The sequence below is a fragment of the Oncorhynchus kisutch genome, linkage group LG4, assembly GCF_002021735.2.
Source record: "Oncorhynchus kisutch isolate 150728-3 linkage group LG4, Okis_V2, whole genome shotgun sequence".
NCBI classification, from domain to species: domain Eukaryota; kingdom Metazoa; phylum Chordata; class Actinopteri; order Salmoniformes; family Salmonidae; genus Oncorhynchus; species Oncorhynchus kisutch.
In genome coordinates this window covers 78,415,979-78,560,157 of record NC_034177.2, presented here as the reverse complement: position 1 = coordinate 78,560,157, position 144,179 = coordinate 78,415,979, and the positions used below count along the sequence as shown (strand labels likewise).

The following is a 144,179-nucleotide window of genomic DNA, read 5'->3' as shown; positions in this document are numbered from 1 at the left end:
ACACCTCCACAAGTCTGTTTCATCCATGGGAGCAATTTCCAAACGCCTGAAGGTACCACGTTCATCTGTACAAACAGTAGTACGCAAGTATAAACACCAGGGGACCACGCAGCTGTCATACCGCTCAGGAAGGAGATGTGTTTCTGTCTCCTGGAGATGAACGTACTTTGGTGCGAAAAGTGCAAATCAATCGCAGAACAACAGCAAAGGACCTTGTGAAGATGCTGGAGGAAACAGGTACAAAAGTATCTATATCCACAGTAAAACGAGTCCTATATCGACATAACCTGAAAGGCCGCTCAGCAAGGAAGAAGCCACTGTTCCAAAACCGCCATAAAAAAGCCAGACTACGGTTTGCAACTGCACATGGTAACAAAGATCGTACTTTTTGGAGAAACGTCCTCTGGTCTGATGAAACAAAAATAGAACTGTTTGGCCATAATGGCCATCATTATGTTTGGAGGAAAAGGGGGAGGCTTGCAAGCGGAAGAACACCATCCCAACCACGAAGCACGAGGGTGGCAGCATCATGTTGTGGGGGTGCTTTGCTGCAGGAGGGACTGGTGCACTTCACAAAATAGATGGCATCATGAGGCAGGAGAATTATGTAGATATATTGAAGCAACATCTCAAGACATCAGTCAGGAAGTTAAAGCTTGGTCGCAAATGGGTCTTCCAACTGGACAATGACCCCAAGCATATTTCCAAAGTTGTGGCAAAACGGCTTAAGGACAACAAAGTCAAGGTACTTTAGTGGCCATCACAAAGCCCTGAACTCAATCCTATTAAAAAATTGTGGGCAGAACAGAACAAGTGTGTGTGAGCAAGGAGGCCTTCAAACCTGACTCAGTTACACAAGCTCTGTCAGGAGGAATGGGACAAAATTCACCCAACTTATTGTGGGAAGCTTGTGGAAGGCTACCCAAAACGTTTGACCCAAGATAAACAATTTAAAGGCAATGCTACCAAGTACTAATTGAGTGTATGTAAACTTCTGATGTGATGAAAGAGATAAATCTTAAATAAATCATTCTCTCTACTATTATTCTAACATTTCACATTCTTAAAATAAAGTGGTGATCCTAACTGACCTAAGACAGGGAATTTTTACTAGGATTAAATGTCAGTGTCACGCCCTGGTCTTAGTATTTTGTGTTTTCTTTATTATTTTGATCAGGCCAGGGTGTGACATGGGTTATTTTATGTGGTGTGTTTAGTCTAGGGGTTTGTTGTAGGTTATGGGATAGTGGTTAGTGGGGTTGTCTAGAATAGTCTATGGCTGCCTGGAGTGGTTCTCAATCAGAGGCAGGTGTTTATCGTTGTCTCTGATCGGGAACCATATTTAGGCAGCCATATACTTTGAGTGTTTCGTGGGTGATTGTTCCTGTCTCTGTGTTTGTTTGCACAGATAGGCTGTTTAGGTTTTCCACGTTTATTGTTTTGTTGTATTCAGTTGTTCATGTGTACTATTTCATATTAAAAGAACCATGGACACTTACCACGCCGCATATTGGTCCTCCGATCCTTTTCGCCTCTCCTCTTCGGAAGAAGAGGAGGAAATCCCTAACAGAATCACCCACCACAACAGGACCAAGTGGCGTGGTGACAGGCAGCAGCAGGAGCAGCGTAATCCAGATTTCTGGACATGGGAGGAGATATTGGATCGTAAAGGACCCTGGGCTCAGCCTGGAGAATATCGCCACCCCAAAGAAGAGCTGGAGGCGGCGGAGAGGCGCTGGTATGAGGAGGCAGCACGGCGACGCGGATGGAAGCCCGAGAGTCAGCCCCAAAAATGTATTGGGGGGGGGGGCACACAGGGAGTATGTCGACGCCAGGTAGGAGACCTGCGCCAACTTCCTGTGCTTACCGGGGAGCTAGAGAGACCGGGCAGGCACCGTGTTATGCTGTGGAGTGCACGGTGTCTCCAGTGCGGGTGCATAGCCCGGTGCGGTACATACCAGCTCCTCGTATCGGCCGGGCTAGAGTAAGCATCGAGCCAAGTGTCATGAAGCCGGCTCTACGCATCTGGTCTCCAGTGCGTCTCCTTGGGCCGGCTTACATGGCACCAGCCTTGCGCACGGTGTCCCCGGTTCGCCTGCATAGCCCAGTGCGGGCTACTCCACCTCGCCGCACTGGCAGGGCGACCGGGAGCATTCAACCGGGTAAGGTTGTGCAGGCTCGGTGCTCAAGAGCTCCAGTGCGCCTGCATGGTCCGGTCTATCCAGTACCACCTCCACGCACCAGCTCTCCGGTGGCAGCTCCCCGCACCAGGCTTTCTGTGCGTGTCCTCGGCCCAGTACCACCAGTGCCAGCACCACGCACCAGGCCTATAGTGCGCTTCGCCTGTCCAGCGCTGCCAGAGCCTTCCTCCTTTCCAGCGCTGCCAGAGTCTCCCGCCTGTCCAGCGCAGTCAGAGCCTTCCTCCTCTACAGCGCTGCCGGAGTCTCCCGCCTGTCCAGCGCTGCCAGAGCTGATAGTCTGCAAGGAGCCGCCAGAGCTGCCAGTCATCATAGAGCAGCCAGAGCTGTCAGTCTGCAAGGAGCTGCCAGTCTGCAAGGAGCTGCCAGAGCTGCCAGTCTGCAAGGAGCCGCCAGTGCTGCCAGTCTGCAAGGAGCCGCCAGTGCTGCCAGTCAGCATGGAGCAGCCAGAGCCGCCAGTCAGCATGGAGCAGCCAGAGCCGCCAGTCAGCATGGAGCAGCCAGAGCCGCCAGTCTGCCAGGATCCGCCAGTCTGCCAGGATCCGCCAGAGCCGTCAGTCAGCCAGGATCCGCCATTCAGCCAGGATCCGCCAGTCAGCCAGGATCTGCGAGAACTGCCAGTTAGCCAGGATCTGCGAGAACTGCCAGTCAGCCAGGATCTGCCAGAGCCGCCAGTCAGCCAGGATCTGCCAGAACCACCAGTCAGCCAGGATCTGACAGTGCCATTAACCTGCCTGAGCTTCCTCTCAGTACTGAGCTTCCTCTCAATCCCGAGCTACCCCTCAGTCCCGAGCTACCCCTCAGTCCCGAGCTACCCCTCAGTCCCGAGCTACCCCTCAGTCCCGAGCAACCCCTCAGTCCCGAGCTGCCCCTCAGTCCTGAGCTGCCCCTCAGTCCAGTGGGGACCTTGGTGAGGGTTACTAGGCCAAGGTCGGCAGCGAGGGTCGCCAATCTAAGGACGCGATGCAGGCGGACTGAGACTTTGTTGGAGTGGGGTCCACGTCCCGCGCCCGAGCCACCACCGTGGACAGATGCCCACCCGGACCCTCCCCTATGGGTTTAGGTGTGCGGCCGGGAGTCCGCACCTTGGGGGGGGGGGGATTCTGTCACGCCCTGGTCTTAGTATTTTGTGTTTTCTTTATTATTTTGATCAGGCCAGGGTGTGACATGGGTTATTTTATGTGGTGTGTTTAGTCTAGGGATTTGTTGTAGGTTATGGGATAGTGGTTAGTGGGGTTGTCTAGAATAGTCTATGGCTGCCTGGAGTGGTTCTCAATCAGAGGCAGGTGTTTATCGTTGTCTCTGATTGGGAACCATATTTAGGCAGCCATATTCTTTGAGTGTTTAGTGGGTGATTGTTCCTGTCTCTGTGTTTGTTTGCACCAGATAGGCTGTTTAGGTTTTCCACGTTTATTGTTTTGTTGTATTCAGTTGTTCATGTGTACTATTTCGTACTAAAAGAACCATGGACACTTAGCACGCCGCATATTGGTCCTCCAAACCTATTCGCCTCTCCTCTTCGGAAGAAGAGGAGGAAATCCCTAACAGTCAGGAATTGGGAAAAACTGAGTTTAAATGTATTTGGCCAAGGTGTGTATAAACTGTAGACTTCAACTGTGTAGCTGGCAAAGTAAATGCTGTTTGACAGGGTGGAGGGGAGTATTTTTTCCCATTGCTGATCTAGTAGTGTAACTGACATGTTACATTACCTAATATAATGTTTCATCCCCTCTCGACTGAAGTGAATAGACTACTAGCAGCTAGTTAGCTAGCTAGTAGCTATCACAGACAGTTCAGCACTAGCTAGCCTCTAAGCTATCTGTCAGGTAGCAAACATCTGTGTATGGAAATGTTTTGTAGCCTTTGTTTTGTCCTGTTTCAACAAAAGTCAATTTAATGTACCATTAGCTAGAGCTAGCCAAAAGTTAGCTAATGGTAGTTAGTTAGCTGGTTAACTAACTTTAGCTATTCATTTTGCCTCAATCACACTAGACCTTAATCAAATGATGAAACCAGTGGCCGAACAATTCAAGACCGATATTCAGACATTTTTCTTCAGCGCAATGTGAAATTTTACTCATCAGTATAGCACTGTAATGTTATTGATCTGTCAGTTTCACTAGCTAATTCCATACGTTTCACACTGACACGGTATAAACTGCTCTGCAGGCTTCACTGCCATGATGCACAGTCAGTAGACAACACTATGCTCATCATGTCTTAGCAGGATCAGATGGTGACAGGTGTCCCTGCAAGGTCAGACAGCAACGGAAGACCAGTCTATGGAGCTCAGGGGAATTTTGTAGTTTATTGTAAGAATCAGTGAATAGATACAAAGTTCCATCTTGAGTTGATGGGTACAGTCTGGTATCTCAAATCAAATCCAATTTTATTGGTCACATACACATGGTTAGCAGATGTTAATGCGAGTGTAGCGAAATGCTTCTAGTTCCGACAGTGCATTAATATCTAACAAGTAATAAAACAATTCCCCAACAACTACCTAATACACACAAATCTAAAGGGGTGAATGAGAATATGTACATATACATATATGGATGAGCAATGGCCAAGTGGCATAGGCAAGGTGCGATAGATGGTATAAAATATAGTATATACACGTGATAAAAGTAATGTAAGATATGTAAACATTATTAAAGTGGCATTATTTAAAGTAGTGACTAGTGATCCATTTATTAAAGTGTCCAGTGATTGGGTCTCAATGTAGGCAGCAGCCTCTCTGAGTTACTGGTTTCTGTCTAGCAGTCTGATGGCCTTGAGATAGAAGCTGTTTTTCAATCTCTCGGTCCCAGGTTTGATGCACCTGTACTGACCTCGCCTTCTAGATGATAGCGGTATGAACAGGCAGTGGCCTGAGTGATTGTTGTCCTTGATCTTTTTTTGACTTTCCTGTGACATTGGGTGCTGTAAGTGTCACAGAGGGCAGGTAGTTTGCCCCCGGTGATGCGTTGTGCAGACCGCACGACCCTCTGGAGAGCCTTGTGGTTGAGGGTGGTGCAGTTGTCGTACCAGGCTGTGATACAGCCCGACAGGATGCTCTCGATTGTGCATATGAAAAAGTTTGTCAGGCGCTATTGAACCTTCTTCACCACATTGTCTGTGTGGGTGGACCATTTCAGTTTGTCTGTGATGTATAAGGCCCAGGAACTTCAAACTTTCCACTTTCTCCACTGCTGTCCCTTCAATGTGGATAGGGGGGTGCACCCTCTGCTGTTTCCTGAAGTCCACGATCATCTCCTTTGTTTTGTTGATGTTGAGTGAGAGGTTGTTTTCCTGACACCACACTCCGAGAGCCCTCACCTCCTTCCTGTAGGCTGTCTCGTCGTTGTTGGTGATCAAGCCCACTACTGTTATGTTGTCTGTAAACTTGATGATTGAGTTGGAGGCGTGCATGGCCACACTGTCGTGGGGGAACAGGGAGTACAGGAGAGGGCTGAGCACACACATTTGTGGGGCTCCAGTGTTGAGGGTCAGCAAAGTGGAGATGTTGTTTCATACCTTCACCACATGGGGGCAACCCGTCAGAAAGTCCAGGACCCGGTTGCACAGGGCAGGGTTGAGACCCAGGTCTTCCAGCTTGATGATGAGCTTGGAGGGTACTATGGTGTTGAGCTGTAGTCAATGAACAGCATTCTTACAAAGGTAATATTTTTGTCCAGATGGGATAGGGCAGTGTGCAGTGTGATGGCGATTGTGTCATTGTGGACCTGTTGGGGCGGTATGCAAACTGAAGTGGGTCTAGGGTGGCCGGTAAGGTGGTGGTGATATGATCCTTGACTAGCCTCTCAAAGCACTTCATGATGACAGAAGTGATTGCTACAGGGCAGTTGCCATTTAGTTCAGTTAACTGCCTTCAGGAACAGGAACAATGGTAGCCATCTTGAAGCATGTGGGGACAACAGACTGGGATAGGGAGTGATTGAATATGTATGTAAACACACCAGCTAGCTGGTCTACGCATGCTCTGAGGATGCGTCTACGGATGTCGTCTGGGCCAGCAGCCTAGCGAGGGTTAAAATGTTTAAATGTTTTACTCACGTCAGCCATGGAGAAGGGGGGGGCAGTCTTTGTTAGTGAGCCGGGACGGTGGCACTGTGTTATCCTCAAAGCGAGCAAAGAAGGTGTTTAGTTTGTCTGGAAGCATGACGTCGGTGTTCGTGAAATGGTTGTTTATGTTTCTGTAGGTTGTGATTTCCTGTAAAGCCCTGCCACATACGTCTCGTGTCTGAGCCATTGAATTGCGACTCCACCTTGTCCCTGTACCAGCATTTCGCTTGTTTGATGTGTCTCCCAGGTGGCTTGTGGCAAACTTTAAACAACACTTTTTATGGATATCTTTAAGAAATGGCTTTCTTCTTGCCACTCTTCCATAAAGGCCAGATTTGTGCAATATACGACTGATTGTTGTCCTATGGACAGAGTCTCCCACCTCAGCTGTAGATCTCTGCAGTTCATCCAGAGTGATCATGGGCCTCTTGGCTGCATCTCTGATCAGTCTTCTCCTTGTATGAGCTGAAAGTTTAGAGGGACGGCCAGGTCTTGGTAGATTTGCAGTGGTCTGATACTCCTTCCATTTCAATATTATCGCTTGCACAGTGCTCCTTGGGATGTTTAAAGCTTGGGAAATCTTTTTGTATCCAAATCCGGCTTTAAACTTCTTCACAACAGTATCTCGGACCTGCCTGGTGTGTTCCTTGTTCTTCATGATGCTCTCTGCGCTTTTAACGGACCTCTGAGACTATCACAGTGCAGGTGCATTTATACGGAGACTTGATTACACACAGGTGGATTGTATTTATCATCATTAGTCATTTAGGACAACATTGGATCATTCAGAGATCCTCACTGAACTTCTGGAGAGAGTTTGCTGCACTGAAAGTAAAGGGGCTGAATAATTTTGCACGCCCAATTTTTCAGTTTTTGATTTGTTAAAAAAGTTTTAAATATCCAATAAATGTCCTTCCACTTCATGATTGTGTCCCACTTGTTGTTGATTCTTCACAAAAAATACAGTTTTATATCTTTATGTTTGAAGCCTGAAATGTGGCAAAAGGTCGCAAAGTTCAAGGGGGCCGAATACTTTCGCAAGGCACTGTACATCCTGTTTGAGTTTCTGCCTATGAAACGGTACGAGCAAGATGTCGTCGTGATCGGATTTGCCAAAGGGAGGGCGGGGGAGGGCTTTGTGTGCATCGCGGAAGTTAGAGTAGCAGCGGTCAAGAGTATTAGCCCTGCGTGTCGTGCAATCAATATGCTGATAGAATTTAGGTAGCCTTGTTCTCAAATTTGTTTTGTTAAAATTCCCAGCTACAATAAATGCAGCCTCCGGATATGTAGTTTCAAGTTTACATAGCCCTCAATGAACTTCACTGGACTCTATCTTGGTGTTTTCTTGAGGGGGAATGTACATAGCTGTGACTATAACTGATAAGAATTCTCTTTGTAGGTAAAATGGCTGGCATTTGTTTGTAAAGAATTCTAGGTCGGGTGAGCAGATGGACTTGAGTTCCTGTATGTTGTTATGATTACACAATGAGTTGTTAATCATAAAGCATACACCCCCGCCATTCCTCTTCCCAGAGTGGTGTTTATCTCTGTCGACACGATGCATGGATAAGCCTGGTGGCTGAAACCATTCCGACAGCATATCCCGAGAGAGCCATGTTTCTGTGAAACAGAGAATGTTACACCTCTGATGTCTCTCTGGAAGGCAACCCTTGCTCAAATTTTGTCTACCTTGTTGTCAAGAGACTGGACATTGGTACATGAGTAGTATACCCAAGAGCGGTGAGTGATGTGCACATCTACGGAGCCTGACCAGGAGGCCGATCCATCTGCCCCTTCTGCGGAGTTGTTGTTTTGGGTCGGCTACTGGAATTAGATCCATTGTCCTGGGTGGTGGTCCGAACAGAGGATCCGCTTAGGGAAAGTCGTAATCCTGGTCGTAATGTTGGTAAGTTGATGTTGCTCTTATATCCAATAGTTCTTCCCTGCTGTATGTAATAAGACTTAAGATTTTCTGGGGTAACAATGCAAAAAATAATACAGAAAAAACTAAATACTGCCTAGTTTCCTAAGAAATCAAAGTGAGGCGACCATCTCTGTCGGCGCCATTTTCAGTATCTGGGAATAATGGTCATTTCAATCATTGAACCATTGATTCTATTCTTGGATAATATAATGTATAAATGTACACCAAGATAGTTCTTTGTCATGCCTCATCTGAACAGGATCAGATGGTGAAAGGGGTCTCATCAGGGTCAGTCAGCCAGGGAAGACCCGTCTGTGACAGCGCAGAGGTGAACTTTTGCATACACAACACTTTTTTCTCTCTGTGAAGCAAACACTGGACAAACAAGCAAAACATGTAAAACAAAAGTGTGAGGAAGACCTGGGAGACACTATCGATGATGATGAATGGATACAGATGTGTTAGAATGCCCAGTCATGTTCATATAATCTCAGACTTAAATTACTGCAGTTTAAGACCATCCATAGAACGTACTATATGCCAGGGAAACTGAATATCATGCACTCAGAAATGTATTATTCTGCTGGAGGTGTAAAACACAAAAGGGGGCATATTTGCATATGTTATGGTCTTGTGAAGGCTGGCTGAATTCTGGCAAAGAGTATTTTCTTTTATCTCAGCATGTCTACAGATTCTCCCTTCTCCCTGTTTTTGTTTGCTTTGAAATATTGATACTGGAGACTTATCAGAAGAAACTGTGTAACCTAGCATTTAAAGCAGCTAGTAAATGCATTGCCATTAATTAGAAGGTTGGTTATCCTCCCACAATGGATGGAAGAAATGCCAAGTTATGTATCACTAGATTTTATTCATTAGAGGGTTAAGGGTGTACTGTGCAAGTTTCATAAGGTCTGGGGTGATACCTTTTTAGGCAATACATGGGTGCTGGCCTGCTCAGTCCTGGCCCTGGGGGTCTGCCGTACTGTTGGTTGTCACTCTGGCCTTGGCCTAACACACCTGAAACCAATAATGAATGTTTCACTAATATCCTAAAGCTGAGTGGGGGGTTTTGGGTTGGGGCGCTGCAGGGTCATGGACCCCTAGGGGCAGGACAAGGTGACCCAGCTATATTATGTGCAAGTCAAAGGAGCTCTAAAATAATATTAAGCCTATGATATGAATTATGTGGAGGATGTACTGTAAACATACCAGCAACAGTGTGTGAAAACCTTGTGAAGACTTACAGCAAACATTTGACCTCTGTCATTGCCAACAAAGGGTTTATAACAAAGTATTGAGATAAACTTTTGTTGCTGACCAAATACTTATTTTCCACCATCATTTGCAAATAAATTCATTAAAAATCCCACAATGTGATTTTCTGGATTTTCTTTTCTCATTTTGTCTGTCATAGTTGAAGTGTACCTATAATGAAAATTAGTGGGAGAACTTGCACAATTGGTGGCTGACTAAATACTTTTTTGCCCCACTGTATGTGTGTATTGAAAGGGGATGCTACTGTGTGTTTTTGTGCATTCGTGGACAGGTTTGTGCATGTTGTAGTGTGTATCAGGTGTGGGGTTGTGTTGGTTTTGTGTTGTGTTGTGTTGTTTCAGTTTGTTTGTGTTTATACATTTTGAAAAAAAGAAGTGGAATGGATGTGGTACTTGTATATAAAAATAAATGTATACATGTCTTAATAAAAAATAAAAAAGACTCTTAGCTTTTATTTGACACCCAATTTACATGGAAATGAATATATATAGAGAGAGAGAGAGAGAGAGAGAGAGAGAGAGAGAGAGAGAGAGAGAGAGAGAGAGAGAGAGAGAGAGAGAGAGAGAGAGAGAGAGAGAGATTAAAGGAATGTAATGAGTGACAGTGAACACAGAGCCGGAGGGGAGACTGAGAGGAGGGGAGACAGGGAGGTACATTAGTATGAACCTGGTACAGTTGTAGTAGCAGGTGTCCACTGCAGAGAAAATACCCAATGCTGGTGCAGATAAAATGGCAATGCTGTAGTCGCTTTTAATTATTTCCCTTAAATGTTACTCTGGGTATCAGTGGAGGCTCCCCAGGAGAGGAAGGATGAATTTCAGAAAAATTCAAATAGGTTAACATTTAAAAAGTTATCCTTTTTAAATAAATACATTAATGTCATCAAATAATTGATTAAAACACACTGTTTTGCAATAAAGTTCTACAGTAGCCTCAACAGCACTCTGTAGGGTAGCACCAAGGTGTAGACGCAGGACAGCTATTTCTGTCCTCCTCTGGGTACATTGACTTCAATACAAAACCTAGGAGGCTCATGGTTCTCACCCCCAAAGACTTACACAGTAATTATGACAACTTCCGGAGGATGTCCTCCAACGTATCAGAGCTCTTGCAGCATGAACTGACATGTTGTCCACCCAATCAAAGGATCATAGAATGAATCTAGTACTGAAAGCATAAGCTACAGCTAGCTAGCACTGCAGTGCATAAAATGTGGTGAGTAATTGACTCAAAGAGAAAGACAATAGTTGAGCAGTTTTGAACAAATACATGTTTTAAAAATGAAGGAGAAGTGAGAGAGCGAGAGAGAGAGATATATTTAGTATTTTTTCCCCCACTTTTACTTAGTTAGCTAGTGAATGCAGTTAACTAGTTTAGCCTACTCAAACACCAGGCCCAAACAGAGAGGGATGCTATGTTAGCTAGCTGGCTATGGCTATCCAAGACTGGAACACTTCCAAGTCAAGGTAAGCTTTTGGTTGTATTCATTTATTGCCACTGGGGACAGCCGGTGTAACTGCTAAACTAATTGCTGGCTGTACACTGTACTGCATGATTGTAGCGGGTTTACTTACACGTCAGTTCTAGTAGCTATGTTGACTATGACGTTATAATATGATGGCAGCGTTGTAGGCTGTGTGTAGCAGTTATGATATGAAGGTTTGGCTTGGAAATGTTTTTTCGCATGGTCACAGACAGCTGATGTGTTGTGCACTGAAGTACACAAACGAAGGAAAAAGGTAAAAGGAGGAGAGCGTGTAGATGCGAGAAGAAATTATACAACGATCAAAGGGATCATGCTGTTTGTATGTGGATGCTATGAAAGTGTACTGTGTTTGCGTGTGATCAGGGGTGTATTAATTCTGCCAATTCTGTTGAAAAATGTTTCTTCATACAGAAGCTAATGGAACGAAACGTGGATAAACATACTGTACCAACTGTTGGATTAATGATTACACCCTAGATCAGCTAGATGCAGGCAAGAATGTGCAAGGTGGTATTGAATGTGTCAATGTCTGTCACCTCGATTACTCAAACTTCATCTTAAACTTTCATTCATAGACTGGGATGTAGCAACCTCATGTTGGGTAATGGGGAAGTTTGAGTATCACGTAGTAGCCTAAACCTAGAAATGTTACATTGAGCTGGGTGAATAGAATATAATGAGAGTCATTCAATATGATGTAATAAAAATAAGGCCACGCTCCAATATAAATAATCGTCCTCCCTCATCTTAAACGGCACCGACCGCCAATTCTGGGTATACATGATTAGAAAAGCAGAGTGAAGGTTGTTTTTGTATGATAAAGCCTCTCAATGTTTGAGTATATGTTTGATGAGGGCTCTCAACATTCAAGTATTTGGGGTTTGCATTGTGGAAAAATAATAGCATGCTGTCGATCTCATTAAAGGCCCAGTGCAGTCAAAAATGTGATATATCTGTGTTTTACATATATATATTTCCACACTGAGGTTGGAATAATACAGACACTTTATTACTTGATTTCCCCACCGCTGGTTTCGTTTTCGATACTAAACCGCAACGGCGCTAGTCCAATGAATTTGTTCATTTTCGAGCGTTTCGCATGAAATTATTACGTTGTCTTAACCTTTGTTATTTTCAACCTCTCTGGATGGCAGACATGTTACCACAACAACAGAGCATCATGGCCCTCATGTTAGGGCGCTGGTAAGACTTGCAAAGCTAGTGTCACCCACTGTGTGTGTGTGTGTGTGTGTGTGTGTGTGTGTGTGTGTGTGTGTGTGTGTGTGTGTGTGTGTGTGTGTGTGTGTGTGTGTGTGTGTGTGTGTGTGTGTGTGTGTGTGTGTGTGTGTGTGTGTGTGTGAGGCCTTGGTCATTAACCACAACAACACCACAGAGAAAAGAGGAAGGCATGAGGTTAATGAAGAGAAGAAGAGATGAATGGTGTTAATAAAAGAAGAGCACTGCTCTGGAGAAGCTTCAAGACCAAGGACTAACCCAGACACTGCATTAGTAAACATCACACAGTCATTACTTTAGCCTCTACAGAGCTGACTGGCCATGAGACCTTAGAGGGCGAAAGAGATAAAAAAGACTGAACATCTGTAGAACTTTTAAAAATATAAACACGTATCGTTTTGGGAGGTTATTTCTGCTTGCCTTTCCATTTATTTCTAGTCGTTATCTGTCACTACCTGACCCTCTGCTCCACTATTTTACAAAAGTATTGTAATACTTGCAAATCTCTCATCATATACCATCTTCATGGATTATATGATCTGTTAATTGATTATCCGCACTGATCTCATTAGATTTGCAGCACATGACACATCTTCACAGATTGGCAAATCTGTTATGGGAGATTAGATATAAATTCATCCCATTTACCCTGATTAAGATAGTGTGATACATGTGGTGTGGTGCTATGAGACTCGAGACTCAGCATCCTGTTTCCATTGGTCGTCCTTGAGATGTTTCTACAACTTGATCGGAGTCCACCTGAGGTAAATTCCATTTATTGGACATGATTTGGAAAGGCACACAGCTGTCTATATAAAGTCCCACAGTTGACAGTGCATGTCAGAGCAAAAACCAAGCCATGAGGTTGAAGGAGTTGTCCGTAGAGCTCCGAGACAGAATTGTGTCGAGGCACAGATCTGGGGAAGGGTACCAAAAAATGTCTGCAGCATTGAAGGTCCCCAAAAACACAGTGGCCTCCATCATTCTTAAATGGAAGAAGTTTGGAACCACCAAGAGTCTTCCTAGAGCTGGCTGCCTGGCCAAACTGAGCAATTGGGGAAGAAGGGCCTTGTTCAGGGAGGTGACAAAGGACCCAATGGTCACTCTGACAGAGCTCCAGAGTACCTCTGTTGTGATGGGAGAACCTTCCAGAAGGACAACCATCTCTACAGCACTCCACCAATCAGGCCTTTGTGGTAGAGACGGCCAGACGGAAGCCACTCCTCAGTAAATTGCACATGACAGCCCGCTTGGAGTTTGCCAAAAGGCACCTAAAGGACTCTCAGACCATGAGACACAAGATTCTCTGGTCTGATGAAACCAAGATTGAACTCTTTGGCCTGAATGCCAAGCATCACGTCTGGAGGAAACCAGGCACCACTCATCACCTGGCCAATACCATCCCTACGGTGAAGCATGGTGGTGGCAGCATCATGCTGTGTGGATGTTTTTCAGAGGCAGGAACTGGGAGAGTCAAGATCGAGGGAAAGATGAATGGAGCAAAGTACAGAGAGATCCTTGATGAAAACCTGCTCCAGAGCACTCAGGACCTCAGACTGGGGTGAAGGTTCCCCTTCCAACAGGACAACAACCCTAAGCACACAGCCAAGACAACGTAGGAGTGTCTTCAGGACAAGTCTCTGAATGTCCTTGAGTGGCGCAGCTAAAGCCTGGACCCAATCGAACATCTCTGGAGAGACCTGAAAATAGCTGTGCAGTGATGCTCCCCATTCAACCTGACCAGCTTGAGAGGATCTGCAGAGAAGAATGGGAGAAACTCCCCAAATACAGGTGTGCCAAAATACAGGTGTGCCAAACTTGTGGCTTCAAACTCAAGACTCGAGGCTGTAATCAATTCTAAAAAGCTGTTTTTGCTTTGTTATTATGGGATATTGTGTGCAGATTGATGAGTGGGAAAAAATCTATATTTTATCAATTTTAGAATAAGGCTGTAACATAATAAAATGTGGAAAAAGTCAAGGGGTCTGAATACTTTCCGAATGCACTGTACATACCTCCATTCCCATTCTAGATGAATAAATATCATGCATCATGATCTCTGAAGATATCTCATCCTTTTATAGTTTAATCTGCAACATGAACTATCCCCCCAGCAGGGAAAAATAATACTTTAATATCACTTTCATTCCAGAGACAAAAGATCAAACATCAAAGTCCTCCGACAGGCTGCATTGTCAGCCCTGAAAATAACAGCCATAGCCGGCACTTAAATGATTAAGACAGCACATCTAGGACAGAGATCTATGTGTCCTGTGTCATAAAGTGAAGGACCAGACCAAGTCAGGAAGGAAGGTGTACTCAACAACGCATGTTAATAAACTGTTTTTAAATGCATCTGTTTGAGAAGCTATCTGTCTGGGGTGCTAGAGTGAGGGATGTGATCTTGTGAACCTATGGCAAAGCCACTTACAACCTTTCTAAAACATCTACAGAGCCATCAGAATGTATTCTCACCCCTTGAACTTTTCCACATTTTGTTGTGTTACAGCCGGAATTTTTTGTCTCTGTCCTACACACAATATCTCATAATGTCAAAGAGAAATTATGCTTTTTTTTTTTTACAAATGATTGAAAAATGGAAAAGCTTAAATGTCTTGAGTCAATAAGTATTCAACCCCTTTGTTATGACAAGCCTAAATAAGTTCAGGAGTAAACATTTGCTTAACAAGTCACATAAGTTGCATGGACTCTGTGTGCAATAATAGTGTTGAACATGATTTTTGAATGAATACCTCATCTCTGTATCCCGCACATGCAATGCTCTGTAAGGTCCCTCATTCAAGCAGTGAATTTTAAACATAGATTCAACCACAAGACCAGGGAGGTTTTCCAATGCCTTGCAAAGAAGGCAACTATTGGTAGATGGCTAAAAAAAATATCCCTTTGAGCATGGTGATGTTATTTATTACCCTTTGGATGCTGCATCTATACAGCCAATAACTACAAAGATACAGGTGTCCTTCCTAACTCATTTGCCGGAGAGGAAGAATGATGGGCAAATATTGTGCAATCCAGGTGTGGAAAGCTCTTAGAGACTTAAACTGAAATAGTCACAAGTGTAATCGCTGCCAAAGGTGCTTCTACAAAGTATTAACTGAGGTGTGAATACTTATGTAAATGAGATATTTCTGTACTTCATTATCAATAGATTTGCAAAAATCTCTAAAAACATGTTTTCACCGGGGAATTGTGTAGATGGGTGAGAATATTTAATCAATTTTGAATTCAGGCTGTAACACAACAAAATGTTGAATAAGTCATGGTTGTATGCCAAAGGTTGTGTGGCTGTGCCTGGAATGAGTCACTCTGTCCACTGTTGTACACTGTCTGTACAACGGTGTTTATACCAGGGCACAAACGGAAATGGCTCTGGATGGTTTTCCTGCACATCAATTTCCAACTAAACCAACCGATTCTTGTATCTGTGTACATGTGTATGTCGGAACATTGTTAATGTAGGAGGCAACCAGTCTGCCTAGGGAGACCAGCAAGGTGCGGCAGAAGGCCCAGTGCCATCTTCTAGTCCACCATCATTACCATGGGGGGGTCAGGATGCTAAGCTAAGGGATAAGCATCCAGCAGGGGTGTGTGTGTGTGTGTGTGTGTGTGTGAATACCCCGAGGATAGATGGATAACACTACACACACCCCTCTCTGCTAACACTAAGAGAAGACATAGCTACTGCAGTGGAGCGTGACTATCTATAATGACAAAAACACACCCTTTGGCCTTTCAGAAACATTATACATTACATGTGACACCACAGGGTATCTCTGCTGGGTACTAAGTTTAAAAGTCCGGTAGCTTCCCTCCCCCCCTCTAAGTAACTAACTCTGAAAAGGAGGATTTGAGTTACAGTAAGAGTGGCTGAGATGTCAGAGTAGGGTGTTAAAGGTGGCAGGTCTGCGCAGAGTGACATCACAGAGCCCAACTCTGTTCCTCTGGCAGTGTTGGCTCACAGGCCCACCTCACATGGATAGCTAATGCTACGTGACAGAGAGAGGCAGGGAGGAGAGAAAAGAGAGAGAAAGGGATGGAGATCGAGAATAAAAGAGAGAGCTTTAGAAAGTGTAGAAGTGCAGAGTACTAATCACGTAGCATTAGGAGAGCAGTTCCGTCGCTCACTTTGACTTGTAATTGTAGCAATGAAGTGTGACTCAAATGGCATTCAATTTGACAGGCCTCGATAAAGTTTGACACATTCCTACATTACATTCAGCCATGGCAGCAGCAAAACCATTAAGAGTTTATTTTCAAAGAATCAGCTGTTGCTTCCGAGCACTCTACAAAGCTGTAGAAAAGGTTATTGAACTGAATGTGAGGACAAAGTAAGAAAGAACCACTTCCACAAAGCACGAAGAAATCAATTCAAACCTGCAAACTGCACTCAAGCATCCTTTTCAATACCATAGACAATTAAGTACTGTGAACTGTGCTACTTTTGCCATTTGTGTCTGTACAATTAGTTTCTCGCATTATAACAATTGATTTGCGTGGGAAGGAATTATTCATGTGCTTTTATAATATATTTTCTCAGAAAGTCATAGGAGAACATTAGCATTGAATAAACCAGATTATTATTCAACATTTGATCATACATACAATACAATAAATGCACATTTAGTCAAGAGTGTTCGTTCAGTTCTGTGGATTTTGCATCTTGCCTTTGCCTGTATGAAAGTCAACATGAATGTGCTATCTTCTGTCTAGGGGTTCTGTTTCCACTATGCTCAGCCTCTCTTTGGGGTCCGTTGGTTCTTGTACCATCAACTTCATGCGTAGACTCTCTCTGCTGTTGAGAAAGTACCTCTCCAGCTCTGCTATGGGGCCTTGTGGAGAGAACAGTCGCTCTAAATAGGCTTGAGCACACATATCTGAAGTGATCAGGACAATGCCAGGGGGAGCGTCCTCAGGAAGGGGTACACTCACACTCTTCCCTAACTCTTTATCCACCACAGTGAACCCAGTCACACTCCCCTCAGTCAGAGGATCCTCCCCGGTCTGCAGCCCTCCCCTACACTTTATCACAGTCACCGTACTGGCTTTGTAGCATCTGTACGCAGGTAGAATCTCTCTGAAGTCCTCTTGGTACTGCTCCATTGCAGCCTGGACGACCAGCGGGTCTCCTCTCTGCTCTAGCCTGGTCAGGTGCAGCAGCATCTGCGTGTGAAAGGCGGCGCCGCTGGCCCAGTGCTTCAGGGCCTTGGAGCTGGGGCCTTCCCTGAGCATGGTGTTCTTCAGCTGGGTCAGCAAGTAGCTCAGCTGGCCCTCCAGACGCTGGGTGTCTTCTCTCAGCTTCTGCTCATCCTTCAAGTGCATCCGGCAGCGCTTGAGGTATTCCTCCATAATGTCCTGGAGCTCCGCTCGCCGTTCCTCGACTTGGCAACCCCTTGACCTCACTGACCCCCTGGACGAGGCGTATGCCGTCTCCATCACCATGGAGACCACCAAGCCCACCAGGCCTGCAACCTTGGGCTCGTCAGAGAAAGCGACCAGGCGGCTGATCAGCTCCTTCAGGTAGGTGGGCGCCCGGTTACCTACGTGCCCCTGCAGCTGGCGGAGGTGGTCCTGTAGGTGGGTCCTGGAGTCCAGGCTCTCTGGATTAGCTAGCAGATAGTGGTCGACGGCAACATCAGGCAGAGCACCGGCCTCCAACATGGCGGAGTAGAGCAGAGAGCCAACAGCAACCTGAGCCTCCGACTGCTCCTGTTCTGAGGCCAACAACTGCCCCATGATGAACGTCAGGATATCTGGTGGTGGGCAGGCGAGTGTGTTGTTGATGTAAATGCACGATGAGAAAAAAGCCTGTGGAAGACATAGAGAAGAAAGCTTAAACACAGTTGAGTGTTTATCATACAGTGTTTATTACACAGTTCATAAAGTATACATTTGAGACACACTTTCAGTTTCAGTCTAGAATTATTCATTAACCTCAGGTTAACCTTTGGTTAGACTCTGTACATGCCATGTAAACAACTGTTCTCCTTATAGAGTAGCCTAAATTCATTCTAATCCTTAGCCTAGTGTAAGTGGTGAGATGATTTGTATGTGTCTCTTTATAAAGCAATTGGTTACGTGCTAAAACATTGTAAAAGCTTTAAAAACGTTTTTTAAAAGCATTCAATAAAAATTATTATGAACCGGGTCACGTACAGTGCACAGAAAGGAAGTTGTGGATTTCATCATATCGCCATTCTCTCAGTATGAATAACCATGCCATAAAAAAACGTTACAAATAATCGAACAACACTTCACATATCAACTGCGTTCGTTTAGCTTTGGGCTCTTCCCTTACTGTAAGGCATTTACCGGGGAGTGTGTTCCTTACCGTTGTATCCAGCAGCCAGCTAATATGGCAGACAGTGGCCCTATTTTCTACACTGCAGCACTAAATCCAAGACAACAGGGAGAGAAACTAGGGCATGGGGAAAAACGAGAGCTCCCCCTACTGAATACTGCAAGGTCGAGCAACCATTGAGCCTTTTATTCTATCAAATGGGCCAAGGGCTGCCAACACATTTCCCTTCTTTAACTCTCTAAAATGGGACAAGGGCTGCCAACACATTGACCGTCTTTAACTTTCTAAAATGGTCCAAGGGCTTCCAACACATTAACCGTCTAACTTTATAAAATGGGACAAGGACTTTGAGTCATGTACTCGTGTAATGTGTTTTATTTTACCATGACTTCAGTTTTCATAGTGAATGCAGTCAAACTATCCATTACAGTGTTAGTGTATGCTAAACCAATACTCAACCATTGTTCAGCAGTTTTATGTGGAGATGACCAGGGATGTTCTCTTGATAAGTGTTGAATTGGACCATTTTCCTGTCAAAATGTAACGAGCCTTTTAAGCGTGTAAAACTAGCTATGCGAGCAACTTTTCATCTACCATATTACGCTCTTGCTTAATGCAACAAAACCATATTACACTCTTGAATAATGCAACATTCACAAGCATGTACAGACATCTAAATGGTTTATTTAATTGCCCATACACTAATTTAGTTTGAAGACAATAACACAGCCAATGTGGTACAGCAGCTAGCAAGCTATAGCTAACATTAGCTAGCTAATAACATTTGATTCCTCAAGTAATATCAGCATTGTAAAAATGTAAAATGTAAAAATACAGTACAGTTATCATACAGTGTCATTCATATTATACAGAGCTTGGTAAACAAAATGTCTGCATCCTCCTCACATACTAACGTACTAGCTAAGTTAGCTAGGTAGTTAGTTAGCTGAACAATTTACCTTAGAACAAACCAAGCTTAATTTCATCAATATCATGCAAATCATTACATGGGAAACAGTGTGACTTAAAAAGTTGTAAATTCACTGGCGAGTTGCTCCTTCCATTCCTGCCTGTTTTCTTTTAAATAAAATTATGGTGTGTTGAGATTCCCTTAAAGCTACAGCGTCAATTTCAGAGTAACTGGCTCTTACTTTCAGGTAAAAACTCAATAAAACAAGTTTCTAATATTAGGAAAATGCACATATATTTCAGCGGTTTCAAAAACATTGCTCCGCTATTACAGTGTATTATTGTCCCCCACAATGAAATCGGAGAGGGAACAGTGGATGGTTCTCCGTTTGACGGACCCGATTTTGACATAATTTGAGTGAATTATGCGTCTTGCCATAGAGATCCGGTACTTACACAATTACTCTGATTGTCCCAAGGCGGGAGCTATAGTAATGAACGTACATTTGTGAGTCACACAAGAGAGGAAGTGGCGAAGCGAGAGGGCTAACTGGGCCAAAAATCTATCTTCTCCAGCAGGTGGCGTTTTGTTTTTGGCACATGACATGGAATACAGGGAATGGATTAGCTAGAGACTGCAGGACTCGACATTAAGAGCTGCCTGCTGGCCCGGCAACATCTGCTGAGCTCACCGGGCCTGGTGGGCCACTTAATCAAGTTTTCATATGGCCTACCATATGCAGCGCATTTTCAAATGTATGACATTTCAGGCGAAAATTGGGGAAAAGGGGCGGATCTTTAAGAGGTAAAAAAAACAGATTAACTTCCGAAGCTGTTCATGAGCTACGTCCTTTATTTATAAACTGAATATCAACTGTTGTTGGCAAGAGAGCCGCAACTCCTCACACAGCTGATTGCTGCACAGAAATAAATGTGTTCTAATCTGTCTATGATTCTAATAAACCCAGTCACTATGCAACATTCGTAAATATAATCTCGGGAAAATACAACAGTTTTGATTGCAATTTTTTTTGTTTACAATCTTGAGTGTCTGACATGAATATCAAATAAGTAACTGTGGGAATCTTGTCGGCCATTGGAATGCATAAACAGCAGGCCTCTATTATAAACACACACACAAAAATCACATGTTTTTTTAGTGCCAGTGGGAGTTTAAGGACATTAAACAAGCAACATGATCATATTTAGAGTATGTGATCTAGCTAATGATTAGCCCATTGTGGTAAATAATGCAGAAAAGCAACCCTGTGCTTCAGCCATGTAGCCACAATTCTGCAACAGACAGCTGATCATGCTTCAGCCATGAAGCTACCATGCTGCATCAGACAGGTGATCATGCTTCAGCCATGTAGCTACCATGCTGCAACAGACAGGTGAACATGCTTCAGCCATGTAGCTACCATGCTGCAACAGACAGGGGATCATGCTTCAGCCATGAAGCTACCATGCTGCATCAGACAGGTGATCATGCTTCAGCCATGTAGCTACCATGCTGCATCAGACAGGTGATCATGCTTCAGCCATGTAGCTACCATGCTGCATCAGACAGGTGATCATGCTTCAGCCATGTAGCTACCATGCTGCATCAGACAGGTGATCATGCTTCAGCCATGTAGCTACCATGCTGCAACAGACAGATGATCATGCTTCAGCCATGTAGCTACCATGCTGCATCAGACAGGTGATCATGCTTCAGCCATGTAGCTACCATGCTGCAACAGACAGGTGATCATGCTTCAGCCATGTAGCTACCATGCTGCATCAGACAGGTGATCATGTGGTAAATAATGCAAATAATGCAGAAAAGCAACCCTGTGCTTCAGCACAACTGCCTGATCATTTGGACCATGTACAGGCCCTAAAGATATAGCTTTTTTTATCAATATGTTATTGGGTTCATTTCTGGAGGGAATTTGACATTGTAAACGGTTTAATATCGGCTATATGTCATCATTGGTGCACTCTGCATCATTCGTGGGGAACAACATGTTTACTGTTGCCTTTTGTTTTTATTGTGGGAGTGTTGTGCTCAATGAGACAATTCTGTTTACACTGCCCTGCTTGGAGGGGGGCAACTGTCGAGTGAGTGTCGTGCTCGACCTCCGGAGGTAGTGGTCGAGAATCAAGACAAGGTCACATTACAGTAAAAGGTCTAGCCGAGGGTATATTCTAGGAAACTATAAGCAATCTCTCATAGTGAGAAGAGCAGCAACAGTAGGAATGGCGTTTTTATCATTGCTATGACATTTCAGAAACAATGGTGGTTAAATATACACCAAACAGCTCTCTCTCTCTCAAATGTTATTGTCTTTTGATGGTTTGGGTCATTTTGGCTCAGTGTTTTTCTTGCTGAAGGGTAAGTACACAAAGAGACATTAGAAGGTTATTATTTTGGAGCCATCTGAAGACATTGAACATTTGTGCGAAAGGCAGAAGACTTTGTGGGCTTTAAACAGTATAAAAACATGACAGCAAATCTATTTTTCATACAGGCAAAAAGAGACGTTGAAGAAAGAATATTTCGGTATTTTGTTGATTTTGCCTTGCTTTGAAGTTGGAGCACATTTTCCTTCCATCATTTCTTAAGGGAGGCCCTGGTTGTCGGGTCTAAGCCCATTACTGGAGAAGGCTGCCAAACTGTCACATAATAAGGGTTTTGTATGCGACAGACATCAGACCACAGCAGAGGCTCAGATCCATCACAATCAAGAGAACAGACTTGAGCAGGGGCTAATGTTCCTCCCCCAGTGTTATTAAATCCCATTCACTAGATCTCTGATGACTTGCCGTATCAAATTACCTTTTAATTGCATGATAATTGTGCCTTAATTACCTCCTGGATCCCTGGTGATAAGTGACTAATTGTTGTGTAAAGGCTTGTTTGGAAGCACACCAGGTTTGTTGGTGAGGTTCGGGTCTGCTCCTCCTGGCCTCGGACCTTACCAAGGGATACATTACAACCTTTATGGAGGAGGACATTTGTTTATGTGGTGTTAACACTGCAGGAATTTAACCACTTTTCTGCTGGTACCCAGTTCAAAACTAAATATTGGGTGCTGGAAAAACATTTTGCCAGCGCTGCAGATGGCTATAATGGTCCATTAATACAATAATATTAAAGGTCCAATGCACTACTTTGTGGATAAAATATATAATAACATCAACAGTCCCTTATCTCTGGTATGTCTTGGCATGCATCATTCAAGACTAAGTTTAAATTGTGTGCAGCGCAATAGACAATATAATGCACAATGTCTCAAGAAAGACTGTCTGGGTTGTCAATACTCAGTATAGAAAACAGTCGGGCCCGTAACCTGGATATACAGGTCATGGTGAAAACATTTGCACACAAAAAATAAGGACTTCAGGAGACAAGGGGAGTCTCTATAGTTGGATATAATTTGATTTAATTTACCTTGAATATTGCAGCCTGTTTCTGTAGGATATTAGCCAGACAAAACCCGTTGAGTTCAACGATAAATAGTGGCTGGATTCAGAGCCGGTCCTCAACATTCTGCCAGGCCCACCATTTGTAAAACAGGCCATTGGCTTTACTAGGCCTGATTCCTGTGACTAATCAATTTGGCTATTGAAGCTCTGAGTATCAGCTACCCATCTTTATCAGGAGTTATCGTGAGCCTATTTGAAATATGTTTAGGCTACACAGCGGGAAATGCAGAAGAATTGTATTTTTCGCTATGATCAGCTTGTCAAAAATTGACGGATAGGCTACAAACTTGAAACCACTGATCACGACAATGGAGTGAAACTCCTGGACAACAATGGTGATTGTCCATTCCATATTGTCCATTTTACTTTGAACTGTCCTGTTGTTAGAATATGTTGTTTGTTAACATGACAGCAATTTTTTTATTCGATTGGGCACCATTTAGATTAGGCTATTTGATCGGAGAAACCTGCATGATGTTAAAAGTGTCCGGCTCATTACATTGTCATACATTTTATTTCCCAGCCTGTAGGCTACAGAAAAGGCCACATACTCTTTCTACCATATCCTATATCTACTACATGATGTTAGTTTATTTTTTTGACAGAACGTTGGTGGAGCGCTGCAGAGATGAGTCTCTCCAACAGCACCCTGGAGAGGCGTGCTGGGAATGGACAAGTGAAGTATTTTGCGCCCCTGCCTTTGATAAAGTAGGCACCGCTTATCAAAGGGCGACATCAGTGCTCCCCTAAAAAGCCCATATGCCACTGGTTGAGAGAAATTGTCATTGTTTTTGGGCGCTGCAGACGGCTATATCATTCCGCTAATAAAGGCCTGTTAAAGGCTCAGTGCACTACTTTTGAAAAAAAAACAACATTCAATACCGCCTTGCACACTCTTGCCTGCATCTAGCTGATGACGAGTGTAATCATTACTCCATCAGTTGCAAACAAGAGTTTCTATTGGACATATTCAGGTATGGTTATGCATGTTTTGTTCCGTTTGCTTACATTTAAGAAACGTTTTTTTCAACAGAATATGCAAAAAGAAATTCACCTGAGATCACATGTAAACACAGTTCACTTTCATAGCAGCCACATTGTATTCCTTCTCGCATCTATGCGCTCTCTTCCTCTCACCTTTTCCCTTCGCTTGTGGACTTCAATGGACAACACATCAGCTGTATGTGACCAGGTGAAAAAACCTTTCCAAGCCAAACCATATCATAACTGCTACACACAGCCTACACCATTGTCACCATATTAGCTAAATTAACGTCATAGTCAACATAGCTAACAGAACTAGTGCATTAGTAAACCCACTACAATCATGCAGTAACGTTACAGTGTACAGTCATTAAGCAGTTTAGCACTTACACAGGCGGGCTCTGGTGGTAATAAATTAGTCAAACCAAAAGCTTACCTTGACTTGAAAGAGTTCCAGTGTTGAATTGGATAGTTATAGCCAGCTAGCTAACATAGCATTCCTTTGTTTGAGCAGGGTGTTTAAGTAGGCTAAACTAGCCAGCTGCATTTGCTAGCTAAATAAGTGAAACTGAACTGAAACTGAAAAAAAGGATGAAATCTCTCTCTATCTCTCTCTCTCTCTTGCTTCTCCTTCATTTTGGAATAAATTAATTTGTACAAAACTGTTCAACTGTTGTCTTTCTCTCTCTTTGAGTCAACTACTCACCACACTTTGTGCACTGCAGTGCTAGCTAGCTGTAGCTTATGCTTTCAGTATGTCAGTTCAAGCTGCAAGAGCTCTGATAGGTTGGAGGACTTATTCCAGAAGTTGTCATAATCACTCATAATCATCCCCTTCCTTCTCTGAGGAGCCTCCACTGGAGCTAAGGTGAATTCAATTATTTAATGCTAGGACATTGATTGCAATATATTAGAGCTTTGTTCCTTAGCCTCTAATAATTGCATAAAGGTAAACCTAGACACATGCATTTTATAGTATTATTATGAGTGGTGACGCAAGGCTCGCAATCTTGGCTATACCCACAGGACATGAGTATGGGCCTATAGCATTCACATAGTAATGGAGTCAGATTGATACATGTAGTTTATTATTATACAATATCATTTTTACACATCTACATAATCGAGTCAGTTGGATCATTTCCATCAGAACAAACTATAAATGGTGACTCATCAAGTTTATGGGAATTGTCTATATTACACTACGTTAGCAGTGGTAGTAATGACAGCAATCTGAATCTGCAAAGGCCAGAGCAATACTAGAGTAAGGAACTTCAAGATGGTAGACACTAGATCAGAGGGTACGATCAGAGCAGTAGTAATGATACCATCACTCTGGATGACAATAGTGACATTACAGCAACCTGTTATACAAACATGAACAGCCGCACATGGTTCATTGTGTCTGGTCTCTCTGCAAACACTCCCTTCTCAAATCCTTCTGGTATTGTGCATCGCTGTCACGTCTTCGCAGTCTTCTCTCTCTCTCTCTCTCTCTCTCTCTCTCTCTCTCGGTTCCTACACGAAAGTGAAAGGTCTCATTTCCATGTGAACATGAAGTGGGGAGGCAGTGCAATACAAATGCTGAACAGAGCCGCTTAGCAGGAAGCCGAGCATGGAAATTGGCTCAGACCCTGTAATCAACATGAGTCACTCACCTTCACAATGAATGTGCTCAGTCATTACCCAGATTCTGGGTACACTCACACCTAGCCATTTACTGCCATTTCAACTGATTTCGCCTCTTAAGGCCCCCACTTTGAATGTAAATCACCCACTGAGTCAATATGCACGTTGTTTTGAGGATATACTGTACTGCTCGACAGTTCAAGAGATTTTTAACATTTCAGAAAATGTACCCGCAAACTAGGGAATTACAGCATTAATAATGCCCATACATTTCACAAATTTGTCACTTATAGTATTATTTTATTTTGTATACCATTACTGTTCAGTGTAATGAAAGGAAGATAATTGGGTTGTGTTTTTACACTGTAGTGGATCAAAGCTGGCTGCAGACCACTCATGTAGTTAATAACTAAGGTTGAATCAGTAAGGCTGGTCTGAATGCTAGCTGCTAGCTGCTCTCTCTAATTCTCTCTCTCTTTCTCTCTTTCTTTCTCTCTCTCAGAGGACCTGAGCCCTAGGACCATGCCCCAGGACAACCTGACATGATGACTCCTTGCTGTCCCCAGTCCACCTGGCCGTGCTGCTGCTCCAGTTTCAACTGTTCTGCCTTATTATTATTCGACCATGCTGGTCATTTATGAACATTTGAACATCTTGGCCATGTTCTGTTATAATCTCCACCTGGCACAGCCAGAAGAGGACTGGCCACCCCACATAGCCTGGTTCCTCTCTAGGTTTCTTCCTAGGTTTTGGCCTTTCTAGGGAGTTTTTCCTAGCCACCGTGCTTCTACACCTGCATTGCTTGCTGTTTGGGGTTTTAGGCTGGGTTTCTGTACAGCACTTTGAGATATCAGCTGATGTACGAAGGGCTATATAAATACATTTGATTTGATTTGATTTGACTTTTCATTCACTCTTCATTCAGTAAGCACAATATAAATTACATTGTTTTCTCTTCTATGGTCATAGTTGGAATGTACACTATTATACAAAACACTAAGACACCTGCTCTTTCCATGACATAGACTGACAGGTGAATCCAGGTGCAACCTATGATCCCTTATTGATGTCACCTGTTAAATCCACTTCAATCAGTGTAGATAAAGGGGGGGAGACAGGTTGAAAGAGGATTTTTATGCCTTGAGACATGGATTGTGTATGTGTGCCATTCAGAGGGTGAATGGGCAAGACAACATATTTAAGTGCATTTGAACAGGGTATGGTAGTAGGTGCCAGGCATACCAGTTTATGTCAAGAACTGAGGCACTGCTGGATTTTTCATACTCAACAGTTTCCCGTATTTATCAAGAATGGTCCACCACCCAAAGGACATCCAGCCAACTTGCCACAACTGTGGGAAGCGTAGGAGTCAACATGGGCCATCATTCCTATTGGGACACCTTGTAGAGTCTATGCCCTGACAAATTGAGGCTGTTCTGAGGGCAAAAGGGGTGGGGGGGGAGTGAAACCCAGTATTAACACACTCAAACATGGTCAGATACAGAGAGAGAGGGAGAGACTGAGTTGCGTGTCTTGTCTCAGCCAGTCTCTGAGGCTACATTACAGCTTGTAAAGGGCGGGTTAGGACGTGGTTAGTAGAGACGGGATAGACACTGAGATAGCTTGATGAAGTGTAATGTTGGAGAATGAGGCTCAGAGCGAAATAACATTTAATTGGTTTGTATGGCCCTTGGTGTCCAGTCAGACATACAATACAGGTCCCAAAGAGATTAACTCTGCTTATCAAAATGGCGGATTAATTAATCAGTGAAACAATGTCATTATAGTGAAGACATCTCACTCAGAGTTTATTTACCCCTAACAGTGCATAAAGATTTTACAGCTAATATGCAGTAATTAGATGTGGCGATGAAGTTGTATGATTGCCCTGTTGTTTCCTTATATCTATTCTCCCAGTTAGTCCTCTGTACTCCCCGTTCCCTTCTATGTTTTATGGGGCGTAGAAAATAAAAACAAGTTAATGCAGAGCGATAGATCATGCCAGTTCTAAGGCTGGTCCACCATTTTAAACAATGTAGCATTTAACCAGAAGAGTGAAGCTAATTATTTCAAATGGCAGCTCGTGAAACAGTATTAATGTCTAGTTTCTACATGGATACATCTAATATATCGCACTGATGAAGAGTCTGAAATTAGAATTGAAAAAGAATTAACTAGCAGGAGAAACATGCAGAGATGTAGGCCTAGATGTCAAATTCAAATAGAACATGTTCAAATAGAAATTGGTGTTGTTCAAATAGAACATGACTTCATGCCACGATTATTAGAGATTTGTTATTAGAACAATCTGCTGCAGTGATTCTGAAAAAAAAAGATTGTTTCCATTCAACGACAACAATATGATAACCCATTGTTACATGGTGGTCCTGTGTTACTCAGTAGATAAAGCATGGCGCTTGCAACACCAAGTTTTGTGGGTTTGATTCCCGCTGGACCCACCTGTAGTTAAAATGCATGCATCACTGAAAGTTGCTTTGGATAAAAGTGTCTGCTAAATGGCATTATTAATTTACATGGAGTGTACAAAACATTAAGAACATCTTCACCCTGTCAGAACAGTCTCACGAGGTGTCGTTCCAAAGGGATGCTGGCCCATGTTGACTCCAATGCTTCCCACAGTTGTGTCAAGTTGGATGTCCAAGGCTGGCCTTCATCAGACATTTTGAAGAAAATAATAGGTCTAGCTCTCAGTCATTAACTTTGACCGAATTGTAACTAATTCTGTCAAATGTTAATCTTACAATAATGTTATACAATGTTACGGTGTTATTAGCCCTTAAATTACAGGGAAGCGCTTTCTATCAGGGTTGAGGAATTTTTTGCAACAAGGGTCATTCTATTGTAAGACAAACATTATTTTTGTTGTTGTGTTGATTCAATCTAATGTTGTGTTCATTCAATCTAATGCATGTCAGAACTATGGAAGTAGGCCTAGATACACACATTTCAGAGAGATGACAACACTTTAATATGCAAGTATGCACATCTCTTCTCAGCATGTCAGAACACCTGGTCTCGAATGTCAGTGGAACATTCTGTGCTGTAGTAAAGACGGTCACAGAGGGAGATTCATGGTGATTGAGAGTTGAAAAGATTAAGAGAAAGTTCCCCCAAATAATCATTGCTTTCAATGCCAGAGACATTATGGAAGCCTGTTTAGGGAAGAGTTGGGTAAGTTGAGCCAAAAGGTTAGTTGAGCCAACCCTTGTTTCTAGGAAACCATACACAACATTTATAATTTGACCAAATATTTAGGAAGAGGTCGTCATTTCATGGAGTCTGTAAAGGAAGAAACCACATGGAAAAAGTGGTAACAAGTTAGGTCCAAAAAACAGATTTGCATTTATTGTGTTAGTGTTTTCATGATTCTTGTATCTAAACCGAAGTAGATCATTTTAAATCTGTTGAAAGTGCATCCTTGTAACTGCAGGGGCTAATATAGGTCAAAAATGTACCTTGGGGTAAATTGAGTCAATGGCTACGGGGTAAGTTTAGCCAATGTAAGTGTTTTCTAAAGCAAGAAATTATCGCGGGGATATAAGGTAACACCAGGGCCTGGTGTTTAAAACAGTACACAAATGTTTTTAGGTGTTACACCTGTGTTAAAAAATGATGATTAAGAAAATGATTAAAATATAACAACAAAAATGATTGTGATGAATTGTGTTTTGGAAAGATACATGGTTTTCAAAAGGTAATATTTAATACAGTACAGAAAAGTGCAGGGTTCTCAACTTACACAGTCCTTCTTTTCAACTGACCCCAAATACAAGGTAAGATGTACCAAGATACTTTTAAAAACATTTCTTCACAAGCTATGTTTTGTAAACTGTCATGTTTATTTCCAGGAATACAATACATCCTGAAATCTATGTAGATATCTTTGTTAGAAATAATACTATATTTCCCTTGACGGAATCATACTGAAAGTAAAAAATGGCTCAATTTACAACACTCTCCCAAACATCCATTTAAGTATTGATGCATTTTATTTGGATGCCTTCTATGTGATCATGCAAATCTACATGAAAATGTATAAGCAACTCGGGCACATTCAAAGGATGATACACAGAAACATTCGTAAAGTGCTATTTCCTTTATGGCATTATTCACTTTTATAACCCAACTCTCAGGGTTATCACTAGTTACCACAGCCACAGTCAAAGTTGGCTATATCGTAAAAAAATTATGAAAACACAAATTTGCTTTTTGATCTTAATCTAAGGTTAGTGTTGGGCATAAGGTTAACAGTGTGGTTAAGGTTAGGTTTAAAATAACTTTGATACATTTTAGAAATAGGCGGGGTTATGACTTTGTGATTGTGGTAACTAGCAATTGTCAGTTGTGTTATTGATGCTCTTTTGTAGTGCTAAAGCAACCTCTGCTGGTCATCGCGGAAATAACCAGTTGCCTCTTCGGTATTTCCGTTTCCGTGTAAACAAAACAACATGGCAGCCCACGTAGGTACTGGCATGGAGATTTCGAGTTTTACTTTTATAGCTTAGCATTTCTAAACTCGACAGTATGAACGACTCAAATTGTCAGCGTGCTGCGCTAAAGTTCTATTGCACCGCAGGGAACGGCATGGAGCCTTTCCTGATTCAGGAGGTGAAGACCAAATTTGCAGCCAAAGATGTGAGTAGTCAAGACATAAGTTAGTTCCAGGCTACAGTATTCGTGTAGCTAACCTTAGTAATAATGTGCAATGAATGTATATGAAACACTAGCCAATAAAGTAATACCGGTTATATAAAATAGTCTTCCTCCTAACTATCCGGAAGCCAGGCCGCTGACTGCGCATGCATATTGCATAGGTTGGCTGCTTGGAAAAAAGCCAATCGTACATCCTGGCTCTCTATTAATCTTTTCTTATTAACAACTGTTAAATTCATGTTGTTGACATGGTTATATGTTAGGGAATTCTTAGTTTGCACTAAATAATGTGTATTGTTTAGGTGGATCACATCCCTGGAAAAGTGTTCTTCACCACCTCTTTTGAAATAAAGCAAGTGAGGGAGCTGAAATCTGCAGAGAGGCTGTTTCTACTTCTAAAGCGACTCTCGGCCCCTACAGGTAAGCCTACCAAATATTCTGTGTGAATATTTATCCTCCCTGATTAAAAGTATGAAGCTGCAATTAAATGGTTTGCACAGGACTTTATATTTTTACTGTAGTTATTTTTCTGTCACACTCAGCTAAAACACCATCTGGTATCCAGTCAAGGCTCATGGGTGATGGAAGTGACTGGACCAGAGCTGTGTTGTCATGGAGATGCCTGCAGAGAGACCTGATGATGAGAAGCGACTGTACCTTGAGCCTGGCCCTACCAGGGAGGAAGAGGAAGATGGAGGAAGAGAGTGGTGTTGAGGGGTCAACTTGTAACGAACCAAATGGAACACAGAAGCTGGGACTAGGGGGGGAGAGACGAGAATTAGGACTAAGCAAGGATCACATTTCATCAACAGAAGACTCTGGAAGTGTAAACTGTGTTGCAGGGGACAAAGATGAAGAGAACCGTATAGAAGGCAGCCGTGACAGAAAGACATCCACAGTGTCTTTCAGAGTGAACTGTCGGTGCAGTGGGGCCCTGTCCAGACTTTTCTCTCCCCAGGTATGCACTTTGGAGGAGAGAAGGTATTTGTCACATCTTTGCTTCTTAATGGAACTTCAAACTATGAAGCAAAATTCATATAAGAACAGGTGTTTAGTCTGGTAGGTTTCAGGTTATTGTGTTTTTTTTATGAGGTGATAGAGGAGGATTAGTATCTATTTGACTTTGTCCTGTTTGTGATGGTGTCTGTCTAGGATCTGAGTAGGATCATTGGAACAGCGGCGAGCAGACAGCTAGGCTGGAGAGTGGACCTGAGGAAACCAGATCTGGAGGTAATATGAACCATACATGGTCATCACCCTAACATGGAGGTAATGTTAACCATATACGGTCATCACCCTAACATGGAGGTAATGTTAACCATACACGGTCATCACCCTAACATGGAGGTAATGTTAACCATACACGGTCATCACCCTAACATGGAGGTAATGTTAACCATACACGGTCATCACCCTAACATGGAGGTAATGTTAACCATACACGGTCATCACCCTAACATGGAGGTAATGTTAACCATACATGGTCATCACCCTAACATGGAGGTAATGTTAACCATACATGGTCATCACCCTAACATGGAGGTAATGTTAACCATACACGGTCATCACCCTAACATGGAGGTAGGGGGGGAGAGACGAGAATTAGGACTAAGCAAGGATCACATTTCATCAACAGAAGACTCTGGAAGTGTAAACAAGCTTCAATGCCATACAACACTCCTTCCGTGGCCTCCAACTGCTCTTAAACGCTAGTAAAACCAAATGCATGCTTTTCAACCGGTCGCTGCCTGCACCTGCATGCCCGACTAGCATCACCACCCTGGATGGTTCCGACCTAGAATATGTGGACGTCTATAAGTACCTAGGTGTCTGGCTAGACTGCAAACTCTCCTTCCAGACTCATATCAAACATCTCCAATCGAAAATCAAATCAAGAGTCGGCTTTCTATTCCGCAACAAAGCCTCCTTCACTCAAGCCGCCAAGCTTACCCTAGTAAAACTGACTATCCTACCGATCCTCGACTTCGGCGATGTCATCTACAAAATGGCTTCCAACACTCTACTCAGCAAACTGGATGCAGTCTATCACAGTGCCATCCGTTTTGTCACTAAAGCACCTTATACTACCCACCACTGCGACTTGTATGCTCTAGTCGGCTGGCCCTCGCTACATATTCGTCGCCAGACCCACTGGCTCCAGGTCATCTACAAGTCTATGCTAGGTAAAGCTCCGCCTTATCTCAGCTCACTGGTCACGATGGCAACACCCATCCGTAGCACGCGCTCCAGCAGGTGTATCTCACTGATCATCCCTAAAGCCAACACCTCATTTGGCCGCCTTTCGTTCCAGTACTCTGCTGCCTGTGACTGGAACGAATTGCAAAAATCGCTGAAGTTGGAGACTTTTATCTCCCTCACCAACTTCAAACATCAGCTATCTGAGCAGCTAACCGATCGCTGCAGCTGTACATAGTCTATTGATAAATAGCCCACCCTTTTCACCTACCTCATCCCCGTACTGTTTTTATTTATTTACTTTTCTGCTCTTCTGCACACCAATATCTCTACCTGTACATGACCATCTGATCTTTTATCACTCCAGTGTTAATCTGCAAAATTGTAATTATTTGCCTACCTCCTCATGCCTTTTGCACACATTGTATATAGACCCCCCCTTCGTTTTCTACTGTGTTATTGACTTGTTAATTGTTTACTCCATGTGTAACTCTTTGTTGTATGCTCACACTGCTATGCTTTATCTTGGCCAGGTCGCAGTTGCAAATGAGAACTTGTTCTCAACTAGCCTACCTGGTTAAATAAAGGTGAAAAAAAAAAAAAAAAAAAAAAAAATGTTAACCATACATGGTCATCACCCTAACATGGATGTAATGTTAACCATACATGGTCATCACCCTAACATGGAGGTAATGTTAACCATACATGGTCATCACCCTACCATGGAGGTAATGTTAACCATACATGGTCATCACCCTAACATGGATGTAATGTTAACCATACATGGTCATCACCCTAACATGGAGGTAATGTTAACCATACATGGTCATCACCCTACCATGGAGGTAATGTTAACCATACATGGTCATCACCCTACCATGGAGGTAATGTTAACCATACATGGTCATCACCCTACCATGGAGGTAATGTTAACCATACATGGTCATCACCCTAACATGGAGGTAATGTTAACCATACATGGTCATCACCCTAACATGGATGTAATGTTAACCATACATGGTCATCACCCTACCATGGAGGTAATGTTAACCGTACATGGTCATCAACCTAACATGGAGGTAATCTGGAGGAATATGAACCATACATGGTCATCACCCTACCATTGAGGTAATGTTAACCGTACATGGTCATCAACCTAACATGAAGGTAATCTGGAGGTTATATTAATTTTTCCATAACCATAATTGGATGATTACCACAACCTGTGAGGAGATTCTCATATTTCTTTGTCTGACCATGCCAGGTGTCAAAGTCCATTTAAATATTCTGCAGTCAGGCATGTTGACTATACTGTTTATACACTGAACAAAAATAAACGCAAAGTTGGAATTGAATGTTCGTTTCTCTGCCATAAGCTGCCTCCAGTGTCATTTTAGAGTTTGGCAGTACTTCCAACCGGGTTTACAACCACAGACCACCTGTATGGAGCTGTTTGCTGATGTCAACGGTGTGAACAGAGTGCCCAATGGTAGCCGTGGGGTTATGGTATGGACAGGCATAAGCTATGGACAATAAACAATTGTCGATGGCAATTTGAATGCACACAGATGCCATGATGAGATCCTGAGTCTCATTGTCGTGCCATTCATCTGCCACCATCACCTCGTGTCATCATGATAATGCATGACCCGATGTCTGTACACAAGGCTCTGTACACAATTCCTGGAAGCTGAAAATATTCCAGTAAATATGTTCTTCACTCTATTTTCTTAACTGCATTGTTGGTTAATGGCTTGTAAGTAAGCATTTCACGGTAAGGTGTTGTATTTGGCACTTGTGACAAATAAAATTAGATTTTCTTCCATGGCCTGCATACTCACCAGACATGTCACCCATTGAGCATGTTTTGGGATGCTCTGGGGGATGCTCAACAAGTACGACAGCGTGTTCCAGTTCCCACCAATATCCAGCAACTTTGCACAGCTATTGAAGAGGAGTGGGACAAAGTTCCACAGACCACAATCAACAGCCTGATCAACTATATGCGAAGGAGATCGTGTCGTGCTGCTTGAGGTGAACATTCACTCCAGTCTGAGGTCCTGAGCGCTCTGGATCAGGTTTTCATTAAGGATCTCTGTAGTTTGCTCCGTTTATCTTTCCCTCGATCCGGACTAGTCTCCCAGTCCCTGCCCCTCAAATACATCCGAACAGCATGATGCTGCCACCACCATGCTTCACCGTAGGGATGGTGCCAGGTTTCCTCCAGGTGTGACGCTTGGCATTCAGGCCAAAGAGTTCAATCTTGATTTCATCAGACTGGACAATCTTGTTTCTCATGGTCTGAGAGTCTTTAGGTGCCTTTTGGCAAACTCCAAGCGGGCTGTCGTGTGCCTTTTACTGAGGAGTGGCTTCCGTCTGGCCAGTCTACCATAAAGGCCTGATTGGTGAACTGCTGCAGAGATTGTTGTCCTTCTGTAAGTTTCTCCCATCACCATAGAGAAACTCTGTAGCTCTTTCAAAGTGACCATCAGGGTCCTTGGTCACCTCCCTGACCAAGGACCTTCTCCCCCGATTGCTCAGTTTGGCCGGGAGGCCAGCTCTAGGAAGAGTCTTGGTGGTTCCAAACTACTTCCATTTAAGAATGATGGAGGCACTGTGTTCTTGGGGACCTTCAATACTCCAGAAATGTTTTGGTAACCATCCCCAGATCCGTGCCTCGACAGAATCCTGTCTCAGAGCTCTATGGACAATTCCTTCGACCTCATTGCTTGGTTTTTGCTCTGACATGCACTGTCAACTGTGGGACCTTTATATAGACAGGTTTGTGCCCTTTTGAAATCGTTGTTCGATCAATTGAATTTACCACAGGTGGACTCCAATCAAGTTGTAGAAACATCTCAAGGATGATCAATGGAAACAGGATGCACCTGAGCTCAATTTCAAGTCTCATAGCTAAAGGTCTGAATACTTATATAAATAGGTTTTGTTTTGATAAATTAGCAAAAAAATTCTAAAAACCTGTTTTCGCTTTGTCATTGTGGGGTATTGTGTGAAGGTAATTAATTTAATAAGGTTGTAAACGTAACAAAATGAGGAAAAAGTCAAGGGGTCAGAATACTTAACGAATGCACTGTATATCATGTGTTTCCTCTATAGGTGAATGCGTATATGAGTGATGACCACTGTGTCCTCGGGATACCTCTCCTCAGGTTGGTGACATGATCAGAACCTGTTCTTGCCCTCTGTGTCGACAACTGTATTCAATGTCTATTTCCTTCTGGATATCTCTTCTAGTTGACTATGTCTAATAGTGTATGCTTCCCTCTTTCTCGCCAGGCTTCCTTTAGCCAACCGGAGTTATATGAAGACTACTGGGCTGAGATCCACTATAGCCTGGGCCATGGCCTCTCTGTCAGACATCAAGGTACTGTAGCTACCTCATGGCATGGAAGGAGTTCCTCTCTCCAGCTCACGTGTTTGGTCTCCTCTTCCTCTCTTTGATGTTTGGTTGTGTTCTGAGGTTCTGTGCTAACATCAAAAGGGCCAACTATTTTGTTCTCTTCTCACACCGTCGCTTGGCCTAGTGTGTTCTGAATGTATTCTCTCCTCTCTCTACCAGCCTGGCTCTTGTGTGATAGACCCGATGTGTGGAGTGGGAACTATTCTACTGGAAGCTGCACATGAATATCAGGTGAGTCTTCTGAGGGAACCTTTTATATTGATCCCATTTTAATTTTATGTCATGTGGGATGCTTGTGTTAGATTTTTGATGTGGATGTAGTTAAGGGATGTAATTGTCAGAAAAATGTTGTAAACATGCTGAACCTTTTTTAATTCCATTACATTTGTATAATTCCACTTAAATATGTTGTTTTCTTCAGAAATTCATAGTGTTTTTTTCTCTAAACAGGATGCCTTTTTCCTGGGTCTGGACATTGATGAGTCTCAGTTGGTGAAAGCTGATCAGAATGTGGAGTTTGCAAAGTTTGGGGATAGGGTGCAGCTGCTGCAGGCATCATCCAAGGGTAGGAATGCCAATCCACTACACATGAGTTATTGTGAAGTATGCTGTTTATGACCATTTGTCATGTATGACTTCATAAAAATGTGGTTAATTCTGACGTATGTACTGTAGATCAAATTAGGTGTTTTAATACATGTAGCAGTTGTCCCTGATATACTGTAGGTATTATGGTATTTGTTTACCCACAATGGAGTAAATTATTCTGCATGATTTCCTGATTTAATTCATTCCTCCTCGTTTTCCTCCTTTCTGTGAAGAGATTCCACTGCCTTCCTGTAGTGTGGATGTCGTTGTCTGTGACGTCCCTTTTGGGAAGAAGTTTGGCACCAAGACTGACATGGCTGCCTCTCTTCCAGTGATTGTGAGAGAGATGGAAAGGTATTGTATTTAGCTAACTGTAGTATCACGTATCCCAATTTCATAATTGCTCAAATAAACATTCAGGATACAGCAGAAGTTGAGAAAGGAATTGCTTATTGATTGATTTATATTAATCATGTTTTTTCAGAGTTCTCCGTGTGGGTGGGACCCTGGTTTTGCTGCTTAGTCCCCAGCTCTCCTGCCTGCTGAAGAAAAGCATGACCCCCAGACCAGTAACCTCACACACCCAGGGAGAGGGGACTGGGGTGGGATTAGGAGGGGATGTGGACCCCTCCCATACCCCAAGCCTTTTCCCCTCACTGCAGCCCCTAAGCTACCACAGAGTGAGCCTGGGAGCTATAGACGCTCTTATTCACAAGTATGTCAAGATACTGACTCCTACTACCACACTCAGTGGACCTCACTGTATACACACACTCAACCCCTGCATAGTGGAGCCCGAGTGAGACTTTTAGGAGATGGATACACTGGATTCAAGAGACATTCACACACACTTCAAAGACAATACCACCTGTGAAACACAGAACATGACTGTATCAATTTGGCATGGTTAGAATTTTACCGACATGTACTGTACTACCACAAAATGAAGAGAAATGCTTATTATCATAGAATGGCAAACCCAAATGTGTTACTACTTTTATTCTATATTTCCAATTACTTCGTTAATGGTGGAAGGAAATAATGCATAGTTCTTGAGTTTCACTTCTCAGGAGTCTGAAATTCTGCAGCTCTATTTACCCAATCAGACCACGAATCACATCCAACAATTATACACTGTCTGCGATTAGATGACAGAATACATCCACTGAGACTAAGGTAAATACACTCCGATTAGGTTCCACTGGGAGGATCAGGGGTTGATAACCATTGATGGGGGGGGGGGGGGGTTGAGCCACATCTTTCTAGAAATTCAATCTTCTTTTCTATAGTTATTTTCCTTTCAAATAACTTTCTATCATTTTTGACACTGAATTCTGATCACACATAGGAAATATGGAAATGTAGCAGTAGGCTGAATCACAGACATAATTGCATAAAGGCCCCAGACAAAGCCTGAATGCAGGGGTGAAGCCAACATTGATGGTTCAATACTTCCACAATTCCAGGATGTATTGCTCCATGGAGGTAACCTAGATTTAGATGCAGGGTCTAGTAGAAGCACTCAGAAGGGTTTTCACCCTGAAAACATAGGAGTCAATGTTAGTCCCAGGCGCCTGCTGCAGCATTGTGAGACAGATGTCTGGGGATGGGCTTGGTCAGCAGGCTGTTGATGTGAAAGATGCAGTAAAGGGGTGTGTCGGACACCGACATATTAGACTCTTTCTTCCTACAAGCCCTTGCTGCAGCTCAGTGTGTGTGTGTAACACACAGCAAAGTGTATACCAAACGCAGCAAGGTGTGTATCAGACACCGCCGTTGGGGGCACCCTTGCCCTGCTGGGCTTTGCTGCTGCTACAGCTGAGGATGGGGAAGGTGGTGCACAGGCATCCAGACGTCACCGTCAGCCCCAGACTGAGCCAGGCACAGAAGCTGGACCAGCTGTAGCCATGCTCCACGTCAGCAGGCAGCCCGTAGATGAAGGGAGGGACCCTGGCCAGGTCGTAGGACACGTTGGCCGCGTAGGTACACAGGGAGATGGTGCTGAAGATCCCTAAGAAGGAAGAGGGACCACAAAGAGAGGGGGAGAATGTGCAAGAAAAATCAGTTGTTTAAGAAAACGGACTATCACAATCAGGCGATTTTTTTTTGGGGGGGGGGGGTGTAACAGTACCTGCCATGAGAAAGAGCAGCCCAGAGACGTGCTGAGTGAGAGACTTCTCCCAGGCGAAGCTGACAGACGCCACGATGCAGCCACACAACAGAACGGCTGCCGCCATGCCTAGAAACCCTGCTGTGATCCGCCGCAGGTCTGACATCGGGAAGTAAATGTAAATTAATATATGCCCTCCTTTTGAATGGAAGATAGTGGGAGAGTAATAGGATGTCTGAATGAATCAGGCCCATCAGGGAACCTCCTTCATAATGAGAAAAGGATCTTACGTAAGAGGTGCCACTCGTCCTGCTGGATGGTGCGGGTCAGGTTGAGAGGGATGTTGCGGAGCCGTATGGGCTGGGAGAAATGGTACTTGATGATGGTGCATCGCTGGGCTATACCTGCACAGAGACAATAACTTGTGTGAACATAATGTGTATCAGGTTAAGGCCAAAATATAGAAAAGGGCAAGTGTTTCTCAAGGACAGTTGTCTTGAGAAAAGCTGTAGTCATTTATTAAGTAGACTCCCCTGTTTCTAGACTTTATAAAGCCCAAGGGGGTCTACTTTCACTTTAATGCCATGATTTATTCTAGCATCTTAACTCTATAATTAGTTGCTATGGTATAGTCACGTACACGATAAGGTTTACTTTGATATTCAGACCTACATGTCATGTGAACAGACTTCATAATAGGGTTTTAGAGGCTGTAAGTTAGAATTTTACCCACAAGATGGCAGATTTGACTTCCTCTAGACTAGTAAAAGCCAAACGTGGAAATGCCGCACCAACCCAAATAGGTCTACTACATCTCTGATAACTAACATGTTTTGGAGTGATGTGTACTGAACAACAATATAAAAGCAACATGTAAAGTGTTGGTCCCATTTAACATGATCTGAAATAACTGATCCTAGAAATGTTCCATACGCACAAAAAGCTTATTTCTCTCAGATGTTGTGCATACATTTGTTTACATCCCTGTTAGTGAGCGTTTCATCTTTGCCAAGATAATCCATCCACCTGACAGGTGTGGCATACCAAGAAGCTGATTAAACAGCATGATCATTAAACAGGTTCACCTTGTGCTGGGGACAATAAAAGGTCACAAAAAAATGTGCAGCTTTTGTAACACAACACAATGCCGCCAATGTCTCAAGTTTTGAGAAAAAGTGCTATTGACTTGCTGACTGCAAGATAGTCCACCTGAGCTATTGCCAGAGAATTGAATGCTATTTTCTTTATCATACATCATTTATCCAACATAATTTTATTGAATTTGGCAGTACGTCCAACCAGACTCACAACCGCAGATCACGTGTAACCACGCCTGCCCAGGACCTCCACATCAGGCTTCTTCACCTGTGGGATCGTTTGAGACAGCTACCCGGACTGCTGATGAAAATTAGGGGTATTTCTGTCTGTAATATATCCCTTTGTGAGAAAGCTATTTCTGATTGGCTGGGCCTGGCTCCCAAGTGGTGAGGGTTTGTGCCCTCCCAGGCCTACCCATGGCTGCACCTTTGCCCAGTCATGTGAAATCCATAGATAGGGCCTTATTTCAATTGACTGATTTCCTTATATTAGCTGTAATTCAGTAGAATTGTGGCATTAAGTATGGCAGGGATCTGAACTGCTCCCCTTCTGCAAACTATATACCAACATTACAAAAAGTTGGCCTACTGACATTTCCATTGTCACTATATTAATTGGTATACTCATTTTTTATTTGAGAACCCTAGCTGACCAAACTCAACTCCACGATTTCGAGCTTTTGAGCAAGTTTCCAATTGATTGAGTTCACAGCATGTTATGTACAGAAGGTGCCCATTAATCTATTCACATATATTCATATTGATATCACGTTCTAGCCTCATGCAAATGATATGGATCACAGAAATATAATGTATATTGAACACATCCAACACTTCCTAGAATGGCTTTGGTGTCAGGTCAAATGGAATGACCTTGATTTCTGACAGATGCAGTCTGAAACTGATCAGATCAGAGAGCTTCTCTGAGGTCTGTATGGTGGACACACTCCACCACGCATGCAACCATGCAAATCAGTCAATTGAAATAAGGCCCTAATCTATGGATTTCACACCTAGGCCATAGTGGTTATCCAAATTAATAGATTTGTTATGGACACAAATATACACAACCATGGCTTACAGATGGGCTAGACCCACACAGAATCTCAGAGGACAACATGATAGTTTAAAACATGTTTTGAAGCTATACATCGTTTGTTTACAAACACTGAAATTACAACAAAAACAACTACATTTTGGGTTATAATTTAAGTCAGTCGTAGCCTACTAAACTCATTAGTTTTTTTTCAAGGATCAATGGATATATCATTAATTGAAATGACCATTGAACAGCATTGCATGCATTTACAAAAAGGCCTATTTCTTTCAGGAAAGTTATAGGCCTGTATATTGGGTCGGATGTTCAATAATATCTCCAAGGGATGCGGTTTCACTGCACCGCACTGGGCCCCGGGTCAAATTCCCCACCGGATCTCTTACCCTTGGATATGAGGTTGTCTATGTCCTTGTCCTTTCCTAGATAATAACATTTCCTCCAAAGTCCAGAGTAAGTGGAGAAAATGGGGCGCCCGCATTCCGTTTCTAAAATTCCCATTCCCAAAATGGACCTCCAATTTTCCAGGAGCTCCTCTCTACTCCCGACGTGGATCGCCCGGAGCAGCGCCTGGTTCCTCCGAGGATTGCTGCTGTCCATCAGGGGCAGGTGATAGATGGGCATCAACCGGTTCTTGTGTTCGTTGGCGTCCGGACCGAACTGGTCGCAATTCTGCCTGTGCCGTGTGGTGTCCGTCTCGTACCAGTGGTCAGTCATGATAGCGGTGATGAGAAGCACCAGTGACGCCAGGCTCATGGACAAACTGATAGCTGTCACCAAGGTCTGTTTCTCCATCCTTCGGTCATCAACATTTGAAGAGTTGGTCAAGGAAGCATCTGTCACTCCGTCCACTTCACTCCTCCTAATCAACACGGGTGTGCAGGGCTTCATCCTGTCCTACATGATGCCGAAAAGGCTGTAAAGTCCTGGCATCTCCGGCTGGGTGCAGGCACAAGAATAACCTGACTCGTGTTCCTGCTCTCCCACTTCGTCGACTCCCTGACTTCAGTATATCCTATAAATGTGGGATGAGGTGTGTATATCTGTAACCTGTGCGCGGCCGACTCTCTGTGTGCTGTGCTTCGGATTTCCAGTCTTGCGGGATTAAAACAGGTGCTGCGCACAGAGCGCGCGATGAAATGTCAATAATTCTGTCAGCGCAGCAGCGCGTCGCTACTAATAAAAGTCCCTGTGGCACGAGAGTCATGATAACACCACTACTACTTATTATAATATAAATATATTATAATTATTTTTAATAGCAACAACGTTTCTTGTCATTATCATAACCTAGATGTGTTTTTCATCATTTCTTTAGTGATATCATAGTTGAAACACAGAACAAACACTTCAACACAGTGCATTAAAATAGTCTATTTAGGCTAATGATTAACATGATGCTGCAACATGGTCAGAGACATTGTGCAGAGAAGGCTCCCTTCCCCTCCCAGTCTGCTTCATTAGCAGATACGGGGACATGGACATCTCAGAACATGGTGCACTTATGAAGATTCATTAACACAGGTATATTTGGCTTCTCATTCAGTGGGTGTTGTTGATTTATCAAAGGCCTTCTGTAAAGTAAGAGCAAGTACATCAATAGAAGTGAAGCTTCAATAAAGCTTTCTTAGCTGTCTGTCTTTAATCAATATTGACTGAGTTTGACTTTCACCTTTTTACCCCTCCAACTTTTTTTCTCACGGGTGTGTTGACATAGGTGCACTGTTAATCTCTTCCCTACTGTTGAACAACCATCCATGAAATTAAAGGCTGGATTCCTGTCCAGAGTATTCAGCGGAAATAAACCACTCCAGCTATTAGGTATAAAATGAGAGGATATTTATTCTTCTGTTTGGTTCAGTGAGGCAGGCAGACGTTCACGTAAAATCAAAGCTTTCCTTGCATTTGTAGATTTGCATAAATAAATGATAATAAACTAATTAAAAACCGTAAAAGCATTTATGGGGTGTGTTGGCAAGCAGCCTCAGTGACAGACAGTCCTACACAAGGCTATTCCTCTTCCCAACTCAGACTGCATAGTAGGCTACTCTGCCATGTCACCACAGGGTGGAATTGAGAACAAGGGTGCTCTTTAATTAAGTGATGATGCCCGAGAAGCCGGTGTTTTGAGGATATATTGGCACGGGTGTTGTTAGGCCCGAGTCCACGTTGTGCCAATATATCCTCCAATCACCGGCTTCAAGGGCATTATCACTTTTTTACAATGGGTTACCAACATTTGTATAGAGTGGCCAGTGGCGACCCATTTGGGGGGGGGGGCTTGCCTGTTTTGCATGTTATTTTGTCTTTAATACTTGTCACATATCAGTTTGCAAACAATGGGAAAAAATATATATATCATTGAGTTAATAAAGCCGCAAACAAAGATGGTTTTCTAGAGTAAGGGAGCTCCAAAATGTAGGTGTTTCAGCCTAGCTCAGTGCTTTCTGTGGCAGTGTGGCAAGACAGCAGAAAATATGGAGATTTCGAAAATTCAAGCCCCTTGGGTGCTGCAATATAGTTACATTAGAAGTGCCCACCCAAGAAGCCTCATGTTCATTGACCACAGATAAAATTACCTCAAATCACATTATATCTGCAGTAGCTTTGGTTGGACTGATCATGTCAACATCAAACTTTCAAAATCTTAGCTAGCAGTCATCATCATGAACCAAGTTAACAATCTACTGGAAAATCCTTTTTAATCCTTGTCATAAGAAGATAAATAATGAAGAGAAATTATAGATAAAAACGTATCGGTGCTCATTGGCCATTGGACATAAACATTCCACAACAAGTTGGAAATTCAACAATGAGTGGTTTGGAAGGAATCAGTAGCTAACTGTGAGTTCAAGACAGCTGGGAACTCGAGCTACGAGCTACGACTTCGAAAATACGTTTTGAACTTTCATCCAACTCTGAATTGTAAATTGGGAACTCGGGCCTCTTTCTAAAGCTACGACCAGAAGATCACTGACGTCATCATGATTCAACTTAGATTTTTTTTTCGAGTTCCCAGTTGTCTTGAAAGCACCATAAATCCAGAAAATGCCAGACTTTGACAACAAAGTTTGATAACAAAATTTGCCCACGAAGGACCGCCACGCCACCTTACTGTTCAAGTGAGCACAGCACAAGGTGAGTCCATAAATGTCTTGTATACTGCTGCATAAATTATGTAATATGCCAGGGAGATATGTATACTGTAGCTAAGAAAGTAATACTAAATGTATATTGTGTAGTAAGCTGTTAGTAGCCCATGTGCCTCACCCTAATCATTTGGTCTATTTTCACCTCTTAATTTCCCCTACTGTTCTGACTTGGTGGTGCACATGTAGCCTATAACCTGTTTTAGAGAAATGTAACCAAGACTAAGGAGATGATTGTGGACTACAGGAAAAGGAGGACCGAGCACACCCCCATTCTCATCGACGGGGCTGTAGTGGAGCAGGTTGAGAGCTTCAAGTTCCTCGGTGTCCACATCAACATCAAACTAGAATGGTCCAAACACACCAAGACAGTCGTGAAGAGGGCACTACAAAACCTATTCCCCCTCAGGAAACTAAACAATTTTGGCATGGGTCCTGGGATCCTCAAAAGGTTCTACAGCTGCAACATCGAGAGCATCCTGACTGGTTGCACAGAGGGTAGTGCGTACGGCCCAGTACATCACTGGGGCTAAGCTTCCTGCCATCCAGGACCTCTACACCAGGCGGTGTCAGAGGAAGCCCCTAAAAATGGTCAAAGACCCCAGCCCCCCAGTCATAGACTGTTCTCTCTACTACCGCATGGCAAGTTGTACCGGAGTGCCAAGTCTAGATCAAAAAAGGCTTTTCAACAGTTTTTCCCTCAAGCCATAAGGCTCCTGAACAGGTAATCAAATGGCTACCCGGACTATTTGCATTGTCCCCCCCCCCTCTTTTTTACGCTGCTGCTACTCTCTGTTTATCATATATGCATAGTCACTTCCGCTATACATGTACATACTACCTCAATTTGGCCGACCAACCAGTGCTCCCGCACATTGGCTAACTGGGCTATCTGCATTGTGTCCCACCCACCACCCGCCAACCCCCTCTTTTACGCTACTGCTACTCTCTGTTCATCATATATGCATAGTCACTTTAACCATATCTACATGTACAGTGGGGAGAACAAGTATTTAATACACTGCCAATTTTGCAGGTTTTCCTACTTACAAAGCATGTAGAGGTCTGTAATTTTTTATCATAGGTACACTTCAACTGTGAGAGGCGGAATCTAAAACAAAAATCCAGAAAATCACATTGTATGATTTTTAAGTAATTAATTTGCATTTTATTGCATGACATAAGTATTTGATACATCAGAAAAGCAGAACTTAATATTTGGTACAGAAACCTTTGTTTGCAATTACAGAGATCATACGTTTCCTGTAGTTCTTGACCAGGTTTGCACACACTGCAGCAGGGATTTTGGCCCACTCCTCCATACAGACCTTCTCCAGATCCTTCAGGTTTCGGGGCTGTCGCTGGGCAATACGGACTTTCAGCTCCCTCCAAAGATTTTCTATTGGGTTCAGGTCTGGAGACTGGCTAGGCCACTCCAGGACCTTGAGATGCCTCTTACGGAGTCACTCCTTATTTGCCCTGGCTGTGTGTTTCGGGTCGTTGTCATGCTGGAATATCCAGCCACGACCCATCTTCAATGCTCTTGCTGAGGGAAGGAGGTTGTTGGCCAAGATCTCGTGATACATGGCCCCATCCATCCTCCCCTCAATACGGTGCAGTCGTCCTGTCCCCTTTGCAGAAAAGCATCCCCAAAGAATGATGTTTGCACCTCCATGCTTCACAGTTAGGATGGTGTTCTTGGGGTTGTACTCATCCTTCTTCTTCCTCCAAACACAGCGAGTGGAGTTTAGACCAAAAAGCTCTATTTTAGTCTCATCAGACCACATGACCTTCTCCCATTCCTCATCTGGATCATCCAGATGGTAATTGGCAAACTTCAGACGGGCCTGGACATGCGTTGGCTTCAGCAGGGGGACCTTGCGTGCGCTGCAGGATTTTAATCGATGACGGCGTAGTGTGTTACTAAAGGTTTTCTTTGAGACTGTGGGCCCAGCTCTCTTCAGGTCATTGACCAGGTCCTGCTGTGTAATTCTGGGCTGATCCCTCACCTTCCTCATGATCATTGATGCCCCACGAGGTGAGATCTTGCATGGAGCCCCAGACCGAGGGTGATTGGCCGTCATCTTGAACTTCTTCCATTTTCTAATAATTGCGCCAACAGTTGTTGCCTTCTCACCAAGCTGCTTGCCTATTGTCCTGTAGCCCATCCCAGCCTTGTGCAGGTCTACAATTTACCCCTGATGTCCTTACACATGTCACGAACCGGCTCAAAGCCCGTAACAAAAGGGAGACAATGTGGAGATAAGGAGTAACAAAACATATTTATTAAATAAGTAACTAAGTATAATATACAATGGTGTGTGTAATCAGTAGTGTAAGTGAGTGTGTTGCATGAATGTGATAATGCAGGGTGTTGAAAGGTGCCAAAGTAAACAACCAAAAGGCCACCAAGAAACACAACAAAATCTAGAAAGGTGTCTGCATGGAGAGAGTCTCTTCCATGAATGTGGAAGAGGTCTATTTATCCTGGGACACACCTGGCCCAGGTGTTTCCCATGTAGCTGACGACTCTCCCAACTCCGCCCACCGGCATCCTAATAAGGAAACAAGAACAATGAGAGAATACGGCAGACAGAGTGGGAGGGTCGTCACACACAGCTCTCTGGTCTTGGCCATTGTGGAGAGGTTGGAGTCTGTTTGATTGAGTGTGTGGACAGTTGTCTTTTATTAAGGTAACGAGTTCAAACAGGTGCAGTTAATACAGGTAATGAGTGGAGAACAGGAGGGCTTCTTAAAGAAAAACTAACAGGTCTGTGAGAGCCGGAATTCTTACTGGATGGTAGGTGATCAAATACTTATGTCATGCAGTAAAATGCAAATTAATTACTTAAAAAACATACGATGTGATTTTCTGGATTTTTGTTTTAGATTCCGTATCTCACAGTTGAAGTGTACCTATGATAAAAAATTACAGACCTCTACATGCTTTGTAAGTAGGAATTCCTGCAAAATCGTCAGTGTATCAAATACTTGTTCTCCCCACTGTACATACTACCTCAATCAGCCTGATTAACCGGTGTCTGTATGAAGCCTCGCTACTTTTAAAGCCTTGCTACAGTATATAGCCTGTCTTTTTACTGTTGTTTTATTTCTTTACCTACCTATTTTTCACCTAATACCTTTTTTGCACTATTGGTTAGAGCCTGTAAGTAAGCATTTCACTGTTGTATTCGGCGCACGTGACAAATAAACTTTGATTTCATTTCATTTGTAATCATCGAATATTTTCTGCTTATATGCCCCCTTTATTTATTCTACAGTTCTGACTTGGTGTACAGGGAGAACACTGTAAAAATGGCCCATGTTCTGAATTCTGTTGTTGTACATTTCAAAAGTGCTAAACAAATAGTTATATTGACAACATCCGTCCTAGCTCGCTCATTAATGTCTTAATCGAAATTACAGATGGCCTATTATCCCCTTGTTGTCCCCTTACGCCATAGGTTGTACATCTCAATTGTCAGTAGAAACCCCATTTGTTTAAGCAAGTCAGCTATATCAGCTATGTTTTTTTAAAGCAGTAAATGAGGCTGAATGAACTGTTTCGCTGCCAGACAAGGCTCCGCTGATGCCAGGTGGAGCAGTGGTAAGGTGTTGGGACTGATGTTGGGACTCTGCTGTTGGGACAGCTTTACAGTATGTAGGCCCTAACAGTTTGTGTGCACCGTTTGTCACCGTTATAGTGCAGTTAATGTATTGTTTAATGTTGTGTTGTGTGGTGGCTTTGCTGGCATGCATCCCACATTTTTTGCCCCACCAAGATTGACATGCTAAAATCGCCACTGAAAGTAGCCATGATAGTGGATCCTTAGCTACCACGAGCTTCATGGCCCATTGGATGGATAGTGAAGACGATACCAGGTGCAGATGGAAGGATCCGGACTGCGGAGGTCAAGGATCAAGTCTACTTGCGTCCTGATGCCCTATTGGTGGAGCTTTCCACCGTGTTAGACGACGCAGACTTGCTTTCATTGAAAGGAAGATGGAGGCTTACTAAGTTCGAAGTAGTTACACTTATTCTGGGGCAGCATTATTTGGAAAGGCACACACCTGCATGTCAGAGCAAAAGCCAAGCCATGAGGTTGAAGGAATTGTCCGTAGAGCTCCGAGACAGGATTGTGTCGAGGCACAGATCTGGGAAGGTTACCAAAACATTTCTGCAGCATTGAAGGTCCCCGCTCCGCTCAGGACCTCAGACTGGGGGCGAAGGTTCACCTTCCAACAAGACTACAACCCTAAGGACACAGCCAAGACAACGTAGGAGTGGCTTCGGGGCAAGTCTCGGAATGTCCTTGAGTGGCCCAGCCAGAGCTCGGACTTGAACCCGATCAAACATGTTTTATTTATTTAACTAGGCAAGTCAGTTAAGAACAAATTCTTATTTACACTGACGGCCTACCCCAGCCAAACCCTAACCCGGGGACACTGGGCCAATTGTGCTCCTCCCTATGGGACTCCCAGTCACGGCAAGTTGTGATACAGCCTGGCATTGAACCAGGGTCTGTAGTGACGCCTCTAGCACTGAGATGCAGTGCCTTAGACCACTGCGCCACTTGTGAACATCTCTGGAGAGATTTGAAAATAGCTGTGCAGCAACGCTCCCCATCCAACCTGACAGAGCTTGAGAGGATCTGCAGAGAAGAATAGGAGAAACTCCCCAAATACAGGTGTGCCAAGCTTGTAGCATCATACCCAAGAAGACTCGAGGCTGTAATCTCTGCCAATGTGCTTCAACAAAGTATTGAGTAAAGGGTCAGAATACTTATGTACAGTGCCTTGCGAAAGTATTCGGCCCCCTTGAACTTTGCGACCTTTTGCCACATTTCAGGCTTCAAACATAAAGATATAAAACTGTATTTTTTTGTGAAGAATCAACAACAAGTGGGACACAATCATGAAGTGGAACGGCATTTATTGGATATTTCAAACTTTTTTAACAAATCAAAAACTGAAAAATTGGGCGTGCAAAATTATTCAGCCCCTTTACTTTCAGTGCAGCAAACTCTCTCCAGAAGTTCAGTGAGGATCTCTGAATGATCCAATGTTGACCTAAATGACTAATGATGATAAATACAATCCACCTGTGTGTAATCAAGTCTCCGTATAAATGCACCTGCACTGTGATAGTCTCAGAGGTCCGTTAAAAGCGCAGAGAGCATCATGAAGAACAAGGAACACACCAGGCACTGTAAATGTGATATTTCAGTTTTATATTTGTAATAAATTAGCAAACATTTCTAAAAGCCTGTTTTTGTTTTGTCATTATGGGGTATTGTGTGTAGAGTGATGAGGCGAAAAATATATAATTTAATCCATTTTAGAATAGGGCTGTAACATAACAAACTGTGGAAAAAGTAAAGGGGTCTGAATACTTTCCAAAGGCACTGTAGTTTCAATATAAACATTATTTTGATGAATTTATTCATACTATTTCATTCTTCCTCAAGATTTAGTCCTTGAAACCCAAGCCGGCTGGTCGTTCGTTCTATCGGTTCGGTTGCCAGAGACACGACCCAGTCATTTATTATTTTTGTTCTGTATCTATGGACGCTATTCGTTCTAAACATTCGATTGCCATACTGGCAGCCAGAATAACAGCAAAGTAGCTGCATTTGTTTAAGCTGTTTTCTAGAGACATTTATTTGGGTACATCCATAACAATGAGCTAATGACGCTCGTTTTCACCTGGCATAGAAAATGTGCTCACTCATCAGAACACTGTTGTTCAGAGGAACTAGCCAACAACACAGCTAACAAAATCACTTCAAACTGCAGCTGGAAAGACTGTAAACCAGCTTCATTTCCTTTCGTTTTTTTCTATTGACATTCTTTGTATATCTCCATAAAAATTATGCCAGCTGATTCATGATTTCGACTGGTTGAGAAACGTTTCCTGTCTGTGTCTCGTACCGACTCCCGACACGTTCATTACTATGGGACAGGTGGAGATCGAATTTGAATATTGAAACATTGTTGCTATGTCGGAGATACAGACAGCAAGGTTTATACAAATCTCAGCTGTTGAAAACTAATGTTAGTCTAAAAGAAATGTGAGATAATGTCTAGATGCTTTTTAGAGTGGAGATCAAATTTATAAATTGCTTGTCTGATGAGACATGGGATTGTGCAGTCAGATGGAACAGAGTAAATAGGCATTTTAACGTCATAGATTTGGCCGGTGGTAACTTGAATAGACACCGGCTGGAATGCGGTTTTAACCAATCAGCATTCAGGATTAGACCCACCCATTGTATAAATACTTGTAACACAATAGCTACAGTAGCCTATGTTCCAATTGGAGCAGTTGACACCTGCGTGGTCTGTCATAATTCTTGCATAGCACTTCATTACATGACCAAGTTGGCTAGATAGAGGATTCTGCTAGTTACCACAGCCACTAAGTCAAAATAATAAAATGTTCATAATTTAAGGTTAGGCATAAGGTTAGCAGTGTTAAGGTTAGGGTTAGGTTTCAAATCATATTTTGTTGTAGGCGGGTTTATGACTTTATGGCTTTGATAAGTAGTGACAACCCACACAGACATTCTCTCACTCTTCTGTGTATCAACATGGCTGTCTGACCTCTATATTTACAATACTTTCTAAGTATAAGAACTTATTGAGCGCCACTATAGAGGTCAGTATTGGTAATATTATGTGGTCATTATCTACACTGCCTAGTGAAAGTCTACACAACCCTTGCACAGTCTTCACATTTTTTATACACCTTTTGAAAAGACATTCTGGTGTGTCTTTGACATGACCATTTGTGTAATTTTTTATTTTTATTTTATTTTTATTTTTTTTACCTTTATTTAACTAGGCAAGTCAGTTAAGAACAAATTCTTATTTTCAATGACGGCCTAGGAACAGTGCCTAACAGTGGTTAACTGCCTGTTCAGGGGCAGAACGACAGATTTGTACCTTGTCAGCTCGGGGATATGAACTTGCAACCTTCCGGTTACTAGTCCAATGCTCTAACCACTTTATGGTGGTTACTAGTCCAGCTGAAAAATGTAACTATCCCAGGGTAAGGTTTTCAGAAGACAGACTGGGTTTTCCTCTAACTTTTTACCTGGGCTTTGCTCCTTTCTTATTTAATTTGAACCTTAAACTCTCCAGTTCCTGCTGGTGACAAGCAAACCCATAGCATGATGCCACCACAATACTTGAAAATACAGAGGGTTGCGTTGCATTGGATTTGACTCAAACCTGTAGTTTTAAATTTAGGCCAAAAAGTTAATTTCTTTGCTGTGTTGTCTTTCCATATTACTTAATGTTCTTGTCGCAAACCTAATGGATGATTTGGAGTGAATTTTTGTCATGCAGGCCAGTAATGTGGAGTGAAGGCAATGTTGTTGATCCTCTGTATTTTCAAGTATTTATGGTGGCAGCATCATGGTATGAGTATGCTTGTCAATGGCAGGGACTGGCGAGTTTGTCCGGATCAAAATAATATGAAAGGAGCAAAGCCCAGATAAAAAAAAGTTAGAGAACCTTGTCTTAATCTTCTGAAAACCCAACCCTGGGACAGTTTTATTATTTTTATTATTTATTATTACATATGTTAATGCAAAAGACACCAGAATGGCTTTCCAATACGTGTTCCTGAATGGTCCAGTCTCAGTCCTGACTTAATTCTGCTTGAAAATCAGTGACAAGGTTTGAATTTTGCTGTCCATTAATGATTCCCAACCAAATTGACTGAACTTGAGCAATTTTGACAAAAACAGTGGATAAACATGATGTTTTCCTAAGAGTTGTGCAAAGTTGGTAGAATCTTATTAAGAATGATTCACAACTGCAATGGCTGCCAAATGTGCTTCCACCAAGTATTACCTCAGTGGGGTGGAGACTTACACAATCAAGACATCTTCATTTTTATTTTGTAACTCATTTGGAAAATGGTCTATGATTTTCTTTCACTTTGAAAATATAGAGTAGCTTCTGTAGATCAGTAGGAAAAATCTAATCTATTTACTTTTTATTTTAAAAAAAATTGAAGACTTTACAAGTGGCGTGGAGACTCACTAGGCACTGTCTGTAATATGACTAATTACGAACGACAGCTACATATATTTCAGGATGTTATGTATCCCTGGAAATAATTAGAATTCATGTAAACATCACAGTTTTGAAAACATAGCTTGTCCAAAAAAAGTGGTCTCTTGGCACAACTTACCCTGGGTATGGAGTAAGTTGAGCCGCGGGACAGGGTAAGTTAACCCACCTACACATTTCTGTACTGAATGAAATATTATTACTACCTTTTTAAAACCATGTATATCTTTCTTTCCAAAACACAATCACTTTTCTGTCTTTTAATACTTCTAAGCATCTTTTAACACAGGCTTAACATCTAATAAACACTGTACCCTTTAAAACACTTTTAACATAGGCCAGGCCCTGTTGATACTATATATCCCAGCAATAATGCCTTGTATTACACCTGGGAAGAAAACATTTCAATTTTCTCAACTTGTCATTGGCTCAACCATTGGCTCAACTTTCCCCATGGCCATTGGCTTAATTTACACCAATGCAAACATTTTTACTATATTAGCTCACACAGCTACAAGGATGCACGTTAAGGACCTAATATTGAAGCTTATAGAGACCCCAAAGGATGTATAGAACAATCTTGAAAAATAACCTACTTTGGTTTAGATACAAACATCATGAAACCTCCTATACACATTTGTTTGACTTGGACACGTTGTCCATGTGGTTTCTTCTTTCATAGACTCCATAAAATAATGACCTATTCCTAAATATTTGGTCAAATGATTAATTTAGTAAGTTCACCCCACCCTTCCCTAACCCAACACGTGACTGAGCACTGTCTCTGCTGCAACATGAGACCAGTATAGTGACAACACAGCCTGTACGCACACACATACACACACCACCAAGGAATGAATGGCATTACCCTGTAGTGGACTAACGCTAATTAACATCCCTGCTCATCAACCCTTCACTCCAGGCCTCTTGTCACCAAAACCAATGTATAAACTTTGCCATTATCAATCGTCAATTGAGCATAGGAGTAGTGATTGACTCGGCAACGCCGTTGAACAATACCTTTAAATACACTATCATGGGGGCTCAGAAAAATGCAACTGAATTAAAAGCCAAACAGTTTTGTGTACAGATCTTATAGGTCTCCTGTCTAAATCTTTGTTAAACGTTCTGCCATAAAGGCAGTGAGAAATAACTGAGGCTAAAGGGTTAACCACATAGCCTACTCCAACGTTTTATTGTTATAGAAGCCAAGTCGTTTGTAGTTTGGGTCCCATATCCTTTTCTTGGGGCCAGAGCCTGTTTCATTCAATCTTTATCTCTCACTTGGTCTTTATTGTCAGCCAGCCATCTGACACCGTTGTAAGCTGCTGCACACTTTCTCACAGTCTGCTTTTTTTATATAGAGAATTTAAAACTACACATTGATGCGCATGCCCATTGCGCATTGGAAGCCATGTTGAAGTTTTGGTGGAGGCTTGCTGTTATTTTCTGACGCTGTATGTTTTTTTTTCGATTTGTAATATTGGTCTCGTTCAACCATACCATTCGGGAACCATAAATCGGAGTTCTAAAGATGAATTCCAGCGTTGACCTATCCAGGCGCAATCCGCAGGAGGATTTCGAGCTAATTCAGCGGATAGGAAGTGGCACATACGGAGATGTCTACAAGGTAACTGCAGCAATAGTAGCATGTTGTTAATTGCTCTGCTATTTTGATACGTTGTTACATTACAATAAAACACGCGCATTACATTGTAACGACGCAGGGTATTCCAATTGACACAATGATACACTAGAAAGCATACTCGTTTTTTGTTGTTTTTTTTACACTAAAACCTGTCGCTCAAGTGCTGGTGAATACCTTTGCTTGGAGCCGTGGAAGGCACCTGGCCAGAATATCATATCGCGAAATACTTAACAGATAGCCTAATCCCTCTCATGTTCTGTTTTGATAAACATAATTACGCAGTCCGTCACCCTTGGTCATTGGGTGGCTTTGTTACAATGTTGCGTTCCTGTTTGTTAGTGTCCTATTTATGGTGTGGTAGAATATCCCCGAACGATTCAGTCTGGTTCCACACAACAGACAAGGCCCGGCGCAGTCGGTCAGCAAGGGAAAGCAATGACTATTCAAGTTTAATTAGATTTTAGCCCTAAAAACATTTACATTGGATATTATTTAAGGAACTCAATTATACAGTTTTGCTGTTTTGGGACCCTGCAATAGAGTTAATTGTGTTAAGTTGTTAGGGGCGGCAGGTAGCGTAGTTGTTTGCAGCAACCGAAGAGTTGCCAGTTCGAATACCGGGTCCGACAGGAAAAAATCTTGCGGCAGTGAGCTGGTAACCAGAAGGTTGCTGTTATCAAATCCTAGATGCCATTTCCTGATGTTTGACCCTTGAGCAAGGCACTTAACCACTCTAAACAATAGCTTCCATGATGCCCAGTGGCAGCCCAGCCACTCCTCCAAAACCTGTGTATGTGTGTCTTTCGCAGGGGTTTGGTTAAAAGCGGGAGTACAATTTCGGTTGTACCTAAAGTGATCTTAATCTTCTAGCTATTCAGACCATTACTCTGTTCCAGCTGGCAGATGGGCGTTATTTGATACCACTGGTGTAGCACAGAGAATTTGACCAACCTTAACTTGTCAATACTTCCTCAATTACCGACTTGGAAGAAAAGCAATGTCTTCTAAACATCCATGTCTAGTTTTAAAGTAAATAAAATGTTTTGCTCCATGCAGTAATCCAACCACGTGTACGCCGCCATCTTGACTATTTCAAATATTCTCTCATTGATTGAGACAGGTGGGTGTCCACCCCAAAGGGCCGTATGTCTTCTTCTGTGGAGTTTAACAAAACCTATATCCTAGTACTACCTCATTTCTTCCATAGCTCCCTCCCCAAGCTCTGGGGCCTTAGAGTATCACTGCTCGTGACAGTGCCTCGTATAACTCCTTCCCTGAGAACTTTTATTCCAAGGAACCGCTCAGCCGCATCCACAAAATTGTCCATCTTCCTGGACCTCCCCTACACTTTAGCCGTGCCATTGATCACCATTGCCATACACATCCCAAAGTCCACCTTCTTTACACGTAACATCCCTGCATCCTCCTGGAGGGAAGCCAACTCTGCAGCCTGCATTTAAGGACTTGACAACACCATGGAGTCCTCGAGTACCTTTTGTTCCGTCCACCCTTTTGACGGCTTCTGTATATGAAATGCACTAGACGACCCTGACTTTGGCAACCTCATTCTGTTTTGTCCTTGTTGGGCACTCCAAAGATGTACCTACATGCTTTCCACCACAGTTGTAACACTTCACCTGCTTCTTCATAACATTAACCATCACCTTTTTCCACAACTTCTGCATCTCCTCCGCCTGTAGACACTCTCTACGTGTCCAAAAATGTTACACCGTTTACACTTCAACGGCCTGGAAGTAAAAGCTCTTACAGGAAAGTACACACCCCAGCTTCACTGTGGTCGGGAGGGACTCCACATAAAAAACCACAAGAATAGACAAGCTCTTCTTTTCCTTGCCACTAACCCAACGATTCATCCTCCGTGCATCAACCACTCCAGGAATACTCTTCAGCTCCTCGATGACCACTTCTTCCGAGACTCCAGCAATGACTCCATTGACAGGTGCTCTTCTCCTTAGCTCAAAGCACAATGCAGCATGGTCATTTAATGTCCGGTCATTCGCCCGTGTTCAGCAGAAACACAAAAAGTCAAGACCAGCCCACTCCTCGTGACTCACCGACTCCACTTTACCCACACCTCTCCCCACCATCATCTTGGATACTTCCAATGGATTTCACAATTTGGGCCCCAATTGTCCCAGAAACTGGACTCCCACCAGATATGAGGTATTCTTCACACTAGGCATATTTCTTCCCATCCCAACTTTTGCTTCTTTAACTGTTCTTTTGAACAGAGGTCAATTGTTCCTTAATTCCACCGACATCAGATTTAATATTCCACCATCCTTCCTTCATCTGAGTCTGTGCGCTCATCTTCTCCCGATGTGCTATCAAATTCCATTGTTCCGGTGACCTCAACAAATTTGTCCTGCCTGCTTAGTCGTAAAGTGTTCCTGCTAGACTTCCCTTTAAATCCTGTCTGTTGAAATCTGTCCATTACACTCACCTGTCTCGATCAATGAAAGAAGATTTGAAATAGACAAGATGACGGCATACACATCGTTGGATTACTTCCTGCAGCATAACATTATTTTAATTTTGATAATGGGGCGTTTTCTAAATTTAAACGAGCCCCTTGCAACTAGACCTGGACATTTAAAAGACGTTGGTTGTCTTCCAAGTTGGGAATTGAGGAAGTATCGCCAAGTTAAGGTTGGTCAAATTCTCTGTGCTACGCCAAACAGTACCTAACCTTCAACGGCTAATGGAGCATCACATTAGCCCGTTTATAATCTGCTAGCTAGTCTTTCCTTTGTTGCAAGTGCACCACAAATAAACCTTTCACTCCTCCTACTTGTTGTTATATATTAACCACAATATTGTGGAATTGTATTGTGGGAGGCAGTGGCGACCATTCAAAATTCACTAACATTCAAACAACACAGATTTGATTATGCCTGCTTAGTGTAACCTTGACTTCATCCAGAGTAGGTGACTTAACAATCTTTTTGCCATGCAGTTAGTTGTTTGTCAAATTATTTAGAGTATAGGATGGCAATTCATTGGATAAAGAGGAATTTGAAGGCCTACAATATGAAGACTTCAAAGTATTTGTTTAGACAGTAACCATTAACTATACAGAATATAAGATATGTAGAAGACGACCGTATCAAATGTAGCCCACATCCTGAAATGTTTAGCTTAAGGACATTTGCCGCACTATGCTTTCAGGAATGGAATCATTTTCACCGTGGTCATTGTGAATGAATGTAAAATGTGAGTGGCACAGCTGGGCAGGCATGGTCTGGAATGCAGTGGTCCTGACTTCCTGTGTGTGTGTGTGTGTGTGTGTGACCCATTGTTTAAGACTGATCCTGTAAAGGAAGAGGTAGAGGAGAAAGCCTGGTCAGATCTTCAGCTGGATATGTTCACAATCGGACCGTGCAGAACCGTCTGCAGTGGCCATCCTGTTTGGGCCGGGAATGTTCTGTTTTCCTCTAGTTTCCTTATTAAAACTGTTGGACACAAGCCCCAACTTTGTTTATCTTCAGGGAGGCTCCTTCTACCTATTGAACAAGTGTAATGTACTGTAACAGCCTACAGCGTTTACCCTGTGTTTTCACACACTAAGCATTTCTTCTACCCTAAGGAAATGAAGTCCCTCATACAGCCTCCGTATTGTTCGCCACTATGCTTGTCATGTCATATCATAATTTGCTAACTGTGCAGATTACACCAGTATAATGGGGAGAGAATCAGAAGGCGTGGCGGGGTGGTGATATCTGCCCGTCCCAATAAGAATGTGTTTGTTGTGGGCTACAGTGTGTCACTGTTGTTATGTCAGCTGTGTCTGTGAGATAGCTGTGCTTCTCTTTTTAAATGATGTCTCCTGCGTGTCACTATCAATGCCATTGGTTAAGATGTTATAAAACATGCATTAATGAGTGTTTATTCCAAGGAATAGGTTACTCCACATTACAACAGCATTCCTGTATTTGAATAATGAGGCAGTAATCATGCGTGACCACTGTCTTTTACTGCCCTTGTCCCATGCGTTTTGTTTCGGGAGGTCAGAAGTTCAGTGAGGATATTTGTTGTTTGTATTGGAAGCGGGACTTTAATGTCTAAATCATTTTATACTGAACAAAAATATGAACGCAACATGTAAAGTGTTGGTTTCATGAGCTGAAATAAAAAAATCCAGGAATTGTTTTTCCCGCCATCTTTTTGCACAAATTTGTTTACATCCCTGCTGGTGAGCATTTCTCCTTTTGCCAAAATAATCCATCCAGGGCCTCCCGGGTGGCGCAGTAGTTAAGGGCGCTGTACTACCAGAGACTCTGGGTTCGCGCCCAGGCTCTGTCGCGACCGGGTGGTCCGTGGGGCGACGCACAATTGGCCTAGCGTCGTCCAGGTTAGGGAGGGGTTGGCCGTAGGGATATCCTTGTCTCATCGCGCACCAGCGACTCCTGTGGCGGGCCGGGCGCAGTGTGCGCTATCCAAGTTTGCCAGGTGCACCTGTTTCTTCCAACACATTGGTGCGGCTGGCTTCCGGGTTGAATGCGCGCTGTGTTAAGAAGCAGTGCGGCTTGGTTGGGTTGTGTATCAGAGTACGCATGACTTTCAACCTTCGTCTCTCCCGAGCCCGTATGGGAGTTGTAACGATGAGACAAGATAGTAGCTACTAAAACAATTGGATACCACGAAATTGGGAGAAAAAAAAGAAGAAAAAAAAAAAGAAAAAATATATATATATATATATACTCCATCCACCTGACAGATGTGGCATATCAAGAAGCTGATTAAACAGCATGATCATTACACAGGTGCTCCTTGTGCTGGGGACAATAAAAAGATGCCTCCAGCGTTGTTTTACAGAATATGGTAGTACGTCCAACAAACGCAGACCACGTGTAACCACGCAAGCCCAGGACCTCCACATCCGGCTTCTTCACCTGCGGGATCGATCGTCTGAGACCAGCCACACAGACAGCTGATGAAACTGAGGAGTATTTCTGTCTGTAATAAAGCCCTTTTGTGGGAAAACAAATTAATTCTGATGCCCTCCCTAGCCCACCCATGGCTGCTCCCCTGACCCTGTGAAATTCATAGGTTTTGGTCTAATAAATGTATTTCAATTGACTGATTTCCTTTTTAAACTCCGCAAAAAAGGAAACGGCCCTTTTTCAGGACCCTGTCTTTCAAAGATAATTCATAAAAATCCAAATAACTTCACAGATCTTCATTGTAAAGTGTTTAAACACTGTTTCCCCATGCTTGATCAATGAACCATAAACAATTAAGGAACATGACCCTGTGGAATGGTCGTTACGACATTAACAGCTTACAGACGGTAGGCAATTAAGGTCACAGTTATGAAAACTTAGGACACTAAAGAGGCCTTTCTACTGACTGAAAAATTCCAAAAGAAAGATGCCCAGGGTCCCTGCTCATCTGCGTGAACGTGCCTTAGACATGCTGCAAGGAGGCATGAGTACTGCAGATGTGGCCAGGGCAATAAATAACAATGTCCGTACTGTGAGACGCCTAAGACAGCGCTACAGGGAGACAAGACGGACAGCTGATCGTCCTCGCAGTGGCAGACCACATGTAACAACATCTGCACAGGATCAGTACATCCGAACATCACACCTGCGGGACAGGTACAGGATGGCAACAACAACTGCCAGAGTTACACCAGGAACGCACAATCCCTCCATCAGTGGTCAGACTGTCCGCAATAGGCTGAGAGAGGCTGGACTGAGGGCTTGGAGGCCTGTTGTTAGGCAGGTCCTCACCTGCCTAACAAGTCCCAGAGAGGACTGGCAAAAAGTGCTCTTCACTGACGAGTCGCGGTTTTGTCTCACCAGGGCTGATGGTCGGATTCGCGTTTATCATTGAAGGAATGAGTGTTACTCCGAGGCCCATACTCTGGAGCGGGATCGATTTGGAGGTGGAGGGTCCATCATGGTCTGTGGCAGTGTGTCACAGCATCATCGGACTGAGCTTGTTGTCATTCCAGGCAATCTCAACGCTGTGCGTTACAGGGAAGACATCCTCTTCCCTCATGTGGTACCCTTCCTGCAGGCTCATCCTCACATGACCCTCCAGCATAACAATACCACCAGCCATACTGCTTGTTCTGTGTGTGATTTCCTGCAAGACAGGAATGTCAGTGTTCTGCCATGGGATCTCAATCCCATTGATCACGTCTGGGACCTGTTGGATCGGGGGGTGAGGGCCATTCCCCCCAGAAATGTTCGGGAACTTGCAGGTGCTTTGGTGGAAGAGTGGGGTGACATCTCACTGCAAGATCTGGCAAATCTGGTGCAGTCCATGAGGAGGAGGAGATGCACTGCAGTACTTAATGCAGCTGGTGGCCACACCAGATACTGACTGTTACTTTTGATTTTGACCCCCCCCCCCTTCATTCAGGGACACATTATTCAATTTATGTTCGTCACATGTCTGTGGAACTTGTTCAGTTTATGACTCAGTTGTTGAATCTTATGTTCATACAAATACACTGCTCAAAAAATAAAGGGAACACTTAAACAACACAATGTAACTCCAAGTCAATCACACTACTGTGAAATCAAACTGTCCACTGAGGAAGCAACACTGATTGACAAATTTCACATGCTGTTGTGCAAATGGAATAGACAACAGGTGGACATCATAGGCAATTAGCAAGACACCCCCAATAAAGGAGTGGTTCTGCAGGTGATAACCACAGACCACTTCTCAGTTCCTATGCTTCCTGGCTGATGTTTTGGTCACTTTTGAATGCTGGCGGTGCTTTCACTATAGTGGTAGCATGAGACGGAGTCTACAACCCACACAAGTGGCTCAGGTAGTGCAGCTCATCCAGGATGGTGCAGCTCATCCAGGATGGCACATCAATGCGAGCTGTGGCAAGAAGGTTTGCTGTGTCTGTCAGTGTAGTGTTCAGAGCATGGAGGCGCTACCAGGAGACAGGCCAGTACATCAGGAGACGTGGATGAGGCTGTAGGAGGGCAACAACCCAGCAGCAGGACCGCTACCTCCACCTTTGTGCAAGGAGGAGCAGGAGGAGCACTGCCAGAGCCCTGCAAAATGACCTCCAGCAGGCGACAAATGTGCATGTGTCTGGTCAAACGGTCAGAAACAGACTCCATGAGGGTGGTATGAGGGCCTGATGTCCACAGGTGGGGGTTGTGCTTACAGCCCAACACCGTGCAGGACGTTTGGCATTTGCCAGAGAACACCAAGATTGGCAAATTCGCCACTGGCGCCCTGTGCTCTTCAAGATGAAAGCAGGTTCACACTGAGCACATGTGACAGACGTGACAGAGTCTGGAGACGCCGTCTGCTGCCTGCAACATCCTCCAGCATGACGGGTTTGGCGGTGGGTCAGTCATGGTGTGGGGTGGCATTTCTTTGGGGGCCCGCACAGCCCTCCATGTGCTCGCCAGAGGTAGCCTGACTGCCATTAGGTACCGAGATTTAATATTTTTTTGTTCAGTATAGTCTGAGCAGGTTATGTAGGCCTGTTGTCTGTGAGTGGCAGGGTAAGCAGATGAGAAACGCAGAAGGTTATGTAGGCCTGTTGTCTGTGAGTGGCAGGGTAAGCAGATGAGAAACGCAGAAGGTTATGTAGGCCTGTTGTCTGTGAGTGGCAGGGTACGCAGATGAGAAACGCAGCAGGTTATGTAGGCCTGTTGTCTATGAGTGGCAGGGTAAGCAGATGAGAAACGCAGAAGGTTATGTAGGCCTGTTGTCTGTGAGTGGCAGGGTACGCAGATGAGAAACGCAGCAGGTTATGTAGGCCTGTTGTCTGTGAGTGGCAGGGTACGCAGATGAGAAACGCAGCAGGTTATGTAGGCCTGTTGTCTGTGAGTGGCAGGGTAAGCAGATGAGAAACGCAGCAGGGGATTGGTTTCTTTGGCTTCCACAGGAGTTTAGCATTTCCTTATTTTCAGAGCGCTGTACCTCTATTCACACACTGTGTTCTAACATAGTGTCTACATGTGAAGTGTTGGTTATGAACCTTCACAGTACTGTGTTCTAACATAGTGTCTACATGTGAAGTGTTGGTTATGAACCTTCACAGCACTGTGTTCTAACATAGTTTCTACATGTGAAGTGTTGGTTATGAACCTTCACAGCACAGTGTTCTAACATAGTGTCTACATGTGAAGTGTTGGTTATGAACCTTCACAGCACAGACTGTGAAGAGGTGGTTTTGGTAAGGCTATTAATCATGAAGTTAGGTGTTGTCAGAAAGTCTCTGAGCTCTCTGATTGGGGGTGAGTTCGTCCTTTGTCCTATGTTGTCAGTCTACTAGCCATACTTTAATAAAGCATGGCTAGGCTTCTTCAGGAGTACAGCATTTCCTTATTAGCCACAGAGCTTGGCTCTGTTTTATTCTTCTGGCCATCCACTAGCTCATTCCACTGGTCTAGCTAGCTGCTGGTCTGGGATGCCGGTATTTGGCCTAAAGCATTAAGGAGAGAAACTGGAACCAATTCTCTCACGCTCACACACAGCTCACTCCCCACCTGCCGCATACGCCCTTGTTTTTTTCAGGGTCTAGGCCTATGTTATAATATGTCATTTAGCAGACGCTTTTATCCAAACTGACTTACAGTAATGTGTGCGTACATTTGTATGTATTCTAAGTGCAATTGTTGGGCCCTTTTTATTTATTTCCATTTGGGCTATGTTTATTATTTAGCTCATTTTAGGTTTTTAGGACCATTTTTGTTTTATCTTGATTATTGTTCAGTCGTGTGGTCGAGTGCTGCAAGGAAAGACCTAGTTAAGCTGCAGCTGGGCCAGAACAGAGCAGCACATGTTGCTCTTCATTGTAATCTGAGGGATGATATAAATACTATACATGCCAGTCTCTCTTAGCTAAGAGTTGAGGAGAGACTGACTGCGTCACCTCTTTTCATAAAAAACATGTTCAATCCCAAATGGTTTGCATAGTCAATTTACACACAGCTCTGCCCCGCCCCCCCCCCCCCCCCCCCCACACACACACTTATGCCACCAGGGGTCTTTTCACTGTCCCCAAATCCTGAACAAATTTAAGAAAGCGTACACTATTATATAGAGCCATTATTTCATTGAACTACATTCCATCTCGTATTACTCAAATGAACAGCAAACCTGGTTTAAAAATACAGATCAACACCTCATGGCACAACTCCTCTCTCCTATTTGACCTAGATAGTTTGCGTGTCTGTATTGATATCTAGGCTACATGTGCCTTTTTTACATGTATATTTTAATTGATGTAGTTCTGTCCTTGAGCTGTTCTTGTCTATTAATGTTCTGTATTAGGTCATGTTTAATGTTTTATGTGGACCCCAGGAAGAGTAGCTACTAGCTTTTGCAAAAGCTAATGGGGATCCTAATAAAATGACCAATGACTGACTGTGGGTTGTGTGGTCGGTCGGTTTATGTTTCTATGGCCTGGCTCAGAAGCAGTGAGAGAGCGAGGGATAGGGGGAAAGTTCAGTGACCCAGTTTTCCCAGGATAAGCCTGGATTTTAATGCTGGCTGCCTGGGCTGAAAGAGGGAGCCAAACCTGCTGCCCGGGTTGGCTCTTAGTCCAATGGTGCCCAGAATCATAAGAGATGTAATAATTTAAGCCTTGGGAAGAGGAATGGGGAGACAAAGGAGCGAAGTGACAGGTAGCCTGGCGGTTAAGAGTGTTGGGCCAGTAACCGAAAGGTCGCTAGTTTGAAATCTACAAGCCAACTAGGTGAAAAATCTGTCAGTGTGCCCTTGAGCAAGGCACTTAACCCATGTTGGTCTGGATATGTTGGTCTGTGTTTGCTAAATGACTAAAATGTTAATATAAAATGGATTTTAATCCAATAATTTTGCTAGGCCTACTACTACATGCCTGTCCAGCTGACCGTAGGGTGGTGTCAACCTCTCTCCAGCCGACAGTAGGGTGGTGGTGTCGTCAACCTCTCAATGGGAATTCTGTAATGGAGAGCCACAGTCCACACAGGGCTTGTATAACCTATAGGCCTTACGTGTGTCTGTGTCCTCAAGGGACAAATTAGCCACCAGGGACAGGCCTCTGATGTGCTGGAAGATTAGGCCTATTTTTGCCACGTAGCTACATCTTTGATTAAAGATGACCCACAGACTAAAGTTAATTTCTGTGTTTTCACTCTGCCTTCACTAGAGGGGTGCTTGTCCCTCCTGGCGTCAAGGTGTAAAGCTGGGAAGTGGGAGCCAATCTGTGGAGATTTCTACTGAAATGTTGTAAATATATGATACATAATACAAAGGACGTGTTGTAAAAATACAGAATACAACTTTCAAATAATCACTGTCTGTAAATATGCTCATATACTCTGAACAAAAATATAAATGCAACATATCAAGTAAAGATCTCAGATATTTTCCATGCACACCAAAAGCTTATTTCTCAAATTTTTTGAGAATGATGAAACTGTTGGTTTGCACAACTGAAGAATGCCTGCAGAAACCGTCTAAGGGAAGCTCATCTGCGTGCTCGTCTTCCTCACCAGGGTCTTGACCTGACTGCAATTCGGTGTTTTAAACGACTTCAGTGGGCAAATGCTCACCTTCAATGGCCACTGGTACGCTGTGCTCTTCACGGTTGAATCCCGGTTTCAACTGTATCGGGCAGACGGCCTGTATGGCTTTGTGTGGGCAAGCGGTTTGCTGATGTCAATGTTGTGAACAGAGTGCCCCATGGTGGTGGGGTTATGGTATGGGCAGGCGTAAGCTACGGACAACGAAGACAACTACATTTTATTGATGGCAAATTGAATGTACAGCGATACCATGACAAGATCCTGAGACCCATTGTTGTGCCATTCATCCGCCTCCATCACCACGTTTCAGCCTGATAATGTACGCGCCCATGTCGCAAGGATAGTACACCATTCCTGGGAGCTGAACATGTCCCAGTTGTTCCATGGCCTGCATACTCACAGACATGTCCCAGTTGTTACATGGCCTGCATACTCACAGACATGTCCCAGTTGTTACATGGCCTGCATACTCACAGACATGTCCCAGATCTTCCATGGCCTGCATACTCAGACATGTCCCAGATCTTCCATGGCCTGCATATTCACAGACATGTCCCAGTTGTTCTATGGCCTGCATACTCACAGACATGTCCCAGTTGTTACATGGCCTGCATACTCACAGACATGTCCCAGTTGTACCATGGCCTGCATACTCACAGACATGTCCCAGATCTTCCATGGCCTGCATACTCACAGACATGTCCCAGTTGTTACATGGCCTGCATACTCACAGACATGTCCCAGTTGTACCATGGCCTGCATACTCACAGACATGTCCCAGATCTTCCATGGCCTGCATACCTACAGACATGTCCCAGTTGTTACATGGCCTGCATACTCACAGACATGTCCCAGTTGTTCCATGGCCTGCATACTCACAGACATGTCCCAGATCTTCCATGGCCTGCATACTCACAGACATGTCCCAGATCTTCCATGGCCTGCATACTCACCGACATGTCACCATTGAGCATGTTTTGGATGCTCTGTATTGACGTGTACGACAGTGTGCTCCAGTTCCCGCCAATATCCAGCAACTTCGCACAGCCATTGAAGAGGAGTGGGACAGCATTCCACAGGCCTGATCAACTCTATGTGAAGGAGATGTGTCGTGCTGCATGAGGCAAATGGTGGTCACACCAGATAGACTGTTCAAATGTTTATTTATTTTTATTTTTATAAATATCCATGCCCCTACTTTTTTTAAAGGTGTCTGTGACCACCAGAGGCATATCTGTTTTCCCAGTAATGTGAAATCCATTGATTATGGCCTAATTAATTTATTTAAATTGACTGATTTCCTTATGAACAGCAACTCAGTAAAATCTTCATAATTGTAGCGTTTTATAATGTTGTTCAGTGTAGTTTCACAACCATATGTCATGATCCAAAAGTGAATGAGTCATAATTTAACAAAAACAAATGATTAGCAAATAAATGCAAGACAGGTTTTTTTTCTGGATCAACACAGCATATTTTACAAACATATTTCTTACTTTTCAAACACAAGTGGTCAAATATGTTTTTGTGAGTATGACAACATTTGTGACTTCACAGATTACATTTGTGACCTGTGTCATATATATTTGTGACTTGCATTACATTTGTGAGTTGACTCCCATTTGTGTGGCCTCACATATGTTTTACTGATCAGTTTGTGACAATTTAATATACGGAATCCAGATGAGGAAATCCTCAATTCTCATAGAAATAAGATAAAAATGAATATTGCAATTTACTTTTAGAAATGCATCTGTTTGGTGTCCTAGCTTCCTTTCATCCTTTTCTATAATAATTTCCTCCTTTCCTAGCTTGCTTTCCTTTCTCCCTTTTTACTCTCTTACTCTTTTCTCCTATCCTTTTCTAATAATTTCCTTTTCTTGCTCCCTTTCCTTCACTAGCTTCCTTTTCTAGATCCCTTTCCTAATATCCTAGCTTTCTTTCCTCTTTTCCTTTTATAATAGCCATTTCTCCCTTTCCTTGCTGTCCTCCCCTCATTTTATTTTTTAGCTCCCTTTCTGCCTATCCTTTCCTAGCTTCCTTTCTTCCTTTCCTAACTTCCTTTTCTGTCTTTCCCATCTACCATTCCTCCTTCCCTAGCTTCCTTTTCTAGATCCTTTTCCACATTTCCTTGTTCCCTTTCCCTAATGTCCTGTACACTTTTTCTTTCCTCCTTTCTTGGCTTCCTTTCCCATCTTCTATTCCTTTTTTCTGTCCTTTGACAGCTCTTTGGTCTTGGCCATAGTGGAGTTTGGAGTGTGACTGTTTGAGGTTGTGGACAGGTGTCTTTTATACTGATAACAAGTTCAAACAGGTGCCATTATTGGGGCGGCAGGGAAGCCTAGTGGTTAGAGTGTTGGACTAGTAACCAGAAGGTTGCAAGTTCAAATCCCTGAGCTGACAAGGAACAAATCTGTCGTTCTGCCCCTGAACAAGGCAGTTAACCCACTGTTCCTAGGCCGTCATTGAAAATAAGAATTTGTTCTTAACTGACTTGCCTAGTTAAATAAAGGTAAAATAAAATAAAATAAAATGAATACAGGTAACGAGTGGAGGACAGAGGAGCCTCTTAAAGAAGTTGTTACAGGTCTGTGAGAGCCAGAAATCTTGCCTGTTTGTAGGTGACCAAATACTTATTTTCCACCATAATTTGCAAATAAATTCATAAAAAATCATACAATGTGATTTTCTGGATTTTTTTTCCTTCTCATTTTGTCTGTCATAGTTGAAGTGTACCTATGATGAAAATTACAGGCCTCATCTTTTTAAGTGGGGGAACTTGCACAATTGATGGCTGACTAAATACTTTTTTGCCCCACTGTATACATACATACATGCATACATACATACATACATACATCTATACATGCATACATGCATGCATACATGCATGCATACATACATACATACATACATACATACATACATACATACATACATACATACATACATGCATACATACATACATACATACATACATACATACATACATACATACATACATACATACATACATGCATACATACATGCATACATACATGCATACATACATACATACATACATACATACATACATACATACATACATACATCTATACATACATGCATGCATACATACATACATGCATACATACATACATACATACATACATACATGCATGCATGCATGCATACATACATACATACATACATACATACATACATACATACATACATACATACATACATACATATAGCATTTGAAGAGATAATAGAACCTTTAATACAAGTAAAACCCATTTCACGTTTACTTTTAGGAGATACTCGAAGAGTTGATTTAAGTGGACACTCAAACAGAGTGAAGTGGCAATTGTAAGGTATGGGTGACTGTATCATTCAGTCCTGACCTGTGGAATAGAGAGCATGTGTGTACTACGGGTGACCTGCCTTAACCTGCCTGCCAAGGACAAGTGTAACAGTCTCTGAAGGGGGACTTGGGACACTGCGAAGTCCAGCCATAGGTTCTCTTTGCTCATGAAGTGAGGGCAACGATCAGTGTAGTGCACCCATTATCCTTGTATCCAGGGTATGCCGTGCCATGGAAGATTTGGCAAGCACACTTCTGGATGCTCTCAAGCTGGCCACTAATTATTGATTGATTTATTTTGCTGTGGCCCTCCTCCAGATAACGCTAGTCTGTTGTAAGTCCTTACCCCCAATCCATCTTCTTAATGCTGAGTGCCAAGCAGAGGGGCATCAAGTCACATTTTGTAGTCAGGGATCAAACCTCCAGCCTTCCAATCTCAGGGTGTCCTTACCCCCAATCCATCTTCTTAATGCTGAGTGCCATCTGTGGAGTCAAATGTCATATTCACAAACATATTTGACCACTTGTGTTTGCAAAGTAGGAAATATGTTTGTAAAATGTGCTGTCTTAAACAGAAAAAACCTTTCTTGCATTTATTTTTTGTTAATGAGGACTCATTTGCTTTTGGATATTGACATATGTTTATAAAACTATAATGAACAAAATATAAATGCAACAATTTAAAAGATTTTATTGAGTGACAATTCATATTAAGAAATCAGTCTATTTAAAGAAATTCAATAGGCCCTAATCTATGGATTTCACATGACTGGGCAGGGAGGCAGCCATGGGAGGGCAAAGGTCTACCCACTTGGCAGCCAGGCCCACCCACTGGGACCCAGCCATCCAGAATTAGTTTTTCCCCACAAAAGGGCTTTGTTACAGGCAGAAATACTTCACAGCACCCTCATCCAGAAGCTGGTTGTGGAGGTCCTGGGCTGGCGTGCTTACATGTGGTCTGTGGTTGTGAGGCCGGTTGGGCGTACTACCAAATTCTCTTAAATGAAGTTGTAGGCGGCTTATGGTAGAGAAATTAACATTAAATTATCTGGCAACTGCTCTGGTGGACATTCCTGCAGTCAGCATGCTCCCTCAACTTGAGACATCTCTGGCATTGTGTTTGACAACTGCACATTTTTTTTGCCTTTTATTTTCCCCAGCACAAGGTGAACCTGTGTAATGATTATGCTGTTTAATCAGCTTCTTAATATGCCACACCTGTCAGGTGGATGGATTGTCTTGGCAAAGGAGAAATGCTCACTAACAGGGATGTGAACAACATTTGAGCGAAATAAGCTTTGAGCTCATTTTTTCTTTATTTAACGAGGCAAGTCAGTTAAGAACAAATTCTTATTTTCAATGACAGCCTAGGAACAGTGGGTTAACTGCCTGTTCAGGGGCAGAACGACAGATTTCTACCTTGTCAGCTCGGGGATTTGAACTTGCAACCTTCCGGTTACTAGTCCAACGCTCTAACCACTAGGCTACCCTGCCGCCCATATGGGACCAACACTTGACATGTTGTGTTTATATTTTTGTTCATTGTACATAACTTTGTCATAACATGTGAGCTTGCATGGATATATCAAGTTTGTCATTCATGCTCATGGGATCTATAGATTTAGGTCTAGGCTGTCGGTTAGCTAGCCTGCCAACATGGGCCTCCTCTTTAGCCTCTGTCAGTTCTCTGGCTGTCCAGCTAGGACTAGACCTACGCTGTAACCCACACACAGCTCACTCTTCCTGGAGTGTGCGCCTGATGCTTTCTTTCCTTCACTCCTATTCCATATTGTAAGTAGATGGTTTTCCATGCACAAAGTTCCTAGTTTTCCATGTACCGCATCCCCGCTTTTCCACACATTGTGCTCCTTTATCCATACCATGATGTCCCTGTTCTCCATAGGCCTCATGAATATTGCACCTCATATATTGCAATATTGTACCTCATGAATACTGCAGTCCTGGAGCTGGTCCCCAATCGCAGCTAGTCCGTTGTAACGCTCTCCTGCCACCTCCTATATTTAGAATAGACCCCACTGCTGAGGAAGGACATATGGTCTTCTGTAGCCTACATCAGTGTTCTGTGTGTCTAGAGCCCTCTATCTCCGCATCAGTGACCATGTTTACATGCACACCAATATCCCGTTATAATTCGGGATGCTCAAGCATTCTGTTTTTGAGTTAACTCATGTAAACATCATATCCCATTTTACAATAACCTGAAAAAGTTTGTACCAATACTGTGGCATGTAAACATCTAATCCCGTTTACCGATGCTTTTCAAATCAACGCCGAATACAACAGGTGTAGTAGACCTTACCGTGAAATGCTTACAAGCCCTTAATCAACAACGCAGTTCAAGAGTTAAGAAAACATTTACTAAATAAACTAAAGTAAAAAGCAACAATAAAATAACAATAACGAGGCTATATACAGGGTTACCGGTACCGAGTCAATGTGGAGGCTATATACAGGGTTACCGGTACCGAGTCAATGTGGAGGCTATATACAGGGGGTACTGGTACCGAGTCAATGTGGAGGCTATATACAGGGGGTACCGGTACCGAGTCAATGTGGAGGCTATATACAGGGGGTACCGGTACCCGAGTCAATGTGGAGGCTATATACAGGGGGTACCGGTACCGAGTCAATGTGGAGGCTATATACAGGGGGTACCGGTACCGAGTCAATGTGGAGGCTATATACAGGGGGTACCGGTACCGAGTCAATGTGGAGGCTATATACAGGGGGTACCGGTACCGAGTCAATGTGGAGGCTATATACAGGAGGTACCGGTACCGAGTCAATGTGGAGGCTATATACAGGGGGTACCGGTACCGAGTCAATGTGGAGGCTATATACAGGGGGTACCGGTACCGAGTCAATGTGGAGGCTATATACAGGGGGTACCGGTACCGAGTCAATGTGGAGGCTATATACAGGGTTACCGGTACCGAGTCAATGTGGAGGCTATATACAGGGGGTACCGGTACCGAGTCAATGTGGAGGCTATATACAGGGGGTACCGGTACCGAGTCAATGTGGAGGCTATATACAGGGTTACCGGTACCGAGTCAATGTGGAGGCTATATACAGGGTTACCGGTACCGAGTCAATGTGGAGGCTATATACAGGGGGTACCGGTACCGAGTCAATGTGGAGGCTATATACAGGGGGTACCGGTACCGAGTCAATGTGGAGGCTATATACAGGGGGTACCGGTACCGAGTCAATGTGGAGGCTATATACAGGGTTACCGGTACCGAGTCAATGTGGAGGCTATATACAGGGGGTACCGGTACCGAGTCAATGTGGAAGCTATATACAGGGGGTACCGGTACCGAGTCAATGTGGAGGCTATATACAGGGGGTACCGGTACCGAGTCAGTGTGGAGGCTATATACAGGGGGTACCGGTACCGAGTCAGTGTGGAGGCTATATACAGGGGGTACCGGTACCGAGTCAGTGTGGAGGCTATATACAGGGGGTACCGGTACCGAGTCAATGTGGAGGCTATATACAGGGGGTACCGGTACCGAGTCAATGTGTGGGGGGGGCAAAGGTTAGAGGTAATTTGTAGGGAGGGGTAAAGGTAGGGGTGAAGTGACTATGCATAGATAATAAACAGCGAGTAGCAGCAGTGCAAAAACAACGGGGGTGTTGTCAATGTAATAGTACAGTGGCTCTTTGATTAGTTGTTCAGCAGTCTTATAGCTTGGGGGTAGAAGCTGTTAAGGAGCCTTCTGGACCTAGACTTGGCGCTCCGGGACCACTTGCCGTGCGGTAGCAGGGAAAAGTCTGACTTGGGTGACTGGAGTCTTTGACCATTTTTTGAGCTTTCCTCTGACTTTCATGGGTATTTTTGCATATCACACTGCCTGCGCAGTTCAATCCACCATAATAATTCCATCATTTATTTTGCTGATACACGCAGAATCTCTTCTGTCATAACTTGCTGCCCTAGAAGACTAAAGTAGTGCTCACCAGAAATCCTCACATTCTATTTTGAAACAGAGGAAAGATTAATCCCTTCAAAATGTCATCGGTGTGACTGGTTTTAAGGAAATGAAAAGCTGAGAGAACTATGAAACACGTTTCTGATAAGACTTCAGTTTGTCTTAGGTGCATATTTTTTTCCATTTTAATTAGGAAAATGATATTTATTCATGGCTACATTCAGGGATACTCGTGAGCGGGAAATCAAAAGTACATGTAAACAGCTTATCCCGAATAAGACCTTAAGCAGAATATGAGCTACTATCCGGAATACTGTGCGCATGTAAACCTGGTCAAGGATATGTGGCCTAGAGTAGACCTAGCTTGCTATTTGGCCACCGTCTGAGTCGACTGAGGTGAGGTTCTCTCATGATAGAAGATGGCGTCTAACCATTGATTATACAGATGACGTATTATGGCCTTGGGACCATTTACACTTGTCGTGAGTCATCAGGCACTTGTCAGTCCCTTGTCTGCTGAAGTACTTCTTTTTTTCCTGTTTGTCTTTGTTTTTCTCTTTCTGCCTTGTCCTCTGTCTGTTTCTCTCTCTCTCTCTCTCTCTCTCTCTCTCTCTCTCTCTCTCTCTCTCTCTCTCTCTCTAGGCCCCTCTCTCTCTGTCTGTTTCTCTGGTTCTCTCTCTCTCTCTAGGCCTCTCTCTGTTTCTCTCTCTCTCTAGGCCCCTCTCTCTCTCTCTCTCTCTCTCTAGGCCCCTCTCTCTCTCTCTCTCTCTCTCTCTCTCTCTCTCTCTCTCTCTCTCTCTCTAGGCCCCTCTCTCTCTCTCTCTCTCTCTCTCTCTCTCTCTCTCTCTCTCTCTCTCTCTCTCTCTCTCTCTCTCTCTCTCTCTCTCTCTCTCTCTCTAGGCCTCTCTCTGTTTCTCTCTCTAGGCCTCTCTCTGTTTCTCTCTCTAGGCCTCTCTCTGTTTCTCTCTCTCTCTAGGCCTCTCTCTGTTTCTCTCTCTCTCTAGGCCTCTCTCTGTTTCTCTCTCTCTAGGCCCCTCTCTCTCTCTCTCTCTCTCTCTCTCTCTCTCTCTCTCTAGGCCTCTCTCTGTTTCTCTCTCTCTCTCTAGGCCTCTCTCTCTAGGCCCCTCTCTCTGTCTCTCTAGGCCTCTCTGTCTCTCTAGGCCTCTCTCTCTCTCTCTCTCTCTCTCTCTCTCTCTCTGTCTCTCTAGGCCCCTCTCCTCTCTGCTTCTCTTTCTGTCATTCCCTTTCTCACTGGTGACATCGGAACTGAAGCCTTTTAAGTCAGCCTGCCAACTATTCTGGGATGGTGGAGTTGTATAGGGCAGTGTTCGTATAGAGAAAAGGGCTTTGTTCATATTGCTCAGTGAGCCCTCAGTGTCTCAGTCTGAAATTGAGGGCTGGTGAAGCTAATAAGGCAGATGCTCCATGACCGGCTGTAGCTCAAAACAAGGGCCTGTATGGGAGGGTGTATATAATGTCACATGGCGTCTGTGGATGTCAATCTTCATCCTGTCTCCCACACGGTCTTATCTGCTCCTAGTAGACTGGGAGTTCTTTTTGGCTTCAGACTGGGTATTACCCATCTGTCTGGATGTTCCAGCTATAGAAGTTCTCTCCAGTTTGACATGGGCTATTCTGTCTGTGTAGTCTGGGAGGTTGATCTGTGCCCAGATGGGGTGTTCCATCCATATAATTTGAATTGTGGGTCTGTGCCCAGACTTGTTGTTCTGGCTCTAGTCTGTAGACTACATCTAGCTATCATATCTCATTTAGTCTGTCTCTCAGGTTCAATCAGATCACGTCTTTTACAGACACCATGATTGTCATTCTTATCACTGCTGTTACTGGCTACTTCAGGGCTGTGCTTGACTGAGTTCCTGAGCCCTGCCTCGTGTGTACAGGTGTCTTTTCCAGAAGTGTCTCTCATCGGTAGAGGCTTTAGAGTTTCAGTCATGAATATTAAATACTGGTGAGATGTAGCTTCTTACTGTAAATCATGGAGACCCAGATAAAGTAATATTGAGAGGGACAGCCTGTCAACAACTGTCAGACTTTCATTTCTTGTAGATATTATATGATGTAGCCTACTCTGATCTCTTTAAATAAAAAGATTGAGAAATTTGCTCTGAGTTCCTTGGCTGGACAGCAACTGTGGGTGTACCAATGGGAGGGAGGGGGAGGCATGAATCAGCAAAGGCAAAGTCAATCCGTGCATTTTCACTTCCAAAGTAAGCGCTCTGTAAAATAAATGGTTTATGTACCAGGATTTAAAGTAAATGACCAGTGCTGGTGTGGGTGATGGTGACGCCTCACTCAACTAAGGAGTTGATTCTGTAATGAAAGAAAGGATGAGCAGAGAGAACTGACTCCTGTCTGCAGTTTGTGCAGCCTCCTGTGAAAGCCAGAGCTCTGTGGAGGAGATGCATCCTTTAAACGCAGTTATTCGACCCAGCATTCTGAGACCACATTCATGCTTTTCATATATTATTCCACCACTATTTCTCATCACTAGCCCACTAATACTGTGCATATTTCTAGAAACAGATCTTGCACAAGTCAGTGTCTTTTCCCTTGTCTGACAATGACCATTAGGCCCGAGGTTAACTTTATTTATTGTTATAGTGCTCATTTAAGAACAGGAAGTAGTTAGGCTATTCATTATAGATCAAATATGTGTTATTTGTAAGTGAAAATAGGGGTTTCTAGGAGCGCGGTCCCCGTGGTTGGTTGTTCCATTCCTAATCTCTCGTCTGGCCCAGATCTGAGCCATCGTGCTGTGAGCCCCACCTAGGGTGTGTGTGTGTGTGTGTGTGTGTGTGGCACAGTTTTTCACTGCATCCTCATTATGCTTATTTATAATGTTTTTGAAATCATACTGCCATAAAATAAAAAGTCACATATTATTTTCATTCATACTGGCAGTGTATCATACAATACAATATAGCCTAGACGGTGGGTTTTGATCGTGCTGGTTCATTAAAACTGAAGTCGTCGATGTATCATTATAAATCATGCAGTTCAGGCTTTGGCTTTGCAACTTACTTTTCTGTAATTAGTCCACTGATCAGTATTCCTGGGTGCTCAGGCTGTTCTCTCCTCTGCTGCTGGGAGATTGCCATGTATGCAGGATGCAAATTATATTTTAATGCTGCCCCCCAGTGATCGTGCTAGCTGACCTCTGACCCTGCGATTGACTTGCTCAGTGTTCCCATGCGAGGTTAGCAGAACGCTGATAGGGTTTACTGCTTGCCCAATCACGCACTCTGTAATGAGTAGAGTGAAGTGAACACTGTTAAGGAGGAGTAATATGTACAGGAGTCCGCTTGCAGTGGAATCAGCTTCCAGTCCCTGTGTGAGGTCTCATAAGACTTGATCTGGATACGTGCTGGCCTTCTGGAGCTATCCTGAGAGGATATGTACAACATCAGAGGATCAAGAGGGAAGGGGAGAGTGAGGAGACTGGGGGAGAGTGAGGAGACTGGTGGAGAGGGGAGAGTGAGGAGACTGGTGGAGTGAGGAGACTGGGGGAGAGTGAGGAGACTGGTGGTGTGAGGAGAGTGAGGAGACTGGTGGGGGGGGGGGAGAGTGAGGAGACTGATGGGGAGGGGGGAGTGAGGAGACTGGTGGGGAGAGTGAGGAGACTGGTAGGGAGGGGGGAGTGAGGAGACTGGTGGGGAGGGGGGAGTGAGGAGACTGGTGGGGAGGGGGGAGTGAGGAGACTGGTGGGGAGGGGGGAGTGAGGAGACTGGTGGGGAGGGGGGGAGTGAGGAGACTGGTGGGGAGGGGAGAGTGAGGAGACTGGTGGAGAGGGGTGAGTGAGGAGACTGGTGGAGGAAGGAGAGGGGAGAGTGAGGAGACTGGTGGGGGAAGGAGAGAGGAGAGTGAGGAGACTGGTGAGGAGACTGGTGGAGAGGGGAGAGTGAGGAGACTGGTGGAGAGGGGAGAGTGAGGAGACTGGTGGAGGAAGGAGAGGGGAGAGTGAGGAGACTGGTGGGGGAAGGAGAGGGGAGAGTGAGGAGACTGGTGGGGGAAGGAGAGGGGAGAGTGAGGAGACTGGTGGGGGAAGGAGAGGGGAGAGTGAGGAGACTGGTGGGGGAAGGAGAGGGGAGAGTGAGGAGACTGGTGGGGGAAGGAGAGGGGAGAGTGAGGAGACTGGTGGGGGAAGGAGAGGGGAGAGTGAGGAGACTGGTGGGGGAAGGAGAGGGGAGAGTGAGGAGACTGGTGGGGGAAGGAGAGGGGAGAGTGAGGAGACTGGTGGGGGAAGGAGAGGGGAGAGTGAGGAGACTGGTGGGGGAAGGAGAGGGGAGAGTGAGGAGACTGGTGGGGGAAGGAGAGGGGAGAGTGAGGAGACTGGTGGGGGAAGTTAAAATGATTGAGTTTAGCTAGCTTGAGTGATGATGACAGAGCTTGTTCAGTATGGCACAATGATGTTTTAATGTTCAGATATATCATGTAGAATAGACATGGCTCTCTGACTTGTAGCCTACATCAGAGGAGTCAGCTCTATTCATATTCATGTTATAGTTCAGTATGTGGTACCTTCCAGAATGTGACCTTGATGTTGGAGACTGACACAGAAATGGACAATCAGAATCAGAGAGATGGAGAGGATGGGGTTTGAAATGTCAGAGCAGGAGACCGATGAAGGAGATGTTCAACGTATATTTCAGGGTTGATAGGATTGTCCTCCAATTAGTTTCTAAATTAACTTTTGTTTTGTTTGTGTCCAGTCTTAAATTCATTAGGCCTAAGCCAGGATATCAATTTTGCTCATCAAACTCTCACAAGATTTGAATCAACTCACTTTTTTAGACAGATTAGACAGACTGAGTTGGGTTTGAAAAGACCTTGACACAGAAAGTGAGTCATTTAGCCTGATGTGGTGTGTTGACGAGTTAGTCCTAGTCAACGGGACTGTTAGGTGAACTGGCTTAGACCTGTGACATAAGAAGATGGATGAGTTCAAGTCAGTCTCAAGGAATGCCAATGTTTTCAGTTCAAATCACGTTGTATTGGTCACATACATACACATGGTTAGCAGATGTTAATGCAAGTATAGTGAAATGCTTGTGCTTCTATTTCCAACAGTGCAGCAATATCTAACAAGTAATTTAACAATTCTACAACAACTACCTAATACACACATCGAAGTAAAGGGATGGAATAAGAATATATAAATATATGGATGAGCAGTCCGTTTCCATCGTCATGAGGGTTTATTTATCTTATGTTTCATTCTCACGGTCTGATGGTTGGAATGCAATAAGCTACTGTTTGAATTGTTAACTGCTCACAGATTAAAGGGAACTTTGTTTTCATTAGTCCACTGCTGATACAGTCGCAAAATGTTTTGCATGTCAGCAGTCAAGTTTTCAAGATATTGGACTTTCAAGATGCAAAGTGTTAACTGCCACTAGGGGTGTAACAGTATGTTTATTCTTACACAACCTTTCGGTATGGAGACCTCGGTTCGGTCCACGCTGTGAACTCTAATGAATAGATAAAAAAATGTATATAAACTCAGCAAAAAAAGGAAACATCCCTTTTTCAGGACCTTGTCTTTCAAAGATCATTCGTAAAAATCCAAATAACTTCACAGATCTTCATTGTAAAGGATTCAAACACTGTTTCCCATGCTTGTTCAATGAACCATAAACAATTAATAAACCTGCGGAACGGTCGTTAAGACACTAACAGATTAAAGATGGTAGGCAATTAAGGTCACAGTTCTGAAAACTTAGGACACTAAAGAGGCCTTTCTGTTGACTCTGAAAAACATCAAAAGAAAGATGCCCAGGGTCGTCCCTGCTCATCTGCATGGACATGCCTTGGGCATGCTGCAAGGAGGATTGAGGACTGATGTGGCCAGGGCAATAAATTACAATGTCCGTACTGTGAGAAGCCTAAGACAGCGCTACAGGGAGACAGGATGGACAGCTGATTGTCCTCGCAGTGGCAGACCACGTGTAACAACACCTGCACAGGATAAGTACACCCGAACATCACACCTGTGGGACAGGTACAGGATGGCAACAACAACTGCCCGAGTTACACCAGGAACGCACAATCCCTCCATCAGTGGTCAGACTGTCCGCAATAGGCTGAGAGAGGCTGGACTGAGTGCTTGTAGGCCTGTTGTAAGGCAGGTCCTCACCAGACATCACCGGCAACAACGTCGCCTATGGGCACAAACACACCGTCGCTGGACCAGACAGGACTGGCAAAAAGTGCTCTTCACTGACGAGTCGCGGTTTTGTCTCACCAGGGGTGATGGTCGGATTTGTGTTTATCGTTGAAGGAATGAGTGTTACGCCGAGGCCTGTACTCTGGAGCGGGATTGTTTTGGAGGTGGAGGGTCCGTCATAGTCTGGGGCAGTGTGTCACAGCATCATCGGACTGAGTTTGTTGTCATTGCAGGCAGTCTCAACGCTGTGCGTTACAGGGAAGACATCCTCCTCCCTCATGTGGTACCCTTCCTGCAGGCTCATCCTGACATGACCCTCCAGCATGACAATGCCACCAGCCATACTGCTCGTTCTGTGCAGGAATTCCTGCAAGACAGTAATGTTGGTGTTCTGCCATGGCCAGCGAAGAGCCCGGATCTCAATACCATTGAGCACCTCTGGGACCTGTTGGATCAGAGGGTGAGGGCTAGGGCCATTCCCCCCTCAGAAACTTGCAGGTGCCTTGGTGGAAGAGTGGGGTAACATCTCACAGCAAGAACTGGCAAATCTGGTGCAGTCCATGAGGAGGAGATGCACTGCAGTACTTAATGCAGCTGGTGGCCACACCAGATACTGACTTTTGATTTTGACCCCCCCTTTGTTCAGGGACACATTATTCCATTTCTGTTAGTCACATGACACAGTTGTATTTTGTTATGTTCATACAAATATTTGCCCATGTTAAGTTTGCTGAAAATATATAAGCAGTTTCCAGTGAGAAGATGTTTATTTTGCGTGTGTGTGTGTTTCACACTAGGCCTATAGGCTATGTCTACGTTGCGTTGTAGGCCTGTGGCTCTTAGGTACATCTGTGCTGGAAAAAAACATTTCTGACTATTCTGTTAAAACAACTAGAGCCTTTGCGCACTTTGTAATAATTGCTGCATTTCAAGCTGTCTTTTTGTGAGGCACAACCAGGAACTAGTTCTTTACGATTGCGAATGGTGTTGTCGATTAACCAGAATTGGAAGATCAAATCAAATCAAATCAAATGTATTTATATAGCCCTTCATACATCAGCTGATATCTCAAAGTGCTGTACAGAAACCCAGCCTAAAACCCCAAACAGCAAGCAATGCAGGTGTAGAAGCACGGTGGCTAGGAAAAACTCCCTAGAAAGGCCAAAACCTAGGAAGAAACCTAGAGAGGAACCAGGCTATGTGGGGTGGCCAGTCCTCTTCTGGCTGTGCCGGGTGGAGATTATAACAGAACATGGCCAAGATGTTCAAATGTTCATAAATGACCAGCATGGTCGTATAATAATAAGGCAGAACAGTTGAAACTGGAACTGCAGCACGGCCAGGTAGACTGGGGACAGCAAGGAGTCATCATGTCAGGTAATCCTGGGGCATGGTCCTAGGGCTCAGGTCCTCCGAGAGAGAGAAGGAGAGAATTAGAGAACGCAAACTTAGATTCACACAGGACACCGAATAGGACAGGAGAAGTACTCCAGATATAACAAACTGACCCTAGCCCCCCGACACATAAACTACTGCAGCATAAATACTGGAGGCTGAGACAGGAGACAGATCCTCAATCATTGTTTTAAATCTCTAGACACAGCCTACAGGGAGGAAGTGAGGGCACTCGGAGTGTGGTGTCAGGTCTCACTCAATGTCAACAAAACATAGGAGATGATCATGGACTTCAGGAAACAACAGAGGGTGCACCCCCCTATCCACATCGACGGGACAGCAGTGGAGAAGGTGGAAAGTTTTAAGTTCCTCTGCGTACACGTCATGGATAACCTGGAATGGTCCACCCACACAGACAGTCTGGTGAGGAAGACGCAACAGCGCCTCTTCAACCTCAGGAGGCTGAATAAATTTGGCTTGTCACCTAAAACCCTCACAAACTTTTACAGATGAGAACATCCTGTCGGGCTGTATCACCGCCTGGTACGGCAACTGCTCTGCCCACAACCACAAGACTCTCCAGAGGGTGGTGCAGTCTGCACAACTCATCACTGGGGGCAAAATACCTGTCCTCCAGGACACCGACAGCACCCGATATTGCAGGACAGCCAAAAATATCATCAAGGACAACAACCACTGCCTGTTCACCCCGCTATCATCCAGAAGGTGAGGTCAGTACAGGTGCATCAAAGCTTGGACCGAGAGACTGGAAAACAGCTTCTATGTCAAGGCCATCAGACTGTTAAACTGCCATCACTAACATAGAGAGGCTGCTGCCTACATACAGACTCTAAATCATTGGCCACTTTAATAAATGGATCACTAGTCACTTTAATAATAGACCTCCCGAGTGGTACAGGGGTCTAAGGCAGTGCTAGCTGTGCTGCTAGAGATTCTGGGTTCGAGTCCTGACTCTGTCGAGGGCCGCCTGCGACCAGGAGACCCATGGGGCGGCACACAATTGGCCCAGCGTTGTCTGGGTTAGGGGAGGCTTTGGCCGGCAGGCATGTTGTTGTCCCATCGCGCACCGGTGACTCCTGTGGCGGGCCGGTGCAGTGCACGCTGACACGGTCTCCAGATGTACGGTGTTTCCTCCGACACTTTAACTATCAATTGGATGCCACGGAATTGGGGGAAAAAATATAATAATACCAAAAAGATTATGCCACTTTAATAATGTTTACATATCTTGCATTCCTGTAAGATATACATATACTGTACTCTATACCATCTATTGCATCTTGCCTATGCCGCTCGGTTATCGCTCATCCATATATTTATATGTACATAATTTTATTCCATTCCTTTACTTGGATTTGTGTGTATTAGGTAGTTGTTGTGGAATTGTTAGATTACTTGTTAGATATTACTGCACTTTCGGAACTGGAGTCACAAGCTACACTCGTATTAACATCTGCTAACCATGTGTATGTGACCAATAACATTTAATTTGATTTAGTTTGGGAACATTCTGGCTTCCCAGTAGATTACAACGGCGATGGACAAAGTCGTGGATAAAACGTTAACAGTACATCACCAAGCTCAAGCCTATGCAGCTGCCAACGACTCCAGTATGTTGCACCATTTATGGCAGAGCAAGACTGAAACACAGAGACAAACAACACAACATTGCTTCCCTCTGTATTCAAGCAGTACTTGGCTGCTGATTTATAACCGAGCCAAAGAAATTAGAAGAGTGATAGGTAGGCTGTGTTTTATATTTTATACTTTATTTTATAGCTGCAGATATTACGAACTTCCCTCTTGCACCCATTTCAGCAAACCGGTAGTGCCAGCTCTATATTTGCAAACCGGTAGTGCCAGCTCTATATAAGCAAACTGGTAGTGCCAGCTCTATATAAGCAAACCGGTAGTGCCAGCTCTATATAAGCAAACCAAAGCCCAGGTTTTAAATGAATTGGTCAATGCATCCTGTTTTGTGCTTAGTGATATCCCATCACATTACCCTGGAGTGGGAGATGTACGTATGGTGGTACAGACATGGCCCCTTTGAGAGTCACAAGTGCGCATCTGGGCTGAAGGAGGCAGTGTCATGATGTGTTCATAACCAAGTGGGAATTTACCACATATGAAAAATCCTCTTGAATGGTAGTGATTACTAGTGGGAAATTCACCTATCATCCTGAGCACCCACTTCTCCAACATGGTGACCTCTGACTTCACCTGCTAAGTAAATGGCCTCTAGAACAGCATTTACTGCAGTTAAATGCAACCACAAAACATTCTTTATAAAAAGCAATCTATTAATGTGGTTTTTGAACTCAAATTTGTTTACAAGCATGATTGCTGTACTTTTAATTTATGGTTGACATCGCTTGTTGGCCATTAGCCAATCCCCGTTTCTCAACTAATTCTGACTTTACAACTGGTAAATTCGCACCTCCCACATGGTTACAAACGCAGCATCAGAGTGGAACCTTGAGGCCCAACATACCAGTCCAGGAACATTGTGCATTGTGACTGGAATTTAATTTCCCCGCTGTACTGAAAAGTGAACATTGACCCCAAGAATCACAGCACGTACCGAACCGTTACACACCATCATAATGATGCACAATGTATTATTTGCTTTTCAAAGGTGAATCTTCAGTAATATCCATAAAACGTATTTGTTTATGAATCTCTTTGCAAATATTCCATCCATAAGTTCAGTATTATTATTATTATTAGCCTGTAAGGCATTTTAGCAAATTTGTATTTCTTTTTAATTTTACCCCTTTTTCTCCCCAATTTCGTGGTATCCAATTGTTTTAGTAGCTACTATATTGTCTCATCGCTACAACTCCCGTACGGGCTCGGGAGAGACAAAGGTTGAAAGTCCTCCGAAACACAACCCAACCGCACTGCTTCTTAACACAGCGCACATCCAACCCGGAAGCCAGCCACACCAATGTGTCGGAGGAAACACCGTGCACCTGGCAACCTTGGTTAGCGCGCACTGCGCCTGGCCCGCCACACACTGGTGTGTGATGAGACAAGGACATCCCTACCGACCAAGCCCTCCCTAACCCGGACTATGCTAGGCCAAGTGCGTCGCCCCACTGACCTCCCGGTCGCAGCCGGTTACGACAGAGCCTGGGCGCGAACCCAGGGTCTCTGGTGGCACAGCTGGCGCTGCAGTACAGCGCCCTTAACCACTGCGCCACCCGTGAGGCCATGCCAGTTAGCAGTTAAGCAATGTTATCCTACAGTAGCAGCCAACTAACTGTTCTAGCCTACACTCTCTCAGGCTTAAACACAGTGTTGGTCTGACAGAGGCCAGTCCTCTCTAAACTCCAGTATGTTCCCTCCTACAGACAGCTGGCTAATAAATGCTCTCTCTCTCTCTCTCTCCTCCAGGCCCGTAATGTCAACACCGGGGAACTGGCTGCCATTAAAGTTATTAAGCTGGAACCTGGTAAACTCTTTTTTTTTCTCTCTACCATGTGTCATCACTGTTTCCCTCCTCCTCCTCCTTTCCTCCCCTTTGTCCCTTTTCCCCTCCTCCTTTCTCTCCTCTCTTATCCCTCTCATCCACCATTTCCCAAGTTTTCTCCAGTCTTTTACAAACCCATTTTACACTAGGCAGTCTCTTGCCTACTGTTGCAGACATAATCAAATGTTTATTTTGTTAATCGTCCTCTGTCCCCAACAGCTGAATCGAATTATCCTTTAGAAAGACAAGGCCGTGTCCGAATACCCATAATTGCATCCTAAATAGTAGGGCGACTGAGAATGTGAAAAAAATCAAGTTTAATAGTATGTGACATTTCGAAAATAAAGTATTCTTTAAATGGCCGGATGTCATACTAATTCGGCTTTCACAACAGCAGATCAATTAGATATGGTGATGTGGTACCGAAATCAACGCAGTCACGCAGGACGCAGTATGCAAAATAGAATGTTTAATAGTATGTGACATTTTGGAAATGGAGTGGTTTAAATGCCAGGATGTTATACTCATCTCTTCTGTAGGCTAGGCAACCTATTTAATGTATGGATCAAGCCATAGCAGTCATTCTGATCTCTTTCCCAGTGATCAGTGCTTTACTTTATTATGTTGCTCTCCAGCGGTTCTGAATTTCCCCCCAAATCAAATCAAATCAAATGTATTTGTCACATACACATGGTTAGCAAATGTTAATGCGAGTGTAGCGAAATGCTTGTGCTTCTTGTTCCGACAATGCAGTAATAACCAACGAGTAATCTAACCTAACAATTCCAAAACTACTACCTTATACACACAAGTGTAAAGGGATAAAGAATATGTACATAAAGATATATGAATGAGTGATGGTACAGAGCGGCATAGGCAAGATGCAGTAGATGGTATCGAGTACAGTATATACATATGAGATGAGTAATGTAGGGTATGTAAACAAAGTGGCATAGTTTAAAGTGGCTAGTGATACATGTATTACATAAAGATGCAGTAGATGATATAGAGTACAGTATATACATATGCATATGAGATGAATAATGTAGGGTATGTAAACATTATATTAAGTAGCATTGTTTAAAGTGGCTAGTGATATATTTTACATCAATTTCCATCGATTCCCATTATTAAAGTAGCTGGAGTTGAGTCAGTGTGTTGGCAGCAGCCACTCAATGTTAGTGGTGGCTGTTTAACAGTCTGATGGCCTTGAGATAGGAGTTGTTTTTCAGCTGAACTTGCGACCACCTGACTGTCCATGTCCTTTTCATTTGAACATTGTGAAAAGTTTTGGTATGTACGGTTTTGATTTCTATATGTTACAACATTTAGGTTTTTACTGATACATTTGTTGAAATTAAACAAATGATCTGTTTCTGTCTTCAGTCCTTTTTAAATAGGATAGATGGGCTGTATGGTCTACTATAGTATAGGTAGAATGTGGTAGTCTGCCTGTAACCAACCTGAGTAGGCCTAGAACTCCATTAGGTAGACTGTGATAGTCTGCCTATAACCAAACTGAGCAGGCCTAGAACTCCATTAGGTAGACTGTGATAGTCTGCCTATAACCAAACTGAGCAGGCCTAGAACTCCATTAGGTAGACTGTGATAGTCTGCCTATAACCAACCTGAGCAGGCCTAGAACTCCATTCCTATTTAGAGTTTAGAGAAATTAATTACATTGTAAATGAGCTATTATCAGGCTGGTTAATGCGATGCATGTCTTTTGAATTTGGAAAAATCCACCTGCACTCGGCCCTGCCCCACCTATTCAGCCAATCAGGAGCCTCTCCAGCATTGCGGCCGTGGCATACTGCATACTTTTCCCTAAACAGTACGTGCTAAATAGAATGCGACGATGAGTACATAGTATGCAGTTTAAGTATGTAGTACACTAGTATGGGTATTCGGACATGCCATTGTCTTGTCACCGTCTTCACAATTTAACAGTCCAATTAATGCCTTTTTATGGTTCTCTTATCAGTCATGATTTCTGCGTAGATGTTGGTTCACAGTACACTGATTTTAATGATTTAGATGGAACTATAAACAGCTAGTTTGTTTCTGCTTGTGATTTATGAGCATCATCATTCAAACCCCTTGTCTCTCCTCCTAAAGTATTTATTTTCTGTCTAATTTGAGTTTGAGTGTAATTTTCAGAGCCCTTTAATGGAAGTGAATGCGTGTTGCTAGGCTACATTCCAATCATTCCCCAAGTCTGGAGCACAGCTTGCGAGCCAAACAAAATAACATGCAGCACACGCAGTGTCCCAGTTTCCGCTTCCTCCTCCATAGAATGTTCTATCTGCAAACAACCACAGACGCTACCAAGCTGCCACCTAAATGTGTGTTTCTGTGCCCAGGTATGCAGTACGCATGCATATCTTTACCACTACAGCTGGAGGTCTTTATTTTTCCTGCACACTGTGAATGTCATTTTGTTGCGCACATTAACAATTTCTTGCATCACAAAGAAGATTAGGCTAAATTTACAAGGTGGCATCCTTGTCAGTTTTTCAGTTCAAGTGGAGGAAATCTCCTCGTATTTTGATGGCATCCTCTTAAGAGATGCAGCTGACGATTGTTGAGGGAGCAGCCTAGTCTGTCTACTGTACCAAGGTACTTTTAGACTAAAACTGTGCCTATATTGTCTTTAGCCCTTGTCCCTTGATGTACATCTAACCCAGGGTTTCCCAAACAGTCCTGGAGACACCAAGGCGTGCACGTTTTGCTTTTTGCCCTGGGGAGGGGGCTACAGGAGCGACTTTGGGAAACCCTGGTCTAACCTGACGAAAGCTGTTCACTCAGTTTTTCAATACAGTTGCTATGAATTTAATCTGAAGGATATTAATGTGTTTTTCCTCCTAATGTGTCTGTTAGGGGTGTTAGGGGTGTCCTAATGTCTGTTAGGGTTGTTAGGGGTGGCCTAATGTGTCTGTTAGGGTTGTCCTAATGTCTGTTAGGGGTGTCCTAATGTCTGTTAGGGGTGTCCTAATGTGTCTGTTAGGGGTGTCCTAATGTGTCTGTTAGGGGTGTCCTAATGTCTGTTAGGGGTGTCCTAATGTCTGTTAGGGGTGTCCTAATGTCTGTTAGGGGTGTCCTAATGTCTGTTAGGGTTGTCCTAATGTGTCTGTTAGGGTTGTTAGGGGTGTCCTAATGTGTCTGTTAGGGTTGTTAGGGTGTCCTAATGTGTCTGTTAGGGTTGTTAGGGGTGTCCTAATGTGTCTGTTAGGGTTGTTAGGGGTGTCCTAATGTGTCTGTTAGGGTTGTTAGGGGTGTCCTAATGTGTCTGTTAGGCTTGTCCTAATGTGTCTGTTAGGGTTGTTAGGGGTGTCCTAATGTGTCTGTTAGGGGTGTCCTAATGTGTCTGTTAGGGTTGTTAGGGGTGTCCTAATGTGTCTGTTAGGGTTGTTAGGGTGTCCTAATGTGTCTGTTAGGGTTGTTAGGGGTGTCCTAATGTGTTTGTTAGGGTTGTTAGGGGTGTCCTAATGTGTCTGTTAGGGGTGTCCTAATGTGTCTGTTAGGGTTGTTAGGGGTGTCCTAATGTGTCAGGGGTGTCCTAATGTGTCTGTTCGGGTTGTTAGGGATGTTCTAATGTGTCAGGGGTGTCCTAATGTGTCTGCATTCTGCAGGCCTGAGGCGGCGCAGTTCATATCAAGCAGCTCCATAACTGTAATCGCTCCCAGGGTGACCATGTCACGTAAGCCATATGCTCATAAATCAAAAGCAGAAACAAACTAAATGTTTATAGTTCCATCTAATTCATGAATTCAATGTCAGACCCACTGGCTCCAGGTCATCTACAAGTCCATGCTAGATAAGCTCCGCCTTATCTCAGTTCACTGGTCATGATGGCAACACCCACCCGTAGCACGCGCTCCTGCAGGTGTATCCCACTGATCATCCCTAAAGCCAACACCTCATTTGGCCGCCTTTCGTTCCAGTTCTCTGCTGCCTGTGACAAAAAACGAATTGCAAAAATCGCTGAAGTTGGAGACTTATCTCCCTCACCAACTTTAAACATCTGCTATCTGAGCAGCTAACCGATCGCTGCAGCTGTACATAGCCCACCCAATTTACCTACCTCATCCCCATACTGTTTTTATTTATTTACTTTTCTGCTCTTTTGCACATCAGTATCTCTACCTGCACATGACCATCTGATCATTTATCACTCCAGTGTTAATCTGCTAAATTGTAATTATTCGCCTACCTCCTCATGTCTTTTGCACACTGTACATAGACTCTCTTTTTTTCTACTGTGTTATTGACTTGTTTATTGTTCACTCCATGTGTAAGTCTGTGTTGTTGTCTGTTCACACTGCTATGCTTTATCTTGGCCAGGTCGCAGTTGTAAATGAGAACTTGTTCTCAACTAGCCTACCTGGTTAAATAAAGGTGAAATTAAAAATAAAATAAAAAACGTACTGTGAACAAAGAATCCAGACTGAAATCCTGACTGATGAGAGAGAAAAGCATAAAAGCTGTTCATTAGACTGTTAAATTGTAAAGACGGAGACAAGAAAGATGGCCATGTCCGAAATGAACAGACCATTCCCCATGTTTCAGCATTTTACAAATTCATTTCAATGCCAATTAAAGCAATGTGGGAAGAAATGGAATGCTTCCCAATGTCTTATCTGGTACCTATCATACATTGGTTGTGTTCCAACCCTTCATATTTCTTTATATATTTAAAGTGATGTAGCACAGTTTTTGTATAATTTGAGCCAGTAGTTTAGAAAGTAGCGAGTGAAAACGTCTCAGGCCTGCAGAATGCATTGGGGAAGTGTTGAATATGCTAAAGCCGCATGCACACCAGTTTTCCCTTCCCCACATTGCATCATTGCTTCCCATCTGAGATATTTTAACTTGACATATTATTCATTTAGCAGACTTACAGGAGCAATTGGGGTTAAGTGCCTTGCTCAAGGGCACCTCGGCAGATTTTTCACCTTGTCGGCTCAGGGATTCAAACCGGCGCCCTTCTGGGTACTGGCCCAACACTCTTACCGCTAGGCTACCTGCCGCCCTAGCAGTCTGTGCTGTTTCATACAGTTTGTGCAGCCTGTCTGACCACCACATGGGTTATTAGCTCTGACTTTGCTGTAAGCGACTTTGAGGAAAAGTGTACTTACTATGGCTGTGAAACGTGGTTGTCTCACCTAGCTATCTTAAGATGAATGCACCAACTATAAGTCTGCTAAATGACTTGCATGTAAAATGCTCACCTCTCCCTTTAAAACCTGTATGGAAACTCCCGCTCACCTGCCCTCAAACGGTCGGAGGATATCTCACTGCTGACTGTATTGTTGTGCAGCATGTGTAGTTGTCTTGCCACGTGGGAAAACCTAGAGCCATAACCTAAATGTGGGTAAAAGAGCTGACAGCCAGCAGTTTTCAATAGCACCTATAACATAACGGGAGGAGATGATCCCTCTTTTTTGCTTTCTCTTACACACATTCACAATGTTGTTAATGTATTAACATTAACAGAGGGGAACGATTATCTGGGGTTTGTTATTTTTCTCTCTCTCTGTGTGTTGTGTCGCTAGGCTAGCTGTCAGGCTGATTGTCCTATAGAAAGGCCAATGTGGACGCACGCTCCATGGAAATGTAGTGGCCACAGTCAGAGGAATGTGTTATTGTTCACTCCAACAAGCACTTTATTTTTAGATTTCTCTTAAGTGTGTTCGAAGCCCTGTACTTATCACATTCTTTCCATTGTCTCTGTTCCCTATTGCTTGTGCGTGTGTGTGTGTGTGTGTGTGTGTTTTCAAATGTCTGTGCTTCTAAGTAGGTGGGGTGTGTGTGTGTGTGTGGTGTGTGTGTTTTCAAATGTCTGTGCTTCTAAGTAGGTGGGGTGTGTGTATGTATGTGTGTGTGTGTGTGTGTGTGTGTGTGCGTGCGCGCTACCCTCTTGTATGTGTTATTCCCCGGCTTTGAGATCTATACACAAAGTGATGACTACAGGACACGCTTATGGAGTCTGGCTTTAGGAGATATGGAAATGTCATGCTTCAGACTTGTGCTTTTGCTTACATGCTTCAAGGTTTTCCTCAAACTTTCCTTCTGTTGACAACTGAGTTGCTTGGCTTTGAGAAAAGGTATTTTAGCTTTGACTTCAGACAGTTCTCAAACAGTAAGCTGGAATAAGCAGATGAAATGGGGTGTTTTTCACATCCACCCTACAAATGCAACTCCTTACATGCTCCATGATCCAACAAACGCTGCTACCACAACTTTTTATTTAGAAGAAAGTTAGACTTTTTGTTTTGACTACTTCGTCAGGAGGCAGGACCTGTATTACCCTGTATTACTACTACCAGCAGCAGCATTCTGCAATCAAACTGCTAATGGAATCAGACTAATGAAACACAATACAGTCCCTATGCAACCATCAGGAAATGATATGTTTCGCAGTTTGGACTGGCACACCCATCAGAACATGTCAGGATTGACTGTCTTAAAGCCTGGGTCATTGAATAACAAACACACGTGTGTGTGTGTGTGATAAAGATCTATTTGAATCCTTACAGTGAATAGGCTACTATGGATTATAAGCCGGGTGGTTCGAGCCCTGAATGCTGATTGGCTGACAGCCGTGGTATATCAGACCATATACCACAAAATGTGAAAAATAGTCAAGGGGTCTGAGTACTTTCCAAAGGCACTGTAGCGTCAGGGTTTATGGGTTTACATAGTGAATGGTATGCTCTAGTAGTGAATGTATGCCAGAACAAGGTGTTTTGCACTACTAAGCATCAGTGAGGGATTTGGCTCAGTCTTCACTGATTGGTTGATTTATGCAGTGTGAGCATCTGAACGGCTGGGTCTGGATTTCAGAGGCAAAAACCTTGAGCTTGATTTGATAAGCCATTGCACCGGTGTGCCAGTCTTTTTCAGCAGGCACTAAAGGACAACAATGGAAGCCTTAAAACACAGCACTGTGTTTACTTCATCTTCAGATTTAGCTGACGTCTCCCAGGGTTGAGTCCTAAGAGTTCTCCGTACGCAACTCACAATTTTCACCTTATTGACACAAATTCTGATTGAAGCAAAAGTTTGTAAACTGCGCTTGGATGTCATTCAGGATTCGGCCCACAATCCTTCCTTTGCCTCTGACTAGTAGCCTATGATTTGCCCTTATTTTCCCTTTTGTGTTGCCATTCGTTATCCTTGAGAGGTGACGTCAGGACCGTAGCGGGGGAAACAAAGCCCCCTCCCCCCAAAGCCAAATTACATCCCATGTGTTGTGATAATTGCTTTGTTTGCTCTGTAACGTGTTAGTCCATATGCCTTGCGACCTTGTGTTAGTCCATATGCCTATATAGACCTAAAGGCAGAGACAATAAGAAGACACAGTGGCAGAATAAATTCAACCACACCTTTGTTTTATCACAAAACCAGATAGCAACCTCTGTCCAGTGAAGTCCACAAAACATATTTCATGTACAGTAACAGACAGTTACTTTACCTACAGCATGGTCAAACAAGTGAATGTTTCCATCACTAAACAACTATTGATTTAGAACCACAGAGAGTTACCGCAAGTCACAAAGATAACAGGAGCTGCCTCCACTATTGTAGCACCATTTACACTTCAACATTTCAACATCATCAAATCAACTCTGCTTACTCTTATTTAGTGACAACTATAAGATACCAAAAACAAGTTAGTCCAATCAACGTAAGCTAAAGATGTCTCTGTGTGTTGTTAGTGCAAGTAGAAAAACATGTTAACTCACCCTACTTGTAGAGAAACTCCAATGCCGTCCGCCTCTCTTTCATATTGACGAAACAGTCTATGACTTTGTCATACAGTACCCACTTTTAGTTGTTGTTATTCTAGGCTACGTGGCTAAAATTCTTGCATGTTAGCCTAACTTCCATTCATGGGCAATGTTACCTAGTTAGTATTAGCCTTCTACTTCTAGCTACATATTGAACTTCCATCCTCTCAGGCCAGGGCCACAACAACGTATGAATCAATGGTAGGAGCAGAATCTCCATTATATTCATTGGCCAGTATGGAGAATTAAGTAAAACCACAAGTCCAAATCCCTATCTCCATCCATGGCTAATTAGGAAAGGGACAATTTTAGCTAGCTGGCTAGGAAGACAACAACACAACAAGATGCAACAATTCCAGTTTTTCTGTCAATGACGTATGCTCTCAATGGGATTTGATAGGAGGGATGCCAAATCCAAGCTGGCTTCCTTTGAAATGTATTTTTTTGGTGCACCAAGACCATTCACAGTTGAGCTCGCTCAGTTTATCAACACTGATTGCCATTTTTTTTTTTTTTTTTTACTTATTTGGGGTAGGGGGCGGTATTTTGACGTCTGGATGAAAAGCGTGCCCATAGTAAACTGCCTGCTACTCAGGCCCAGAAGCTAGGATATGCATATAATTGGTAGATTTGGATAGAAAACACTCTAAAGTTTCTACAACTGTTAAAATAATGTCTGTAAGTATAACAGAACTGAAATGGCAGGCGAAACCCAGAGGACAAACCATCCCCCAAAACTTTTTTTCACCCTACCACTGATTTCAATGGCTGGCACTTTGATAATAGGGCGAAATCGTGCCCGATTGCAGTTCCTAGGGCCTCCACTAGATGTTAACATTCTTAAGAAAGAGTTTTTCAGGCTGGTTTTTAGACACATTTGCCAGAAATTGTAGTTTTTCTAGGTGGCTCCCATTTTGGCTGTAGTGTTTTCAAGCTCGTGAATGAAAGCGCGTTCTTTGGTATTTTTCTCCGGTAAAGACAATAACGATTTTTTGGCTTAAATTTGAGCATTTATTTGCGTATTAGGGTATCTAATGTTTGATTATAAACATTGATTGACTTGTTTGGATAAGTTTACTGGTAGCGTTTGGGATTCATTTTGTATGCATTTTGAAGGAGGGAAACTGAGTGGATTATTGAATGAAGCGCGCCAGCTAAACTGAGTTTTTATGGATATAAAGAAGGACTTGATCGACCAAAATGAGCATGTGTAATGTAACTGGGACCTATTGGAGTGCCAACAGAAGACGATCTTCAAAGGTAAGGCATACATTATATAGCTATTTCTGACTTTCGTGTCGCAACTCCCTGGTTGAAAATTATTTGTTATGCATTTGTGTGCTGGGCGCTGTCCTCAGATGATCGCATGGTTTGCTTTCGCCGTAAACCCCTTTTGAAATCTGAAACAGCGTCTGGATTAACAACAAGCTAAGCTTTATTTTGATGTATTGCACTTGTGATTTCATGAAAGTTTAATATTTATCGCAATTTAATTTGATGTTGGCGCTCACCGGAAATTGTCGAAACGGTAGTGTCCCACTGATCCACAAGAAGTTAATACTTTTTTTTGTCAAGGGAGGTCAGTGTCATACAGACACAGTGCATTCGGAAAGTATTCAGACCCCTTCACCTTTTCCACATTTTATTACGTTACAGCCTTATTCTAAAATGTATAGATTTTTTTTTTCCCTCATCAATCTACACACACTACCCCATAATGACAAAGCATTAACAGGTTTTTAGAAATGTTTGCCAATGTATAAAAAACAGATTTACATAAGTTTTCAGACCCGTTGCTATGAGACTCGAAGTTGAGCCCAGGTGCACCCTGTTTCCATTGATCCTCTACCTGTGGTAAATTCAAATGATTGAACATGATTTGAAGAGACACACACCTGTCTTTATAAGGTCCCACAGTTGACTGTGCATGTCAGAGCAAAAACCAATCCATGAGGTTGAAGGAATTGTCCGTAGACCCCTGGGTCAGGATTATGTTTTGGTACCCTTCTGGGGAAGGGAAGAACACAGTGGCCAGTGGGAACACAGTGGGAACACAGGTCTGCAAGAACACAGTGGCCTCCATCATTCTTAAATTCCTAGAGCTGGCCAATCGGCCAAACTAAGCAATCGAGGGAGAAGGGCCTTGGTCAGAGTTCCTCTGTGGTTATGGGAGAACCTTCCCTGCAGCACTCCACCAATCAGGCCTTTATGGTAGAGTGGCCAGACAGAAGCCACTCCGTAAAAGGCACATGAGTTTGCTAAAAGGCACCAAAAGGACTCTCAGACCATGAGAAACAAGATTCTCTGGTCTCATGAAACCAAGATTCAGACTGGGCAATGACCTTAAGCACACAGCCAAGACAATGCAGGCGTGGCTTCGGGATAAGTTTCAATGTACTTGAGTGGCCCTGCCAGAGCCAGGACTTGAACCCGATCGCTGGAGAGACCTGACAATAGCTGTGCTGCGACACTCCCCATCCAAGCTGACAGAGCTGGAGAGGATCTGCAGAGAAGAATGGGAGAAACTCCCCAAATACAGGTGTGCCAAGCTTGTAGCGTCATACCCAAGACGACTCGAGGCTGTAATCGCTGCCAAACGTGCTTTAAAGAAGTACTGGGTAAAGGGTCTGAATACTTATGTAAATGTAATATTTCAGTTTTGTATTCTTTATAAATTTGCACAAAATAAAAACATTTTTTATTTCTTTATGGGTTATTGTCTAGATTTATGAGGAAAAAACACAATTTTATATATTTTAGAATAAGCCTGTAACGTAACACAATGTGGAAAAAGTGTAGGGGTCTGAATACTTTCCGAATGCAGATGTAGATGGTCTACATGTAAGGAGACGGGTGCGGTTTCGCCCGTTCGGCTGCTTTCTCCTGTGAGATACAATTCAGCCTCTTGCGAATTGAAGGAAAATTATGAAACACTGAGACGAGATTAATTTTTGGTTATTTCTTTTTGGTCAATTTTTTTGGGGGGAACCCTGACTTCCCTTGGCATCCATGAATACACGCCACTGCGTGAGGAGAACAGTCACCCATCAGGGCCATCTTTGACGCAGAATCAAGCTACAGCGTTCAGGTGTAAACACCGGTGTAGCTGGATGATATAGCCTAGCCTACCATGTCCCAGTGACAGTGATAGCACTTCCCTGCACTTCCCTGCTCAGGGCGCTAGCAGGATATAGGTAGTTGTGCGAGGATGAATAATTTGGCCATTGACCCACATGAATTCATAGCAGGTTTTAGTGACTGGAAAGGGATTAACCTTTATGCATAACTTGTTTTTAAGGCTTACATGAACGATTGCAGCTGTATGCTTTTTGTCCACTGTGTTTCTACACTTCCTGTCAATATAGCTGCCAGGGGCTGCCGGGGCCTTGGGTCAGACTCATTACCATAGTAACAGAGATTTGCTTTCGCGGTATGGGTCAGGAAGGGCACTAATTTGCTTCGACAGTCACATATCTGAGGGGCTCGACACCCAGATAAAACCTGAAAGCCACAGCCAGGGTATCCATCAGACGGTAGACCTTCACCTCGGTGTCAGAGCTCGAAGGGTGCAAAGGTCATCTTGATCCATGGACTATGTAAGCCTATGTATGCAGAAGCCAACTCTACAATATTCACCCACAGCCATTCTTAATGTTGTCAAAAGCAATCTGTCAGAGATTGTTCTGAGTGTGGATGGATGCAAGTGTCTCACTGATTTCACTTTTACAGTATAGATGAAGCAACTGAAACAGTCACTTTTACATTTGAATAAGATATATTTTTAAGCTGGCACGCCACTGAAATGATTGTCTTTTTAGCTATTTTATCCATGCTGAGGTGTGCTGTCATTTCATATAAGCCTGGGCTCTTTCAGACACGTCCCAGTGTTTGAAGGTGTTCTAAAATAGCTGGATTTGATGCAGTTAGCGCTGCTTTCAATTTCTGCATCAATATATTTCCTGTTCAGCCTCCACTTGCGCACAGCCTAATGATGATCAAAACAAGTTCTATCATGGTTACCATCTGCTTGAATTTGAAAAGATTTCATGTCTTGGTGTCTGTGTCTTGCGACAAATGCTTTGCTGTATTGGCCTGGTAGCCGTGTCTGTTTATGCTTAAGCTAACTTCTCTATCGTTGTATGGCATGACAACAACATGTCACGTGGATGTGGCTAAAGCACAAACAGATCTAGCCACCGGGCTAGTGCTTTATGGCCTAACCATGATCTAGCCACCGAGCTAGTGCTTTATGGCCTAACCATGATCTAGGACACCGGGCTAGTGCTTTATGGCCTAAACATGATCTAGGACACCGGGCTAGTGCTTTATGGCCTAAACATGATCTAGGACACCGGGCTAGTGCTTTATGGCCTAACCATGATCTAGCCACCGGGCTAGTGCTTTATGGCCTAAACATGATCTAGACACCGGGCTAGTGCTTTATGGCCTAAACATGATCTAGCTACCGGGCTAGTGCTTTATGGCCTAACCATGATCTAGCCACTGGGCTAGTGCTTTATGGCCTAACCATGATCTAGCCACTGGGCTAGTGCTTTATGGCCTAAACATGATCTAGCTACCGGGCTAGTGCTTTATGGCCTAAACATGATCTAGCTACCGGGCTAGTGCTTTATGGCCTGAACATGATCTAGCCACCAGGCTAGTGCTTTATGGCCTAAACATGATCTAGCTACCAGGCTAGTGCTTTATGGCCTGAACATGATCTAGCCACCAGGCTAATGCTTTGTGGCCTAAACATGTAACTGATCGGATGACTGACTGTTTGATTAACAGGTGAGGACTTTGAGGTGGTGCAGCAGGAGATCATTGTGATGAAGGACTGCAAACACTCCAACATCGTGGCCTACTTCGGCAGCTATCTCCGGTAAGACTGGCATACTGATAGATCCGGTATGGATAGACAGTATTACAACTCTCTGAAGTTGGCCTCAAATGATACAGCTATTTCAGGCATGATATTGACTATATTGTCGTTTTGGATGGGGCAAAATTTAAAGTACAGCTAAAATGTCCGTCTTTGGTCTAATCGAGACTTGTCTGATTGGGACAGCACGACCCACAGCATCAGTCTTGCTATCTTGTGGTCTGTCCCTTCTCCTTCAGGAGAGATAAATTATGGATCAGCATGGAGTACTGCGGAGGAGGATCTCTGCAGGATATTTATCATGGTAGTACACACACACACACACACACACACGTGCGCACATAGTCTCTTCAAGCACACACCCGTTCCCACATTCACAAAGTCACTCACACTGTGGTGACCTATGCATTCACCCATGCTCACAGTCACCCTAATAGAATAGCTGTGTTTTCATCTAAAAACAGACCATAAAGCACAATAGATGAAAGCTTGTTACAATCAATATCCACACTCTTTCCACTCTCCCACTTAAGCTGTCATAGCCAGCCAGCCAGCACAGTAAATAGCACTCGTAAGTCAAACATCTGGTGTTGATCTCAAACGTGTGTATGAAATGCTTCAGATACTTTGCCTTGCTCTTAAACTCTGCCCTCTTCCTCCCTCCTGTCCAGTGACTGGGCCTCTGTCCGAGTCTCAGATTGCGTATATGTCACGGGAAACCCTCCAGGTACCTTTTGTTCCCCTGCTGACGTGTGAATCTACGGGTCAGATTGACTAAGAATTAGTGATATGTTGTTTTCTCCCTTCCTTCCAGGGTTTGTACTATCTCCACAACAAAGGCAAAATGCACAGAGACATTAAGGTAATGCCATGTCAATGATGGCAATAAGCGTGCTTTCAAGTAGAGACGATTGACTTTCAAACCTTGTTTGGTGTGGTTATTTGTTGCCTGACCCTATAACTTTTTCTCATAGGGAGCAAATATTCTATTGACAGACAACGGCTATGTGAAATTAGGTAAGGTCTTTGAAAACCATTGCTTTCCCTTCAACCAGATATCAGTTCCCAAAGCCTCACCTTGACTACTTAGGCTGCGTTCACACAGGCAGCCCAATTCAGATATTTTTTTGCCACTAATTGGTCTTTTGGCCAATCACATCAGATCTTTTCAAATCAGATCTGGCTAGAGCCTGTCTAAACACAGCCTAAGTTACCTACTGTATTAGAATAAGATCTCACAATACCTCTTATCTTTTGCTAATTTTCTCTCAATTTCCCCTCTTTCTCCTTAGCTGACTTTGGTGTATCAGCACAGATCACTGCCACGCTGGCTAAGAGGAAGTCCTTCATTGGAACTCCATACTGGTGAGCTTCACCCCTGGTCCCTCCCCTTGGTGTCACACTGGGTGGGCTCTGACATGATGGTGTGGTTAATTTACTTATTGATCTTAGGGTGTGACAGGCCATTCATATTGCTCTGGACAGTGTTATGATTAGTGTTATGGCTGGAATTATTGACTCACAATCATTTAACATGACTCCACTTAACATGACTGATGTTAAGTACTCTTTTATTTTTTGATCCCTATTTTTTTCCTCTCCCTCCTCTCAGGATGGCTCCAGAGGTGGCAGCAGTGGAGAGGAAGGGAGGCTACAACCAGCTGTGTGATATCTGGGCCGTGGGCATCACTGCCATTGAGCTGGCCGAGCTGCAGCCTCCTATGTTTGACCTGCACCCCATGAGGTAGTATGTGTGCTGGGGGATGTGTGAATGAAGCCTTGACAATGTGATGTGATGCTGGATATTTCTTGTACTTTTTGTTCTACCAACCAAGTCTATTTTCTTACTTTCCAGGGCCCTTTTCTTGATGACAAAGAGTAATTTCCAGCCGCCCAAATTGAAAGACAAAGGGAAGTGGTAAGGGTTCATGTTCTCCTCTGTGAATAGCAGGGATTGGAAACTGTTCAGGGAACAGAACCGAAAACCGGAAAAGAACAAAAATGTTCAAGGAACGGAACGAAAGTGATCAGTACTGGAATGGAACCATTATTTCAAATGCTGGGAACTGGTTAATTTACATTTTAGTTATTTAGCAGAAGCTCTTATCCATAGCAACTTATCGTAGTGCATGCATACATTTTCATGCTTTTTTCCCCCCCGTACTGGTCCCCCGTGGGAATCGAACCCACAACTCCATGCTCTACCAACTGAGACACACGGGAACGTTCTTTTACGTTCCAGGCATTTTTCTAGTCCCACAAAAAAATGCAACAAAGCGCCTATGCAAAGTCCTCACTCTGTCACTCAGAAACATATTCCAGTGTCTGCCTGCAAGCTGAAAATGTTTGTCAGTGTATGTGCATGTTTAGGCTACTGTAGCCCCTCCCCTCTCCGAAGCATAGGCTACTGTAGCCCCTCCCCCCTCTGAAGCATAGGCTACTGTACTGACATTCCAATCGTGACTCAGAAGATAGGGAGAGAGATTTTCTTTATTAACTAGAGAAGAATGAATGAACTTTTTCAATGCTAGACATTAAGGATATTAAAGGCCTGGGCTCTCCAACCCTGTTCCTGGAGAGCTACTGTCCTGTAGGTTTTCACTCCAACCCTAATCTATCACACCTGATTCTAATAATTAGCTGGTTGATAAGCTGAACCAGGTTAGTTACAACTGGAGTTGGATTGAAAACCTACAGGGTAGCTCTTCAGGAACTGGGTTCCTGCTATAGGCCTAGTTATCACGGTTCACGTTGGATTTATAAACTTCAAGAAGGCAAGATGTTTTATTAATTCTGGTGCCACTCTGCACACACAATCTTGTTAGCTAGCTAGCTCAAAGGACATTCCAAGTTCCTCCATAGAAGCCACATGTATAAATCTGTGACTCTAATTCAGATAATGCATGTCTGAAGATGCCAAGTAGAGTTTGACACAGGAACAGGACTCCGGAGGGTCTTTCGGGATTCTGTCAGGAGTGAAGTTCTGTGAAGTTCGGGACAGGACAGGATCAACAGTCTACAGGAACGGGCAGTGCAGGAATAGTTTTTTGGGCATAAATATGTCATTTGTGGAGCATTTTGTAAAAACACCAACTCTGTTGGCTTGGCCTAATATAGTTTACTTAATAAAAAATAAATACAAAATAAATTGTAGATTTCCCCCTTCTGTCGGCTCAATCTCGCACCTTGATCCAGTAATACATGTCTTGTAAGAAATGCTGCTGTTTAAACAAATAGGCTATCAACTGGAGAGTGGGACAAGCAGCCTCAAGCAGTATACCTGCTCTACTCACTTTACCGTCAAGCCCAATTCTTTGTGTATTTAACTAAACCCGTGCCTTCTGCTGTGAAGAGGGAAATAAAAAATCTATTTTTGTCAATGTATGTGCATGTTTAGGCTACTGTAGCCCCTCCCCAATCTGACTTATGCAGTAGTGCCGCTGTTCATATATGGGCAGTGCTCAGCTGGAGGCTACAGATTTATGCTGATGCTGTTATGTGCAGACCATCCTGCTGGGGTCTCTGTCCTCATCCTCTAGCCTTAATCGATATACATTTAGGTCATTTAGAATATGCTCTTATCCAGAGAGACTTAGGCCTACAGTCAGTGCATTTAACTGAAATAGGGAAGACAACCACATCTCAGTCGCATATTGCATGACTGAAATTATTTTCAATACTTCCTAATTGTGCATCCACATGAGCACGGGACGGGAGTGATTTTTATCGGGACGGGACAGGAAAGTTCTGGGGTTATAGAACTGTTGCGGGATCAGGACCGTACAGGGGAAAAAATTACGGGACAAGCATTGCCCACATATGAATACATTTTCACTCCCATATCAATCTCTAATTCCCAGTGCTTCAAGCCTCCTCCTCAAACCTCTCTCGCTCTCTCCCCACCTGCTAAATTTTAGCCGCTTCTTGCGCCAAAGACTACACTTGTCTGTCCATAACGCATGTTAACAACCAGCTTGCCTGCTCTATGTGCGCTGATTGGTGAAGTCATTTAATGAGCTAAATGTAAACTGTTGGATTTCACAGGTTACAAAAGGACCAGAAAGGAACAATATAAACCCTAAAATTGTGATTCTGTTCAGAATGAAACAATTAGAAAATAATTTAGGTTCCAACCCCTGATTTTTCAATTCATATTACAATCATAAATGCTCTAACATGTATCTGTTTGTTCTGTCTCCTCCTATGAAAGGGGAAATAATTTCCATCATTTTGTCAAATTGTCCCTGACGAAAAATCCCAAGAAGAGGCCAACAGCAGAGAAACTATTACAGGTACCCCCAGTCTAAATGGAAACACTAGATTTCAGTGTCTGTCAAGAAAACATGTTAACCAGCCAATCATTGATTACCAGTTTAGAGAAGTGGAAATGCAATGGCCATCCTGTAGGCTGTGACCTCACATCCTCTTCCTGTGTCCACAGCACCCATTTGTGTCACAGCCTCTCAGTCGAACCCTGGCCATCGAGCTGCTGGACAAAGCCAACAACCCAGACCACACCACATACAATGACTTTGATGATGACGACCCTGAACCAGAGGTACAGTCACCACCCCAACCTTTACAGCTCCAGGTTTATCCAATCAAATGGCAGGATGAAGACTGACACCTCTCCTCATTGGTCTTACCATCGTTCTGATCTCTTTACTGTCCGAGTTCTACATATTTTCTCTCTCCTCCATTATCCCTCTCTCTGCTCCTTCCTCAGTTTAAGTATAGGGGCCACTTCCTTCCCATCACCCCTGGTGCTCGGCGAGCTCCTCGCTTTGCCATCTGCAAGAAGGTACCAGTGTGGCCTGCATTAGAACTGCACCAGTACCTTGGTGATCAGTACCTGTAGTAACAGAGCACTAACTAACACCAATCTGTGTGTGCTCAGGTAGACTGGACCTTGTCAATGAACCCTGCCAATGGAGTTGGTGTTACTTACTTTGTTCAATCTATCTGCATGTGGGATTTTGAAGATTGTGTTTTAGGCGTAAATAGGCTATTTTTTTTATTTTACCAGGTAAGTTGACTGAGAACACATTCTCATTTACAGCAACGACCTGGGAAATAGTTACAGGGGAGAGGAATGAGACGATTGTAAACTGGTGACAGTATGAGGGCTAGATTGGGGAATTTAGCCAGGACACCAGGGTTAACACCCCTACTCTTACAATAAGTGCCATGAGATCTTTAGTGAACACAGAGAGTCAGGACACCCATTTAACGTCCCATCCAAAATATAGCACCCTACACAGGGGAAATGTCCCCAATCACTGCACTGGGGAAAGAGTGCCTCCTTCTGGCCCTCCAACACCACTTCCAGCAGCGTCTGGTCTCCCATCCATGGACTAACTCTGCTTGGCTTCAGAAGCAAGCCAACAGTGGTATGCTGCTGCTGGCAGAGTGTGGTATGCTGCTGCTGGCGCAGGGTGGTATGCTGCTGTGGTATGCTGCTGCTGGCGCAGGGTGGTATGCTGCTGTGGTATGCTGCTGGCGCAGGGTGGTATGATGCTGTGGTATGCTGCTGGCGCAGGGTGGTATGCTGCTGTGGTATGCTGCTGCTGGCGCAGGGTGGTATGATGCTGTGGTATGCTGCTGGCGCAGGGTGGTATGCTGCTGTGGTATGCTGCTGGCGCAGGGTGGTATGCTGCTGTGGTATGCTGCTGTGGTATGCTGCTGGCGCAGGGTGGTATGCTGCTGGCGCAGGGTGGTATGCTGCTGGCGCAGGGTGGTATGCTGCTGTGGTATGCTGCTGGCACAGGGTGGTATGCTGCTGGCGCAGGGTGATATGCTGCTGCTGGCGCAGGGTGGTATGCTGCTGGCCATGGTGGTATGCTGCTGCTGCTGGCCATGGTGGTATGCTGCTGGCGCAGGGTGGTATGCTGCTGCTGGCCATGGTGGTATGCTGCTGCTGCTGGCGCAGGGTGGTATGCTGCTGGCGCAGGGTGGTATGCTGCTGGCGCAGGGTGGTATGCTGCTGGCGCAGGGTGGTATGCTGCTGGCGCAGGGTGGTATGCTCCTGCTGGCGCAGGGTGGTATGCTACTGCTGGCGCAGGGTGGTATGCTACTGCTGGCGCAGGGTGGTATGCTACTGCTGGCGCAGGGTGGTATGCTACTGCTGGCGCAGGGTGGTATGCTACTGCTGGCGCAGGGTGGTATGCTCCTGCTGGCGCAGGGTGGTATGCTCCTGCTGGCGCAGGGTGGTATGCTGCTGGCGCAGGGTGGTATGCTCCTGCTGGCGCAGGGTGGTATGCTCCTGCTAGTGCAGGGTGGCATGCTGCTGGCGCAGGGTGGTATGCTCCTGCTGGCGCAGGGTGGTATGCTCCTGCTGGCGCAGGGTGGTATGCTGCTGGCGCAGGGTGGCATGCTGCTGGCGCAGGGTGGCATGCTGCTGGCGCAGGGTGGTATGCTGCTGGAGCAGGGTGGCATGCTGCTGGCTCGGGGTGGCATGCTGCTGCTGGCGCAGGGTGGCATGCTACTGCTGGCGCAGGGTGGTATGCTGCTGGCGCATGGTGGTATGCTACTGGCGCAGGGTGGTATGCTGCTGGCGCAGGGTGGTATGCTACTGCTGGCGCAGGGTGGTATGCTGCTGGCGCATGGTGGTATGCTACTGGCGCAGGGTGGTATGCTGCTGGCGCAGGGTGGTATGCTGCTGGCGCAGGGTGGTATGCTGCTGGTGCAGGGTGGCATGCTGCTGCTGGCGCAGGGTGGTATGCTACTGCTGGCGCAGGGTGATATGCTACTGCTGGCGCAGGGTGGTATGCTACTGCTGGCGCAGGGTGGTATGCTACTGCTGGCGCAGGGTGGTATGCTGCTGGCGCATGGTGGTATGCTGCTGGTGCAGGGTGGCATGCTGCTGCTGGTGCAGGGTGGCATGCTGCTGCTGGCGCAGGGTGGCATGCTGCTGCTGGCGCAGGGTGGCATGCTGCTGCTGGCGCAGGGTGGCATGCTGCTGCTGGCGCAGGGTGGCATGCTGCTGCTGGCGCAGGGTGGCATGCTGCTGCTGGCGCAGGGTGGCATGCTGCTGCTGGCGCAGGGTGGCATGCTACTGCTGGCGCAGGGTGGCATGCTACTGCTGGCGCAGGGTGGCATGCTACTGCTGGCGCAGGGTGGCATGCTACTGCTGGCGCATGGTGGTATGCTGCTGGCTACATGCAGTTAAACTGAGAATAAGTTACTCCCAGCTCAAACATTCCTTCTATTGTTTTTGTACATTGGTTTGTTAAAGCTAATCTTAACAGGCTTGTGATTTGTCTGGCTATGTGCTAGGCCAAAGGTGGGTGTAGTGCATGAACAGGCATATAGTAATTAGAACTTGTTAGGTATGCTGAGGTGAGGTCGAGCTGCGGGGTTCTATCTATATGTAGTGTGTATATATCAGTATGTGTTTGGTCTCACAAGAAGACTGGTAAAGGAAACTTCCACCAAAGTCAATGGATGATGTGTGAATTTGAGCTCCTTGATCTGCATCTTTTGTTTTTGTTGAGACATCTCCTGCTGCCTTGTGTTGCCATGGTTTAATTGCCTGTTTGCAGTGTGGTCTGTCTTTGCTGTTTTCTGTTGCTGCCGTGGAGGCGGAGAGGTTGTTGTGACTGACTGGGCCATTGTTCTAATTTTCCCTGACTCATGGGTCAGAGATCAGAACAGTTTCAGTCCCTTCAAATATACACATCTTAGTGACAGTAGATTCTCTTGGATGCTCAGCACTATCCTTTTCCCTCAGAGAGAGGTTGAATTATGTTTTTGTTAGATGATGAAGTTTGCACAGGATTTAATAGTACTACTGTACAGTTATTGGACTGAGGAATGACACTAATTTAAGCATTATTGTAATTTTAAGCATTATGAGTTGGGTTATGTGTGCGTGATGATGATGATGTGTGTATATGTACAGTTGAAGTTGGAAGTTTACATATACCGTAGCCAAATATATTCAAACTCAGTTTTTCACAATTCCTGATATTTAATCAGAGTAAAAATTCCCTGTCTAAGGTCAGTTAGGATCACCACTTTATTTTTTAGAATGTGAATTGTCAGAATAATAGTAGAGAGAATGATTTCTTTCAGATTTGATTTCTGTCATCACATTCCCAGTGGGTCAGAAGTTTACATACACTCAATTAGTATTTGGTAGCATTGCCTTTAAATTGTTTAACTTGGGTCAAATGTTTCAGGTAGCCTTCCACAAGCTTCCCACAGTAAGTTCGGTGAATTTTGGCCCATTCCTCCTGACAGAGCTGGTGTAACTGAGTCAGGTTTGTAGGCCTCCTTGCTCGCACACACTTTTTCAGTTCTGTCCACACATTTTCTATTGGATTGATGTCAGGGCGTTGTGATGGCCACTCCAGTACCTTGATTTTGTTGTCCTTAAGCCATTTTGCCACAACTTTGGAAGTATGGTTGGGGTAATTGTCCATTTGGAAGACCCATTTGCGACCAAGCTTTAACTTTCTGACTGATGTCTTGAGATGGCGCTTCAATATATCCACGTAATTTTCCTCCTCATGATGCCATTTATTTTGTGAAGTGCACCAGTCCCTCCTGCAGCAAAGCACACCCGGTTGCTTCACGGTTGGGATGGTTTTTCTCTTTTTCCCAATTTTTTCCCTGTGGTCTTGGCTGATTTCTTTTGATTTTCCCATGATGTCAAGCAAAGAGGCACTGAGTTTGAAGGTAGGCCTTGAAATACATCCACAGGTACACCTCCAATTGACTCAAATGATGTCAATTAGCCTATCAGAAGCTTCTAAAGCCATGTCATCATTTTCTGGAATTTTCCAAGCTGTTTAAAGGCACAGTCAACTTAGTGTATGTAAACGTCTGACCTACTGGAATTGTAATACAGTGAATTATAAGTGAAATAATATATCTGTAGACAATTGTTGGAAAAATTACTTGTGTCATGCACAAAGTAGATGTCCTAACCAACGAGTCAAAACTACAGTTTTTGACAAGAAATTTGTGGAGTGGTTGAAGAATGCGTTTTAATGACTCCAACCTAAGTGTATGTAAACTTCCAACTTCAACTGTATGTAATGTATGTGTCTTGGATATTTAGGTCTTCTATTCTGTTTTCTTCCTGACAGTCTCCTGTGTCTGTTCCCCATCGGATTCGCTCCACCAGCAGGAGCACCAGGGAAGGGAAGACGCTGTCTGAGATCACCTGTAAGTGTCTGTGTGACTGGACCAGTTTCCCGGACCCAGATTGAGCCGACTCCTGGACTACAATGCATGCTTAGTGGAGAATCACCATTGAATGTGCTTTTTAGTCCAGGACTAGGCTGACTCTGTGTGGCTGTGGTGGATTCAGTTTTATCAGTCTGTGGTTATTGGCAGTGTGCTTAATCTGTGGTGTGGAGTGACTGACACATTCATTTCTTTGTGAGTTCATGGTAATCACAGTTTAGTGAACCTCTGTCTGTCAGGATTAACGTTGGCATGAGTATAATCTACTCTTTTCAGCTTCCACAGATGAACGGCTCCTCAAACCATGCAGTGAAGGAGCGCGCACACACACACACACACACACACACACACACACACACTCCTCTGTTAAAGTACCTCAACACACTCACTCATCTATCTCTACCTGCAGCTGTACAGTTAAACTTCTCTCGCTCTCTCTCTCTTGCTTTCTCTCTCTCTCTTGCTTTCTCTCTTCTCTATTGCTTTCTCTCTCTCTATTGCTCGCTCTCTCTCTCCCTAGTTGGCCAGGTGAAGTTTGACCCCCCGTTGAGGAAGGAGACAGAGCCCCATCATGAGCTGGTGAGTAGCCTGGTCCTGCAGTGTCCCCCTGATACAACTGTGGCTGAACCCTGTGTGTCGGTGCCGTAACAGGAAAAATAAACATAGATAGGCCCCATTAGCTGAGACTCTGCTGAAGTTTAAATCCCAATTAATGCATTTCTGATCTCAAGTCTTCCATATTATAAATGTCCCAGTGTATCATATTCCCTGTCCTTTTTTCTCCTAAATTTGTCTGAATGCGCCCCTGGCTGAGGTTTCAGTGCAGGGTTCATATGGCATGCATGGCCAGCCCTCTTCTCTCCCCTCACTCTCATCCCTCACTCCCTACCTCTCTTATCCATCCTCTCCCCTGCTTTAATTCCTTTCTCTGATTGGATGGCATTAACTTTGAATTAACGGGTCTTTCTCACTCTGCCTGTTGAACAGCCCGACTCTGACCCTTTTTTGGACTGTGCAGAAGAGCTGTACTACACGGCGAGATCTAATCTGGTATTTTCCCACATCTCTCCATTTCTTCTTCTGGGTCGTCTCTCTTCTTCTTAACGCTTAAATGTCCTCTTTCAGTTTGCCTTGTCTCTTTCGTGGTTCTCTTGAGTGTCTAAGTTTGATGGATGTCAGTAACTGTTTAATTTGTGAAGCCATCTTCGCCTCATTTGTTGTTTCTGTTGTTATTCTGGTCTTATGTTGGTTGTTATTTGAACTGGATGGTCTTCAACCACACAACCTGTTAGACCTCACCAGCATATCTAAGGCTCTTGAGAGAGAGGGATGGGGGGAAACTGTTTAGAGGGAGAGGAATGGGGGGGATGGGGGAAAAACTGTATAAAGAGAGCAGAATGGAGGGATGGAGGAAAACATTTATAGAGAGAGAGGAATGGAGGGTTGGGGGAAAAACTGTAATGAGGGAGGAATGGAGGAATGGGGAAAAACTGTATAGAGGAATGGAGGGATGGGGGAAAACTGTATAGAGGGATGGAGGGATGGGGGAAAAACTGTAATGAGGGAGGGATGGGGGAAAAACTAATGAGGGAGGAATGGAGGGATGGGGGAAAAACTGTATAGAGGAATGGAGGGATGGGGGAAAACTGTATAGAGGGATGGAGGGATGGGGGAAAGACTGTATAGAGGGATGGAGGGATGGGGGAAAAACTGTATAGAGGAATGGAGGGATGGGGGAAAACTGTATAGAGGGATGGAGGGATGGGGGAAAAACTGTATAGAGGGAGGAATGGAGGGATGGGGGAAAAACTGTAATGAGGGAGGAATGGAGGGATGGGGGAAAAACTAATGAGGGAGGAATGGAGGAATGGGGAAAAACTGTATGGAGGGATGGGGGAAAAACTGTATAGAGGAATGGAGGGATGGGGGAAAACTGTATAGAGGGATGGAGGGATGGGGGAAAAACTGTATAGAGGGATGGAGGGATGGGGGAAAAACTGTAGAGGAATGGAGGGATGGGGGAAAACGGTATAGAGGGATGGAGGGATGGGGGAAAAACTGTATAGAGGAATGGAGGGATGGGGGAAAAACTGTATAGAGGAATGGAGGGATGGGGGAAAAACTGTATAGAGGGAGAGGGATGGGGGAAAACTAATGAGGGAGGAATGGAGGGATGGGGGAAAAACTGTATGGGGGGATGGGGGAAAAACTGTATGGGGGGATGGGGGAAAAACTGTATGGGGGGATGGGGGAAAACGGTATGGGGGGATGGGGGAAAAACTGTATGGGGGGATGGGGGAAAAACTGTATGGAGGGATGGGGGAAAACTGTATAGAGGGAGAGGAATGGAGGGATGGGGAAAAACTGTATAGAGGGAGAGGAATGGAGGGATGAGGGAAAAACTGTATAGAGGGAGAGGAATGGAGGGATGGGGGAAAAACTGTATAGAGGGAGGAATGGAGGGATGGGGGAAAAACTGTAGAGGGAGAGGAATGGAGGGATGGGGGAAAAACTGTAATGAGGGAGGAATGGAGGGATGGGGGAAAAACTGTATAGAGGGAGAGGAATGGAGGGATGGGAGAAAACTGTATAGAGGGAAAACTGTAATGAGGGAGGAATGGAGGGATGGGGGAAAAACTGTAATGAGGGAGGGATGAGGGAAACTGTAATGAGGGAGGAATGGAGGGATGGGGGGAAAACTGTATAGAGGGAGAGGAATGGAGGGTTGGGGGAAAAACTGTAATGAGGGAGAGGAATGGAGGGATCGGGGAAAAACTGTATAGAGGGAGAGGAATGGAGGGATGGGGGAAAACTGTATAGAGGGATGGAGGGATGGGGGAAAAACTGTAATGAGGGAGGGATGGGGGAAAAACTAATGAGGGAGGAATGGAGGGATGGGGGAAAAACTGTATAGAGGAATGGAGGGATGGGGGAAAACTGTATAGAGGGATGGAGGGATGGGGGAAAGACTGTATAGAGGGATGGAGGGATGGGGGAAAAACTGTATAGAGGAATGGAGGGATGGGGGAAAACTGTATAGAGGGATGGAGGGATGGGGGAAAAACTGTATAGAGGGATGGAGGGATGGGGGAAAAACTGTATAGAGGGAGGAATGGAGGGATGGGGGAAAAACTGTAATGAGGGAGGAATGGAGGGATGGGGGAAAAACTAATGAGGGAGGAATGGAGGAATGGGGAAAAACTGTATGGAGGGATGGGGGAAAAACTGTATAGAGGAATGGAGGGATGGGGGAAAACTGTATAGAGGGATGGAGGGATGGGGGAAAAACTGTATAGAGGGATGGAGGGATGGGGGAAAAACTGTAGAGGAATGGAGGGATGGGGGAAAACGGTATAGAGGGATGGAGGGATGGGGGAAAAACTGTATAGAGGGATGGGGAAAAACTGTATAGAGGAATGGAGGGATGGGGAAAAAACTGTATAGAGGGAGGAATGGAGGGATGGGGGAAAAACTGTAGAGGGAGAGGAATGGAGGGATGGGGGAAAAACTGTAATGAGGGAGGAATGGAGGGATGGGGGAAAAACTGTATAGAGGGAGAGGAATGGAGGGATGGGAGAAAACTGTATAGAGGGAAAACTGTAATGAGGGAGGAATGGAGGGATGGGGGAAAAACTGTAATGAGGGAGGGATGAGGGAAACTGTATAGAGGGAGAGGAATGGAGGGTTGGGGGAAAAACTGTAATGAGGGAGAGGAATGGAGGGATCGGGGAAAAACTGTATAGAGGGAGAGGAATGGAGGGATGGGGGAAAACTGTATAGAGGGATGGAGGGATGGGGGAAAAACTGTAATGAGGGAGGGATGGGGGAAAAACTAATGAGGGAGGAATGGAGGGATGGGGGAAAAACTGTATAGAGGAATGGAGGGATGGGGGAAAACTGTATAGAGGGATGGAGGGATGGGGGAAAGACTGTATAGAGGGATGGAGGGATGGGGGAAAAACTGTATAGAGGAATGGAGGGATGGGGGAAAACTGTATAGAGGGATGGAGGGATGGGGGAAAAACTGTATAGAGGGAGGAATGAGGGATGGGGGAAAAACTGTAATGAGGGAGGAATGGAGGGATGGGGGAAAAACTAATGAGGGAGGAATGGAGGAATGGGAAAAACTGTATGGAGGGATGGGGGAAAAACTGTATAGAGGAATGGAGGGATGGGGGAAAACTGTATAGAGGGATGGAGGGATGGGGGAAAAACTGTATAGAGGGATGGAGGGATGGGGGAAAAACTGTAGAGGAATGGAGGGATGGGGGAAAACGGTATAGAGGGATGGAGGGATGGGGGAAAAACTGTATAGAGGAATGGAGGGATGGGGAAAAACTGTATAGAGGAATGGAGGGATGGGGGAAAAACTGTATAGAGGGAGAGGGATGGGGGAAAACTAATGAGGGAGGAATGGAGGGATGGGGGAAAAAACTGTATGGGGGGATGGGGGAAAAACTGTATGGGGGGATGGGGGAAAAACTGTATGGGGGGGATGGGGGAAAACGGTATGGGGGGATGGGGGAAAAACTGTATGGGGGGATGGGGGAAAAACTGTATGGAGGGATGGGGAAAAACTGTATAGAGGGAGAGGAATGGAGGGATGGGGAAAAACTGTATAGAGGGAGGAATGGAGGGATGGGGGAAAAACTGTAGAGGGAGAGGAATGGAGGGATGGGGGAAAAAACTGTAATGAGGGAGGAATGGAGGGATGGGGGAAAAACTGTATAGAGGGAGAGGAATGGAGGGATGGGAGAAAACTGTATAGAGGGAAAACTGTAATGAGGGAGGAATGGAGGGATGGGGGAAAAACTGTAATGAGGGAGGGATGAGGGAAACTGTAATGAGGGAGGAATGGAGGGATGGGGGGAAAACTGTATAGAGGGAGAGGAATGGAGGGTTGGGGGAAAAACTGTAATGAGGGAGAGGAATGGAGGGATCGGGGAAAAACTGTATAGAGGGAGAGGAATGGAGGGATGGGGGAAACTGTATAGAGGGATGGAGGGATGGGGGAAAAACTGTAATGAGGGAGGGATGGGGGAAAAACTAATGAGGGAGGAATGGAGGGATGGGGGAAAAACTGTATAGAGGAATGGAGGGATGGGGGAAAACTGTATAGAGGGATGGAGGGATGGGGAAAGACTGTATAGAGGGATGGAGGGATGGGGGAAAAACTGTATAGAGGAATGGAGGGATGGGGGAAAACTGTATAGAGGGATGGAGGGATGGGGGAAAAACTGTATAGAGGGAGGAATGGAGGGATGGGGGAAAAACTGTAATGAGGGAGGAATGGAGGGATGGGGGAAAAACTAATGAGGGAGGAATGGAGGAATGGGGAAAAACTGTATGGAGGGATGGGGGAAAAACTGTATAGAGGAATGGAGGGATGGGGGAAAACTGTATAGAGGGATGGAGGGATGGGGGAAAAAACTGTATAGAGGGATGGAGGGATGGGGGAAAAACTGTAGAGGAATGGAGGGATGGGGGAAAACGGTATAGAGGGATGGAGGGATGGGGGAAAAACTGTATAGAGGAATGGAGGGATGGGGGAAAAAACTGTATAGAGGAATGGAGGGATGGGGGAAAAACTGTATAGAGGGAGAGGGATGGGGGAAAACTAATGAGGGAGGAATGGAGGGATGGGGGAAAAACTGTATGGGGGGATGGGGGAAAAACTGTATGGGGGGATGGGGGAAAAACGGTATGGGGGGAATGGGGGAAAACGGTATGGGGGGATGGGGGAAAAACTGTATGGGGGGATGGGGGAAAAACTGTATGGGGGGATGGGGGAAAAACTGTATGGAGGGATGGGGAAAAACTGTATAGAGGGAGAGGAATGGAGGGATGGGGAAAAACTGTATAGAGGGAGAGGAATGGAGGGATGAGGGAAAAACTGTAGAGGGAGAGGAATGGAGGGATGGGGGAAAAACTGTATAGAGGGAGGAATGGAGGGATGGGGAAAAACTGTAGAGGGAGAGGAATGGAGGGATGGGGGAAAAACTGTAATGAGGGAGGAATGGAGGGATGGGGGAAAAACTGTATAGAGGGAGAGGAATGGAGGGATGGGAGAAAACTGTATAGAGGGAAAACTGTAATGAGGGAGGAATGGAGGGATGGGGGAAAAACTGTAATGAGGGAGGGATGAGGGAAACTGTAATGAGGGAGGAATGGAGGGATGGGGGGAAAACTGTATAGAGGGAGAGGAATGGAGGGTTGGGGGAAAAACTGTAATGAGGGAGAGGAATGGAGGGATCGGGGAAAAACTGTATAGAGGGAGAGGAATGGAGGGATGGGGGAAAAACTAATGAGGGAGGACTGGAGGGATGGGGGGAAAACTGTAGAGGGAGAGGAATGGAGGGATCGGAGAAAAACTGTATAGAGGGAGAGGAATGGGGGGTTTGGGGGAAAAACTGTAATGAGGGAGAAGAATGGAGGGATCAGGGAAACTGTATAGAGGGAGAGGGGTGGGGGAAAACTAATGAGGGAGGAATGGAGGGATGGGGGAAAACTGTATAGAGGGATGGAGGGATGGGGAAAAACTGTATAGAGGGATGGAGGGATGGGGGAAAAACTGTATAGAGGGATGGAGGGATGGGGGAAAAACTGTATAGAGGGAGGAATGGAGGGATGGGGGAAAAACTGTATAGAGAGAGAGGGATGGGGGAAAACTAATGAGGGAGGAATGGAGGGATGGGGGAAAAACTGTATGGGGGGATGGGGGAAAAACTGTATGGAGGGATGGGGGAAAAACTGTATGGAGGGATGGGAAAAAACTGAATGGAGGGATGGGGGAAAAAACTGTATAGAGGGAGAGGAATGGAGGGATGGGGGAAAAACTGTAATGAGGGAGAGGAATGGAGGGATGGGGGAAAACTAATGAGGGACGAATGGAGGGATGGGGGAAAAACTGTATGGAGGGATGGGGGAAAAACTGAATGGAGGGATGGGGGAAAAACTGTATAGAGGGAGAGGAATGGAGGGATGGGGGAAAAACTGTAATGAGGGAGAGGAATGGATGGATGGGGGAAAACTAATGAGGGAGGAATGGAGGGATGGGGAAAAACTATGGAGGGATGGGGGAAAACTGTATAGAGGAATGGAGGGATGGGGGAAAAACTGTATAGAGGGATGGAGGGATGGGGGAAAAACTGTATAGAGGGAGAGGAATGGAGGGATGAGGGAAAAACTGTATAGAGGGAGAGGAATGGAGGGATGGGGGAAAACTGTATAGAGGGAGAGGAATGGAGGGATGGGGGAAAAACTGTAATGAGGGAGAGGAATGGAGGGATGGGGAAAACTAATGAGGGAGGAATGGAGGGATGGGGGGAAAAACTGTATAGAGGGATGGAGGGATGGGGAAAAACTGTATAGAGGGAGAGGAATGGAGGGATGAGGGAAAACATTTATAGAGAAAGAGGAATGGAGGGTTGGGGGAAAAGCTGTAATGAGGGAGAGGAATGGAGGGATGGGGGAAAACTGTAATGAGGGAGGAATGGAGGGATGGGGGTAAAACTGTATAGAGGGAGAGGAATGGAGGGATGGGGGAAAACTGTATAGAGGGATGGAGGGATGGGGAAAAACTGTATAGAGGGAGAGGAATGGAGGGATGAGGGAAAAACTGTATAGAGGGAGAGGAATGGAGGGATGGGGGAAAAACTGTATCGAGGGAGAGGAATGGAGGGATGGGGGAAAAACTAATCAGGGAGGAATGGAGGGATGGGGGAAAACTGTATAGAGGGAGAGGAATGGAGGGATGGAGGAAAACATTTATAGAGAAAGAGGAATGGAGGGTTGGGGGAAAAGCTGTAATGAGGGAGAGGAATGGAGGGATGGGGGAAAACTGTAATGAGGGAGGAATGGAGGGATGGGGGTAAAACTGTATAGAGGGAGAGGAATGGAGGGATGGGGGAAAACTGTATAGAGGGATGGAGGGATGGGGAAAAACTGTATAGAGGGAGAGGAATGGAGGGATGAGGGAAAAACTGTATAGAGGGAGAGGAATGGAGGGATGGGGGAAAAACTGTATCGAGGGAGAGGAATGGAGGGATGGGGGGAAAAACTAATCAGGGAGGAATGGAGGGATGGGGGGAAAACATTTATAGAGAGAGAGGAATGGAGGGTTGGGGGAAAAGCTGTAATGAGGGAGAGGAATGGAGGGATGGGGGAAAAACTGTAATGAGGGAGGAATGGAGGGATGGGGGTAAAACTGTATAGAGGGAGAGGAATCGAGGGATGGGGGGAAAAACTGTAGAGGGAGGAATGGAGGGATGGGGGAAAACTGTAATGAGGGAGGGATGAGGGAAAAACTGTAATGAGGGAGGAATGGAGGGATGGGGGAAAACTGTAATGAGGGAGGAATGGGGGGATGCGGGAAAAACTGTAATGAGGGAGCGGAATGGAGGGTTGGGGGAACTAATGAGGGAGGGATGGGGGAAAAACTATGGAGGGATGGGGGAAAACTGTAATGAGGAATGGAGGGATGGGGGAAAAACTGTAATGAGGGAGGAATGGAGGGGTGGGGGAAAAACTGTATAGAGGGAGAGGAATGGAGGGATGGGGGAAAACTGTATAGAGGGAGAGGAATCGAGGGATGGGGGAAAAACTGTAGAGGGAGGAATGGAGGGATGGGGGGAAACTGTAGAGGGAGGAATGGAGGGGTGGGGGGAAAAACTGTAATGAGGGAGGAATGGAGGGATGGGGGAAAACTGTAATGAGGGAGGAATGGAGGGATGGGGGAAAAAACTGTATAGAGGGGAGCGGAATGGAGGGTTGGGGGAACTAATGAGGGAGGGATGGGGGAAAAACTATGGAGGGATGGGGGGAAAACTGTATAGAGGAATGGAGGGATGGGGAAAAAACTGTATAGAGGGATGGAGGGATGGGGGAAAAACTGTATAGAGGGGAGAGGAATGGAGGGATGAGGGAAAAACTGTATAGAGGGAGAGGAATGGAGGGATGGGGGAAAAACTGTAATGAGGGAGGAATGGAGGGATGGGGGAAAAACTGTATAGAGGGAGCGGAATGGAGGGTTGGGGGAAAACTAATGAGGGATGGGGGAAAACTGTATAGAGGAATGGAGGGATGGGGGAAAACTGTATAGAGGGAGAGGAATGGAGGGATGAGGGAAAAACTGTATAGAGGGAGAGGAATGGAGGGATGGGGGGAAAACTGTATAGAGGGAGAGGAATGGAGGGTTGGGGGAAAAAACTGTAATGAGGGAGAGGATTGGAGGGATGGGGGAAAACTAATGAGGGAGGAATGGAGGGATGGGGGAAAAACTGTAGAGGGAGGAATGGAGGGGTGGGGGAAAACTGTAATGAGGGAGGAATGGAGGGATGGGGGAAAACTGTAATGAGGGAGGAATGGAGGGATTGGGGAAAACTGTATAGAGGGAGAGGAATGGAGGGATCGGGGGAAAACTGTATAGAGGGAGAGGAGAATGGAGGGATCGGGGAAAAACTGTATAGAGGGAGAGGAATGGGGGGATGAGGGAAAAACTGTAATGAGGGAGGAATGGAGGGATGGGGGAAAAACTGTAATGAGGGAGAGGAATGGAGGGATGGGGGAAAAACTATGGAGGGATGGGGGAAAACTGTATAGAGGGATGGAGGATGGGGGAAAAACTGTATAGAGGGAGAGGAATGTAGGGATGAGGGAAAAAACTGTATAGAGGGGAGAAGGGACGGGGGAAAAACTGTATAGAGGGAGAGGGATGGGGGAAAAACTGTAATGAGGGAGAGGAATGGAGGTATGGGGGAAAAACTAATGAGAGATGAATGAGGGATGGGGGAAAAACTGTAATGAGGGAGAGGAATGGAGGGATGGGGGAAACTAATGAGGGAGGAATGGAGGGATGGGGAAAAACTATGGAGAGATGGGGGGGGAAACTGTATAGAGGAATGGGGGAAAACTGTATAGAGTGATGGAGGGATGGGGGAAAAAACTGTATAGAGGGAGAGGAATGGAGGGATGAGGAAAAACTAATGAGGGAGGAATGGAGGGATGGGGGAAAAACTGTATAGAGGGAGAGGAATGGAGGGATGGAGGCAAACATTATAGAGAGAGAGGGTGGAGGGTTGGGGAAAACTGTAATGAGGGAGAGGAATGGAGGGATGGGGGAAAAACTGTAATGAGGGAGGAATGGAGGGGTGGGGGAAAAACTGTATAGAGGGAGAGGAATGGAGGGATGGGGGAAAACTGTATAGAGGGAGAGGAATCGAGGGATGGGGGAAAAACTGTAGAGGGAGGAATGGAGGGATGGGGGAAAAACTGTAGAGGGAGGAATGGAGGGGTGGGGGAAAACTGTAATGAGGGAGGAATGGAGGGATGGGGGAAAACTGTAATGAGGGAGGAATGGAGGGATTGGGGAAAAACTGTATAGAGGGAGAGGAATGGAGGGATCGGGGGAAAACTGTATAGAGGGAGAGGAGAATGGAGGGATCGGGGAAAAACTGTATAGAGGGAGAGGAATGGGGGGATGAGGGAAAAACTGTAATGAGGGAGGAATGGAGGGATGGGGGAAAAACTGTTAATGAGGGAGGAATGGGGGGATGGGGGAAAACTAATGAGGGAGAAATGGAGGGATGGGGGAAAAACTGTATAGAGGGAGAGGAATGGAGGGATCGGGGAAAACTGTATAGAGGGAAAAACTGTAATGAGGGAGGAATGGAGGGATGGGGGAAAAACTGTAATGAGGGAGGAATGGAGGGATGAGGGAAAAACTGTAATGAGGGAGGAATGGAGGGATGGGGAAAAACTGAGGGAGGAATGGAGGGATGGGGGAAAAACTGTATAGAGGGAGTGGAATGGAGGGTTGGGGGAAAACTTATGAGGGAGGAATGGAGGGATGGGGGAAAAACTATGGAGGGATGGGGGAAAACTGTATAGAGGAATGGAGGGATGGGGGGGAAAACTGTATAGAGGGATGGAGGGATGGGGGAAAAACTGTATAGAGGGAGAGGAATGGAGGGATGGGGAAAAACTGTATAGAGGGAGAGGAACGGAGGGATCGGGGAAAAACTGTATAGAGGGAGAGGAATGGAGGGTTGGGGGAAAAACTGTAATGAGGGAGGAATGGAGGGATCGGGGAAAAACTGTATAGAGGGAGAGGGATGGGGGGAAAACTGTATAGAGGGAGAGGAATGGAGGGATGGGGGAAAACTGTATGGAGGGATGGGGGAAAAACTGTATAGAGGGATGGAGGGATGGGGGAAAACTGTAATGAGGGAGGGATGGGGAAAAACTGTATAGAGGGAGAGGAATGGAGGGATCGGGGGAAAAACTGTATAGAGGGAGAGGAATGGAGGGTTGGGGGAAAAACTGTAATGAGGGAGGGATGGGGGAAAACTGTATAGAGGGATGGAGGGATGGGGGAAAACTGTAATGAGGGAGGGATGGGGAAAAACTGTATAGAGGGAGAGGAATGGAGGGATCGGGGAAAAACTGTATAGAGGGAGAGGAATGGAGGGTTGGGGGAAAAACTGTAATGAGGGAGGAATGGAGGGATGGGGGAAAAACTGTATAGAGGGAGAGGAATGGAGGGATGGGGGAAAAACTGTATAGAGGGAGGAATGGAGGGATGGGGGAAAACTGTAATGAGGGAGGAATGGAGGGATGGGGAAAAACTGTATAGAGGGAGAGGAATGGAGGGATCGGGGAACAACTGTATAGAGGGAGAGGAATGGAGGGTTGGGGGAAAAAACTGTAATGAGGGAGGAATGGAGGGATCGGGGGGAAACTGTATAGAGGGAGAGGAATGGAGGGTTGGGGGAAAAACTGTAATGAGGAGGAATGGAGGGATCGGGGAAAAACTGTATAGAGGGAGAGGAATGGAGGGATGGAGGAAAAACTGTATAGAGGGAGAGGAATGGAGGGATGGGGGAAAACATTTATAGAGAGAGGAATGGAGAGTTGGGGGAAAAACTGTAATGAGGGAGAGGAATGGAGGGATGGGGGAAAATCCGTAATGAGGGAGGGATGGGAGAAAAAAACTGTATAGAGGGAGAGGAATGGAGGGATGGGGGAAAACTGTATAGAGGGAGAGGAATCGAGGGATGGGGGAAAACTGTAGAGGGAGGAATGGAGGGATGGGGGAAAAACTGTAATGAGGGAGGAATGGAGGGATGGGGGGAAAACTGTAATGAGGGAGGAATGGAGGGATGGGGGAAAAACTGTATAGAGGGAGAGGAATGGAGGGATGGGGGAAAACTGTATAGAGGGAGAGGAATGGGGGATCGGGGAAAACTGTATAGAGGGAGAGGAGAATGGAGGGATCGGGGAAAAACTGTATAGAGGGAGAGGAATGGGGGATGAGGGAAAAACTGTAATGAGGGAGGAATGGAGGGATGGGGAAAAAATGTATGGAGGGATCGGGGAACAACTGTATAGAGGGAGAGGAATGGAGGGTTGGGGGAAAAACTGTAATGAGGGAGGAATGGAAGGATCGGGGAAAAACTGTATAGAGGGAGAGGAATGGAGGGTTGGGGGAAAAACTGTAATGAGGGAGGAATGGAGGGATGGGGGAAAAACTGTATAGAGGGAGAGGAATGGAGGGATGGGGGGAAAACTGTATAGAGGGAGGAATGGAGGGATGGGGGAAAACTGTAATGAGGGAGGAATGGAGGGATGGGGAAAAACTGTATAGAGGGAGAGGAATGGAGGGATCGGGGAACAACTGTATAGAGGGAGAGGAATGGAGGGTTGGGGGAAAAACTGTAATGAGGGAGGAATGGAGGGATCGGGGGGAAACTGTATAGAGGGAGAGGAATGGAGGGTTGGGGGAAAAACTGTAATGAGGGAGGAATGGAGGGATCGGGGAAAAACTGTATAGAGGGAGAGGAATGGAGGGATGGAGGAAAAACTGTATAGAGGGAGAGGAATGGAGGGATGGGGGAAAACATTTATAGAGAGAGGAATGGAGAGTTGGGGGAAAAACTGTAATGAGGGAGAGGAATGGAGGGATGGGGGAAAATCCGTAATGAGGGAGGGATGGGAGAAAAAACTGTATAGAGGGAGAGGAATGGAGGGATGGGGGAAAACTGTATAGAGGGAGAGGAATCGAGGGATGGGGGAAAACTGTAGAGGGAGGAATGGAGGGATGGGGGAAAAAACTGTAATGAGGGAGGAATGGAGGGATGGGGGGAAAACTGTAATGAGGGAGGAATGGAGGGATGGGGGAAAAACTGTATAGAGGGAGAGGAATGGAGGGATGGGGGAAAACTGTATAGAGGGAGAGGAATGGGGGGATCGGGGAAAACTGTATAGAGGGAGAGGAGAATGGAGGGATCGGGGAAAAACTGTATAGAGGGAGAGGAATGGGGGATGAGGGAAAAACTGTAATGAGGGAGGAATGGAGGGATGGGGAAAAAATGTATGGAGGGATCGGGGAACAACTGTATAGAGGGAGAGGAATGGAGGGTTGGGGGAAAAACTGTAATGAGGGAGGAATGGAAGGATCGGGGAAAAACTGTATAGAGGGAGAGGAATGGAGGGTTGGGGGAAAAACTGTAATGAGGGAGGAATGGAGGGATGGGGGAAAAACTGTATAGAGGGAGAGGAATGGAGGGATGGGGGAAAAACTGTATAGAGGGATGGGGAAAAACTGTAATGAGGGAGAGGAATGGAGGGATGGGGGAAAAACTAATGAGGGAGGAATGGAGGGATGGGGGAAAAACTGTATGGAGGGATGGGGGAAAAACGGTATAGAGGGATGGAGGGATGGGGGAAAAACTGTTAATGAGGGAGGAATGGAGGGATCGGGGAAAAACTGTATAGAGGGAGAGGGATGGAGGGATGGGGGAAAACTGTATAGAGGGAGAGGGATGGGGGAAAAACTGTATAGAGGGAGAGGAATGGAGTGATGGGGGAAAACTGTATAGAGGGATGGGGGAAAACTGTATAGAGGGAGAGGAATGGGGGAAAAACTAATGAGGGAGGGATGGAGGGATGGGGAAAAACTGTATAGAGGGAGAGGAATGGAAGGATGGGGGTAAACTGTATAGAGGGAGAGGGATGGGGGAAACTGTATAGAGGGAGAGGAATGGGGGAAAAACTAATGAGGGAGGGATGGAGGGATGGGGAGAAACTGTATAGAGGGAGAGGAATGGGGGAAAAACTAATGAGGGAGGGATGGAGGGATGGGGAAAAACTGTATAGAGGGAGAGGAATGGAAGGATGGGGGTAAACTGTATAGAGGGATGGGGGAAAAACTGTATAGAGGGAGAGGAATGGAGGGATGGGGGAAAACTGTATGGAGGGAGTCGGATGGAGGAAAAACTGTTTAGAGAGAGGAATGGAGGGATGGGGGAAAACTGTATGGAGGGAGTCGGATGGAGGAAAAACTGTATAGAGGGAGAAGGATCATTGTTCTTCCTCTGTCATCCATGGTTACCTGCAAGGAAACACGTGCCGTCATCATTGCTTTGCACAAAAAGGGCTTCACAGGCAAGGATATTGCTGCCAGATATTGCACCTAAATCAACCATTTATTGGATCATCAAGAACTTCAAGGAGAGCGGTTCAATTGTTGTGATGAAGGCTTCAGGGCGCCCAAGATGGTGCTGGTGCTTGCTGGACTGTTACTTACAGTTGATTCAGCTGCGGGATCGGGGCAACACCAGTACAGAGCATGCTCAGGAATGGCAGCAGGCAGGTGTGAGTGCATCTGCACTCACAGTGAGGTGAAGACTTTTGGAGGATGGTCTGGTGTCAAGAAGGGCAGCAAAGAAGCCACTTCTCTCCACGAAAAACATCAGGGACAGACTGATATTCTGCAAAAGGTACAGGGATTAGACTGCTGAGAACTGGGGTAAAGTCTTTTTCTCTGATGAATCTCCTTTCCGATTGTTTGGGGCATCCGGAAAATAGCTTGTCTGGAGAAGACAAGGTGAGCGCTACCATCAGTCCTGTGCCATGCCAACAGTAAAGTATCCTGAGACCATTCATGTGTGGGGTTGCTTCTCAGCCAAGGGAGAGGGCTCACTCACAATTTTGCCAAAGAACACAGCCATGAATAAAGAATGGTACCAACACATCCTCCGAGAGCAACTTCTCCCAACCATCCAGGAACAGTTTGGTGACGAACAATGCTTTTTCCAGCATGATGGAGCACCTTGCCATAAGGCAAAAGTGATAACTAAGTGGCTCGGGGAAGAAAACATTGATATTTTGGTCCCTGACCAGGAAACTCCCCAGACCTTAATCCCATTGAGAATTTGTGGTCAATCCTCAAGAGGCGGGTGGACAAACAAAAACCCACAAACTCCAAGCAATAATTATGCAAGAATGGGCTGCCATCAGTCAGGATGTGGCCCAGAAGTTAACTGACAGCATGCCAGGGCAGATTGCAGAGGTCTTGAAAAAGAAGGGTCAACACTGCAAATATTGACTCTTTGTATCAACTTCATGTAATTGTCAATAAAAGCCTTTGACACTTATGAAATGCTTGTTATTATACCTCAGTGTTCCATAGTAACATCTGACAAAATATCTAAAGACACTGAAGCAGCAAACGTTGTGGAAATTAATATTTGTGTCATTCTCAACTTTTGGCCACGAATGTACTGTAGGGAGAGGGATGTCTCTGTACAGTAGAGAGATGGATGAACCTCCTCATAGGGAAAACCTGTGTGACTGACTTGGACCCCTGAGGCCATGGCCTATTAGAGCGGGAACAGATCAAGCCCTACGTTTCCATTACCAGTCCCCCCTGTCTCCTTCTGCCAAATATTACTGCTGACTCAGACCACGGACTCCACAGTCACAGTTTAACTCGTTAGACCTAATTTCTTTCCCTCATATGAATACCGGGGGATTTGTTGATGTGACTGAGGCAGCAGGAAATGGCAGTTTGTTAGCATAAGTAAGAATATGTTAGCTGAGCTCTCTTTGGCCTAATGTAGTATGGCTGTCAGTTTGTTAGCATCAGTAAGAATATGTTAGCTGAGCTCTCTTTGGCTTAATGTAGTATGGCTGTCCGTTTGTTAGCATCAGTAAGAATATGTTAGCTGAGCTCTCTTTGGCTTAATGTAGTATGGCTGTCAGTTTGTTAGCATCAGTAAGAATATGTTAGCTGAGCTCTCTTTGGCTTAATGTAGTATGGCTGTCAGTTTGTTAGCATCAGTAAGAATATGTTAGCTGAGCTCTCTTTGGCCTAATGTAGTATGGCTGTCAGTTTGTTAGCATCAGTAAGAATATGTTAGCTGAGCTCTCTTTGGCCTAATGTAGTATGGCTGTCAGTTTGTTAGCATCAGTAAGAATATGTTAGCTGAGCTCTCTTTGGCCTAATGTAGTATGGCTGTCAGTTTGTTAGCATCAGTAAGAATATGTTAGCTGAGCTCTCTTTGGCTTAATGTAGTATGGCTGTCAGTTTGTTAGCATCAGTAAGAATATGTTAGCTGAGCTCTCTTTGGCTTAATGTAGTATGGCTGTCAGTTTGTTAGCATCAGTAAGAATATGTTAGCTGAGCTCTCTTTGGCTTAATGTAGTATGGCTGTCAGTTTGTTAGCATCAGTAAGAATATGTTAGCTGAGCTCTCTTTGGCTTAATGTAGTATGGCTGTCAGTTTGTTAGCATCAGTAAGAATATGTTAGCTGAGCTCTCTTTGGCTTAATGTAGTATGGCTGTCAGTTTGTTAGCATCAGTAAGAATATGTTAGCTGAGCTCTCTTTGGCTTAATGTAGTATGGCTGTCAGTTTGCGGTGTGTTGGTCCGTAGGAGTCACAGTCTGTCACTTAGCTGTGAAAGGGGGAATACCGGCAACATCGATATGTCCTCTGATCTGAGGGACCCGCATTTAGGGTTGCAAAGGGTCGGAAACTTTCTGGTAAACTTCCAGATTTCTTCCGGACATTTTCCATGGGAAGTTGAGCCCTGGAATTTGGGGAATTTTGCTTAAATTCATCAAAAACGTTATGTTATAACAGTGAACCTTTTTGTGGGAATCACATAAGGCAATTCTAGGTCTTGTGGCATATTTTGGTTAAACTATCCCCAATTCAATAGAATTGTAACCCTCTGCATGAACAGTGCATTCTTCCATCACACGAGCAGTGCACTCTTCCATCACATGTACATCTGATTCTCAAGATCTTGCACACTAATGAGATGCTATTGAGCCCACTACTACACTGTCTGAGCCAATGACTACATGCTTTCTGGTAAATTTTGATTACAATACTGGGTGGGGTGAAAATATTTTATATTACATATATTACATTATTTTTTGTTAACTAGTAAATAGTAGCCTACAGCAAAGTGTGTTTTAAATCATTTCTAACTTATTAACAATTTTTGCTAGTTAGTTTTTGCTACCATGTGGAATTTTAGCTTGCTTGAGCCTGCTAACTGAGGAGTGTTAATTCACCTGTTTCCATATATGTTTAATTACATCATTTTTTTTATCTTACAAAGGAGTTGTTTAATCTAACTGCTTAACTATTTATCTGTACATGGAATTGTCTTTGGTTTTTATTTACTCATTTTTAAAATAATCTTTACAGGAAAATGCCACGGGCACTATCGGATGTGTGGAGACATTTCACTGCAGCTAATGTAGAAGGAAAAGCTGTGTACGTTTGCAAATATTGTGCCAAATCATATGTGAAAAATGCAACAAAGATGCAGAATCATCTGGCCAAGTTCATAAAGTTCCCTCAGCGCTCACAACAAGCAATCTCTGACAAAAGTCCCTCTACTTCTATTCGAGGTGAAAATAATGAATCCGACACCTTATCGATAGCAACAGCTCATGGTCCTCCTGGAGTCAGATGTTTTTTTGACTCAATGGAGGAACGTAGTCAGAGAAATGCTGATGAATGTCTTGCTTGAGCTGTTTATGCAACTGGTTCACCTCTGATGCTCACAGGCAATGTGTATTGGAAGAGATTTCTGAATGTTCTTTGCCCAGCATACACCCCTCCAACCAGACATGCTTTATCTACTCATTTGCTGGATGCAGAGTTCAACAGAGTTCAAGTGAAGGTCAAGCAAATCATAAAGAAAGAAGACTGTATTGCAATCATCTCTGATGGATGGTCGAATATTCGTGGGCAAGGAATAATTAACTACATCTCAACTAGTATTCTACAAGAGCACAGATACAAGGGACAACAGACACACCGGTCTCTGCATTGCAGATGAGCTGAAGGATGTCACCAATGACCTTGGACCACAGGAGGTATTTGCACTGGTGACAGACAATGCTGCGAACATAAAGGTTGCTTGGTCTGTGGAGGAGTCCTACCTTTACATCACACCCATTGGCTGTGCTGCTCATGCATTGAATCTGCTCATCAAGGACATTATGGCACTGAAAACAATAGATACACTCTACAAGAGAGCCAAGGAAATGGTTATGTATGTGAAGGGTCATGAAGTTATAGCAGCAATCTACCTCACCAAGCAAAGTGAGAAGAATAAGAGCACCACATTGAAGCTACCCAGCAATACCCGTTGGGGTGGTGTCATCATCATTTTTGACAGTCTCCTGGAGGGGAAGGTGTCTCTCCAAGCAATGGCCATATCACAGTCTGCCTATATGGACAGCCTCATCAAGAGGATCCTCCTGGATGATGTATTTTGGGAGAGAGTGGTAAGCCTAAAACTCCTGAAACCTATAGCAGTAGCCATTACACGGATTGAGGGAGACAATGCCATCCTGTCTGATGTTCAGACTCTGCTTGCAGATGTAAGAGAAGAAATCCGTACTGCCCTGCCCACCTCACTGTTGCTCCAAGCAGAGGAAACTGCAGTTCTGAAATACATCAAAAAGCGTGAAGACTTCTGCCTGAAGCCCACACACACCGCAGTGTACATGTTGGGCCCCAAGTATGCTGGCAAGAGCATCCTGTCTGGTGCAGAGATCAACAAGGCATATGGTGTCATCACTACCATGTCTCGCCACCTTGGCCTGGATGAGGGCAAGGTTCTTGGCAGTCTGGCACCGTACACTTCCAAGCAAGGGCTTTGGGATGGAGATGCAATATGGCAGTCGTGCCAACATATCTCATCAGCCACCTGGTGGGAGGGACTTTGTGGATCTGAGGCTCTTTCCCCTATTGCCTCCATCATCCTCCAAATCCCACCAACATCAGCCACCTCTGGTCCTTGTTTGGAAACACACACACACCGAAGCACACAACAGGCTGACCAATACAAGGGTTGAAATATTGGTGGCCATCCGGGCAAATTTGAGACTTTTTGAGCCTGACAACAAGCCATCCTCAACAAGGTTGGAAAGTGACCGTGAAGATGAGGCCTCAGAGTCTGATGTTCAAGAGGTGGACATTGAGGAGGTCCAGGGAGAAGACATGGAAGTCTGAGAGGAAGACAACCAAAGCTTTAGTTTCTATACTATCATTTTACAGATGTATGTCGAAAACGTTTTTAGGAGATGCGATGGATCATTGGGGATCATTCAATATTCCCTTTCTTTTGTCGTTCAGTGAAATCATCCCATGTGAAGAGTCAACTCATTTAATGGTCAATTCGTTTTTAAAATGTCTATTGGAAGGATTTAATCATTTGCAATTATGTCTACTTATTATAAGGTAAAAGATGTATGTTTCTGTCTCCATATGATATGGTAAATATATCCAATGCAAAAAACATCTACATTTAAATAATATTAATATTCATTTGCGTTAATTCCCATATATTCCCATTAATTCCCATGGAAAGTTTCCACCTCTGAATATGTCCCAAAATGTGCAACCCTACCCGTAATTATACTGTTCAGTAAAGTCAATCACATTGATGCAACACACACACACACACGTCACCCTTCGCCCATACTGTTGCAGCTAATTCTGCTGAGATACCTCTATACAGTATATTTTCCATTCATATCACTCACATAACATACTCATCTGTGTGTGTGTGTTCCATAGTGCAAAATGCTGTCATATCCCTTTACTTATATCGCACATGCACATTAGAAACATCTTTCATAATTAGAAACTATCATATTTCAGTGTTTTTTTCTCTAAGCACCACTGCAGTGGTGACCTCTGACCTATAGTGTCATCAGCCTTGCCAGCCCCTGAGGTTATTCTCACGGAGTCAAGGTCCTGTAACGTCCTGGATGGCCTGTTCATTAGTGTCACCAGTGTGACCAGGGAGTCATTGAGGTTACACCACACTCAGCCTCGTCTCTCTCCACACGATCTCTAAGTGGTTGTAGGTGTTGTGTGTATGCATGTGTCTCAGCTCTTAATATAGTTGATGCTGTAAAGTAGGTAACCTCAGCCATGGTGCCTTTCCACATTGACTGTGTGTCGTCGTGTTTCAGAAACAGTCCTGTAATTGTGATATGCCTCCTTCTAGGATCTTCAACGGGACTATGGACAGGAATCTCCAAGCCTGGTGGGAGGGAACAAGTAAGTCACTCTTTCTGGGTTTCTACTCCTCTTCCTCCACCTTTCATCCTCTGTTCTTCCTGTCCCTTCCCTAAGCTTGATCGTCTTTCCTCCCTATCTCTCCTTTATCTCTTCTCCTTGCCTCTCCAGCTCTCCTCTCTTCTTCACCTTCTCTTGTCCTCACCTCCCCCGCTCTCCCTTCCTCCCCCGCTCCTGTCCTCCTGTTTTATCTGTGTAGAGATTAGCACGAGCAGATGGTGGTGTGGTACTGAGAGGTGACTTCCTGTAGAGAGGAAGGCATCTGATGCGTCTGATCATTTATTCATGACACCTTTCCTGGAACTCAGCTCAGAAGAAGTGCCCTGTAAGGGGGGGGGGTGTAATAACATAGACAGACTCGCTGCTGCTTAAACCTAGAATGATCTGCTCCATAGCAGGATGGGATGGATTGATAGATGGTGTGTTTTCAGTGTATAGGATAAATCAGACAAGGATTATTGAAAAAGCCACTCCTTCCAGATCTGAGGCACTCTGAATCTTATTCTGTTATCTGATTACTGAACAATTGATGTCCACATTCCTTCTCCCACTGGACAGCCTCATAGGATTCATATTCAAATGTTCTCTCATGCACACCCACGTGCATACACAAACACACTGTTGCTTACACATAGCTGACCTGGCAGCTTCACACATCCAAGGTGAGTGTACAACTTTGAGTGGCTAAGGTAAATATTCAATGGGTTATGACGTCATCTCAGCTGGGATGAAACTCACACACTATCACACTCAAGTACGCTGAATTAATCTTCTCTGCGGTTTCCATGGGTTTTTGCCCTGTAGCATAAAAAAATGTTGTGTTAAATTAGGTCAGAACCCCCCTCTGAGAAATAACACCTTTACTCATGTCATGTGCGATTCTGTCACTGAGTTGAAACTTTTTGTCCTCCATTTTTAACTTCTCCTTCGTTCGTTTCACTCGTTACTTGACAGGAGTCTTCTCAAATCAGTGGAGGAGGAGCTTAAGCAGAGGTGAGTTAGGCCACGCCCCACAGGACTCCACCTGCAACTGCTCTGGTTTTTGATTTGCTGACGCACCCTAACAGTGCCCACCCCAGCAGCCAATCAGTGTTAACGCAGGACTAATCCAGCCAATCAGTGTCAAGCTAAATGTATCTGCTCTCTGACTGCTGCGTTATGGCTTGATTATGTTGTGTCCATTGTTGTTCAATGCTTAGTCAGTGCAGGCTGCCCTGTGAGATCACCTGACACCGTGAGCTTCAACAAAGCATGACTTATACACTGACTTAATTACTTAGTATAAGCCTTATCTAGTTACATAGTCTATATTGAAATCCCCCAGCCCTACATGTAAAATTAGCAAAATATAGTATTAAGGTTTAGTAAGACATATATTCCTATTTGGTTTAATTATATAGCAATGTAGTTCTTTAGTTATGCTGTACCTTTTATGTAGTTTAAGTGTCATTATGTTACCCTAGTCGTGTAGTTGAGTTCATTTCCCCTTGTCTCAGTGTCTCCTCCCAGTGGGTGAACGAGGAGAGCAGCTTTATTTTGCCTCTTGGCCTCTTTGCCTTGCTGTGAGTCCCCCCCCCCCCCCCCCAATCTATCTACATCTCCTCAGGGGTCATATGGACTCTTTGCCTTGCTGCGAGTCCCCCCCCCCCCAATCTCCTCAGGTCACATTTAGAGACTGATTATGATGAAACTCAACTGTAAGTCCTTCTGGTGTTTTAGTCCATCCGCCCTCTCTGAGGAGGAAGGAGGCTACCTCTTCCAGTTTCATTCACACATCTTCATGCCGCATTCCACTACACGCCCGTGCTGTGCCTTTAGTGCCCTCCTGTGCTCCCTGCCTGGCCAAAAACACCTCTCCGTCCATCTCTGCGCCTCCAGTATCCCTGTTTCCTCCCACAGTGGAGTTTGATCTTCGGACTCAGACTTGGGTCTTGTTCATTAACGCAGTAGAGCAGAACTATCTAAACGTTTCTGACACGTTTCATGTTGTTTCCTCTAAGCAGTCTAGCTGACTGTGCATCGTCTTCCATCTGTGAGATAATGAATGTGATTGTTGTCATGTTTGGGTTCTATGGTCAGACTGTGCTTTGCCGTAACCCCTGACCCCTGCCGTTCCTTATCTGTTTCTTTGTGTGTGTTCATCATTCTGTGACACCTGCTTCCATGCTTGCTGATCTCAGTGTGTGTTCATACCGCCTGTTTGCCGTCTTTTTCCAATGTGGGTTCTCGCTGCTTGTATCCTTACTGTTGACATGGTTGTCTTGGGGTCCATCCAATCCCCAACCCTCTGGTTTAACCCAGTGCTACTTGGTTTGTGTTCTCTCGTGGTGACGTTGATCTTGTGACTCATTTTGATTGGTGCCCTGTCTGTGTCTGTCGTGATTGAGGGGTTGATAGTGTTCTCTGATTGATGCCATGTCTATGTCTGTCATGATTGAGTGGTATCTGATTGGATCATACTGTACATACACATTATATTGACTGGGCTTTTGGGATCTGCTGTTCAAGGGAATGCTAACATCTTGTGTGTCAGTTGTCTTATGGTGTTTTCGGGGGTTGAAGACCTTTGTTGTCTTTACCCACAACTGCCCTGTTGTCTAAAACTACGTTGTGTTACTTAGTTGTCTAACACTGTGTTGTGATAGGAGACCATGTTGTTAGTGATAGTCTGTCACTGTGTCTGTCATTCTGTGTTAACACTTATTGTGACAACATTGTTTTATAACTGTCAATATAATAACCTTCTGAATTTTGTCACTGTCTTACAAAACTAACCCTACCTCAATCTCTTTCCCTCTAGCAAACACAGTACCATCATGAGGCCGAAAGTCCCACCTCCACTTCCCCCCAAGGTAGGACCACCAGCATATATCATACAGCATGCAGCATTTTGGAGCACGATCAAACAACCAAGACTACTATTTAGTGGAAAGGACCCTCGAGCAAAAATCAGTGTTGCATACATCAATATTTTCTCTCAAAGCTAATTCAAACTATTGACATTACATTTGTAAGATGGGCAGCAGAGCTTGACAAATTAGGAATAAAAGGGCAAGCATTAATCAACCTCTAGAGATTGTCTACCTTTCTGCTGTCTTTGTCTCTCTTACTCTGTCTCTGTGTCTCCTCTCTCCATTTTCTCCCACTCTCCCTCCAGCCCAAATCTATCTGTCCGCCCCAGGAGAGCCTGTCCCAGGGAGAGGATGATGTAGGCGGAGGGGGGACCATCAAGCGCTGCCCTGTACCCGAGAGCCCCGCCCGACCCGCCTCAAATGTACCCCCCCGCCCTCCACCCCCACGCCTGCCCCCCCACAGACGCAGTAGCCTAGGTAACGAGAGTACACAGAGCCAGGCTGGCTCAGAGCCCGAGGGGAATGATGCTGGGAGCTTTAGGCATTTCTGGGAGTGGCTTCATGCCCCACACACGGAAGAGGAGTTGGAAGATGTGTTGGAGGAGGAGGAGGAGGAAGAAGAGAGTAAGGCCGGCCGATTGGTAGCCCCGTAGACGTCACTCCTCCCTGATTGGTTGTTAGTCCCATCAATCAGCGTCTGTAGTGTCTCGCACCAGCTCTCTCTCCCTCCCCCTTTCCTCTGTCTGTCTGTCTCTCTGTCTGTGGATGTATACAGTTCCTCCGGAAAGTATTCAGACCCCTTGTCCTTTTCCACATTTTGTTACGTTACAGACTGTATTAAATGTATTAAATGAAATACAAATCCTCAGCAGGCTACACACAATACCCCATAATGACAAAGCGAAAACAGGTTTTTAGAAATGTTTGCAAATTTGTTAAAAATATACCTTATTTAAGTATTCAGACCCTTTGCTATGAGACTCGAAATTTAGCTCAGCTGCATCCTGTTTACATTGATCATCCTTGATGTTTCTACGACTTGATTGGAGTCCACCTGTGGTAAATTCAATTGATTAGACATGATTTGTAATGGCACACACCTGTCTATATAAAGGCCCCATAGTTGACAGTGCATGTCAGAGCAGAAACCAAGCCATGTCCATAGAGCTCCTAGACAGGATTGTGCCGAGGCACATATCTGGGGAAGGGTACCAAAAAATGTCTGCCCCATTGAAGGACCCCAAGGACACAGTGGCCTCCATCATTCTTAAATGGAAGAAGTTTGGAACCACCAAGACTATTCCTAGAGCTGGCCACCGGTCAAACTGAGCAATCAAGGGAGAAGGGCCTTGGTCAGGAGGTGACCAAGAACCCGTTGGACACTCTGACAGAGCTCCAGAGTTTCTCTGTAGAGATGGTTGTCCTTCTGGAAGGTTCTTCTATTTCTGCAGCAGTTCACCAATCATGCCTTTGTGGCAGAGTGGCCAGACGGAAGCCACTCCTCAGTAAAAGGCACACGATAGCCCGCTTCGAGTTTGCCTAAAAGCACCTAAAGGCCTCAGACCACGAGAAACAAGATTCTCTGGTCTCATGAAAGCAAGATTGAACTCTTTAGCCTGAATGCCAAGTGTCACGTCTGGAGGTAACCAGGCACCATCCCTACGGTGAAGTATGGTGGTGGCAGCATCATGCTGTGGGGATGTTTTTCAGTGGCAGAGACTGGGAAACTAATAACGATCGAGGCAAAGATGAACGGAGCAAAGTACAGAGAGATCCTTGAAGAAAACCTGCTCCAGAGAGCTCAGGACATCAGACTGGGGTGAAGATTCACCTTCCAACAGGACAACGACCCAAAGCACACAGCCAAGACAACACAGGAGTGGCTTCGGAACAAGTCTCTGAATGTCCTTGAGTGGCCCAGCCAGAGCCCAGACTTGAACCCGATCGAACATCTCTGCATCCAACCTGACAGACCTCCCCAAATATAGGTGTGCCAAGTTTGTAGCGTCATACCCAAGAAGACTCGAGGCTGTAATCGCTGCCAAACGTGCTTCAACAAAGTACTGAGTAAGGGTCTGAATACTTATGTAAATGTGATTTTTCAGTTTATTTTTACAAATTTGCACACAAAAAAAATACATAAATAGAGTTTTTGCTTTGTCATTATAGGGTATTCTGTGTAGATTGATGAGGGGGATTAAAAAAAATATATATACATTTTAGAATATGGCTGTAACGTAACAAAATGTGGAAAAAGTCAAGAGCTCTGAATACTTTCTGAGTGCAGTGTTGTGTTGCTGCAGTCATGTGACTTTGTCTGTAACCAATCTCCTGCCTCCTCTCTCCCATTGTTGATATCACATGTTGTCCATGATCAATCCAAATGTAATGGAACTCTCAGCTCAGTGTGTTAGCATGATCAAATCATTTAGTTTGAGAGATGTCCTACTCTTGTAATCCTAACCAAATATATTCCATTAATACTGACTAGTAGTAATTCGATTTTAGCATATGTGTGTACGTCTCAGTAGAACACTCACACCATTGAGCAGTATACTGTCTTCAGGCAGCCCAATTCTGAGCTTTTTCCACTCATTTGTCTTTTGACCTCAGACTGCTCTTTTGCTTATAATTGGGCTAAAGATCCGAATTAGACTGCCTGTGTAAATGCCGCTTTAATCTCATGCGTGTGAAATACCACACACACACACACACACACACACACACACACACACACACACACACACACACACACACACACACACACACACACACACACACACACACACACACACACACACACACACACACACACACACACACACACAGAGGCATGCACATACTCACCGAGGTAAGTGTAATAAACATGTCTCCTGCTGCAGGTAATGGATTGAGCTCTCACCAGAATGGAGAGAAGGACAGTGCTGCAGAGAGGCAGTCCACCATGCCCCCTAGTGTCCCCATACGGAAAGACAAGAAGGACATTCCCGTAATGCCACCAGATCCCGCACACTCTCCTTATTAACACTGACATTTCAATACATTCCTTTCACACTCGGGCATCACCATACTGATTATTATTAAAGCCAGTAAACCATTTATCTAAATCGAATGTGGACCAGTGATCATTGACCTTATCTGTGTCTCTCTGTGTGCATCTCCTCCCCCTCTTTTCAGAAGCCAATCAGTAATGGTCTCCCACCCACACCCAAGGTCCATGTGAGTATGATGCCGCCTTTACAGACACGCCTACTTACTGAAACATTATGAATCCAAGTCAACTATGGTGTTGACCTCTAAAATGGAGATTTCAAAACAAGACATTTCAAGAAAAGATTACTAATGTGTTTGGCTTCCCTCTAACTGTCCAACCGCCATCGTTCTTGTTCCTCAGATGGGGGCCTGTTTCTCCAAGGTGTTCAACGGCTGCCCGTTGAAAATCCACTGTGCCACATCCTGGATCAACCCAGACACCAGAGGTAGGACACTGGGAAAACAACGTAGCCTATCAGTGACTTGGGTGTCACTTTTTACAGCTTTATTGTTATGACTTATTGGATGAATCATTGCCATGATGATGATTTTGATTAAAGGGATACTTCAGGATTTTGGCAATGAAGTACTTTATCTACTTCCCCAGAGTCAGATGGGTACCAACTCATGGATACTGTTTTTATTTCTGCATCCAGTATGAAGGAAGTTAGAGGTACTTTTGCGAGTCAATGCTAAGTAACATTAGCACAATGACTGGAAGTCTATAGTATCTACTAGCATGCTAGCAGTTACCGTGGGCTTCCAGTCATTGCGCTAACGCTAGTTAGCAATTGTGCTGATGCTCGTCATAAACTTCCTTTAAGCTGCACGCAGAGACATGTTTTTATCCACAAGTTCATCTATGTCTGGGAAAGTAGATAAAGGGCTTCATTGTCAAAATCCTGAAGTATCCCGTTAACACGACTAATTGGCTCTTTTGTTTCAGACCAATATTTGATATTTGGTGCTGAGGAGGGGATCTACACTTTGAACTTGAATGAACTGCATGAGACGTCAATGGAGCAGGTTTGTTCTTTTCTCTTCTGGTTGAAGAAACATCTTGCTCACAATGCTTTTTTTCCTCAATGGAGGATTCTGAATGTTGTATTCAAATCTTCATTGGCTCTCTCAATCTCCTCCTGTCCCCAGCTCTTTCCCCGGCGTTGCACTTGGCTTTATGTTATGAACAACTGCTTGCTCTCTATATCTGGTAAGACTATCTTGGACCTATAGTGTCTTACTTTGATGTTTGTTCTGTATTTATGAATGGTTTTGCAGTAGTAGGGGTAATGTGCTGCTCTGACATTTGGACATTTCTCTGCCATAAAGGTACACATTTAAGAGGCACTTCAAAACTTTTACTCTGGAATATTGAGGCAGGGATTTCTCTGTTTAAATTGTGTCTGCCCTTTCCCCCAAAATATAATCTTGCCCTGTAAGATGTGTTTTGGAAGCAGACCTTTTATTTTATTTTTGGGGTCATAAATGGCCTTTTTAAAGGTTTAGAACTCCAGTTGAAAATCATTTTTTGTTATTGCTTCAGGAAAAGCCTCCCAGCTCTACTCTCATAACGTAGCTGGTCTGTTCGAGCATGCCCGGCAAATGCAGAAGTTACCCATGGCCATTCCTACACACAAACTCCCGGACAAGATGATTCCACGGTAGGATATGTGAAGTATTTTCATTCATTTGGGTTTGAACTTGGGGTGTTTATCGGGATACATATAAAACTGAGCTCTGTCCCTTATGATCCTTGTAGGAAGTTTGCCGTATCTAATAAGATTCCAGACACAAAAGGTTGCCAAAAGTGCTGTGTAGGTGAGTGCTCAGGAAGGTGGATCACACTTACGAATCTGTGCACACACTACCAGAAGTCGCTTTGGATAAACGCGTCTGCTAAATGGCATATTTTATCAACATTCTTGACTTGCAGGTACAATTAAATAAGAGAAGTTGAGGATAGTTCAGAATAATGGACAGGATATATTGATAGAGTATAGCTCAGAGTTCAAAGACCGATTGTGAGAGATCTTGAATGTGTTTGTTTGTGTGCAGTGAGGAACCCATACAGCGGTCACAAGTACCTGTGTGGAGCGTTCCAGTCCAGTGTGGTTCTGCTGGAGTGGGTGGAGCCCATGCAGAAGTTCATGCTCATCAAGGTCAGTCAGTGTTTGGGTCAGTTCAGGTCATTCTGGGGCAGATTGACTAAGGATGACTAATGGGATATAATGGACCCTATCTGGCTTGGATAACCAAATGCAGTCCTGTTCAGGCAGCTTATTAGATTGGCTAAAGTAGCGTGCCAACGTTGCTTGTCTTTCTGGTGTGTAACGGCATGCTAAATCTATCTCCTTTGGTCTCTCCTGTAGAACATCGACTTTCCCCTGCCCTGTCCTCTAGAGGTGTTTGAGATGCTGGTGGTACCAGAGCAGCAGTACCCGCTCATCTGTGTGGCCGTCAGCAAGGGCACCGAGCTCAGCCAAGTGGTCCGCTTCGGGACGGTCAACCCCAACTCAACATCCTCCTGGTTCACAGAGGCTGGTCAGTGGAAGGTGGTCGTCGCAGCAATGATGATGATGGTCTTCATTAGAGCGATGAATGAGTTGTTTTTCTGTCCCCTCAGATACGCCCCAGACGTGTGTCATCCACGTCACCCAGTTGGAGAGGGACACCATATTAGTTTGTCTCGACAGTAAGTTTTACCTCCCGGCAACAACTTGACTAACTCAAATAATCATTTTATTCTCAAATGAGAAATTCCAGCTTCTGCATAAGTAAATGAAAGCATTAACTACTTTCTCTGCTCAGGGTGTATAAAGATCGTGAACCTACAGGGACGGTTGAAGTCAAGCAGGAAGTTATCTGCTGAGCTGACGTTTAACTTCCAGATCGAGGCGATAGGTACGTTTCCATAACCACGGCATTCACACTTCTCTAGGCGCTAGAGACAGACAGACAGACAGACAGGAACTAGAGACGGACACAGGCAGACACACTATAGACACAGGCAGACACACTATAGACACAGGCAGACACACTATAGACACAGGCAGACACACTATACGACAGACACACACTGTACTATAGATTGCACTATACCCAAAGACACCAAAGGCTGGGTCCTGTGGTGCTGAAGACATATTTCCCATCTATGTGTACGTCTCTACGCAGAAAGATAATTCGATGTCCTAAGAATGTTTTTTATGTGAAGCATTTCTCAGCTCGTATCTGTGCTTTTTGTGGTCAGTGTAACATCCACGCGTCTTTGCAGTGTGTCTCCAAGATAGCGTTCTGGCGTTTTGGAGGCATGGTATGCAAGGGCGGAGTTTCAAGACCAATGAGGTAAGTGGAGGACGTGTAGGTGGGGTGGCTGTCTGAGAGGAGTGGTTTGTTTGTGTACACTAGAGGGTGACTTTCCTCTGTCATGTCCCGGTCCTGTTTATAACAACAATGATCCTGTTGTATGTGTTTCAATATGATCTTAAATGATACTTTGTCTCTCGGCACCCCAGATCACCCAGGAGATCTCTGATAACACACGGATCTTCAGACTGCTGGGATCTGACAGGTGAGTACTGTAAGAAGGTCCAAGATGCTCAAGGTCACCTTACCTGACACACACACACACACACAGACTTACATACTTTGACCCCTTTCACTTTTACACTCGCAATGATATTTTTTAGAAATGTTTCTCTTTTAGATATTTCACTTTTACATTGGCGATAACATTAACATGGATGTCAGCATGATGCCCAGTTTGTTTTCAAATGACCTGCTTCAGTAGTATAGAACCCTGATCGCCTGAAGTCTTTGGTGTTGGTTGTGTTAGTTGTTGGTTGTATGCATGCTTGCTTGTCTCTTAATTGCTTGTTTGATTTTGTGAATGAAGAAACTCTCAGCACGACAGTTCAGGGCAGGAGGGAGCCGCCAGTCTGCCCAGGTATACTCACTTCTCACTGGGTCACACCAGGTCTCGTCTAGCCTACAGACTCTCTGATCTATGGATGTCCCCTGTGGGGACCCTTGTTTTCATTCTGCCTGTATGAGTGTGTGGGTTGGTTTTCTGTTTTCTTGGGTCAGTAACTACTTTGTTACAGCACGTTGACCCTATTCACATGATGGAATTTGTCTATGGGGCTTGAGTATGCTATAAGTAGGATCTGGTGTGTGTTGGGGGGTGTGGGGTCTGTTGGTGTGAAAGATTTATTTTCTGTGTGTGAGGCTTACATCCTTAACCCCCTGGTCCCCTCTAGGACCATATACTTCCACAGTGTGAGTCTGAGCTGAACTTGCCCCCACTGTGTTTCAGAGTGGTGGTGCTGGAAAGCAGGCCGACAGACAACCCCACAGCACCGAGCAACCTCTATATCCTGGCTGGACACGAGAACAGCTACTGATCAAACCGCACAGCCTCCTGGGAACACAAGTCACTACAGACACAGACACTACAGACACAGACACTAGAGACACCGACACTAGAGACACAGACACTACAGACACAGACACTAGAGACACCGACACTAGAGACACAGACACTACAGACACAGACACTAGAGACACCGACACTAGAGACACTGACACTAGAGACACCGACACTAGAGACACCGACGCTAGAGACACAGACACTAGAGACACCGACACTAGAGACACCGACACTAGAGACACAGACACTAGAGACACAGACACTAGAGACACCGACACTAGAGACACCGACACTAGAGACACCGACACTAGAGACACCGACACTAGAGACCCCGACACTAGAGACACCGACACTAGAGACACCAACACTAGAGACACCGACACTAGAGACACTGACACTAGAGACACCGACACTAGAGACACCGACACTAGAGACACCGACACTAGAGACACCGACACTAGAGACACAGACACTAGAGACATACAGACAGACACTAGAGACATACAGACAGACACTAGAGACATACAGACAGACACTAGAGACAGACTGACAGACACTAGAGACAGACAGATAGACACTAGAGACAGACAGACAGACGCTAGAGACAGACAGACAGACGCTAGAGACATACAGACAGACACTAGAGACATACGACATACAGACAGACACTAGAGACATACAGACAGACACTAGAGACATACAGACAGACACTAGACAGACAGACAGACACTAGAGACAGACACTAGAGACAGACAGACGCTAGAGACAGACAGACAGACACTAGAGACAGACAGACAGACACTAGAGACACAGACAGACACTAGAGACACAGACAGACACTAGAGACAGACAGACAGACACTAGAGACAGACAGACAGACACTAGAGACAGACAGACAGACGCTAGAGACAGACAGACAGACACTAGAGACAGACAGACAGACACTAGAGACAGACAGACAGACACTAGAGACAGACAGACAGACACTAGAGACAGACAGACGCTAGAGACAGACAGACGCTAGAGACAGACAGACGCTAGAGACAGACAGACAGACGCTAGAGACAGACAGACAGACGCTAGAGACAGACAGACACTAGAGGCAGACAGACACTAGAGACAGACAGAGCGACAGACAGACAGACACTCAGACAGACAGACACTAGAAACAGACAGACACTAGAGACAGACACTCAGACAGACAGACACTAGAGACAGACAGACAGACAGACAGACAGACAGACAGACACTAGAGAGAGACAGACAGACAGACACTAGAGACAGACAGACAGACGCTAGAGACAGACAGACAGACGCTAGAGACAGACAGACAGACAGACAGATGGACACTAGAGACAGACAGACAGACGCTAGAGACATACAGACAGACAGACGCTAGAGACATACAGACAGACAGACGCTAGAGACAGACAGACAGACAGACACTAGAGACAGACACACCCACTATAGACATACACACACACCCACTATCAGCAGACACACACACACTACTATAGACAGACAGATACACACACACTACTATAGACAGACAGACACACACACACTACTATAGACAGACACACACACACACTACTATAGACAGACACACACACACTACTATAGACAGACACACACACACTACTATAGACAGACAGACACATTATACTATAGACAGACAGACACACTATACTATAGACAGACAGACACACTATACTATAGACAGACAGACACACATACACACTATAGACAGACAGACACACTATAGACATAGACAGACACAATATAGATGGACTATAGACAGACAGACAGACACTAGAGACAGACAGACAGACACTAGAGACAGACAGGCACTAGAGACAGACAGACAGACACTAGAGACACCGACACTAAAGACACCGACACTAGAGACACAGACACTAGAGACACAGACACTAGAGACACAGACACTAGAGACACAGACACTAGAGACACAGACACTAGAGACACAGACACTAGAGAAACAGACACTAGAGACACAGACACTAGAGACACAGACACTAGAGACACACACACACAGACACTAGACACACAGACACTAGAGACACAGACAGACACTAGAGACATACAGACAGACACTAGAGACATACAGACAGACACTAGAGACATACGACATACAGACAGACACTAGAGACATACAGACAGACACTAGAGACATACAAACAGACACTAGACAGACAGACAGACACTAGAGACAGACAGACAGACGCTAGAGACAGACAGACAGACAGGCGCTAGAGACAGACAGACAGACGCTAGACACAGACAGACACTAGAGACAGACACTAGAGACAGACAGACACTAGAGACAGACAGACACTAGAGACAGACAGACATACGCTAGAGACAGACAGACACTCAGACAGACAGACACTAGAGACAGACACTCAGACAGACAGACACTCAGACAGACAGACACTAGAGACAGACAGACAGACACTAGAGACAGACAGACAGACAGACGCTAAAGACAGACAGACAGACGCTAGAGACAGACAGACAGACAGACACTAGAGACAGACAGACAGACGCTAGAGACAGACAGACAGACGCTAGAGACAGACAGACAGACAGACAGATGGACACTAGAGACAGACAGACAGACGCTAGAGACATACAGACAGACAGACGCTAGAGACAGACAGACAGACAGACACTAGAGACAGACACACCCACTATAGACATACACACACACCCACTATCAGCAGACACACACACACTACTATAGACAGACAGATACACACACACTACTATAGACAGACAGACACACACACACTACTATAGACAGACACACACACACACTACTATAGACAGACACACACACACTACTATAGACAGACACACACACACTACTATAGACAGACAGACACATTATACTATAGACAGACAGACACACTATACTATAGACAGACAGACACACTATACTATAGACAGACAGACACACATACACACTATAGACAGACAGACACACTATAGACATAGACAGACACAATATAGATGGACTATAGACAGACAGACACTAGAGACAGACAGACAGACACTAGAGACAGACAGGCACTAGAGACAGACAGACAGACACTAGAGACACCGACACTAAAGACACCGACACTAGAGACACAGACACTAGAGACACAGACACTAGAGACACAGACACTAGAGACACAGACACTAGAGAAACAGACACTAGAGACACAGACACTAGAGACACAGACACTAGAGACACAGACACTAGAGACACACACACACAGACACTAGACACACAGACACTAGAGACACAGACAGACACTAGAGACATACAGACAGACACTAGAGACATACAGACAGACACTAGAGACATACGACATACAGACAGACACTAGAGACATACAGACAGACACTAGAGACATACAAACAGACACTAGACAGACAGACAGACACTAGAGACAGACAGACAGACGCTAGAGACAGACAGACAGACAGGCGCTAGAGACAGACAGACAGACGCTAGACACAGACAGACACTAGAGGCAGACACTAGAGACAGACAGACACTAGAGACAGACAGACACTAGAGACAGACAGACAGACGCTAGAGACAGACAGACAGACAGGCGCTAGAGACAGACAGACAGACGCTAGACACAGACAGACACTAGAGACAGACACTAGAGACAGACAGACACTAGAGACAGACAGACACTAGAGACAGACAGACATACGCTAGAGACAGACAGACACTCAGACAGACAGACACTAGAGACAGACACTCAGACAGACAGACACTCAGACAGACAGACACTAGAGACATACGACATACAGACAGACACTAGAGACATACAGACAGACACTAGAGACATACAAACAGACACTAGACAGACAGACAGACACTAGAGACAGACAGACAGACGCTAGAGACAGACAGACAGACAGGCGCTAGAGACAGACAGACAGACGCTAGACACAGACAGACACTAGAGACAGACACTAGAGACAGACAGACACTAGAGACAGACAGACACTAGAGACAGACAGACATACGCTAGAGACAGACAGACACTCAGACAGACAGACACTAGAGACAGACACTCAGACAGACAGACACTCAGACAGACAGACACTAGAGACAGACAGACAGACACTAGAGACAGACAGACAGACAGACGCTAAAGACAGACAGACAGACGCTAGAGACAGACAGACAGACAGACACTAGAGACAGACAGACAGACGCTAGAGACAGACAGACAGACGCTAGAGACAGACAGACAGACAGACAGATGGACACTAGAGACAGACAGACAGACGCTAGAGACATACAGACAGACAGACGCTAGAGACAGACAGACAGACAGACACTAGAGACAGACACACCCACTATAGACATACACACACACCCACTATCAGCAGACACACACACACTACTATAGACAGACAGATACACACACACTACTATAGACAGACAGACACACACACACTACTATAGACAGACACACACACACACTACTATAGACAGACACACACACACTACTATAGACAGACACACACACACTACTATAGACAGACAGACACATTATACTATAGACAGACAGACACACTATACTATAGACAGACAGACACACTATACTATAGACAGACAGACACACATACACACTATAGACAGACAGACACACTATAGACATAGACAGACACAATATAGATGGACTATAGACAGACAGACACTAGAGACAGACAGACAGACACTAGAGACAGACAGGCACTAGAGACAGACAGACAGACACTAGAGACACCGACACTAAAGACACCGACACTAGAGACACAGACACTAGAGACACAGACACTAGAGACACAGACACTAGAGACACAGACACTAGAGACACAGACACTAGAGACACAGACACTAGAGAAACAGACACTAGAGACACAGACACTAGAGACACAGACACTAGAGACACAGACACTAGAGACACACACACACAGACACTAGACACACAGACACTAGAGACACAGACAGACACTAGAGACATACAGACAGACACTAGAGACATACAGACAGACACTAGAGACATACGACATACAGACAGACACTAGAGACATACAGACAGACACTAGAGACATACAAACAGACACTAGACAGACAGACAGACACTAGAGACAGACAGACAGACGCTAGAGACAGACAGACAGACAGGCGCTAGAGACAGACAGACAGACGCTAGACACAGACAGACACTAGAGGCAGACACTAGAGACAGACAGACACTAGAGACAGACAGACACTAGAGACAGACAGACATACGCTAGAGACAGACAGACACTCAGACAGACAGACACTAGAGACAGACACTCAGACAGACAGACACTCAGACAGACAGACACTAGAGACAGACAGACAGACACTAGAGACAGACAGACAGACGCTAAAGACAGACAGACAGACGCTAAAGACAGACAGACAGACGCTAGAGACAGACAGACAGACAGATGGACACTAGAGACAGACAGAATCTACAAACAGACAGACACTAGAGACATACATACAGACAGACAGACGCTAGAGACAGACAGACACTAGAGACAGACAGACAGACAGACAGACACTAGAGACAGACAGACAGACAGACACTAGAGACAGACAGACAGACACTAGAGACAGACAGACAGACACTAGAGACAGACAGACAGACACTAGAGACAGACAGACAGACACTAGAGACAGACAGACAGACGCTAGAGACAGACAGACAGACGCTAGAGACAGACAGACGCTAGAGACAGACAGACGCTAGAGACAGACAGACAGACGCTAGAGACAGACAGACACTAGAGGCAGACAGACACTAGAGACAGACAGAGCGACAGACAGACAGACACTCAGACAGACAGACACTAGAAACAGACAGACACTCAGACAGACAGACACTAGAGACACAGACAGACACTAGAGAGAGACAGACAGACAGACACTAGAGACAGACAGACAGACAGACGCTAGAGACAGACAGACAGACGCTAGAGACAGACAGACAGACGCTAGAGACAGACAGACAGACAGACAGATGGACACTAGAGACAGACAGACAGACAGACGCTAGAGACATACAGACAGACAGACGCTAGAGACAGACAGACAGACACTAGAGACAGACAGACACTAGAGACAGACAGACAGACAGACACTAGAGACAGACAGACAGACACTAGAGACAGACACACCCACTATAGACATACACACACACCCACTATCAGCAGACACACACACACTACTATAGACAGACAGATACACACACACTACTATAGACAGACAGACACACACACACTACTATAGACAGACACACACACACACTACTATAGACAGACACACACACACTACTATAGACAGACACACACACACTACTATAGACAGACAGACACATTATACTATAGACAGACAGACACATTATACTATAGACAGACAGACACACTATACTATAGACAGACAGACACACTATACTATAGACAGACAGACACACATACACACTATAGACAGACAGACACACATACACACTATAGACAGACAGACACACTATAGACATAGACAGACACAATATAGATGGACTATAGACAGACAGACAGACACTAGAGACAGACAGGCACTAGAGACAGACAGACAGACACTAGAGACACCGACACTAAAGACACCGACACTAGAGACACAGACACTAGAGACACAGACACTAGAGACACAGACACTAGAGACACAGACACTAGAGACACCGACACTAGAGACACAGACACTAGAGACACACACACACAGACACTAGACACACAGACACTAGAGACACAGACAGACACTAGAGACATACAGACAGACACTAGAGACATACAGACAGACACTAGAGACATACAGACAGACACTAGACAGACAGACAGACAGACAGACGCTAGAGACAGACAGACAGACGCTAGAGACAGACAGACGCTAGAGGCAGACAGACACTAGAGGCAGACAGACACTAGAGGCAGACAGACACTAGAGACAGACAGACACTAGAGACAGACAGACACTAGAGACAGACAGACACTAGAGACAGACAGACACTAGAGACAGACAGACATACGCTAGAGACAGACAGACACTCAGACAGACAGACACTAGAGACAGACACTCAGACAGACAGACACTAGAGACAGACAGACAGACACTAGAGACAGACAGACAGACAGACAGACAGACACTAGAGACAGACAGACAGACGCTAAAGACAGACAGACAGACGCTAGAGACAGACAGACAGACAGATGGACACTAGAGACAGACAGAATCTACAAACAGACAGACACTAGAGACATACATACAGACAGACAGATGCTAGAGACAGACAGACAGACAGACACTAGAGACAGACAGACACTAGAGACAGACAGACACTAGAGACAGACAGACAGACAGACAGACACTAGAGACAGACAGACACAGACACTAGAGACAGACACTAGAGACATACATACAGACAGGCGCTAGAGACAGACAGACACACCCACTATAGACAGACACACACACCCACTATCAGCAGACACACACACACTACTATAGACAGTCACACACACACTACTATAGACAGTCACACACACACTACTATAGACAGACAGATACACACACACTACTATAGACAGACAGATACACACACACTACTATAGACAGACAGACACACACACACTACTATAGACAGACACACACACACTACTATAGACAGACACACACACACTACTTTAGACAGACACACACACTATACTATAGACATACAGACACACTATACTATAGACAGACAGACACACTATACTATAGACAGACAGACAGACACACTATACTATAGACAGACAGACACACTATACTATAGACAGACAGACACACTATACTATAGACAGACAGACACACTATACTATAGACAGACAGACACACTATACTATAGACAGACAGACACACTATACTATAGACAGACAGACACACTATACTATAGACAGACAGACAGACACACTATACTATAGACAGACAGACACACTATACTATAGACAGACAGACACACTATACTATAGACAGACAGACACACATACACACTATAGACAGACAGACAGACACACTATACTATAGACAGACAGACACACTATACTATAGACAGACAGACACACTATACTATAGACAGACAGACACACTATACTATAGACAGACAGACACACATACACACTATAGACAGACAGACACACTATAGACATACAGACTATAGACAGACAGACACACTATAGACACAGACAGACACAATATAGATGGACTATAGACAGACACACTATAGACACACTATAGACAGATAGACTATAGACAGACTATAGACAGACTATAGACACTACTGCTTTAGCTTCACAGAAGACAGATCCTTCAAGCGTCCGCTTCCAAATGGCCTTTTACTTCCTTAACACCTTTATTTATTGTGGCAGGTAACAAACACCTGGATGACTTCTATATGATTTCAACCACTGCTAGCATCTCAGCTCACACCACACAAGTGCTTAATTGACCTGTATTTAATTGTTGTAAATATAAATGTAGTATTTTTTTGCAGAAAGGTACCCTGGCTACTCTGGGGTTGTACACTAAAGACTGGTCATGTAGATACGTGTGCATAGGTATTCTGTACAGTTATAAAGATTTTAAGGGGTGGTGCGGGGGGGGGGGGGGGGACAGTTTGAGCACTAAAAAGGACTTCCTGTTTTTTGATCATGTGATCAGGGACAGGATTTGAAGCCCCCTCTCTGAGGTTTGGCTAAGTCTGAGCAACAAGGAAGTACCACTATACTGGTAATGTCATTCTGCACGCATCGGCAGCCCAAATGTGGGAACTTCCTTTCTGGTTTGCTTTGAGAAATGTCTAATGGGAGATCTACAGTTTCATTCTTAGCTTCCACTTGTAACTCTATGAGGTGAACATTCATTTCAAACGGTTTTAATTGCAGGCTTACTTCTAAGCTTAGCTGTATGCTTTTTTAATACTGTGGAATCACTGGTGTTAAAATCTGCACAAAAAGAGATTTAAAAAAAGAAATGTGACGTTGTATGTAACTGTATGTGTGTGTGTGTAAACTTAAACATGCATATGTTCTCACAAGCTGTGACACAGGGGTTACATTAGATAAGTCAAGT

At 44.6% G+C, this 144,179-nt stretch overlaps 5 protein-coding genes across 14 annotated transcripts in view; 2 read left to right on the top strand and 3 right to left on the bottom strand.

The window, feature by feature from the left end:
• Positions 1–16,422: 16,422 nt before the first annotated feature.
• LOC109890044 (uncharacterized) lies at positions 16,423–24,596 on the bottom strand. 4 transcript variants are annotated; one of them, XM_020482008.2, is made up of 2 exons: positions 24,307–24,596; positions 16,423–18,013 (listed from the first exon to the last, which is right to left on the bottom strand). In XM_020482008.2, the coding sequence occupies exon 2, from the start codon at positions 17,939–17,941 to the stop codon at positions 16,904–16,906; it is 1,038 nt and encodes a 345-aa protein (XP_020337597.1). In that variant the 5' UTR covers positions 17,942–18,013; positions 24,307–24,596; the 3' UTR covers positions 16,423–16,903. The 4 variants fall into 4 exon arrangements, with proteins under 4 accessions (XP_020337597.1, XP_031679586.1, XP_031679588.1 ...); XM_031823726.1 differs by lacking the exon at positions 24,307–24,596 and adding an exon at positions 19,466–19,801; XM_031823728.1 differs by lacking the exon at positions 24,307–24,596 and adding an exon at positions 18,537–18,645.
• Positions 24,597–29,921: 5,325 nt separating this feature from the next.
• thumpd2 (THUMP domain containing 2) lies at positions 29,922–37,362 on the top strand. The gene is made up of 10 exons (XM_020482005.2): positions 29,922–30,155; positions 30,476–30,593; positions 30,716–31,131; positions 31,326–31,403; positions 35,487–35,539; positions 35,667–35,754; positions 35,950–36,021; positions 36,241–36,355; positions 36,612–36,732; positions 36,863–37,362. Exons 1-10 carry the CDS (start codon positions 30,045–30,047, stop codon positions 37,179–37,181), a joined length of 1,491 nt encoding a protein of 496 aa, XP_020337594.1. The 5' UTR covers positions 29,922–30,044; the 3' UTR covers positions 37,182–37,362.
• LOC109890043 (transmembrane protein 178A) lies at positions 36,140–41,781 on the bottom strand. The gene is made up of 4 exons (XM_020482007.2): positions 41,026–41,781; positions 38,779–38,892; positions 38,510–38,647; positions 36,140–38,389 (listed from the first exon to the last, which is right to left on the bottom strand). The coding sequence occupies exons 1-4, from the start codon at positions 41,528–41,530 to the stop codon at positions 38,142–38,144; spliced, it is 1,005 nt and encodes a 334-aa protein (XP_020337596.1). The 5' UTR covers positions 41,531–41,781; the 3' UTR covers positions 36,140–38,141.
• An 11,506-nt stretch (positions 41,782–53,287) lies between these two features.
• Positions 53,288–135,092, top strand: LOC109890041 (mitogen-activated protein kinase kinase kinase kinase 3-like). 6 transcript variants are annotated; one of them, XM_031823720.1, is made up of 33 exons: positions 53,288–53,500; positions 82,343–82,400; positions 95,006–95,096; positions 95,336–95,400; positions 95,768–95,823; positions 95,911–95,958; positions 96,071–96,113; positions 96,389–96,461; positions 96,709–96,840; positions 96,952–97,014; positions 99,307–99,388; positions 99,538–99,654; positions 104,189–104,267; positions 104,809–104,867; positions 124,611–124,663; positions 125,636–125,674; positions 127,482–127,533; positions 127,839–128,157; positions 130,416–130,522; positions 130,711–130,752; positions 130,928–131,012; positions 131,513–131,592; positions 131,716–131,776; positions 132,110–132,227; positions 132,326–132,384; positions 132,622–132,725; positions 132,936–133,107; positions 133,190–133,258; positions 133,375–133,467; positions 133,838–133,908; positions 134,079–134,134; positions 134,459–134,509; positions 134,879–135,092. In XM_031823720.1, exons 1-33 carry the CDS (start codon positions 53,405–53,407, stop codon positions 134,964–134,966), a joined length of 2,781 nt encoding a protein of 926 aa, XP_031679580.1. In that variant the 5' UTR covers positions 53,288–53,404; the 3' UTR covers positions 134,967–135,092. The 6 variants fall into 6 exon arrangements, with proteins under 6 accessions (XP_031679580.1, XP_031679585.1, XP_031679582.1 ...); XM_031823725.1 differs by lacking the exon at positions 134,459–134,509 and having other exon boundaries at positions 127,839–128,010; XM_031823722.1 differs by lacking the exon at positions 134,459–134,509.
• Positions 135,093–144,140: 9,048 nt separating this feature from the next.
• The window catches only part of arhgef33 (Rho guanine nucleotide exchange factor (GEF) 33), a 14,873-nt gene continuing 14,834 nt past the window's right edge, over positions 144,141–144,179 (bottom strand). For both annotated transcript variants that reach the window (XM_031823717.1, XM_031823718.1), the window contains exon 15: positions 144,141–144,179. This exon is cut by the window's right edge and continues 1,365 nt beyond it. The gene's annotated coding sequence lies outside the window, so the exon portion shown is untranslated.

Excerpts from the sequence above, each read along its gene's own strand:
- LOC109890041 (XM_031823719.1), top strand. The coding sequence starts at position 53,405 with ATGAATTCCAGCGTTGACCTATCCAGGCGCAATCCGCAGGAGGATTTC. Across the intron at positions 104,868-124,610 it reads CAGAGCCCCATCATGAGCTG|GATCTTCAACGGGACTATGG; the intron begins GTGAGTAGCCTG and ends GCCTCCTTCTAG. Across the intron at positions 133,468-133,837 it reads CTTCCAGATCGAGGCGATAG|TGTGTCTCCAAGATAGCGTT; the intron begins GTACGTTTCCAT and ends GCGTCTTTGCAG.
- LOC109890043 (XM_020482007.2), bottom strand. The coding sequence starts at position 41,530 with ATGAAGCCCTGCACACCCGTGTTGATTAGGAGGAGTGAAGTGGACGGA. Across the intron at positions 38,648-38,778 it reads GGACGAGTGGCACCTCTTAC|ACCTGCGGCGGATCACAGCA; the intron begins GTAAGATCCTTT and ends TCCCGATGTCAG. Across the intron at positions 38,390-38,509 it reads GCTGCTCTTTCTCATGGCAG|GGATCTTCAGCACCATCTCC; the intron begins GTACTGTTACAC and ends CTTCCTTCTTAG.
- thumpd2 (XM_020482005.2), top strand. The coding sequence starts at position 30,045 with ATGAACGACTCAAATTGTCAGCGTGCTGCGCTAAAGTTCTATTGCACC. Across the intron at positions 30,594-30,715 it reads GCGACTCTCGGCCCCTACAG|CTAAAACACCATCTGGTATC; the intron begins GTAAGCCTACCA and ends TGTCACACTCAG. Across the intron at positions 31,132-31,325 it reads CCAGACTTTTCTCTCCCCAG|GATCTGAGTAGGATCATTGG; the intron begins GTATGCACTTTG and ends GTGTCTGTCTAG.
- LOC109890044 (XM_031823726.1), bottom strand. The coding sequence starts at position 19,510 with ATGATTTGCATGATATTGATGAAATTAAGCTTGGTTTGTTCTAAG. Across the intron at positions 18,014-19,465 it reads TAAGCTTGGTTTGTTCTAAG|GCTTTTTTCTCATCGTGCAT; the intron begins GTAAATTGTTCA and ends TGTCTTCCACAG.